Source organism: Plecotus auritus (genome assembly GCF_963455305.1).
Source record: "Plecotus auritus genome assembly, chromosome: 3".
In the NCBI taxonomy this organism is placed as follows: Eukaryota; Metazoa; Chordata; class Mammalia; order Chiroptera; family Vespertilionidae; genus Plecotus; species Plecotus auritus.
In genome coordinates, this window is record NC_137772.1 from 221,661,859 (window position 1) to 221,806,037 (window position 144,179).

The window sequence follows — 144,179 nt, forward strand, 5'->3', positions numbered from 1 at the left end:
CACTCACCGCAGCCACCCTGGCCTCCTTGACATTCCTCAAACCTGCCAACGACCTTCCCGCTTCTGAATCTTTGCACTCACAGTTCCCTCCAGTTCTCGACTAGTTTGCATGAAAATCAATTCTGGTTTGGGGGTGGCATCTAGGCATTAGAGTACTTTTTACACGTCCTGTATTTCTTAGAAATTGTCAGGGATCATCTTAGCTTTTTATAGCTAGTTGTTGAAACTGAGTGATGGGTACATGCAGCCCCTTACACTGTTCTATCAACTAAATGCAAAACAAAATAAAAGCTTCTCCAGTGATCCTCATGTGCGACAGGGTTGAGAAGCATTAGCCTGTAATCCCCAAACGAGACCATTCTGCTCATAAATATAGTAATTGAGACATTTCCAGTTGAAAGGATGCTTTAATGAATAAAAAGATACAAGATGAAAAATATCAAATTTATTTTTGAAAATACAAGAAAAGAGAGTATACATTTGAATTCACTTTGCAATATACATGAACAACAAAAACACCTGTTCCATGTTCTTTTTGTCTCAACTAAACTCCCAACCAACATGGCATCCAGAAGGAGGGGAAGGTTCTGGCCCTTGGTTTGCAGAACAGAAACGTGGCATGAGAACATGTAAAACCTGTGCCCCAGACTCAATCTTCCTAACTCCAGGCAAAGGCTTGTTGACAATGACACCCCACACAGATGAGAGTAAAGGGCCTCTCACTACCAGCTTACCCCAGAGCTCTAGAATAGTCATTTCCCATGTGAGGGCTTACCATAACTTTCACTGCTGTTTAAATGTATTTTGACTTAAAGTACAGAGCATGGAAGAATGAAATTCTCTTCCGTTTCAAATGAACTAATATCTAAATCTGAAAATATTAGCAAAGGTGAACCTTTTCTGTTTAAAAAAATAAACCACCCAAGTGAATTTATTGATGTGAAAGATACTTGTTAATAAACCTGACAAAGAAAAATCAAACCATCAGTCTATTTTGCCATAGTAATGAGAATCTACAGCAGGCTAACTCAGTTCCGGGGAAGTGGAACCACATGAGCTCGATCAGAAATGGTTACTGGGATGATTCTATTTGATCTGAGCTCTCCTCAGAAGATTGGGGCAGCGGCGAAGCCGTGCTGATTTGTGGGCTATTCCCACTCATTCTTACCAGATGGCTGTTGATGACACCAAGTTCTTGTATCACCATTCTCAGATCTTGGTGTAATTTGCCTATTGCATTTTTCACCTCCCCTAGAAGACCCTGAATAGAATTGTTTGCTTTAGGCTCCTGAGGCAGGCCTTTGGTTGTCTGAAAACTAGAACAGGGCACAGAGGTGAAGTGGTCTACATTTTGGGTGGAAAAGCCTACCCAATTACTGCTGGAAATACGTCTTATCTTCCTTTTAGCAGAATCAGAGTTATCGGGAAGACTTTCCAGGAGATTGAAGTTGTCAGTTTCTTCGTCAGAAGACAGTGAGCTCCTAGGAGCAAAGGGGTGACGAACCCTGGCTGTCTTAACTTTATCTTTAAAGGAGGCAGAAGAAGACTGTTGATGGGACAAAGCCCAGTAGGAAGGTCCAGCCAAAACCCGGGGTAAGAGAGGAGCAGACTTGTCTGGAGAGGCCGAGTCAGGAGACGATATGGAGAGAGTGGAAAAGGAGGACGTCCCCTCAGAGGTGGTTGACGCTAAAATGTATAAATGGGAGAGAAAGATTATGCAACATACAAATGAGAGTACTAGCTAGGATAACTGTACAGTGTCAAGTCCTACCTGAAAGGTCTCAACATAAATACCCTACTTAGAATTCGATGTGCAAAATACTCATCATAAACGTAAAGCAGGAAACAGAGAAAATCTAAAGATTTTCTAAAGGAAACTAAAATAAAATGACCAATATTTATCTTCACTCTCAGATCCCGACTACCGTATTTTTATATTCCACTTAACAGAGAGAGCAGAAAGTTAAGCATTACACCCCATTCTACTGATGGCATTTTAATTGGCATTTAAAATAGAAAGTCTGAGAAACCTGCAACTTACATTCCTTCTCCATTTTTTCTTCCACAGAGAATACTAGGGCAAAATGAACAGCCAACTACAGCTATCAACAGTTGTGAAACTAATTTTTTCTCTCAATAGTTAAATATGTTAAGACTGAACTCCAGTCCAGCTGAGATCCAGAACACTAGCGCATGCATGCAATTAGTTTTCCACCGAGAAACTGCATGTAAAATAAAAAGCATTCTAAGTCTCTTTTTCATAAAATTAAAGATTTAATAACATTTTAACTTCCAGGAAAAATTGTATTAAATCTCTTCTTCAGCACTTCATTCTAAATCGTTATTTCCCAAAGTGTATTCTGAGGAGTGTGGTGTGCCTGATGGTGTAAAAAGATGTTCTGGGGAAACGGGGCTTCCGAGTCAAATCAGACGGAGCGCCTGCATACCGTGCCTCCCACTAGATTAGCACAGCATTTACTTGTGTTTTCCAAGACTTTCTTGGACACAGAACTCTTTCTTGTCTCCTTGGAATATCTATGTACATTCATCTATGTATTAGGTGGTACAAATGGTTAGTTCTAAAATCTCTGAAACTAACTCTGGACTTGCTACTTAAATTAAAAAAACAAAAAACCCTTACTCTCTATAGTCATAGAACAGGGAAATCAATGCTTACCCTACAGGGGTCCTCAAACTTTTTAAACAGGGGGCCAGTTCACTGTCCCTCAGACCGTTGGAGGGCCGGACTATAGTTAAAAAAAAAAACTATGAACAAATTCTATGCGCACTGCGGGCCCGGGATGAGTCGGCTGCTAAGCAGGACAGGCAGCGGCACCCGGCGGGCCGGATAAATGTCCTCGGCGGGCCGCATGTGGCCCGCGGGCCGTAGTTTGAGGACCCCTACGACTTATATATTACTTTCTATATTATTTTATTTCCTTTGCATACCCACATCCCTTTAAACTAAATTGGACCTCTTGTAAAAATCATGGCTGGCGTAGGCGGCTTCTATTTTCTGCTTCAAAGCTTTCCAGTTCTCGGGAAAAATCCCAATCACAAAACTTTCTGGGGTGAAATGAGTCCGCTAGTGATGCAGCAGCAGGGTATGAAAGGGAAGCAGCATGTCATCGGCACATGGTCAGGAGGAGACCAGCCCCCTTGAGACCCAGGCCGGCTTATCCACAGTCTCTCCCTCGATTAAAAGGGGGACGACGGTTTCCTACCAGGCCAATGACGAAAGCCTCAACATATGTGTGCCCCGAGTCACACGACATGTCCCTGCACCATCGTCCTGTGTGGCTCTCCTGCTTCCCACACCCCGTGTCTTTCTCCTTCGCGGTTTACTCTCATTTTGGAGCAGCACATTCTCCAGCAGTTCACTGGGAAAGGATGCAGGAGAAGTAAACGTTCTGAGAACGTGCTTGTTTGAACATGTCTATAAAAAATGAGTGATAGATAGGCAAATCTTTACCAAAAAAGGGAGAGTGGGAGAAAGGGTGAGAGGCTATATTTAATTATTAAAAGGTAGTCACAAAACCTTAGCAATATTTCTATTCCATTTCTCAAATTGTGCATGAGTTAGAACTGGGATTAATAGATGAAAGTTACAGGAAAACAGATTTTAGCCCAAGTTAAAAAAAAACCTAACATTTTCTAATGCTTCTCCGCACATGAAGTGGGTGCGTGGGGAAAGGGTGAGGTTCCTGGCACGCATGGGCTCAGGCACAGCCTGCATGGCTGTTTGCAGGACCGTTTCACGCATCAGGTGGACAGACTGTATGTCCTTGCTGAGACTCCAAAATTCCAGGACCCGAAGCATATCTTTAAGTTACTAAGAAACTATTCTAGAAATAGTGCACGCTGGTCAGGAAGAATGATTTTAATGAGAAACACTTAAGTAGGCCAAGAGGAAATAGTATTTAAGTCAAATATTACCTTATATTTTTGAAGATAACCCACTTATGTTAGTCACATATATACAATGTGGTTAAACTAGCTGGACTTTAGGAACAACTGTAATAATCTGAACAATAAAGATTTATTAGAAAAAAAAATATCTGGACTTCAGTGGTTCTCAAAGTTGGTCCCTGAACCAGTAGCAGCGGCCGCGGCAGCACCTGGGAATTTGTTAAGGATGAAGGTCCTGGGCTTCCCCGCAGACCCGCTAACTCAGACACTGGGTGTTAACTAGCCTCCGGGTGTGTCAGCCTGTGAGACTCCCCGCTTTCTCCGGTACCCCCACCTTTTGTTTCCTCTCCGGTACCCCCACCTTTTGTTTCCTCTCCGGTACCCCCACCTTTTGTTTCCTCTCCGGTACCCCCACCTTTTGTTTCCTCTCCGGTACCCCCACCTTTTGTTTCCTCTGAGCGGCGGCTGACTAAATCGCTCACCACTGCTCACAGTTTCGCAGCTTTGATTCATGGGCTACGTGATGCCTTCGCTCCTAAGGAGCCACTTCACCTCTAATTGCTGCGCACCGTTTACTTTTGTTTCCAAACACAGCACAGCTGTGCCAGACACTTCAGGCTGCGCTCCGGGGGGCAGCTCCCCGCCCGCTCGGGGACCCCTCTCTGACGCGCTCAGAAGTTATGTGGGTACCTGGTTAACCGGCATCCCCTTCAAGCCGTTGATCTGCCAAAGCCGAAACCCAGCAAGTGCTGCAAATAAGCTGCAGTGAATGTGTGACGTATGCACACCGATTAATGCTCTGCTTGCCTGAAGATCGCACCGATGAGACGATCCCTAGTGCTGCTATCTCTAACTTTATACTCACGAGTAACACCGAACCATTATATTACAACTTTAAATTTAAAAAGCATTTAAACTTGTGGGTGCAAAAGTAAAATGACCAATACATTTCTAGAAATATTTTAGAACTTAGCTGTAATGTGAATTTTTGTATAACTAGTAGGCCCTTGGTCAATTAAATACAGTTCATTGTAAACGACAGGGTTTTTTTGTTTTTTTTTTTTTTCCATTCTCCAATTCATTTATTTCAATTTTCCTAGCTGGTTTATAATGGCTGCCAAGTTAGCTATACACATAAATTAAAATATTCTGATTTTGTCCAGTGGTTTAAAAATATTTTACACCAACCTTCATAGCAGAATTATTCATAGTCAAAAGGGAAAACAACTCAATGTCCATCAACTGTGAGTGGATAAATGAAATGTGTTATCTATACAATGGAATACTATTCTGCCACAAAAAGGAACCAAGTAGGATACATGCTATAACATGGATGAACCTTGAAAACACTATGCAAAGTGAAGCACACAGTCACCAAGGCCCCATGCTGTATGATTCCACCATATAAACCAGGCGTCCTCAAACTACGGCCCGCGGGCCACATGCGGCCTGCCGAGGACATGTATCCGGCCCGCCGGTGCCGCTGCCTGTCCTGCTTAGCAGCCGACGCGTCCCGGGCCCGCAGTGCGCACAGGAATTTGTTCATAGTTTTTTTTTAAACTATAGTCCGGCCCTCCAACGGTCTGAGGGACAGTGAACTGGCCCCCTGTTTAAAAAGTTTGAGGACCCCTGATATAAAGTGCCCAGAACAGGCAATCCACAGGGACAGACCGGAGACTAGTGGCTGCAGGAGTTCGGGAGAGGGGGGAGGGGAGGGGGCTGCTAGTGAGCACGGGCTTACCGCCAGAGGAGTTGCTGCGCTGTCTGGGGCAGGGCAGCAGCTTGGCCGTGACCTCCAGTGGGATAAGGCTCCTTCAACACGGAGCTTCTGAACCAGCCCAACCCGTGGCTCAGGGCTAGCTCAAAGGGTCTGCAGAACTGTTCCCTATCGTTTTCCCATTTCTTTTGAGGAACTTGTTAATTTTTCCGGCTCCGGAGTCTTCAGTTCAGTTTTTGGGGAGTCCAAAGTTATATGCAGATTTTCAACTGCTCAAGTGGGTGTTGGTGTCCCTAACCCCCTGTTGTTTAAGGGTCCATGGTACTGCTTTTCCTATGCACACATTCTTAGGATACAGTTTAATTTATAAATTAGACATATAATAATAAAATGGAACTATTCTAACAATACAGCATAATAAAAGTTATGTGGATGTGGCCACTCCTTTCAGCGGACCCCTTGCTGCAGTCTCCCTGGGCTCAATGCTTTCTGACGTGACACACTGTCATCGTTTGGAACTTGTTTTCTGCTCATGTCTTCCACCCACCGATTTAATGCCTCTTCCATCCTAACTAAGCACTTATCACCAGCTGCAGCTGGAACTTACAGTGTGAGGTGCGACAATTAAACTAGCACCAATTTCTTTTTCCTGCTTCGCAATTCACGGAGAGACGATCTGTTCTTACCATAGAGCTTAGCAACCTCAGCATACGATTTCCCTTCTTTCCTTATTAAGTCAACACCTTTTCCCTTTTCGCTTGAAAGCAGCACTGACTGGCTTCTCTCGGCATAGCCAAATGGCCAGCATCACTGCTCTTACGCTTCGGAGCCATTACTAAGTAAAAGGGTTACATGAACACAAGCGCCGAGAGACCTCACAGCCCGTCTGATCCACTTGGATGGCTACACAGTGACTAATGGGCCGATGGCATAAACGTCACGGACATGTTGGACAAAGGGGTTGATGAATATCCTGGGCCGGATGGAGGGGAAAGCATAAGATTCTACCGTGCTACTCAGACCGACATGCAATTTTAAACTTATGAATTGTTTACTTCTGGAATTTCCCATTGCATATTCTCAATTCGCAGTTGGCCAGTGGTAGGTGAAACTTTGAAATGCAAAACCATGGAAAAGGGGGGCCATTCCTCAACCAGCCATTCCCCTGAGTATCCCTTAGAACATGTCATCACTCAGAACTGCCTCGCTGAAATCTTATTTTCCAAGATTACTTTCCTTCTGAATTACTGCCAGCCCCTCATTCCTTTAACTACATCTACCCTTTGGCCTCGATGAGACAACAGGTCTAACGATGCTTTTGTTTTCTCTCACTCTTCCAGTGTCTGCCTGGCTCTGCCTCCGTTCCTGTCCAGTGTAGAATCCCATCATCCATCCCTTTTCACCACTTTCTTGCTACCTCCTTGCTGCTGTGTCTTCTGCCTTACCTGCTGCTAATTCCTAATCTGAGAGTCAGCAAACCTCTTTCTAAAGGACCAGAGAGCAAATATTTTAGGCTCTGTGGGACATACAGTGTCTGTTGCAACTGCTCAGCTCTGCTGTTACAGCACAAAAACAGCCAAAGACAGTATGTAAACCAATTAGTGTGGTTGTATTCCAAGAGCCCTTCGATGATAAAAAGCAGTCAGTGGGCCCTGGCCAGTTTCACTCAGTGGTTAGAGCATCAGTCCTTGGACAGAAGGATCTCAGGTTCGAGGGCATATACCTCAGTTGCAGGCTCGATTCCCTGGTTGGGGCACATGCAGGAGGCAACCAATCAATGTGTCTCTCTCACATAGATTTCTCTCTCCCTCCACTTCCTCTCCACTTTCTCTTAAAAATCAATGGGAAAAATATCCTCAGGTGAGGGTTAAAACTCCCCAGTGGGCCAGGGTAGTTTACCAATGCCTGTCCTAACCTTATTCCAATTTATATAGCTACCTTTTTCATTCCCACCCCCAGGCTGCTCAGCACCCCTGGAGAAAAGCATAGCCCCCACAAACTAGGATTGCTGCAAGTGACCACTCCTTCATCTTATCCGTGTCTCATCAGTTCCCCCTGCCATTCTCTAGAGCGGTTACTCTAAACCTATTCCAGTCTCCTCACAGCCGTAATATCACTCCAAACTCCTCAGTCTTGGCAGGTGACATCAGACAGTAAGATATGGAGGCCAAGACTACAGTATATGGTACCTGGAGGCTTAATACATCTTAATTATTAAAATCAACAAAACCCTTCCCTCACACGGATACATCCTTTCTCCTCCCTCCTTACAGGCCCTTAGGATGAGGTGACTCCCTTTCTGTTCTGAGTCTAGGCCACCTCCCCCAGATCACGCTCCATCTTGGGCTAGCTCCCTCTTCCTCACCCCCTCTTGTCTCCTCTCTCTCACCCAGTTTCCTTCCCCACAATAGCCTCTGAAGTGCCGCCCACCTGTTTAACCTCCTCCAAATCCATGCTCCGCGCTCCCTGAGAGAGTAATTTTTCTAAAACACATTGGTAAAGCTCCTCACCTGACTTAAAACCGTTAGCGACTTGCATCGTCTCCAAAATAAAGTCCCAACTTAACCTGGCAGACATAGCGCACCTATCCTGGCTTAGCTGTCCAATGTTTTCTTCTATTACTTTTTCATGTACATTTTCCATTCCTTCTCTACTAAGCTGCTTTTCGTTTGCTTATTAAATATGGAGTGCCTCCTAAGTGCAAGGCACTGTGGCTGGTGCTGAGGATATAATAACAAACAGGGCAGATGTGGTCCCCTCCTGCATGAGGTTCACATTCCACTTTTGGGGAAAGACATTAAAAAACTTAATGCATATAGAATTATATTTAATTAGAGTGACAATAAGTGCTAGGAAGAATAATTGTAGGGTACTGAGAGAGCATACAGGTGGGGGGATTTGAAATCATCTAGGGGTCAGGAAATCTTGAAGAAGTGATGTTTGAGCTGACCCCTAGAGGATGAGTAAGAGTGAACTAGGAAAGAGGTGGATTAGAAGTCAGAGGGAACAGGAGTCCAAAGGCGGTGAAGCCACAACTGGAAAGAACGTCAGGCTGCTGAAGGGCAGAAGCTAGACGGGCAGGGCCCGGAAGGCTGCTGGATCTCTAGGAACGTGGGAGCAGCCCATGGTTTACGTGGGGAGGGTTATCATCCGGTCATTCTGGCTGTGCTACGGAGAATACACTGGAGCTTCACAGAATTTCTTTGCTCAGTCACAACCTTGTATTAGTCCTCAGCTTGCATGCCCTTCTTGAAGGACAGAGGTTTCCTTGTTCCTGAGAATAAACAAGAAACAACCAACCGGAAGCTCTTGTTTATGCTAGTTTTTCTAATGTGATCTCCAACAGAACTGCTCCGAACTTGTGCTTCAGTCGAGCACTTGTCACCCACAAGGATGGGCTTCGCATTAGCCCTGTTTTTTTTTTTTAATATATATTTTATTGATTTTTACAGAGAGGAAAGGAGAGGGATAGAGTTAGAAACATCGATCAGCTGCCTCCTGCACACCTCCTACTGGGGATGTGCCCGCAACCCAGGTACATGCCCTTGACTGGAATCGAACCTGGGACCCTTCAGTCCGCAGGCCGACGCTCTATCCACTGAGCCAAACCGATCAGGGCCGCATTAGCCCTTTAATAAAAGGGCACTTTCCCAAGTGAGCAAGTCCTCTATGGCATGCACATTCTAATGCCATTGCATGGAGAGGGAAAGGGGGAACAGGTGGGGGGCAGAGAGCAGAGAAAAGTAAATGAAGAATGCTTCAAAAGAGCATTTTTTTTTGTTTATTTTTTTTAGACTCACCCCATTCCGTTACGCTCTTGAGGATATCAACATCCCTCTGAACAATGCTGGGCTGGGCTGGTTTCTGAGAGTCCTTATTGACTACAGTCTCCTTCGCTGAGTCAAACGTCTTGAACGAGGGAGAGACATAGAGTGTCTCTACAGAGGCCTGGGTACAGAAAGTCGAATCTGACTTGGATATTCTCACACTTGGATGGATAGACTCTTCTTTACTGGATGACCCAAATGCTGGTAAAGTTGTCAATTTTTCAAAATTTTTTGCAGTTAACTGCTTTTCTAGAGGCATTTGAAAAGGGTGTTCTGTGACAGTATGTGTAATGGTACTCTCTGGTTTCTTGTCCAAATTCACATTTGTCTGCAGAGATGGGGTTTTTTCTGAGGGAGTAGGTACAGCATCTGTAAAATAACAAACCAAAACTGAAAACACTAATTGTTTCTGCTTTCTTACAGTGTTTCTCTCCTGCCTCTTTGAAGTATACCCGCACTGTAACTGACGCCTTAGTCATTCCGAGGCTGCCTTCGCTCCTCACTGAAGCACAAGGAGAGGAAAGCTTCAAACAACTTGTCTTAAAATATTTCCCCCTTCACCTACTTAGCTGTTTCTGAAACCACTATATTTTTAGTTCTTTCAAGCTTTCATCTTTTACTTGTAAACTAGATAAACTAGAAAAAATTTGGTATATCATATTGGTCTATCCTTATAGAATCCCCAGTTACACACACACAAAAAAGTCTTTTTCTCCTGAAATAAAAAAAAAATGTCTTCTTGCCCCAATGTTTCTACAAAGCCCATGAAAGAAAATCACCACTTTAGGTAGCGGTCTAATTTTAGTAAATCCTTTGTCACATGGGAGAGAAGAGGCCATCTTTCAGAGCTGTTGTGATGATTTCTAAAGTGTTAAGTTCCATCTGGTCAGGGCTCTTTGTCCATTTTATTTATTAATATCACCAAGTATCTGGAGTATAACAAAGTACCTTGACTATAACAGATAAATAACAGTTATTGCAAATAGAAGGAACTGAAGGAGTTCCAAGGAGTTGATATTTAAGGTGGGTCAGATATAGGAATATCTCTTGAATCTATGAATTATGAGCCTGGTCCAAATTTCCAGGTGTACCTTGTTATCCACACTCAGCCCTAGGGTTTGCTCTCAAATAGTTTCACCTGAAGTTGAATATGGACAGGAAGAAAATTATTTCTAAGGGAGAGTTCTTGAAATTAAAAGCATAACTATGTGAAAGAGGACAATAGCAAGATTATGTCATTAGAAGCTCCCCAAAAAGAGGATACAGGAATTGTGTAATTCGCTATCAGGTGTTTGTATATCACAATGTACATCAAAACCTACCTCATAATGCACATTCATACGTTAGCAGCATCACTTTCAGGCTCTGAGTTACTAAGAAAAGCAAATTTTCTTAAGACTCTGAAAACCTTCCTTTCGATTTTCATCCATAGTTGGAGGCCAACCCCGGGCAAAAACGCTGCTAGTATACCAGTTAGACAATTCAGGAAATGTACATCACAACCTTTACCAGGAATTCCATTCTTTCCAAACCCTCTCATCTCCGAACTTCATTATCTTTCAAAACTCAATTTAAGAATCACCTTCTCTATATCCTTTTCTTTCCTGCCTGTAACCTATTGTTGCCTTACCATATCCTATTTGGAATCCTGTAAATAACATTTCATCTCATTTATTATAAGGCTCCTCTCCCCCACCTGAAAACAGGCTCTCGAGGAGACCTTGTTAGGAGTCATCTTTGTAGCTCAGCACCTAAGAGTGCCACTCCCATAGGATGTGTTCGATAAATGCTTGAGTGAAGGACAGACTGAAGTGCAAGGACCAAGAAAAAGTAATGCCTTTGTTTTTCTAAATTGAATATAGTTTACTTAATAAGGATGAAAGGAAATAGAAAACTGACAGATGAAAACAACTTCTAGAATACTCCTAATTTGCATATGAGCAAGTTATATCTAGTTGGTAAAGGCTCTGTTAAAAATACTAGCATATTCCTAGTAGAATACTAGATTTATAGTATTCCAAGTACATGTGTACATCTCTATACTGACATAAATGTAAATTTTAGTCAAATATTTTCCGTTGACTTTCATTCTACATGTGAGAACAATGGGGGGTGGAGGGAAAGTCTTTTTCTATATGGTTGCAAGATTTTAATTGTTTTTTTTAATTTTTATTTTTAAATATATTTTTATTGATTTCAGAGAGGAAGGGAGAGGGAGAGAGAGATAGAAACATCAATGATGAGAGAGAATCATTGATTGGCTGCTTCCTGCACGCCCCACACTGAGGATCGAGCCCACAACCTGGGCATGTGCCCTGACCGGGAATCGAACTGTGACCTCCTGGTTCATAGATGGATGCTCAACCACTGAGCCACACAGGCTGGGCGCAAGATTCTAATATTTTATATGAGATGGTGATCTAGTGAGACTGTGAAATGTTAAAGATATATAATTTAATCCCTGGAGAAAAAAATAAAATTCATGCAAAGAGGCATAACTAAGAAGCCAACTGATAAGTTAAAAATTTAAAAGTGTTGAATTAGCTCAAGAGAAGACAGCAATGAAAGCACAGAGGAACAACGCACAGGTGGGACAAACAGATGGGACAAGAGAAAGTAAAATAGTAAATCTAAATTCAAGTGTATCAGTAATTATACTAAAATGCAAATTATAAAGCATAAATTTTCAGACTGGATAAAAAACAAGATCCAATCGTATGCTGTATACAAGAGACAAGCTTAAAAACAAAGTCACACATAAGCTGAAGGATTGAAAAAAAGATAGCATGCAACAATAAACCTAAAAAAGCTTAGTGGCTATCTTAATATCAGGTAAAATAGGCTTCAAGACAAGGAGTATTACTAGAGAATAAAAAGGACATTTCATAATGACAAAAGGGCCAAACATCTTGAAGATATAACATTATAAATGTGTAAATGCCTAATAATAGAACTACAAATAAATGAAGTAAAAAATGACTGAATTAAAGAGAGAATTAGACAAATCCCACTAAATCACATTTGGCAATTCTGACATCCCTCTCTAAGCAACTGACGGAATAGATGAAATATCTGCATGAATACAGAAGATGTACACAACACTATGAACTCTCTTGGTTCAATCAACAGCTGCAAACCACCACACTCAACCCTCGCATTGGTAGGTTTTTTCTCCTTGAAACTCATTCCTCCATAGATGCTTCAGCAGAACTTTGCTGGCTCTTCTCCATCCCTGTAGGCCATCTTCTCAATATTCCTCCCTGGCTCTGTTCCCTCTAAATTGCAGACATTCTAACCTTGACTCTTTTATCTTCTGCTCCTACAATCTCCCAGGGTGATGTCATCTATTACCTATTTAAACTAGGACTAGATCTATCTCTTGTATGCAGGTAATGCACACATATTTTATTTATTTATTTTTAAAATATTTTTATTAATTTCAGAGAGGAAGGGAGAGGTAGAGAGAGATAGAAATTGAAACATCAATGATGAGAGAGAATCATTGATTGGCTGCCTCCTGCACGCCCCCCACTGGGGATCGAGCCCACAATCCCAGCATGTGCCCTTGACCGGAATCGAACCCGGGACCCCTCAGTCCTCAGGCCGAGGCTCTTATCCACTGAGCCAAACCGGCTAGGGCAATGCACACATTTTAATTCTCAGCCCAGACACCTGCTAAGGTCTAGCCCCAAATATATATATTCCTCTGCACAGGGAGGTCTTATTGCCCTCCAACCTCCTCATCCTTGGGTGTACATTTTACCTCTATTAATATGACCATCAAGCACAATTCACCATAGCTAAGATTTGGAAACAGCCTAAGTGCCCATCATCAGATGAGTGGATTAAAAAACTATGGTACATCTACACAATGGAATACTACGCTGCAGTAAAAAAGAAGGAGTTCTTACCATTTGCAACAGCATGGATGGAGCTGGAGAGCATTATGCTAAGTGAAATAAGCCAGGCAGAGAAAGATAAATATCACATGATCTCACTCATTTGTGGAATATAATGAACAACATAAACTGATAAACAGAAACAGATCCAGAGACAGAGAAGCATCGATCAGACAGTCAAACCTCAGAGGGAAGGTAGGGGAGGGTGGGGTTAAGGGGGAGAGATCAATCAAAGGACTTGTATGCACGCATATAAGCCTAACCAATGGACACAGACACCAGGGGGGTGAGGGCATGAGTGGGGGCTGGGGACCAATGGGGGGATAAGGACACATATGTAACACCTTAATCAATAAAGAAAAAGTAAAAATAAAAAAATGAAAAAACACCATATAATTTCACTTATATGTGAAATCTAAAGAACAAAATAAATGAACACACACAAAATATGTCCATCAACTTCCCAGTCACTCCGGTTATTTTGGAGCTATGGCTGCTAGCACAGCTCTAAGAGGCTCCTGCACTGTCGCCCAGTTCATTCTGCACAGCGCACCCAGAGTGACCTTTCTAAAATGAATATCAATCATGTTACTTCTCTCCATTACTTCTTCAAACTACTTAATGTGGTTTACAGGCTCGGCATAAATTAGACCTATTTGCCTCTCTCATCTTATTTTTTACTACTATTTTTCCTAAAACGATGTGGTCCTGCTACACTAAGTTCTTTCATTTCTTCAAATTTACCGTGTTTCCTCTGTGCACCAGCCTCCACCCATGCTGTTCCTTTTGCCTGAAATGTTCTTCTGCCTCTTTGTATCTGATTCCCAACTTCCAGGGTGATGTCCATTAGGTGGACATACATGTCCATGTCTCTGCATTTTGGTTTGTGCTGTTCCCTCAACCTAAAATATCCTTCATCCCTACCCTTCCTCTCTGTCAAAAACTGCTCCATTCTTCTACACTCAGTTCACATACAACCTCCTTGGTGAAACCTTTTCTTTATCCTCCAAGTTAAAACGAATCCCTCTTTTTTTTTGCTTTTGCTTAATCCAATGTGAATATTTATATTTTCACTTGTTTCATATTTCAAATGTTACAAATTTGATAAATATGTAATAGGTACAAGGATGTGGCAAGCACTATTCTACGCTCTGACAATAGCAGTAAACAAATTGGTTGTTTATGACTTGTTATGACTTCCTGTTTATAGATCTGTCACCTCCAGTAGACTGCAGACCCCTTCAGGGCGCACATCTTGTTCAATGTGTTCAGGCCAAAGGTGACCAGCAAAGTGCCTGACAGTCATTTGACACATGTTTGTTCAATGAATCAGTATCTGAATAGCTTAATTATTAAACTAAACTCAACGGTAGAGAAAGTCTTAAAGGACTTTGTGATAGAGGCCAGAACCTGAGACTTTCAGGATCACACAATGGTTAAAGGGCAGAAGTAGGACTAGAACCCGAGGTTTCTGAATCCTAAATCAATGTTCTTTTTATGAGGGGAATAAAGGAAGGAACAAAAATCTGGTGGAGCCTGTTGTACCAAGTATTTCTCTACTAACACTTGTTCTAATAGTCAGAACTGTGGGGTGACTGAAGCCCTTCTTGGGATCACTCCACCTGTCCCGGGTGGTGCTCTCAGAGGTGCGGGGCCATGGGGAGGGGACTGAGTTAAGTACACAGTTGGCCTATGTTCTTGGATCCATATAAAGAATGAATAGCATTTATGGAACATTTTCTGAAGCCCAGGAGAACTTGTGGGGATTTGATGGAGAACAGCAATGAATACTGTCTTCATATGTTTAAACACAAAGCACATAAATGCATGCTCTGTAAACACTCAAATGACTGTTTCATAGGGCTTCCCAACTTTCTCTGAGAGAAGGTCTCTGAATTCCACCGAAAAGGCAGAGGGGAGTAGAGAGTGAATTAATTTGGTTGGCTCGCTTTTCTCATTTTCTTTCCATTCAAACCTTAATGTCAAAGAGCTTTGTTCTCAAGTATCTATCCAGCAGACTCCTGGATGGGAAGCCCAGTATGAAACTGAGACTACATCAGCTTTCTCTATTGCACGGTGCTTTACACTTGCAAATATATTTGATTAATGCAAAACGGGACCTTGAAATTTTGGTCAAATCAAAGCTGGCTTGATTATTCTTGATATTTTATCTTATCCTAAGAAGCTTATTCTCTACGTAAGACATCAGACTGCAAATTTAAATACAGACTTTCACTGAAGTGCCTGAAGTAAGGAAAAAAACAGATCAACAGTAATACACCGCCATGCTTAGAGCCTAAGGACAAAAGAGAATAGCTACGCTATTGAAGGTCCCGAAATGTTGTTGCTAGTTTGGAGAAAATGCTGAAATCATTTTTGAAAGAGAACTTCAGATTTAATTCTGAGTTAAGAGACTTTGCCTACAGACAGGAACATTCCATAGCAGTAACTCCTTTTCATTTTTCAATAATTCCACTGCCTTGTTCCAGGTACTATAATTACTGAATATTATTTTATATTCCATTATACTGTGAATCTAAGAATGGGTGTTATATTCCAGTGGAGTTATTGCTGTGATCAATTCTCCTGTTGGTCTAACAAATAGTATCCAATTACAGCTACAAAGCAGAGAGCTGGCAAGCATGACAGAAAATGGATCCCAAAATACGTCTTTCTGTGGTTTAACAATGTGTAACTGAAGGAGCTCCTACTTTAGTAATTATGTTAATCAAAGGAAATAGGATCTGGAGATAATAAGGCCATTTTTTCTAAGCCACAGTTATAAATTATTAATATAGCGGCATGCTCTGTATTGCTCATTGATATATTGGTATAAAGTAGACAAGCCACTAATTTAAAATGGATATTAATTGTGAAACTTAACATATTTGACATGAAAATCTTAATATATTTGTCTTACGGTATATATATGAAACCCCAAATAATCGTAATAAGTTGGAATAGCTATAATTTCCCTATGGTCTATGTTAAATGTAAGTGTGTGTATATATGTGTATGTATGTAAACACACAATTGTAGGTTCTGAGAACTTTTTATTGTTTATCACTACATTTAGCTGTATTATATTATACCAAAATATTAAAATAAGAAAACATATTTGGAAAATGTAGCTATGAAATATGTCAAGTTTATTACTTATTTCAATATAATTTGAGTTAATGGTTTAACTTCTTATAGAAAAATAGATTTGTAGACACACTTAAAGGTGCTTTTTTTTTTTTATCCTCACCTGAGGATATTTTTCCATTGATTTTTAGAGAGAGTGGTAGAGAGAGGGAAAGACAGAGATAAATATCGATGTGAGAGAAACACATCGATTGGTTGCCTCCTGCAGGTGCCCAACCAGGGCCCAGGCCGGGGAGGAGCCTGCAACTGAGGTAATATGCCCTTGACCGGAGTCAAACCCGGGATCCTTCTGTCAACAGGCTGACACTCTATCCATTGAGCTGTACCGGCTAGGGCAAAGGTGCTTTTCTTTTGAAATTTCTTCAAGTAGACAGCTGAAGACTCCCAGGCCATGAATATGGATCATATAAAACAGGGACAGGATTCTCATTATTAAATTTCACACAATTACAATTCCATCAATAATAAAAATTGTAATTTCCTTCAATAGATTATCATTATAAAACTGAGGCTGAAAATGTCTCTGGGAAGCTGGCGATCATTAGTACCTTTCAGGCCGGAGTGGAATCTGGTCTCCAGAATGCTAAGGCCTCCATGCTTTACAGAGCACACTCCAGGCCAAACAGATGAGCTGGGGTCTGGAGGTCAAGTGCTTGTGATTGTCAGACCAAGTCTTATAATGACAGTAACACCCTATGGGTGACTTTAGGAGAGTCAGAAGTTAAGCTAGATTGGGCCAGGGGTTTAATTCTGACATGAATTAAATATGTGAAATGCTTGAAATGGTACCTGGCACATGGTAAACACTACGTAGTTACTGGGTATTGTTGGTTATGGAACAGTCGGAAGAAGTGGAATTAGAAGGGATTCAAAATGGGACCTTGAAGTTTTGGTCACATCAAAGCTGGTTTGATTATTCTTGGTATCTTATCTTACCCTGCCGTGGGCCGACTGGAAGCAATGGGAACCTGAACACACCAGGTACTCTGCCTTCCCCTCAGAAACCCCTGTGCTTATAGACCACAAGCATGCTGCATGCCCTTTGCGCCCACCACTTCTTGCATTTAAGGCCAAGAGAACTGTCATGCTGTGGAAAGATGACGATGAGAAGAACTATAATTCTTAAACATTTCCTTCATTAGAATGTACAGACCAACAGTAAAATTTCTTACTTCAATTCTGAGTAGGAATCATGCCTAAATCTGCAACACTGCAACAAACCTTTAAATATCATTTAAATTGTGCACTCAGAGGAAGTGCTATTTCTCATGAAGCATGAGCACTCTATTTCTCAAAATAAGCAAAAAAAGAAACCCCCAAAAACCCACACACCACCAACGAACGACAACAAAATCCCAAACAACCCCTCCAAATCCCACCTATTAAAATGTAATATCCTATATAATAAAGAGCTAATATGCAAATGATCATCACACCCTCGCACCCTCGCGCTGGGGCTGGGGGACCTGAGCCTGAGGCCGTGCCCCCCCGACCCAGTGCCAGGGCTGGGGGACCTGAGTCCGCACCCCCTGCCCTGGCACTGGGGGACCTGAGGCCACACCCCCCACCCTGGCGCTGGGGCCGGGGAACCTGAGGCCAGGCCGGAGGACCTGAGGCCACGCCCGCCACCTGGCGCCAGGTAAGGGGACCTGAAGCTGTGCCCCCTGCCCTGCGGGGCTTCATGGGGGTGGGACCGGCCATGTATGGGTCTCGTGCGATTTGGAGGCACACACAGGTGAGCGAAGACTTGACTCTGGGTCCTGCAGCACACCCCAGACTCTGACAGGAGGGAGATTTTCATATACATTTTACTAATTTTCTTTCATCTCTGACACTTCTATTATAGAGAAAGGGCAAATAGCAATATTAAAATATTTCCTCTAATTAATTCCCTTTTAATGTGCATGGATTTCATGCACCAGGCCACTAGTCCTATATAATAAAAGGCTAATATGCAAATTGACCAAAGGGTGGAACGACCAGTCGCTATGACACGCACTGACCACCAGGGGGCAGATGCTCAACGCAGGAGCTGCCCCCTGGTAGTTAGTGCGCTCCCACAGGGGAGCACCGCTCAACCAGAAGCTGGGTTCACGGCTGGTGAGTGCAGCGGCGGTGGTGGGAGCCTCTCCTGCCTCCATGACAGCACTAAAGATGTCCGACTGATGGCTTAGGCCCACTTCCCCAGGGGAAGTGGGCCTAAGCCATCAGTCAGACATCACCCAAGGGCTTCCGGGGCACAGACTGGGCTGAGGGAACCCCCTCCACCCTGAGTACACAAATTTTGTGCACCGGGCTTCTAGTATTATATATGTCCCTTTGAAAACACCTCACTGACAACCTAAGAGGACATATTCCATTTCTTTCCACCCCCAGACAGAAGCAGTTGTATGATCCTTGTTCTTATAGCTCTTTGCTTATATTTTAATAACTAGAGGCCCAGTGCATGAAATTCGTGAACTTGGCAGGGTCCCTCAACCCAGCCTGTACCCTTTCACAGTTTAGGAGCCACTGCCACTGCGCTCACCAGCCGTGAGCCCGGCTTCTGGCTGAGTGGCGCTTCCCTATGGGAGCTCACTGACCACCAGGGGGCAGCTCCTGCATTGAGCGTCTGCCCCCTGGTGGTCAGTGTGCATCATAGCGACCGGTTGTTCCATGGTTTGGTCGATTTGCATATTAGCCTTTTATTATATAGGATATGATTATATTGCAATTTACCTATTAATGATTTATCTTTTCATTAAAGCATATATTTTCATTCATTCATTTATGCAACAATTATATTTGGAATAGAACATTATTATGAACTATACCTAAAAATACAAAAGCCAGCATGGCTTAGTGGTTGGGCATCAATCTATGAACCAGGAGGTCACGGTTCAATTACCTGTCAGGGTACATACCCAGATTGCAGACTGGATCCCCAGTAGGGGGCATGCAGGAAGCAGCCAATCAGTGATTCTTTCTCATCATTGATGTTCTGCTCTCTCTCCCTCTTCCTTCCTCCCTCTGAAGTCAATAAAAGCATATTAAAAAAAAATACTTTCAGAAAGGAAAAATAAAATTGTTTGAAAGTAAAAGCTCAGTGGATGTGGATGGATTAAATAATAGATTAAACTGAAGTGAGAATTAGCATCAGGGACGTGGTTGGAATAAGCTGAACCAGACATGGGTGTCCCACATTAGGGGACACCCAGGGTATACTCATATTCACCCCACAAGACAGCTAGCATTTGGGTACCTACCATAGAGAGGGCATGGAGCCAAAGAAGCAACAGCCAATAGATGTATGACCACCACAGTGGCCAGATGAGGGAGAGCAGACACTTATCCCTTACTCCCTGCCCTCTGTCCTAATACCCAAGCAGAGCTGAGCTCAAAGGAGGGAGCTGTGACCATAGTCTGCTTGGTCCCATAAGTGGACCTCCAGAAGAGTAAAATAGGAACCCAGGAGGGGAGGGCAGCCAGCCTCAAAGCACAGAGGTGAGACAGTACCTGGTGTGTTGGGGAACCTTTCAGTAAATCGGAGTGGCTGGCATGGAATGGGGCAGGTAATGAGACTGGAAGGAGGGGTTGAACTCCGATTAGATGTGATTTTGGCCTTACTCCTCACATCCATATTTTTTTCTCCTTTGATCTCTGTGCTATATTATTGAATGATTTCTTTGTACCTATCTTCTAGTTCCCAATTTTCTCTTTTTCAAATCTGTCTAATCATCTGTCCCTTATGGATTCCATTTTTTTTTTTTTCGGTAAGCATTTCATACTGAGCTGTTTAATATTCTGCAGCTAATAGTTCATAGCTGAAACCCTTGTAGGCTAACCCCGTGGTTTGTGTCTCGTAGACTCTCAGTCATGCAGGCTTGTTCCTTGTGTTTCTGGCTGTCACTGATGGTTAACCTGTAAGAGTCTGGGGGAGGGGAATCCGTATGGAGCAACAGCAGAGCAGACTTTTTGGACACTTTTGACAATCCAGCATGGAGTCACTGTAGCCATGACAGCTTTGTCAAGTGCTATGTCAAGACTGAGGTAATGAGCACACTCTTTGGTAGCACCCAAAACCACAAGTCTGGGCACTCAGTGGGACCTCTACCCCTGGGGGGGGGAGGGGCTATAAGAACTCAGAGCTCCAACCACTAAGCCACACCAACTGTACCACGGTCATACTGGGAGCCCTGCTGGACTTCCACTGCAGCCACCTGGCTTAAGAACAATGCCCCCTCTCCACCTGTGGACATGCCAGTGACCCAGTGACTGGGACTTTGTGTCCAGCACTCGCTCGTTCCTGTAAGCTCCCCATCTCTGTGTGTAACCTGTGTGTGACTCTACTGGCTTATTGGGGAGGTCTCCCCTAATGAACCTGGCGGTGTGGAAAGAAAGAAGTGTGTGATGCTTCCATGCTCATGACAGGGTCTTTGTCAGGCTGCCTTCCTCCAGGAAGAATCTGTTTGTCAGGAGCAGGACTACAGACCTAGAGCGGGTGTACCTCCTTGAACACTTCACTTAATGCAGAAGTTGAGGCTCCACTTCCTGCTGGGTTGGCTCCAGCCTAGTGTTCTGATTGTGATGCCGAAATCAGCATTGGCCTCAAGGAACCTGCCTCAGATTCCTTCACCCTCAGCCCCCTGCTTCAATCAGGCCTCAGGCCTACTGCCGGTTGCCTGCTTTTGTGCTCTTTTGCCCGTGGAGATTTCCTTTAACCCCCATGCATGCAACCAACAATGCACTAAAAGGTATCTTTTATCCAGAATCTAGTTTTGTGGGTCTTTTTTTAACAGCAGGAGGTCCTCCACATTGCAGAAAATGAAAGAAGTCAGGAGTATAGTTTTTATCCTGCAGATAATGAAGAGCCATTAAAGGCTGCTTTGAAGTTTTGTGTGTTACCCAGATCACTGGGGAGAGCGCCGGCAGACAGACAGGAGTGAGACTCAGGCAAGGAGATCGCTGACCAAGGTATTCTAACAGTGCAAGTAACACATGACAAAGGCCCGCGAAGTAGGCATAGAGATGACACTTAAAATATGATCATCCAAGAACTGTCACAACTTAGTGATTGAATATTTCTGAATAATTAGGCTTTCTCCAAGTTTATAGGTAGCAAGGACTGGTGACTATCATTATCAAAGTACCAAGCATTCTTTTCTGTTTCCCACCCCCCCTCAGTACAATGAGTGAAATAACTTCTGTAGGGGTTCAAACAAGCTGCCCCAAGATGTGTAACTCTGGAGTGTCGATTATGTCAAGCTGGAAACAATCAAGGCCTGGAAGGCTCAGGAAGAACCTTAGGCCTCCCTAAGAACCAAATGCCTAAAAGAATCTAACATGGAGGACCTACTCCAGGAAGGGAGCTACCTTCATAGATAACTAGTTTAATCTAAAGTAGGGAGGAAGCTAGCAAGGCCTGTTAGATCGAAATCCATCCTGTGTCCCGTTGTTCAAGATGGCCCAGCAACTATTTATTTACTAAACATGAACGTATTCATCTCCTTGTGGACTGCCTTACTTCCTGTTTGAAGTCCTGGACCCCAACTTTCCCCTCCTTACCATGGAATGACATATATGCCTCATTTTTCCTGTCTTTGGAATTTTCACGCATATGTGAATTCCCTATGTGCACATATTAATACTTAATTTCTCCTGTTAATCTGTTGTATGTCATTGGGATTATTCGACCAGCCAGAAGGAAGAACTAAGTGGGAAAGAGGAAGGTGTCCCATCTCCAACACCATTGATGTAAAAGACCTTTTTCATTTATATTTACTAAAAACATTGACCTTGGCACGAGCCACAACTGAGCTATCGGGATTTGTAACTGCTGTGGCCCTTTGCTTATCTTGTCTCCAGGCCACAAGGCATGATGGTCCAAAAGAAACACCTGCTGCAAAAGTCTAAGGCACCTCCAGAGCTCCTCGGTAGTGCAATAGTGCAGCCATCTGAAACACACACACACACACACACACACACACACACACACACACGCACACACACACACACACACTGTAAAATCTTTAGAAAGGAAAAGAGATTATTTGTAGGAGGCTAATCCACCTCTCAGAAACTAGGTCATTCCTTGTCTACTCTGCCCAGTCCTCTGAAGCATCCATACACTGTTGTGTGGAAGATAGTAATACGAATTGGAACAAATTAAGTACCACTATTTCCATATCATTAAAACTGCTAACTTCAGGGAAAATGAAGCTGTAGTTTGTACACGTTGGACCTGTTGGGTTATAATCGACAAGGGCAAAAGGCTTAGCTACTTACTAGATTTCTCAGAATTTACTACAGGATTGGGCATGTTTGCTGATGACCTACTTTCAAGATGTGCTGTGCTTTTTATTTTTTTTTTTAATGGTAATGAAATGCTCGTATCTCTCAAATACACAACAAACATACAACCACCAGCTAGATAGCACAGTTAGAATTTTTAAAAATTATGTGTTTCAAGGAAAGACATTGTGGGGAGGATGCAGAGAGCATGGCCTAACAACGTAACAGCAAGACGGTGCTGTTAGATATCAGTGGACACAGGCAAAGAGAGGTGGACAACTTAGGAACAATGGGATAGGTTTCCTCTCGGCAGAAGGCAGGGTGAAGAGATGCCAGGGACCAGGGAGCAAATATTTCCCCCATCCCCAAAGCCATAAGGCCAAGCAGTCCCTGAAACTTTGAGGCCACCCTCAAGAGGAAGAGGGAGAAAGGGAAATCCTGAACTGACTAAATTTAAACTGGAGGATGACTGAGAAAACAGAATAACCAAGTTTATATTTTCTGCCACCAAGAAATTTAAGGTTATCTTGAATTATAGAAAAATATAGGGACTACTTTTGGCACAGTTGAGGCCATGGCTTGAAAACATCACACCCATGACTCAAACGTGAGTAAGTGGGAAAGACTCTTCCACCCCCCGACAGTCCTTTGTCTTTCTTCACCCACCGCTTCTAATCAAAACAGCTCCTTAGCTCTCTCTCTGCTCTCCAGATCTTCCTGCCTCTAAAACCCACTGACTTGAGTAACAACAGCTGGAACTGGGGCGAGATCACCCATACTGTGTCTCTGGGTTTCTGCCACACTAGAGACAGATCCTGGTTTTAGACCAGATTTGAAGTGATATGAAAGGAAAAGCTAAATAAATAATATCTGGGCCAACACCAATGCCCATGTGCATCCCCTCTATATCCTTGAACATCATTTCAAACTAAAGGCCCAGCGCACAGATTCATGCACCAGTGAGGTCCCTCAGCCTGGCCTGCGCCCTCTCGCAATCCAGCACACCTCGGGGGATGTAGTAGTGTGTGAAATGGCAGGGGGCCAGGGTGCCGCTCCCGCTCATCCTGGCCCTGCTGCGCCTGCCGCCGCCACTTGGTAGCACTGCACAGAGGTGGGAGAGGCTTGCACTGTCACAGCTGCACTTGCCAGCCGTGAGCCCAGCGTCTGGTGCCTGTCGGTCAGCTGAGCGGCGCTCCTGCTGTGGGAGCACACTGACCACCAGGGGGCAGCTCCTGTGTTGAGCATCTGCCCCCTGGTGGTCAGTGCGCGCCATAGCTACCAGCCGGTCGTCTGGTCGTCAGGTTGACAGGTCGGTTAGGCTTTTATATATATAAACTAGGGGCCCAGTGCACAAATTCGTGCACCTTGCAAGGAACTGGGCCGCGAGGCTGTGGTGGGCACAGGGGCGGGTCTTGGACAATCCTGTGTGCCCCCGCCTGGCTCCACCCACTGTGGCACCCGGTCCCCTGTCTGCCAGCAGCCCCGCTCCTGCTGCTGTTCCCACACGCTGACAGTGCCGGCCCCACTCGCACCTGCTGACGCTGACGGCCCAATCACCCCTCAGGAACATGGGGAGGTGGAGAAGCCCTTAGGGGCGATTGGGGCCAGCAGCCGCTGCTCACACCTGCTGCCAAGCAATCGGGACCAGCACCGGGTGCCGGCAGCAGGTGGAAGCAGTGGCTCCGGTGCCAGCTGTGGGTGCGAGCAGGGCCGGCGCTGGCAGTGGGTATGAGTGGCGGCTCCAGTGCTGGCAGTGGGTGCAAATAGGGCCATCGCCAGTAGTGGGTGCAAGCGATGGCTGCCAGCCCCGATCGACCCTCAGGAGCAGGGGGAGGTGGAGAAGCAGCCCTGAAGGGCGATTGGGACTGGCAGCCGCCACTCGCACCCGCTGACAGCACCAAGTGATTGGGGCTGATGCCAGGTGCCGGCAGCAGGTGCGAGCACCGGGCAGGACTGTGGAGCATGGGAGCAAAGAATTTTCAGTAACCACCAGAGGCTCACCCCAATGACAGCGACTGGTGCCCTGCCTTGGCCTGGCGCCCCCACTCACATGCTCCACCATCCCCCCGCAGCCAACACCAGCCATGTTCTACGCACACCCCTGGTGGTCAGTGCATATCATAGCAACCGGTTGTTTGGTTGTTCCGCCGTTTGGTCTATTTGCATATTAGGGTTTTATATATAAAGATGGTATGAGTTCTGAGTACTTCCACCTTTTAAACAGACTCTCTTTAGCCAACATAACAATTCAGTGTCAATTAGGGATGAGAAAGATTCCTCAAAAGATGACTCTGCTGGTAGCAAACCTCACTGGTGAACTTAAGAGTCCACCCACTGTGCTGCTTTTACTGCTCTTCTTTTAAAACACTATGATGAATCTTCTCTGAAGATACTTTGAAAGTATATGCAAAAAATACAGAAACACCATTTCAAATGATACTTAGCCAACTAATATTTAGTGGAGCTCTTATTAGGTGGCTAAGCACAGGATTAGAGACAGAGAACACAATGATGAACAAGACACAGATCTTATCTTCTCTTAAAAAAAAACCCAACAACATAGTCTAGGACAGCCGTGGGCAAACTACGGCCCGCAGGCCGGATCCGGCCCATTCGGCTGTTCTATCCGGCCCGCGGAGCCGAAAGAGCAGAGGGTTCTCTTGCTCTCCCCTCCACTCCTTTACTTTGAATTTATATTAGTTCACACAAACACTCCATCCATGCTTTTGTTCCGGCCCTCCGGTCCAGTTTAAGAACCCATTGTGGCCCTCGAGTCAAAAAGTTTGCCCACCCCTGGTCTAGGACCTAGTTCGCGGCACCATGGCTAAACGCACCAAGGTCAGAATCATTGGTGACTAGAGGAGCCATTACGGTACTCCCTCAGTAAAATGATGAAGAAAATTGAAATCAGCCAGCACGGCAAGGACACTTGCTCCTTCTGTGGCAAAACCAAGATGAAGAGGTGAGTTGTGGGGATCAGGCACTGTGTTCCTGCATGAAAACAGTAGCTGGTGGTACCTGGATCTACAACACCACTTCTGCCAGCACAGTAAAGTCTGCCATCAGAAGACCGGAGAACTGAAAGACCAGTAGCTCTACAGTTTGAAACATGGACTATAATAAGTGGGTTCATTCGTATAACCAACATAATCATAGTCTAATCAACGGAAGAGAATAGAGAGCCCAGAAATAAACCCAGGTTATATGGTCAATTAATTTGCTACAAAGTAGCCAAGAATATATGATAAGGAAAAGTCAATCTCAGTCAATAAATGGTGTTGGGAAAACTGGACAGCCACATGCAAAAGAATGAAACTGGACCACTATTTTACACCATACACAAAAATTAACTTAAAATGGATCAAAGATTTGAGTGTAAGACCTAAAATCATAAAAGTCCTAGAAGAAAACAGGGGGCAAGGCTTGTGACATCGGTCTTGGTGATGATTTTTTGGATTTGACACCAAAAGTAAAGACAACAAAAGCAAAAATAAACAAGCGGGGCTACATCAAACTAAAAAGCTTCTGCAGGGTGCCCGGCTAGCTCAGTCGGTAGAGCATGAGTCTCTTAAAAAGCTTCTGCACAGCAAAGGAAACCATCACCAGAATGAAAAGGCAGCCTGCTGAATTGGAAAGAAACATTTTTTCAAACCATGTGTCTGGAAAGGGGTAATATCCAAAATATATGAAGAATCATACAACTCAATAGCAAAACAAAACAAAAAAAACACACCCAAATAATCTGATTTTAAAAGTGGGCCGAGGATCCAAATAGACATTTTCTCAAAGGAGAAATAAGATGGCTGACAGGTACATGCAAAAGTGCTCAACATCACTAATGATGAGGGGGATGCAAGTCAAACCACAATGAGACATCACCTCATCCCTCTTAGCATGGCTACGCTCCAAGAGGTAAGAAGTGTTAGAGAGACTGGGCATTCAGGCCTTAGTCTGTAAGGGCTCTGTAACAAAATACCACACACTGGGTAGCTAATAAACAACAGAAAGGGATTTCTCACAGTTCTGGAGGCTGAAGTCCAAGATCAGGGTGACGGCAATACTCAGGTTCTGGTGAAGGCCTTCTTCCCGGCAGTAGACTGCTGACTCCTTTCTCTGTGCTCCCACATGGTGGACGGGGCTGGGGAGCCCTATGGGGTCTCTTTTTATAAATCACTAATTCCATTCATGAGGGTTCCACCCTCGTGACCTAATCACTTCCCAAAGGCCCCACCTCCCAATACCATCCCTTGGGCATTAGGTTGTCAACATATTTGAGGGGAACACAAAACATTCAGACCAGAGCAATGCCCCTTTGCCTAGGAAGCTCCAGGTTCACATTTGTTACTCTGGCATCACTATTAATTATGCCCCCTTTTACTTCAAAAATGTCATGGCTTGGACAATAAGTTATATGGTCACCTTTACTGATATGACTGTTTACTTTTCTGGCTTCATCTGGTACCTTCCCTGACATCCACTTAATCCTAAAACCCTGCTAATTTCTTTCAGTTAAGCTTCCTCCTACCCTGGTCTCTCACACACTCTTCGCTTTGCCGAAGATAGTCTCTTCCTCACTCCTCACTTGGTCTGTTCATTCTGTGTCGTAGGGAAAATAGTGTAGTAAACTGTTTTTCAAACTGTGGGTTGTGACCCGTTAGTAGGTTGTAAAATCAATTTTGTGGGTCACATTCAATATTTGTTTAAAAAGTAAAACTCTCTAGAAGAAAAGAGAATCGATCAGAATGCGTTCCCAATAACTAGTTTGTGAAACTGCTGTTTCGGGTGCATGAGTGATTGTGTGTGGACCGGGTCATGACCCGAAAGGCATCTCTGACTGGATCAGAGTCAAAACGTTTGAAACACATCCATATAGGCTCCGGGATCAGACTATTTGATCTAAATCCTGACTTTGCCACTTCCTAGCTTTGTGAACTTGGACAAGTTATTTAAACTGTGTGGATTTTCCTTTTATCTTATGAGATTGTTACAAAAATTAAATGAATTAAAATGCTTGAAACTGCATCCAGCACACACAACACGTGTTGACCATTTATCATTACCTATCCTTCAGGTTCTAGTTGGAACATCACTTTCTCCAGAAAGCCTCCCCTAACATCCAAAGTCAGGGTTAGGTGCCCTCCTGTGTCCTCCCCTAACATCCAAAGTCAGGGTTAGGTGCCCTCCTGTGTCCTCCCCTTCTTAACACTTAACCTCACTTGTCTGAGGAGATGGGACCAGGTCTGACTAGAGCACTGGGAGCTACAGAAAGGCGGGTATCTTGTTCATCATTTGGTATCTAGCAGTTAGCATAGTACCTGGCACATAATAGGTGTCAGTAAATTTTTGCAGAATTAATAATTTAATCACTCTTGGAAATAGATACACAGCCATTTGTTTTATGCAAATAAAGTCATCTTGGGACTTACACACCTGAGAAGTCACAGTCATTTTGATGAAGAACCTGTCACCTTAGTTTAGATTAAGCCTGATTCTCTTAATTTGAAATGTCAGAGGGTTATATAACTTTTATAATATACACTCGTTAGCAATGTGGTAAAAGATTTATGTTGGATGGCTTCTTGATCTAAAATTCATAAATAATTTTAAAATCAGCATCTATTAACTTTTCTTTTAATCATTACGATGGGAAAAGTTGGGTACTGCGTGACAAATAGAAGGTGGCACCTTAATTTATTTATTTTGGGGGGCAGTAAAAATAGCATTTTATTCCACCCCCTCCCACTCACCATCTCCCCACAACCCCCAGTACACTTTTCCCTTCTCGTTCCCATAGCGATGTTACAATCAGAAAACAAATTTTTTTTTGGGGGGGGGGCAAGATTTGGGGAGGAGTATGGGTAAAAACAGTCAAATTACAGCCGAAACCGGTTTAGCTCAGTGGATAGAGCGTCGGCCTGCGGACTCAAGGGTCCCAGGTTCGATTCCGGTCAAGGGCATGTACTGTGGTTGCGGGCACATCCCCAGTGGGGGGTGTGCAGGAGGCAGCTGATCGATGTTTCTCTCTCATCGATGTTTCTAGCTCTCTATCCCTCTCCCTTCCTCTCTGTAAAATATCAATAAAATATATTTAAAAAAAAAAAAAAACAGTCAAATTACGGTAGGAATTTTTCCAAATAGGTCATCCACTTAGTCATCATCTTCTCCCTCATCTTCAGGTTCTCATTTTTGCTTCTGAGCCCTTTCTTCAAGATCTTCATCTTCCTCATTGTTTACTTCCCAGTCATTATAACCTCTTCATCCTCCTCCTTCTCTCCACTCCCCCTCTTCCCCTCCCCCTCTCCCCCTTCCCCTCCTTTTCCCCCTCCTCCTCCTCATCCTGCTCCTCGAGGTCCAGTCCCTCTACATAGCCCTGGGCACCTGAGTCGGGGGCCTCCTCATCATCCTTCCAGATGTGTAAGTTATGGGAGGGAGCTTGAACACGTTTTATCCGTTGTCATTCAGGTTGGTTACCTCACAATTGAAAAGGTTCTGTCTTGAGGTTTTCTAACCTTTTCAGTGGCTCTATTTTGCTGAGGTCTCTAATTTTGTTGACACTTTTCTGCCAATACTTCCAGGCCCCCTGAGATTCTGTTACCGCTTAGTTCAAGCTTCTTAATTTTAACTTGGGTAAGTTTGTGACTGAGGTGGAGTCCATGTTGATTGTACTTAAGAACTCCAGTTCTTCAAATTCATCTGCGAGGCCTTCGATTTTGCCTTCATTAGACCGACGTCCTGCTCCACAGCTCTCAGTGAATCCATTGTCCATGTCCATCCCTTGTGCTCTCTCTCTGCAGAGGCTGCTAAGCCAGTGGAATTAAATCAATAAACCCTGAACCCACAGCCTCACATTTTAGAATTTGAAGAACCAGCTCCCCTCCATTCTTCAAAAGGTGGCATATTTAAATGTAGCTACCATCCATCTTTTTAGCCTTTTATTTAACTGAGCTCTGCAAATAATTGTGGGTTTGCTCTATTCACTCATTTCAATGTAAGCCTTTACACAATTTTATCTATGTCTTTTTCATGTATGAATCATGTTTCCCATATTTTTGAAGTAAAAAGGAACAATTAAGTTAAAAAGCACTTTAATTGGCTTTATTAATACCAACTATATAATACATAATTACTATGTTGATAACCTCTCCAAGTTCTCTAATCAGTTCTTTAATTTGAAGAATGCTTTGCAATGCTCTGGTGATTGACACAGACTATTCCGGGGAAATGTGACTATTTCAGGGAAATGTGAACGCATACAGCAACTGCCCTCAAAATGGAAGACATCAATCAGTGCCCAGTTTATGAGCAACATATAAAAAGAATATGAACGGCTAGAAAAGTATTACATTACCAAGGGTGACGAAGCAGAGCCCGGAGCAGCGCTGCGCTAACGGCAGATTCACCCTGACCCCTGGGGGTGGTCTGGGGAACTCCTGTACAACTAACCCTCTTACTAAGTCAAATGGACACTTATGTCAGATGATGATGAGGGTTACAAAGAAAATAAAGCAGAGAGAGGAGGGATAGGGAGTGCCAATGGTGGGTGGGGTGTCAGTTTTTAATAAAATGTCCAGGAAGACCTCCCTAGACGGTGGCATTTCAGCAGGACATGAAAAGAGGGGGGAGAGACAGAGTGAGAGACCGAGGGCGCACCATGGGTACAGGTGGGGAGTGACCTCAGAAAAAAAGGCTTCCTCTGGCACACTGTAAAGGAAGCCAAAGGCTCCATAAAGCGGGGCTGGGAATAAATCTGTTATGGACTCAGCCACCTTCCAATTGCCTGCCTGGAGGGTACTCCTGTCACCAAGGCATTGAAAGTGTTCAGCGATGGGCAGCAGCGCTGCGGAGAGCTTTGTGGTGCTTGTCATCTGCAGGCTGACGATGACCACTGGGTGATGCAGTGGAGTCAGGTCCCCTGATCTCCATGGCAATGATGGCATCCTGGAGTGGTGGAAGCCAGATGGCTGTGCTTAACTCTTGGAGACAACTAGGCACAATAACCATAGTTAGCCACAGGGATACAAAGATATTGTTTTTTACTTTCAGGGATGTATCATAATGGTGAATGAATCACAAGACCTATAGGCAATAGATAAGCAGCCTACTACGTGCTAGACATACATAGATGGAAGACTTAACTATTGTCATCCTGGTGGGGTTCGTGGTCTCTTACCCAATTCCTAAACCAAAGCCAGTGCACAGAGCCAGAGCCTCTTGATTGAGGGGAAGGTCAGATCCCTTTGAGGAAGAATCCTGAAATTCCACCACAGGCATATACAGTAAATCTTGCTCTAAGCCTTCCCTACAGGTACCTGAAGCCATTTACAACAACAACTGTACTGGGAAAGGGACATACACAGGATTTCCAGGTCTTGTTAGATGATGGCTCTTAACTGACACTAATCTCTGGAGATCCAACAACTCCACTGTAGTCCACTGAGTAGAGATTTATGGAAATCAGGTGGCACCCGAAGTCCTGGCCTAGGCTCCACCCCACAGTGGGCCTAGTGAAACCACAGACCTACCTCTAGCTCTTTTCCATGGTCTCAGAACGTATAATGGGAATAGAACACTCAGTAACTGGCAGAATCCCCACATCGGTTCCATGACGCATGGAATTCAGGCTATTATGGTTAGAAGGACTGGATAGAAGCTCTCAGAATTACACCCCTCACCCCCCCCAAAAAAAATCTTTCAGGGGAAACTTCAAAGATTACTGCCACCATGTGAAAAAAATGACTTGATTCTTATCACATTCCAATATCACCTGCCTGCTTTTCTGAAAAGCCAGATGGATTGTGGAGAATGACTGTAGATTATTGCAAATATAATCAGGTGGTGATGCCAATCATAGCTGTAGTTCCAGCTGTGGTATCCTTACTCTCAGCCTAGAAATGCTTTTCCAAAATCCATTAATAAAGATAATTAGAATCAGTTAGCCTTCATGTGACTGGGGACACAGTATACCTTGATTGTCTTGCCTCACAGCTATGTCAACTCTGCTCTATTAAGAGGGACCTGGATTTTCTTGATATCCCACAGAACATCACACGGGTCCATTACAGTGATGATACAATGCTAACTGGACTTACTAAGCATGGAGCAGCAAGCACTCTTGGTGCTGCCTGCATGCAGAAGGTGGGTGATAAGTCCTGGGAAAGTCCAAGGGCCTGCCACACCTGTGCAATGTTATATACCGTGGTGAGGAAAGGGTCAGGAAATCTCTAACGTGAGAGGCAAGTTATTGTGCCTCAAACTGCCCAACACACACACACACAAAATCACAGTAGCCCTAGCCGGTTTGGCTCAGTGGATAGAGCGTCGGCCTGCGGACTCAAGGGTCCCGGGTTCGATTCCGGTCAAGGGCATGTACCTTGGTTGTGGGCACATCCCCAGTGGGAGGTGTGCAGGAGGCAGCTGATCGATGTTTCTCTCTCATCGATGTTTCTAACTCTCTATCCCTCTCCCTTCCTCTCTGTAAAAAATCAATAAAATATATTAAAAAAATCACAGTAATCATGGCTTCTTTGAATTTTGGAGGCAATGTGTCCCACATTTAGGCATCTGCTCTGATCATTTACCCCCATCAAAGCAAGAAAAGGTTCTGCAGCAGGCCCCGCCCACTGCATAGGCTGCCCGGACAGTACAACCTAGAACCAGTGCAAGTGCCTTCGGCAGAGACAGATGCCAAATGCAGCCTCTCATGAGCCCCAGGAGGAAATCACAAAGCTGATCTCTAGAGCTTTGGGGGAAGGCCATGCCTTCTTTGCCTACACCACAGGATGCCAAATAACTACGTGCCCATCATGTAATGGGTATTATCTGGGCCACGGAACATAAAATTGGACATGAACAGTTTTCCGTTGTGAAATCAAAATGACATACATGAGATCAGCTCAAGCCGGTCCAGAAGCCCATGTAAACCACACAATCAGATGACTCAGACTCCTTGGAGCCTGTTCCCACTCCTTTTTGCCGCTCATCACCTTGCACCTGCAGCTCCCTGGAGAAGTGACAGTGAAGAGGGAAAAGTACAGGGTTGGTTTACAGATGAATCTGTGAGGTATGCCAGCACTAGCCAGAAGTGGATAACTGCTTAATTATAGCTCTACTCAGAAGTGCCCCTGAAGACAGTAGGAAAATCCTCCAAAGTACAATTGCAAACAGTACATCTAGACACACACTTCATGTGGAAAACAAGATGCAATTCAAGGCAGTGGGTGATGGGTGCACTCAGGAACTTGGAAAGGATAAGACTGGAAGATTAGTGACAAAGAAGTATGTGGATGGACCTCTCAGGATGTATGTGCATATTATGTGAAGATATTCATGTGCTATATAAAGGCCTGCAAGGGGACATTTACTGTGGAAGAGGCCCTCAAAAATCAGGTGGCAAGATGCTCTGTTTAATGGCCATCAATCACTCTCTTTCCCTGGTCACTGCAGTGGTCCAATGGATTTGGCCATGTTCCAGGGATGGAGGTTATCCATGGCGCAACAACATGAACTTCCCCTCACCTACATAACCTGGCTACAAAGCTGCCGAAAGTAGAGTTACTTCTTTTCCATTCTTTTCTGCTCATTCCATTTGCTCTGGGACAAGGCTAGGGACACGTCTGTCTATTCTGCTGCCATTGCACACTAATTTATGATATTCCATTATGCACATTTGTCACTATTTATTTCTTTATCATCAGGTCAATAAATATTTGGGCTATTTAAAAAAAAAAAAAAAAAGGAAAGCTTGCCTGTGTCAGGCTGGTTATACTGGACCCTCCATTACAAAGGGTGCCATACTTTGTCTTCATGACCTCATGGGTGCAGAGCTGCCTTCCCTGCCCGCAGCCCTCCCACCAGCACCACCATTAGTGAACCTACCGAATACCGCATCTATTTTCCCACCAGCTCACAAGCACCCCTACACATACTATTCCAGAGAATTAAAAAAATACTTCCCAACTCTTTTTATGAATCTAGCAAAATATCAGTGTCAAAACATGACAAAGAGAATATGAGAAAAGACATTTCTGGTGAATTTTACTCATAGATATGGATGCAAAACTCCTAAACAAAACATTAGCAAATCAAACCCAGCAATATATATTGTGAAAGATCATATATCATGGCAAAATTGGGCTTTTTCTAGGAATTCAAGGTTGTTTTACTATTTGGAAATCAACTAATATACAAAATTAACAGCTCAAAGGAGAAACCATTAATACAGATGCTAAAAATGGAGAAATTTAACATATATTTATGATAAAAGTTTTAAATTAGGAATGGAGATCTGCAGAAATGCATATAATAAGCCTGTTTTAATGGCAAATGGTGTAATCATTCTCTTTAAAGACACAGACTAAGACACGATCACATTTTCATTCAGCACTGTCTGAGAGGTTCTACCTACATGGCGAGGTAAGAAAACAAAATAGATGGTTTAAAAACAAAGAAACAAATCTGCCATCATTCACAGAAGATATGATTTTCAATATAAGAAACCCAGTAGAATCTACAGATAAATTAGGGAAATTGGTAAGAATTAATTAAGCAAGGTTACTAGTTATAAAATCAATATACAAAAATTAATTTCACTCATTTTCGCCATCAGTAGTTAGAAAATACGATTTATAAAATGATATATTTTACAGTAGCTACCAAAGTACACAAAGTACCTAGGACTGTATCTTACAAAAGATATACAGGACCTGTATGGAGAAAACTACAAAATGTAATACTTAAGCCGTGGTCGGGTGCTTGGTTGGTTGAAGCACCAAAGGGTTGTGGGTTTGATTCCCAGTCAGGGCACATACCTAGGTGGCAGGTTCAATCTCCGGTCAGGGCGAGAACAGAGGGCACCAATTGATGTTTCTCTCTCACATCAATGTTTCTCTCTCTCTCTCTCTCTCTCTCTCTCTCTCTCTCTGTCTCAAAATCAATAAAATACTTCCTTGAGGCTAAAAATAAATAAATATAATATAATACAGTAAAGAAGATTTAAGTGAACAGAATAATTTGATATTGTAAAAATGTCACTTCTCCAAATTGATTTAAAGATTGACAGTGCCGATCAAAACTGTAATGGAGTGGGGTTTTTTTCCCAATGAACTTGACAAAACTTTTGTAGAAAAGTAAAAAACAGACAAAACACTCCTGATGAAGGAAGTCATCAAGAATTATTGCAAAGGTAGAGTAATTAAAACTATTTGTTGGTGCAGGGATAATCAAATAATTTACAGAACAGAATAAAGAGCGCAGAAACAAATCCATGCACATGTGTAAACTTGCTTTAGGATGCAGATGGCATTACAGTTCAGCTAGGAAAGAACAGACTTTTCAATAAAATGATGCTGGGACAGCTGGATATCCATTTAGAAATAAAATTAGACTCCCGCTTCCACCATACACAAAACCAATACCAGCTGCATTAAAATTTTAATTGTGGAAAGCAAAACTAGAAAATTTTTAACTTATATAGAAGTATCTTTATGGTCTTGAGACAAGAAAAAAATTTTTTTTAAATAACAAGATACAGAAAGTACAAATCATAGGAATAAAATTCTACCTCATTACAACTGAGAACCTCTGTTATTCAAAAGACTCTTTACAAAGTGGAACGATAAGTCATAAACTGGACAAAGGTATTTTAAAAATGAAATGTTAGCCTCCAGAATAGATGAACAATTCTTACAAATCAATTAAGAAAAAGCCAAACAACCAAATAGAAAAATGGACAAAAGATCAGAACAGACATTTCACAGGTGAGGAAATATGAGTGAACCATACACATTTGAAAACATGCTCAATTTAATTATTAAACAATACATTTTAAGACAAATGAGATACCAACTATCACCCAACAGATTGGTGATTCCCCTCCTTTCCCCCAAAATGACACTATGAAGAGCTGGTGAGGACACGGAGCAACTAGAACTTTGGAAAACAACTTGGCACTATCTAGTCAATTTAAAGATGTTCGTTCATATTGAACCATCAGCAATTTCACTCTGAAATGTGTGCCCTAGAGGAACTCTTGTCCCTGAGAACCAGGAGTCTCATACAAGCATGTTTATAAACAGCACTGTTTACAATACAAAAACTTGAGCACCACACTGATGACAGCGTTCTAGAGTGGAGTAAATGAATATGCTCTAATACATGTACACAATAAAATACTATACAGCCATGACAACCATGTACACATATAGATGAATCTTAAAAACATATTACTGAGTGATAAGAAGTCACAGAAAGATAAACTCATTGACTATCTAGAATAATAAAAGGGTAATATGCTAATTAGACTGGACGTCCTTCCGGAAAAAGCCGGGCCGGACCGAAGCCTGGGTCCTGGGTGCCTGCCAGCAGCTGGAGGGAAGTCGCCCAGGTCCCAGGTGCCTGCCGGTGGCCAGAGCGAAGCCCGGGTCCCGGGTGCCCAAGGGAAGCGGGTGCCGGCAGCTGGGGGAAGGAAGGCCTACTCTTGCATGAATTTTCGTGCATCGGGCCTCTAGTATTTAGATAAAATTTTAAAACCTGTGAAATTAATAATGTACTGTTCGGAGTATAAACATATGTAGTAAAACTATAAAGAAAAGCAAGGAATGGTGAGCACAAAATTCAAAAGAATAGTCACTCAGAAGAAAGGGCTCCGTGAAGCAATGATCAAGTGTTGGTGAGGGTGAGTACTCCCACACGCCACAGGCCAGGGTGCAAACAGCGGGTCACTGTGCCTACGGAGGGAAAAGGCAGGCAGAAAGGAGAACTGAGGAGGCTGCACCGGAATCACTTTCCTACTTTATTTTTGCCTTGGGCTGAAGTCGCCAAAATTATAACATGGAAATTAGAACCATCTGTTGACAGTATAAGTTAGTGAGCTGGGCAGAATTTACCAAAAGAAATTGAGTAATGTATTTTAGAATCTGTTTCAAATTGTGGAAAAATATAAATAAAAAGCCTACTTTATTTGAGAGAGGAAAAAGCTGTCATTTTATCATTATCTATAATGGTAAACATGGAAATAACTTAAATAACCATTAACATAATATTGGTTAAATAAAATGGGAGACAATCATACTGTGGCACATTGTTATAATAGTTATAAAAAATTAAATAGATCAGGAACAGTGAAATGGACCAAAGGAACAGGAGAGAGTTGTTAAATAGATGCTACTTAGTAGAGGTTAGAGTCATTTCCAAACAGAAGAGAAAAATGAATTAGTCAATAAATGTTTTGAGACACTGGATGCCCACTGCTGTATCTCAGAACATTCACAAATATATTCAATCCAGATAGGTCAAGGAACTAAAAAAATTAAAATGAGATATGGGTGAACATGCACTCTGAACCTATGTGGGAAAAGCCTTCTTAAAAACACAAAAACAAAAGCTCAGAAGGAAAAGAGGAATAAATATGACTATATGAAACAGAAAGCCTCTATAAAAACACCAACAAAACAAAAAAAAACTTCTATAAAAAAGGTTTAAAGGTAATTCATAGCCTGTAAATGGTATTTGCAACATAAATAACAGAAAGGATTAGTAAAATGGTAGAATCATCCCTCGTGTGACATATTTTGTGACTTTTTTCCTCTTAACAGTTGCCACTGATGTTCATTTATACTCAATTTCACTTGTACTAAAATGTTGGCAGGGAAACCATGTCCATGAAGCCTGAACATGGATATTTACAGCACCTTTATTTATAACTAGAGGCCCAGTGCACGAAATTCGTGCACGGGTACGGTCCCTTAGGCCTGGCCTGTGATCAGTGCCATCTTCCCCGGCTGCCCACAGCCGGCCCTGCCCCCCGCCACCACCCACTCTTGGTTTCCCATTTGCCATCAGGTGATTGGAGCCTGCCGGCTGCGGGGGGAAGAACTGAGAGGTCAGCTGTTCCCGCCCACTCGCCAGCCATGCCCCTGCCGTGAGTCACCCTGTGTGTGTGGGGTGACTGGCGGGGCAGGGGTCTTGGCCTGGCGCCACCCGCATCCCCCGCCACCCACTCCCAGTTCCCCATTCGCCATTGGGCGATCGGAGCCTGCTGGCCAGGAAAAGGGACTGAGAGGTGGTCAGTGTGCCTCATAGTGACTGGTCGAGCGGTTGTTCTGGTCGTTCTGCCATTAGGGTCAATTTGCATATCACCCTTTTATTATATAGGATTGCCAAAACTTGAACACAACCAAGATGTTCTGCAGTAGGTGAATGGATGAGTACCCCAGTATATCCTATTCAGCACTAAAGGGAAAAGGGCTATTAAGCCGTGAAAAGACACATATCACTAAGTGAAAGAAGCCAGTCTGAAAAGGCTACATGCTGCATAATGCCAACTGTGTGACTTTTTGGAAAAGACAGAAGTATGGAGACAGTTCCAGTATCAGTGGTTCCCAGTGGGTAGGGGGGATGTAGAAATGAAGAGCAGAGCATAGAGGATTTTTAGGGATTTTTATGAAACTTCTCTATATCATACTATAATGGTGGACACATGTTACAAATTTGTCATAGAATGTATCACACCAAGCCTAATGTAAACTATGGGGTTTGGATGATATTGTCGGTGATCATAAAGTGTTAATGTAGGTTCACTGACTGCTATGAATGTACCACTGTGGTGCGGGATGCTAACAGTGTGGGAAGCAGTGCTTATTTGGAAGTAGGGGGTGTATGGGAAATCTCTGTACCTTCTGCTCAATTTTGTTGTGAACCTAAAACTGCTCTTAAAAATAAAATCTATTAAAAATGTGGGGGAAGTGTCTGGGGTTACTAATAAGAATACAAAATGTTTCCTTACTACTCTTCCTTCAAGCTTCTAGATTTGGATCAGTTTACATAAAGTGTATTCTAAGAATACAAAGCAAGATGTCTACAAAACTGTAACCACTTATAACTAACTAGAGACCCGGTGCACGACATTTGTGCACTGAGAGGGGGGGTGGGTGTCCCTCAGCCCAGACTGCAGGGAATGTCCGCCTGCCGGCTTAGGTCCACTCCCCATGAAGCTGGCAGGCGGACATCCCCCGAGGGTTTCTTAGCATTGCTGCAGAGGCGGGAGAGGCTCCTGCCACCTTTGCTGTGCTCCCCAGCCATGAGCCCAGCTTCTGGCTGAGCTCCTCCTGTGGGAGTGCACTGACCACCAGCGGGCAGCTCCTGTTTTGAGCGTCTGCCCCCTGGTGGTCAGTGCGCATCATAGTGACCGGTCATTCTGCCGTTCAGTCTATTTGCATATTAGCCTTTTATTATATAGGACTAGAGGCCCAGTGCACGAAATTCGTGCACGGGTAGGATCCAGATAGGATCGAGCCTAAATGGGCAGTCAGACATCCCTCTCACAATCTAGGACAGCTGGCTCCCAACTGCTCACCTGCCTGCCTTCCTGATTGCCCCTAACCACTCCCCTGCCAGCCTGATTGATGCCTAACTGCTCCCCTGCCAAGCCTGATTGCCCCTAACTGCCCTCTCCTGCAGGCCTGGTCCCCCCCAACTGCCCTTCCCTGCAGGTCTGGTTGCCCCCAACTCCCCTCCTCTGCTGGCCTGGTCACCCCTAACTGCTCTCCCCTGCAGGCTTGATCGCCCCCAACTTCCCTCCCTTGCAGGCCTGGTCCCTCCCAATTGCCCTCCCCTGCTGGCCATCTTGCGTCCACATGGGGGCAGCCATCTTCTATGTTGGAGTGATGGTCAATTTGCATATTACTCTTTTTTTTTAGATAGGATAGAGGCCTGGTGCACGGGTGGGGGCCGGCTGGTTTGCCCTGAAGGGTGTCCCGGATCAGGGTGGGGGTTCCCTTGGGGTGTGGGGCGGCCTAGGTGAGGGGCCTGTGGTGGTTTGCAGGCTGACCACGCCCCCCGGCGACCCAAGGGGAGGCCTTGGTATCTGGGATTTATTTATCTTCTATAATTGAAACTTTGTAGCCTTGAGTGGGGGCCTGGGCCTGCCAGAAAGCTTGGCTTCCTACATCGCCCGGGGGCAACTCAAGCCTCCTGCTCTCTCCAGCTTCGTGACTGTTGCCATTTTTGTTGGGATTTATTTATCTTCTATAATTGAAACTTTGTAGCCTTGAGTGGAGGCCTGGGCCCGCCAGGAAAGGCAGAAACTTGGATTCCTCCATTGCCGGGGAAACCCAAGCCTCCTGTTCTCTCCATGGTCGCAGCCATCTTGATTGGGTTAATTTGCATACTTGCTCCTTATTGGCTGGTGGATGTGGCTTGTGGGTGTAGCAGGGGTACGGTCAATTTGCATATTACTCTTTTATTAGATAGGATTATCCATGTGAATAATGCCATCCTTGTGCAGCAAATATTACCCACAACTTCTTGTTTTTGTGTCTATAAAAATATCCTTACCATTCTCATGACTGGTTTTATAAGAAAACTATAAACATGAACCTGTAAAATAAATTTATACTAATAAGCTACAGTTTTTATATTTTTTGGATACTGGGGATCTATTTAAGGGAAAAGTGTGGTGCATAGTCCAAAGATGAGGGAGAGGATGAAACTCAGAACATAAGGAGCCACCTCTGTGATAAGGGAAAGCATGCCTGGGTGAATATAAAAGTGAAGATAGCCCTAACTGGTTTGGCTCAGTGGATAGAGCGTCGGCCTGTGGACTGAAGGGTCCCAGATTCGATTCTGGTCAAGGGCATGTACCTTGGTTGTGGGCATATTCCCAGTAGGGGGTGTGCAGGAGGCAGCTGATCGATGTTCCTCTCTCATCGATGTTTCTAACTCTCTATCCCTCTCCCTTCCTCTCTGTAAAAATCAATAAAATATATATATTTTTTAAAAAAGCGAAGATATCTGAAGGGATGAAAAATACTAATGAAAAAGTTTCATTCTCATATTGGCAGAAGAGCTTTCATCCTATTTTTTGAGAAAATCAAGAAGAAGAATGGACTGAAAATTCAGTGTTCATAAAGAATAGAAGGATGGAGTGGTTCAACAATGAATCAATCAGATCTTGAGTAGCAGTAGAGCCCAGTTGGAATTTAATGGTGTAATTTATTGGAGACAGATTTTGTATCATTTTATACTGTGCCTTTTTCTCTAATGTTAATTACTCAAGAGGTGATTAACCAATTTGTGGGATACTATATACATCTTGCTTTTCATCTAATGCTTGCTCCTAAAAACGGCATAATTTAAAGTCTTTAGCAAAGAGAAGTTAATACAAATAAAAAAAGGAACTGAAATTAATTTGTTCTGTTCTTAACCATTCATAAAAGATGGAAGGCTTGTAGTTAATAATTTTTTAAACAAAACAATGAAAAATAGAGAAAAAACACTGAAATAAGTGGTAAAATAAGATTACAGACTCACATGTGGGTTGAATTTGCCCATCCTAGTCTTGTCCCTCATGTTCAAAGTTAAATTAAAGCCATTGTTGCTATATTTCACAAAATATAATTTGATGAAAAACATTCCTGCCTGGTGTTTCTTATTCATGTTTCTGAGTAAACTTCTTATTCTTTAACCAAATTACCTGCATTCCAGAGGTTACAATCTTCCGCTTGCCCTTCTGACAACCATGTAGGTGACGAGATACTAGTAATGGCTGGAGGAACTGTCGGCAAAAGTGGCTTTGGGTCATCCTCATAGAATAACATCAGGTCCTTACAGAAAACAAGAGAGCACATAAAAGTTGAAAAAAAAAAGAATACCATTGCCTCAGTTTGCTACAATGGATGGGCAATTTGTGGAGATACAATCTATATACACTACGTGCAAAACGTGTATAAACACATTTTGATTGAAAGAATTCACACATGAGCTATCTATACACTTGGGTGTCCACTGAGTATAGGATGATCCAAATAAAGTATATGCAGTGGAACTGGTTAATATGTCTTTTTCTCCCATAAATGGGGATATTTAATAGTACTTTATTATAGTATTAGAGGCCCAGTGCATAAAAATTTATGCACTGGACGGGGGGTCCCTCAGCCCAGCCTGACCCCTCTCACAGTCCGGGAGTCCTCAGGGGCAGGAGGCGATCAGGCGACACCCCCATCACACCTCTGCTGCTGCCACTGCCGGCAGCGCAAGCCTCGGCCGGCCCTGGTTACCTGAGCCTCAGGCAGCCCTGGGAGGCTGGGCAGCCACCATCCAAGGCTTGCCTGCACCTCGGGCCGGCCCTGGGCGGCTGGGGGGCTGAGGGGACTGGGGGACTCCAAAACCAGGCGCACAGTGCCCCGACGGGGCTGATGGGACTAGGCACCGCCATCTTGTGGCTGTAGGGGCCGCCATCTTTGAGGGCGTGGCAGTCAATTAGCATATTTCCTCCTTATTGGTTGTGGGTGCTGCCATCTTTGTGAGGGTGTGACGGTTAGTTAGCATATTCCCTCTTTATTAGATAGGATAATTAACATATAGTAAATGCATAAACCTTAAGTATGAGCTCAGTAACTTTTAACTTTAGTTGTATACCTATAAAACCACATTTCCTTCACTCCAGAAAGTTCTCTCGAGTTCCTTTATAGTTGATACCATCCCTCCATCACTTGTAAACAGTATTCCATATTCTATCACCATCAATGAGTTTGCCTGTTCTTGAACTTCATATAAAGATAATCATACACTATATATTCTTGTGTATCTGATTGTCATTATTTAACATAATGGTCATGAGATGCATCCATATTTTGTGTGCAAGTAGTCCCCTCTTATCTGTGGTTTTGCTTTCTGTGGTTTTAGTTATCCATAGTCAAACACTCTCCAAAAATACTAAATAAAAATTCCTGAAATAAACAATTCAAAAGTTTTAAATTGTGTGCCATTCCGAGTAGCATGATGAAATCTTGTGCTGTCCCACTCCGTCCTGCCTGGAATGCAAATAGTCCCTCTGTCCAGCATATCCATGCTGTATATGCTGCCCACCTGTTAGTCACTTAGTACCTGTCTTGGTGATCAGATTGACTGTCACGGTATCACAGTGGTTGTGTTCAAGTAACTCTTATAGTAGCCTAATGCTATGTCACTTCATCTCACCATGGAGGCACTGTATCATCTCATATCATCACAAGAAAAAGGGTGAGTATAGCACTACTAGAGGCCCAGTGCAGAAATTCATGCATGGGTAGGGTCTCTAGCAGTTGTCGGCTGCCGGCTGCCAGCTGGGGTGCCTCCCTTCCCCCGACTGCCTGTTGTCGCCACCAGCTGGGGCCGGGGAGGAGGGGGAGGCTCCCTTCCTCTAGCCGCCTGCTGCTGCCGCTGCCACCGGCCCTGCCCCCTGGTTGAACTCCTGGTCGAACTCCCGGTGGAGGGGACAATTTGCATATTAAGCTTTTATTATATAGGATAAGATATTTTGGAGAGAGAGAAACCACATTCACAAAACTTTTAGTGCAGTATATTGTTATAATTGTTCACTTTATTATGTTATTGTTAATCTGTTACTGTGCCTAATAATAAATTAAACTTTATCACAGGTATTAGGAAAAACAGTACATATGGGGTTCAATATTATCCTCAGTTTCAGGCATCCACTGGATCTTGGAGCATATTCCCCATGGATAAGGTGGAATAACTGCATCAATATTTCTTTTTTTGTAAGAAATATTCCATTGTGTGAATATATCACATATGTCTCCTTTTTCCCCCACTGACCTCTCCCCAGCAACTCCCACCCCCAGCACATGCCCTCACGCCCCTACTGTCTGTGTCCACTGGTTATACTTATATGCATGCATACAAGTCCTTTGGTTGATATGTTACCCCCTCCCCCACCCTCCCCTGCCTTCTCTCTGAGGTTTGATGGTCCACTCAATACTTCTCTGTCTCTGGATTTATTTTTGTTCATCAGTTTATGTTGTTCATTATATTCCACAAATGAGTGAGATCATGTGATATTTATCTTTCTCCGACTGGCTTACTTTGCTTAGCATAATGCTTTCCATGTCCATCCATCCTGTTGCGAATCGTAAAAGGTTTCTTTTTCACAGCAGCATAGTATTCCACTGTGTAGATGTACCACAGTTCTTTAATCCACTCATCTGTTGATGGGCATTTAGGCTGTTTCCAAATCTTAGCTATGGTGAATTGTGCTGCTATGAACATATGGGGTGCATATATCCTTTCTGATTGGTGCTAATTTCTTGGGATATTCACCATTTTTAATCCATTCTCCTGCATATGGACATTTGGGTTATTTCCAAATTTCAGTTATTAAGAATAAAGCTCATTACCCCTGGATATTACTAGGTGTGCCAGTTAATAATACAGATTTTTTTCAATAGATGAAGTTACACATATGTTGATATATATGCGATTTTATATGTATGCTATTTTGTTGTATTGACAGCAAGCTTCAAAACTTCCTATGTCCAATTTGCTGAAGGTGTTAACATCATAAATATTTTTACGCTTAAAAATGTCAAATTTCATGCCAAAGAAAGAGCATTTGCTAGAAGTTTTAATTCATTACTTTATTTTGAAGAAAACGTTATCATATACTTCGAGAAGCTTATGGTGAACATGCTCCATCTCAAGATACTTGTGAACACTGGTTTAAACGCTTTAAAAGTGATGATTTCGATGTGAAAGACAAAGAACGTCCAGGTCAACCAAAAAAATTTGAAGACCAACAATTACAAGCATTATTGGATGAAGATGCCTGTCAAACTCAAAAACAACTTGCAGGAAGATTAAATGTTGCTCAGCAAACAATTTCTGATCGTTTACAAGCAATGGAAAAGATTTTAAAGGAAGGAAAATGGGTGGCACATCAACTGAATGAAAGACAAATGGAAAACCGAAAAGTCATCAGTAAAATGTTGCTTCAACAGAACAAAAGAAAGTCTTTTTTGCATCGAATTGTGATTGGAGATGAAAACTGGATTTATTTTGAGAATCCCAAATGCACAAGATCATGGGTTGATCCAGGTCAACCATCAACATCAACTGCAAGGCCAAAACGCTTCGGAAAGAAGACAATGCTCTGCGTTTGGTGGGATCAGGAAGATGTGGTGTATTATGAGCTTCTAAAACCAGGTGAAACCGTTAATACTGATCACTACCAACAACAAATAATCAATTTGAAACACGCTTTAATTGTAAAATGATCAGAATGGGCCAGAAGACACGGCAAAGTAATTTTGCTCCGTGATGACGCACCATCACACACTTCAAAACCAGTTAAAGACACATTAAAAGACCTTGCCTGGGAAGTATTAACCCACCCGCTGTATTCACCAGACCTTGCTTCTTCAGATTACTACTTGTTCCGATGGAGGGCACATGCACTTTCTGAGCAGCACTTCAAAACGTACGAAGAAGTGGAAAATTGGGTCTCTGAATGGTTTGCCTCAAAACAAGAAAAGTTCTATTGGGGCGGTATCCACAAATTACCTGAAAGATGGGGAAAATGTGTAGCTAGCGATGGACATTACTTTGAATAAAGCACTTTTGATGTTTCTCTTGAAATTATTGTGTTTTCTTTGATTACAAAATATGCCATTATTAACTGGTACACCTAGCACATAGGAGAAGAATGGCTAGGCCATACACTTACTTTTAACTTCATTAAAAACTGCCAAGCAAAATGATTTGCTACTTTTTATCATTTAACTTTTATTTATTTTGACATCATTGCAGATTCACATTCAGTTGTGAAAAATAATAGAGAGATTCTGTGTATATCCTTTACTCTTTACCCAGCTTCCCTTGTAACATGTTGCAAAATTACAGTACAATATTATATCCTGGATACTGACAATAAAATGATCAAAATAAAGAACATGTTCATCACAAAGAACCTTCCTGATGCCTTTTAATTACCAGCCCCCACAACTACGAATCTGTTCTCCATTTTTATAATTTTGACATTTAAAGAATGTTATATAAATGGCATTTTTTTAACTTGGCATAATTCCTGGAGATTCACCGAAGTTGTTGTGTGTATCAATAATTTGTTCCTTTTTATTGCCAATTAGTATCCATGGTATAGATGTAAGATAGCTTAATTCGTTAAAGGACATCTGGGTTGTTTTCAGATTTTAGCAATTACAAATAAAGCTGCTTTCAACACTGTGTATAGGTTTTTGAATGAAAATAAGTTTTTGTATATCTGGGATAAATGCCTAAAAATGCAATTGCTGAGTCATATAGTAATTGCCTGTTTAGTTTTATAAAGAAAGTGCCACTATTTTCCTGAGTAATTGTACCACTTTACAATACATATGCGATCCAATTTCTCCACATGCTCACCAGCATTTGGTGTTGTCACTACTTTTTATTTTAGCTATCGTGATATTCACTGTGTGTTTATATTACATGTTCCTAATAGCTAATGCTGTGGAACATCTTCTCACTTGCTTTACTGGCCATCTGTATTTGCTGACGTGGCTGTTCACATCATTTGCCCATTTTCTAACCGGATTGTTCGGTTTTAACCGTTGAGTTTTAAGAATTCTTTATATGTTCCAGATGTTAGTTGTTTGCTAGATATGTGGCTTGCAAATATTTTCTCCCAGTCTGTAGCTCTCATGTCCACCCTCTTAACAGGGTCTTTCACAGAGCAAAAGCTTTTGTTTTTATTTTATTTTTTAGTTACGTTTATTGGGGTGACATTGGTTAATAAGGTTATACAGGTTTCAAGTGTACATTTCTACGATACATGATCTGTATATCGCATTGTGCACCCAAAGTCAAATCACCTTCCATTGCCATATATTTGGCTGCCTTTACCTTTTACTACCCCCCACGTCCTTCCCTCTGGGAACCGCCAATACTGTTTCTCTATGAGTTTCAGTTTTATATCCCACATATGAGTCAAATCAAATGGTTCTGAGCTTTTCCTGACTGACATTTCACTTAGTATGAAAGGTTTGCAAATAAATGCTTTCAAATTTTCGGGTAGATACCCAGAAGAGGGATTGCTGGGTCACATGGTAACTCTATTCTTAATTTCTGGAGGAACCTCCATACTGTTTTCCATAGTGGCTGTACCAGTTTACATTCCCACCAGCAGTGAATGAGGGTTCCTTTTTCTCCACAACCTCTCCAATACTTGTTCTTACTTGTCTTGTTAATAACAGCCATTCTAATATGTATGAGGTGGTATCTCCTAGTTTTGATTTGCATTTCCCTAACAGCTAGTGAAGGTGAGCATCTTTTCATATATCTGTTGGCCATTTGTATGTCTTCTAGGGAGAAGTATCTGTTCAGGTCTTCTGCCCACTCTTAATTGGATTGTTTGTTTGGTGTTAAGTTTTATTGATTCCTCATTTATTTTGGATATTAACTCCTTGTCAGAGCTGTTGTTTGTAAATATCTTCTCCCCTTCGGTTGGTTGCCCTTTTGTTTTGTTGGCAGTTTCTTTTGCTGTGCAGAAGCCTTTTAGTTTGATAGAGTCCCATTCATTTATTTTTGCCTTTGCTTTCCTTGCCTTATGAATTTGGGGTCAAATTCATAAAAGCGTCTCTAAGAGCAACATGATGGCCACAACACGATATAATAATCGTGATATATTATTTTTAAATGTATTGTTGTATTCAATTTGTATTCATAAGTTTAGTACCTATGTTTTCTTCTATGTAACTTATTGTTTCAGGTATTATACTTAGGTCTTTGATCCTTTTTGAATTAATTTTTGTACATGGGAACAAACTGTAGTCTAATTTCATTCTTTTGCATGTGGCTTTCCAATTTTCCCAGCACCATTTATTGAAGAGGCTTTCTTTTCTCCATTATTTGTTTTCTGTTTCTTTGTCAAAAATTATTTGCCCGTATACATGTGGTTTTTATTTCTGGGTTCTCAGTTCTGTTCCATTGGTCTGTGTGTCTTTCTGTCAATACCATGCTGTTTTGATTATCGTTGCTCTGTAGATTAATTTAAAGTCAGGTAGTGTGAGATTTTTGGCTTCATTCTTTTTTCTGAGGATTGCTTTGGCTATCTCGGGTCTTTTGTGGTTCCATACATATCTGATGATTTTTTTTTTTTTTGGTTTATTTCTTTAAAAAATGTCATTGGGATTTTGATGGGGATTGCATTAAATCTGTATATTGCTTTGGTAATATGGACATTGTAACTATGTTGATTCTTCCAATCCCTGAACATGGACTATCTTTCAATTTCACTGTGTCTTTTTCAATCTCTTTTTTGTAGTTTTCAGTACATAGGTCCTTCACATCCTTTGTTAAAAGTTGATTCCAAGGTATTTTATTTTTTTTGTTGCAATTGCAAAAGGAATTGTTTTCCATTTCTTTTTCTAATATTTCATTGTTAATATATAGAAATGCAGTGGATTTTTGAACATTGATTTTTGTATCCTGCAATTTTTACTGTATTTGTTTATTATTTCTAAAAGTTTTTGGTGAAGTCTTTAGAATTTTCTATATAAAAAACCATGTCATCTGCAAAAAGTGACACTTTTACTTTTTCATTCCCAATTTGGATGCCTTTTGTTTCTTTCTCTTCCCTAATTGCTCTGGCTAGGATATCCAGTACTATGCTGAATGAGAGTAGTGAGGGTGGATATCCTTGTCTTGTTCCCGATTTCAGAGAAAAGCTTTCAGCTTTTCAACACTGAGTGTATTATGTTGAGGTACTTTCCTTCTATACCTATTTTATTGAGTATTTGAATCATAAATGGATGGTGTATCTTACCAAATGCTTTTTCTGCATCTATTGATAAGCCCCTATGAGTTTTATCCTTTGTTTTGTTAATGTAGTGTATTACATTGATTGATTGGCATATATTGAACCATCCTCGTGCTCCTGGAATGAACTCTACCTTAATCATGATATATTATTTTTTAATGTATTATTGTATTCAATTTGCTAGTATTTTGTGTTTCTGTCTGTTGTTTTTATTTGGTGGTATTCCATACCTTATTCCTCAGCTTCCTCTTTTTTAAAGTTATGTGTCTCAATTTTGGTGTTTTTTGTTTGTTTGTTTGTTTTTGTTTTTTGTGCGTGTGTGTATGGTTACCATTAGGTTTATGAAAAACAAAGTTTCATATATATAGTAATCCTTTTTCTTTTTAATCGAACCTCCTTTGCAAATTCATACCTTACTCGCACCCCTTTTATGTTTTTGTTGTCACGAATTATCCCTGTTTATGCTGTTAAGTTTGTTGATGATCTTACTTGTAGAGCAAAAGTTTTAAATTGTGATGTCTTACATCATGTTTTTTTTTCTTTTAGGGATTATGTTTTTGGCAAGCCCTACATCCAAAAGGGTTTTCTCCAATATATTTTTTTAAGTATTATAGTTTTACATTTTACATTTAAGTCTGTGATTCACTTGGAGTGAATTTCTATTTAAGATTTAATTTCAGAGTCATGGTTTTGCCCAAAAATGTTCAACTGCTCAAATATAATTTATTGGAAATGTTATCTTTGAGTTTCTTTTGTCAAAAATCAGTTGGCCATATTTGTGTAGGTCTATTTCTTAGGTCTCTACTATGTTTCATTGACTTAAGAGTCTAGCCCTCCACCAGCATGAAAAATCCCTATATGATTACCAACAGGGAATGGTTAAATAAATTAAGATGCATTTATATATCAAGAATACAGCAAAGTTAATATGTACTTATATAAAAATATGTCCATAACATGTAGTTTAGTGATAAAAGCATATTTTAAAACAATATACATTGAATGACTGCATTTATTACTATAGGAAGTTGTGCAAGATATATTGCTTAGTTCAAAGCATGTTACAGAGCAGTATGCAATGAATAAATACGTTCAGGTAAAAGAAATGTAGGGACACAAAAATTTCTTCCCAAAATTCATAAAAAAAACTGCTAGTATAGTTGACTCTTGGAAAAGGAACTGAAGGAATAGAGAGAAATAGGAAGAAACTCTGTTTTTCACTTTTTACCCTTTAATATTGTTTAAATTTTTTAATAAGTATTTTCTAATTTAAAAAGAATAAAAGTACAAACATAAAAATAAAAAAGGATTCAAGCATAAAGCAATGATGCAGTAGGTAAAGGGATAATAAATTAACATAACTAAAATAAGTATAATTTTCGTTTTTCTAACAGCTCTGATGAGTTCAAATTTTTATAAATATAATAAGTGACATGCTAATAAACCCAAAGATAAAAACTGTTTAGTCTTAATTTAGCAAAATAATAAATGAAGGCAGTAGGAAATAAATATTTATCTTCTATCACTAGCAATTTAGTAACTCACAAGGAGACTGAAGGCTTTGGTCAGCTTTAATTTTGTGTGAATCAATTCATAGCATCCCTATCTGTTGCTATGGGAACAACTGTGACTGAAAAAGTCATAGCCTCATTGTTGAATCTCCTCCAACAGGAAAAGAGGAAGGTTTTCTGAGGTGATGAAAAGCTACAAATGGCCTTATTAATTAGCAGACTTAATAAGGAAAATTCTGGACAGTATGCAAAGAGAAAACACACCTCTGTCTCAGTGTCACGCACGTAAAGGCTTTTCTTTACACAGGCAAGCACTGCTCTGTCTTTGAAAGCCATGTTCTATTACTGCTGTTCGATAATTCTTTCATTTATAGAAGGAAAATAGTTAACGAGGTTTCTATTTAAAGTTTTTAAAAGATATTTTTAAGCACTCATCATTCTGCCCAAGCAACCAACAATATCATTTCTTCCTCATTCTCTATGAAGGACATGAGGATTTTAATGTAGATGCAGTACATTTGGCAACAACAATTAGGTTTACTGTTCAACATGATAGCTCTTGTCTTCTGCTGCAAGAGCAGATTTCTGAAGAGGGCAATATTGGGTGGCATCAAATGTTCCTGACAGTCATTAGGAGATGCTTGTCAGTAGTAATGTTTTGAAAAAGGGAAATCCAGCTTTAAACTTCCTTTGAGGGAAGGGAACCATTTTTTTTACTCATTGATATAAGATGTGGAATGATGTAAATCAATTACTGTACCTCCCTCTAAAGTAAGAAAAACAAATAATAATGAGAAGTTAATGACCGATTCAAAAAAAGACTAAGTAGCACTTTATATCTCTGTTAGGCTCCAATGCATGTAAGATTATTCCAGTCGATTTTCTCCCTTAAAAGCCATCAGCAACAAATAAATTGATCTCAAATTTAAAAATCACTTTGACTTAATGTCATATCTTTTAAAATAATCTAGACATTTTCAATCTATGGGCTATTATGCAATTAAGGAATAATGAAATTTTAATTTTATGTACTTCTCAGAGCTGCTATAAATCTAGTACCTAACTGGGTTGGGGAAAGGAGTTGGAAACAGAAGGTCAAGAAATAATTCCAATCTCCCTCACAGGAGCTGTGGGCAGCGAATATTAAACAAAGCGCTCTGAACAGGAGACCAAACAAGCCTCTTTCACAGGAAAGGAAGAGAAGGAAGTTACTATTGAAAGTCTACTATTCATTCATTTCATTTAAAAAATGTGGCAGCTAACGATTCAGTAACGAATAAAACTTAAAAAGGTCTCTAGTCTCAAGACGCTTTCCTTCTGGTAGGAGAAACACATACCAAACAGAAAAACAAGTGAGTGAATAAGATAATTTCATATAGTCTTGATTTCCAATCCAGATGGTTCTATAAATTTGGTTCATACTTTGGGGACACCTTCCTCTTCCAAACACATAGCAATGAAAGAGAAAATGCAAATGTGAGAATTAAGGACACAGTGATGGTCAAACACAAGATGAACATCTTCATGGATGAGAGCATAACAGAAACACATAATGGTAAGGAGGTGGAAGCTGTGGACCTGTAGGGCTTTGGATCCAGAAAAAGGCAGAGAAAACCAGGAGCTCAACTCTAAGGGGATAAGTACAGATTTAAAGGGTCCATGCAAGACAGGAATGCTGAATATGGGCTCACTGCTTGAAATTATGCCCAGGCATTGGGATCTCCTTCTTAATGAAGAAGCTGAAATAACCAGGCATTAATCGCAGCCTGGGTCCATGGCCTCTTAAAGTATTATACCCAAGTAGGTGAGAGGACACAAACTAAACTTCACCAACAACTGATCCTCAGCACCCATTGGCCTGAGAACCAGACATGGAACATCTCTGGTATGAGCACAAGGAAGGAGCCCCAAGCTGCCAGTGTAAGTCCTGAATGTGGATCTGTGACCCTAAGTGTCAGAAGGAAGCAAATGAAAAACCGTTAGGCAGGAAAGGACTGTAAGGACACTCAGGAAGAAGAAAGATTAAAAACTTGAGCCACTTGCTCTGGCCGGTGTGGCTCAGTTGATTGGAGCATTGTCCTGTACACCAAAAGGTGGCGGGTTTGATTCCTGGTCAGTGCACATACCCTAGTTTCAGGTGTGATCCCTGGTTGGGGCGCATAGTGGTGCAAGGTGGCCAACTGATGTTTCTCTCTCACATCAATGTTTCTCTCTCCCCCTTCCTCTATCTTTAAAAATCAATAAAAAGCATATCATTGAGTGAGGATTTAAAAAAAGAAAACAAAATAGAAATATTAAATATCAAATGTAAAAATAGAATACTGAAATAGAGAACAGATGGGATAAATAGTGGAATGGATATAGCTGAGAACAAATTAGTAAGCTGAAGGTCAGATTGAGAAACTTTAGAAGAAGAAAAAAAGAAAACAGCCACTCTGGAAAACAGTTTGACAGTTTCTTACAAAACCAGCAATCATACTCTTAGACATTTATCCCAGAGATTTGAAAACTTTACATACAAAAACCATACATAATTGTTCATTGCAGCTTTATTCATCAACAGCCCCTAAATGGAAGCACCCAAGAATAGTTGAATAAACTCTGATATATCTACAAAATGGGGTGCTTTCAAAAATAAACAATAAAAAGGAATGAATTATTGATACATGCAACAACCTGAATGGATCTCAAGAGCATTATGATGAGTGAAAAAAAAATCTATCTCAAAAGGTTACATTTACATAGCATTCTAGAAATAACAAAACTATATGGAGAAAAGATCAGTGGTTGCCAGGGGGAGGTTGTTGGGGGTGAGATTGTATAGGTAGCATAAGGGCATGAGGGACTTCTTTTGTGGGGATAGAACAGTTCTGTATCTTAATTTTGGTGCTGGTTTTACAAATCTATACTTAGAATAAAATTACAAGAGAAACCAAGATGGCGGCGTAGGTAAACACCTGAATTGCTGCCTCGCACAACAACTTCAAAACTACAACTAAAAGACAAAATGGACATCATCCAGAACCACAGGAAGGCTGGCTGAGTGGAAATTCTACAACTAGAAGGGAAGAGAAAAGCACACTGAGACTCAGAGGAGCTGCGGAAGTAAAGTGCAGAGGTACGGAGGCGCGCACACAGAGAGGGCTGGCAACTGAGTACGCGGCTGTCTTTCTCAATCGGGAGGGAGACACAAGCTCGAGACTGCTCTGAACTCCAGTTCCGGGCAAGACTCTGGGGACCCAGACTCATATGGGGAGAAACTGGACTGTCTGGCAGCGGGTGGAACTCGAGGGAGGCTTTCTCTCAGAGGTGCTTGCAGCAATTACCAAGGGACACTGAGACCCAGGGGGGTCTCTTAGGGCAGGGCTAGCTTTTGCATATGAATAGCCTGGTCCTTTGAATTCTAATCTTACCTAACAAACTGCAGCTGAGTCAGTGAGACCCAGAACATCCAAAAGAAGGCCCAAGTCCCCGCAGCAGCTTGCATTGCTTCATAGCTGAGACTCATCTGGGCACCTCCAAAACCCAAACAAATAAGAGGAATCTGCAGATCTCTCTGTAGCTCCTGCTGGGTGGCCTCAGGCAGAGGCTAAATTAGCACCTCCTTGGAGATCCAAGAGCCAGTGTACCCAGGGGTCAGAGTGGGACCATCCAGATTACAACTCCTCAGATCCATAAGGGACACACTCTTATCTCATAAGGGTGTCTCCAGCACAGAAGTTCTCCCAGCGTAGACACAGCTGATCCTCACAGCCAACTGACCTGGAGGTCAATTCCTCCCAGTGATAACAACAACAACAATTAAGACTTAACTACAACAAGACTGTGCACACAGCCCACAAAGGGGTGCACCAAGAGTGTCCACCTCAGCTAACTGGGGAGGCTGAGCCACTGGGCCCTATAGGACACCTAGCACACAAAGCCACTCTATCATCTCAGGGAAGCAGCCAAAATGTGGAGACAAAGAAACAGGTCACAAATGAAAGAAATGGAGGAAAGCAAACGACTGGATATAGAGTTCAAAACCACGGTTATAAGGTTTTTCAAGAATTTTCTAGAAAAGGCCGATAAATTTAGCGAGACCCTTGAGGATATGAAAAAGGACCAACTAGAAATTAAGCATACACTGACTGAAATAAAAAATAATATACAGAGATCCAACAGCAGACTAGAGGATCGCAAGAATCAAGTCAAAGATTTGAAATACAAAGAAGCAAAAAACACCCAACCGGAAAAGCAAAAAGAAAAAAGAATCCAAAAATATGAAGATAGTGTAAGGAGCCTCTAGGACAACATCCGAATTATGGGGGTTCCAGAAGAAGAGAGAGAGCAAGATACTGAAACCCTATTTGAAAAAATAATGACTGGAAACTTCCCCCACCTGGTGAAAGAAATAGACTTACAAGTCCAGGAAGCGCAGAGAACCCCAAACAAAAGGAATCCAAAGAGGACCACACCAAGACACATCATAATTGAAATGCCAAGAGCAAAAGACCAAGAGAGAATATTAAAAGGAGCAAGAGAAAAACAGTTACCTACAAGGGAGTACCCATACGATTTTCTGCTGATTTCTCAACAGAAACTATGCAGGCCAGACGGGAGTGGCAAGAAATATTCAAAGTGATGAATAGCAAGAACCTACAACCAAGATTACTCTACCCAGCTAAGCTATCATTCAGAATTGAAGGTCAGATAAAGAGCTTCACAGATAAGAAAAAACTAAAGGAGTTCATCACTGCCAAACTAGTATTATATGAAATGCTGAAAGGTATTCTTTAAGAAGAGGAAGAAGAAAAAGGTAAAGATAAAAATTATGAACAACAAATACATATCTATCAACAAGTGAATTTAAAAATCAAGTGAATAAAAAATCTGATGAACAGAATAAACTGGTGAACATAACAGAATCAGGACCATAGAAAGGGAGTGGACTGACAATTCTTGAGGGGTAAGGGGAGTGGGGAGTGCAGGAAGAGACTGGACATAAATCGTACACCTATTGATGAGGACAGTGCGGGGCGGGGGGGTAAGGGCAGAGGGTGGGGTGGGAACTGGGTGGAGGGGAGCTATGGGGGAAAAAAAGAGGAACAATTGTAATAATATGAACAATGAAGATTTATTTAAAATAAAAGAATAAAATTACATAGAATGCACACACATACACACACAAATGGGGGTGAAAAAACTGAACACTGAATTGAAAATTGTAGTCTATTTAGCTGTAACATACCAATGTTCATTTCCTGGTTTTGATATTGTACTTCAGCTATGTAAGATGTCGATATTGGGGTAGGCAGGGGAAGGGTACATGGGACTCCATACTATTTCTGCAACTTCCTATAATATAATCATTTCATAACAAAATGTTTTTTAAAACTGAGTAGAGAATGATAAACTGTTCAAAAAGTTAAATATTGTTTTCCACAGAGATTCAAATAACATAAGATCCTATCTCACACTATATAGTAAAATTCTAGAGGGCATAAGGACTTGAACGTTTAGAAAAAAAAGTACAAGATCTTTATTATATTAGGATAAAAAGATTTTTAAATGCACAAGCTATAAAGGGAAGCTGGTAATTTAATCTTATTCTTATTTAAAACTCTGTATAACAAAAACAAAGTTTAAAGACAAGCAGTTTCTCTTAGAACATAAGCTGAAAAAGGCAAGAAAACCCCCTCTCCCCGAGAGCCTGCAGAAAGGAACACAGCCCTGCGGACACCTTGACTTTAGCCCAGAGAGACCGTGTCAGACTTCCAGCCTGCAGAACTGTAAGATAATACAATTGTGTTGACTTAAGGCACTAAGTTTGTGGTAGTTTTTTAGAGCAGCGATAGAAAACTACCGCAGCAACTTACCTCTGTTGATTTCCAAGCACTGAACTTGAGTGGTAGTGTTTCCTGGGACAACACAGCATCCCCAGGCAGCTGACTGTCTTGACACTGCTCCTGTTTCCATCCAGCCTTGGAGGCGTTCTCTGTCAATGACATAAAGAGATTTTACTTTGGCAAAAAATTGTAATGTTTTTACATTACCTCATGATTTTTAAAGTAATCACTTCTGAAGATCCATTTTGCCTACAAAATATATATGACCTACCAATAGTTACCTATGAATAGTAATCACTTTAATATAGCCCTTTATAATAATAAATGGAGCAGATTTTAAAAAATACAACTTCAATGCTAGCCCTTCCCTCAACAATTTTTATTTTATAGATTATTTGAAACATCTTTTTTAATATAAGGCATAATATTATGTAGAAATAGAGTTTGAAAATGTGAAAATGAAATTTTAGCAAAATAGGAATAACTATAATTATTCTAAGTAATACTTTTTAAAACATATATTTTTTATATATTTTATTGATATTTTACAGAGAGGAAGGGAGAGGGACAGAGAGCTAGAAACATCGATGAGAGAGAAACATCGATTAGCTGCCTCCTGCACACTTCCCACTGGGGATGTGCCCGCAACCAAGGTACATGCCCTTGACCGGAATCGAACCCGGGACCCTTCAGTCCGCAGGCCAACGCTCTATCCACTGAGCCAAACCGGTTTCAGCAAAACATATTTTTATTGATTTCAGAGAGGAAGGGGGAGGGAGAGAAAGATGGAAACATCAATGATGAGAGAGAATCATTGATTGGCTGCCTCCTGCACGGCCCACACTAGGGTTTGAGCCCAAACCTGAACAGGGGCATATACCCTGATTAGGAATCAAACTGCAGCCTCCTGGTTCATAGATCAATGCTCAGCCACTGAGCCACGCCAGCCAGGCTCTAAGTAATATTTAAAAGAAGTTTATTACTGCTGTGTGAACTTCATGTGTTCTAAGCAAAACTACCAAGAATGTATAGATTATTTGATAAGAAAGAACTTTTAAACAAAAATTTTAAAACTTAAACATAAAATATGCCAATGAAAATAAAGATATTTCTGCTTATGTATTTGTACTAAACTGAACATATCTGTAGTCTTACTATCACTTCCTCCCTATGTTAATTGCTATGTAAACCAAGTATTAGTACCAACTCTCTATCAGCATACTACTGGGTACAATAAGAAGTACAAGAAAGCTATTTTCAAACTGGTGTATGCACATCACTGTGGATACTTGAATACCTCCCAAGGACCAGGTGGGCCTACATCATCCTACAGCAATCAATACCCAGGTGCACAACTTCTGTGTACACTCTTTCCAAAAACGGATCATTCTGAGAATACAACTATGTGGAAGCATCCGGCTAGTTCTTTCCCCTTTCCCTTTCACAATCAATTTTATGCCACTTTATAAAGACAGACATAATCTTAGCCTAATCTTATTATGGTACATCTTCCCTTAAGTGCAAACGTAAGAACCTCTAAGGCGCCAAACAGCAAAAAAGACGGAGATGGGGTCACCTCCTTTAATCAAGGCATGAAAAATACAAAGTAGAGCCTCAAAGTTTTTCCTGTCAAAGTACAGCCTAGGTAACAAGGAATTTTGGTCCATACCAGGATGTTTGGTATTCAGATATATTATAGTATGGAGAAGCAGGACAGTTGACAAATTTCATTTAATATGGTTGTGCTTTACACCTCCCAATTATTGTCAAAGAATGCATCATTCCTGAGAAAGAGTCCCATGAGAAGAAAGCAAAAATCCTGGGAGGCAATGCTGTCCGGCATATTACCTCTTTTATCAATGCATCAACCTTATGACAAGGCTCCATGCCTTGGCTCTCTACCTTAAGAAAAGAGTCCAGGAATGTGAATACAACCAGAGTGACGTGTGTTTGCACGTTTATTTGAATTAAAAAGTAGGATATTTTGCCGAAACCGGTTTGGCTCAGTGGATAGAGCGTCGGCCTGCGGACTGAAGGGTTCCGGGTTCGATTCCGGTCAAGGGCATGTACCTTGGTTGCGGGCACATCCCCAGTGGGAGGTGTGCAGGAGGCAGCTGATCGATGTTTCTAGCTCTCTATCCCTCTCCCTTCCTCTCTGTAAAATATCAATAAAATATATTAAAAAAAAAAGTAGGATATTTTATTTTAAAATATATGATTTGGTTGGTTGTTTTGACAGTAAAGTCTGGTTTTGCCAATTATGGTAAATAATTTCCAAAAATTGAATGAACCAAACCCACACTTCTGAATAGTTGGTTAAAATATATTTAAAGCATATTACATATAAAATCATTTTCTCAAAAAATTCTTGTATTGACAGATATATTGCTAGAATGTTTCCCTATTTCCCATATATTCTGAGTATATTGTGTTAAGTGTAACAGGTATAATTAACAGTCATTTGATAAATGTTAGTAAAGATTTTTTTTTTGTTATTATCTCAGAAACTGAAAAAGTAAATTATTCCTACTGACTGTTTAACTGTTTAGTCTTTTTCTAAGTAGGACATTTCTAATCCTTTGCTTTCAACAACATGAAGAAAGACCTATTCAAGTTAAGAGTTGACAAGAGATGAAAAACAGTTTTATAATAAACCAATATATAATTTTTGGCATATTATTTGGAAGGTATTCATAGAATGACATTGCATAATAAAATACCTCCTATTCCTATATACAATTTTGTGTGAACAAGTCTTCTTAGCATTTACATATATAAAAATGTAAAACAGAAATGGAATTCATGCTATTATTTCTAGAAATAGGTAATGTTCATACATAGATGAATGAAAAGTTCCATGCATCTCATAAAAACATGAATTTCCAATAAAATTATATCCTTTATGTGTGTGTTTTTTAATTTTAAATACGTTTTTATTGATTTTAGAGGGGGAGAGGGAGAGAAACATCAATAGGCTGCCCTCTGTACGCCCCCTACTGGGGATCGAACCCACAAACCAGGCACGTGCCCTGACCAGGATTTGAACTGGCAACCTCTCTGTGCATGGGACAACACTCAACCAACCGAGCCACACTGGCCATGGCTCCTTTATGTTTAGTAAGTATTTATAATACATTTATGTGGGTTTGATTTTGCCTGATTATGTACTAAAAATAATTGGAATGATAAGGCAATCTAGAAGAAAAACTTTACTACTTAAAGCCTCTGATCAGAAAAAATTTAAAAATAATTTCAATTTATACACATATTTGATTATTATATACAAACTAGTAGTCCTGCACACGAATCCGTGCGCCAGTAACTCTCTGCAGGGCATGGCCGCTCCGTGCCCGCTGCCCAGAGGCTCTCTGCAGCCCAGAGGCCCATCTGCACAGGGTGTGGAATGCTTGCCTCGTCGCCGCGATGACAAAGCAAGCATTCCGCCAGGCTGCTTATGCTGCCCGCTCTCAGCGGCTGCCCCTCACCCCAGGGACTGGGGGGCTCTGGCAAGGCTGAGAGGACTGGGTGCCGCCATCTTGTGGCTATGGGCGCCACCATCTTTGTGATGGAGTGATGGTTAATTTTCATATTACTATTTTATTAGATAGGATTATATAAATACTAGAAGCCCGATGCACAAAGATTCGTGTTAGAATGGGCTTTCCTTTCCCTGGATGCCAGCACCGCCTTTCCACTCCGGCCCAGCCCTTTCCGCTCAGGCCCTGGAGCCGCCTCTTTCCGCTCTGGGAGCCGCCTCTTTCCGCTCCAGCCCCACCTTCCCACGCTGCCCAAAGGCCCTGAGAGACCGGGGGTGGGGCAGAACACCTGCATCGTCGCCATGGCAACGACACAAGCATCCCACTCCAGTCACTCAGCGCCTGTGTATGCAAATTAACCACCATCTTTGTTGGGTTAATTTGCATATCACGCCTGATTGGCTGGTGGTGTAGCAGAGGTATGGTCAATTTACATGTTTGTCTATTATTAGGTAAGATTTTATGCTTGATTTTCCTTTCAAGGATAAAAATACTTTCTATTAGGATAAAATTCTGGGAAGGATATGGAACAAAAATATGACTTCAAGTAGAAAAGGGAATAATGTAAAATTTCCAACAGTTAAGGAGGACTTCATGTATTTTTTTCAAATGAATGACTGTAAGTATCAATCACAATAGCATTTAGATTTCTTTAGATACATTTAAAAGTCTCATGTGATAGTTTTTGTTTTGTTTTCTTTTATCTTCAATGTCAATATTTTTAATTACATCCTTTGTGCTTACTTATACTTATGATAATATTTAACACGTCAACTTAAAACTGTGTAAAGAGGCATGTAATTTTTCAAAATAATTTTAGGGATTATGCAAGAAAAAATAGCTTGAAAAGCCATGGTATAAAACAATGGATTGTCCTTGCCTTCAAAAAGTTTTAGCCTGACTAGAAAGATAAGTTTAACATACAGACTTATGGAAACAATTAAAGGAGAATAATTACAAGCCAAACTTCTTTAAATTAACTAACTTTAGGACTAGACATGCTGAGGAGGAAAAAAACCCCACAATGTATACCAGAGTAATAAGAAAGAGCCTTAGGAAGGCTAAATAGGAAGTAAAATTTGAATAAGTTTTGAAGGAGGGCTAGGTTTCTGATAAATGTGGACGGAGAAATTATTCCAAGCAGAGGGCCTACATGGGCAAAAGAAGCAAGTATGGTGTATACCAAGCATGTCAAACTCGCGGCCGGCTAAATGAGGCATGTGGCCCGCCAGCTGCGAGTTTGACATGCTTGGTGTGTACCACAGATACTAAAGAAAGAAATAAGAACTTTTCATTTATGTTTCTGGCTTTGCATTTTCTTATAAATTCACATGAAAATGAATAATTAAAATGAGCTTATTTTGGGATTGGAGATTTTGTGATTGGAGTTTATTTTGGGATTGGAGATTTTAGAATTAGTGCTGGCAAATAGTAGGTTTGAGGCTTAGATCATCTATGTATTTTCGTGTGATTTAATCGGGAACTATATCATCACTCTTTGAGGATTCAGCAACAAAATCATCCTTGAAATGATAATGACCTAGATTTCAGACATCATAGTAGATTAAAAAAACTTTCAGGAAGTCAATGTTGAAGTGTGAGGAAACTGAAGAATAGTAAGAATTGTGAAAGAAAAAGTATCTTGCATATTAGGAGATACATTTTAGCCTAGAGTAGCTAAAATGTTACATACATATATTAACTAATCTTACAGGGGCAAGAAGGAAGACAGTTATAATATAGTGAGTCTATGGAAACTCATTTAGAAATATTTTAGAATCAAACAGCACAACACTGAAAGTGAGGTGTGTTTAATTAAATAAGATCATTTCTGGATTTCACAAGCAAATGGAAAGGGATAACACATTTAGTTCCTTGTGGAAATAAAGTCCCTTTGGTATCATAAGCTATTTATCAATTGAAACTGTGAACTCACATGCCAAGGAGGACCAGTATATGAATGAGAAACCTCAAAGCAAAAAGTGAAGATGCTACAGGAAATGATGCTAGTGAGTCATTCGAAGATGAGTGCTTAGATACCAAGGCTGTAGGTACGTTGTAGAAACTATCTAGAGAGAAGCTGTCGATCACGTTGAGCCTGTACCCTCAGATAATACCACAAAGCAGAACTGGTAGACCCCGTGATGCTTCTTAGATGAGATATCAAACTGACATTCAAACTATCAGACATTAACAATGCAACAGCACATATTGGAAATGAAATGTTCCATAAGTTGAACAAATTCCCAAATTGTTCCATTTATTATTTAGCATATAATAAACATTGTTGCTATGTATTGACAGTGTCCTTTCAGTTATAATTTAAGTAAATTAGCCATTTACTTAACAAAACTAATTTTTAAGAATAAAAACATTTTTTAAAATAAACAAGTTAATTTTAAATAACAAACAAATCCATCATAGAAAACAGTCGGGGGATTGACCAAAGAACATATATGCATAGCCCATGGACAAAGACAATAGTGTGGTGAAGGCCAGGGGTTCGGGGTAGGGGCAGGGACCGGGTGGAGGTGGGCAAAGAGGGGAGGAAATAGGAGATGTCTGTAATAGTGTCAACAATAAAAAAAGAAGAAAAGAAAATAGTCAGTAGGCTAATGAAGAACTGATATGATATAAAAGTCTCATAGTGATTAAATTTCTATCTAACCTTTACAGAATGAGTTCGGAACCTTAACAATTTCACTGTCTTATGCTTTAGCATCTTCAAGTAATTGATATTTGTCCTAATTTTTAAAAATGTCATTTTATAATAATTTAAACTTGCAGAAAAATTGTAAGAATAGTACAAGGAACTCCCATATACTCTTCGTCCCGATTCACCAACTGTTAACATTTTGCCCCCTTTGCTTTATAATTCTTTCTTCACTTACGTACACATCATGATAATCCTATAATTTGAATCTTAAGTAAAAGCCATTGTGCTAGGTTGGGTTCTCCAGGAAACAGACCCCATGGCTCAGATTGGTGTGAGGGAGATTTGCTGGGGAATGCTCTTGAAAACCATCTTTTTTAAAAAAAGTAATACCAAATATTTATTGATAACTTATTATGGGTCATGCACTGTGCTAAGCTCTTTATATGTTAACTAGAGGCCCGATGCACAAAATTTGTGCACTTGAGGGGAGGGTCCCTCAAGCCCAGATTGCGAGAGGGTGCAGGCCAGGCTGAGGGACCCCACCGGTGCACAATCGGGTCCAGGGAGGTTTGCAGGAGGTTGGCCAGCCAGGAAGGAGCTGTGGGAGGGCTCCAGGACGTGTCCGGCCTGTCTCACTCTGTCCCAATCAGCCAGACCCCAGCAGCAAGCTAACCTACCAGTCAGAGCATCTACCCCCTGGTGGTCAGTGCACGTCATAGCGAGTGGTTGAGTGGCCTTAGCATATCATTAGCATACTAGAGGCCTGATGCATGGATTTGTGCACATTGAAAGGAAATTAATTAGAAGTTGGCTGGTGGGGTGGAACTGGGTGAGACGGGCCGGACACGCCCTGGAGCCAACCTCCCACAGTCCCTCCCCAGCTGGCTGCACCTGGGGCAGCACTGGGGCTCAAAGGGCATCTGCGGAGTGAGAGGAGTCCCTCCAGCAGGTGGGGTCCCTCAGCCTGGCCTGTGGGATTGGGCCGAAACCAGCAGTCGGACATCCCCTGAGGGGTCCCGGAGTGCAAGAGGGCACTCTACAAAGTTGCTGTTGCTCAGCAGCTCCTGCATTGAGCGTCTTCCCCCTGGTGGTCAGTGCACATCATAGCTACCAGCTGGTCATTTAGCCTTTTATATATATAGATTACGCTTTGATTGGTTGAATGGCCGACCGGACAACTGGACACTTAGCATATTAGGCTTTTATTATATAGGATAATCATAACAGTTTGCTGTAATTATCTTCACTTTACAAATGAGGAAACGGAGGCATAGAGAGGTTTACATACCTGTCAGCCATACAGCTGGTGACTGGTGGAGCCAAGATGCTAAACCAGGCCACTCAAATTTCAAAACCCATTATTGTGTCAATACCCTCCAGCTAAAGACCGCCAGGAACACCTGTCGTTGAACAAGTTGGGTTTTTGACTCATTACAGAGAGGGAGAATTAGCAGCATGGGGAAATGTGGGTGTCTCAATAAGAAGGTGTTAGAAAGGACTTATGAAGACCTGGCTTCATGTTAGGGGATTTGGGGGAGGAGTTAAGGAAGTAGGACCTTTCTCTGGATTAGATGCTATCAGGAAATAGGGGTAATTCTATGATTGGGTATCTTAATAAATTTTGTGAAGGAAGAGGAAGATTAGAGAGTTGTAGTGGTAAAGCAGCAGCAGTGCCATGTTAGCAGGATAAAGACAGAAAATAGGTAAAAGAGTCAATTGGACTCCAGAGCAGACCAGAGTGGAAACCATCTTTGTGAGGAGTCAGGGAGGCAGGGTGGGGCCAGGGAGAAACTGAACTGCAGCAGTGGCCACAGAGGACTTGGCCAAGCTCCCAATAGGAGTTTTGAGGCTGGAATGGCTCTTCCCAGTTGTCCTACTTTGAAGCAAGGGGGCTGGCCACAGCTGTAGGTCATTGGAGTAGGTTCCCTCAGGAAGTGGGTGTGACCTTGGGCAAAGCTGTTGGGAATGCCCAGAGGACGACTCTGCTGAGAGCCGTGAGCCACCAACTCTCCCAGTAGAAATGAGTGCCTTGATCTTGAAGCAGGGGGTCTGGGGGGCACCACAGCAGCCAGTACAGTCACATTACTTCTGAGAAATGCTACAGAGGGACAGGACATAGAGTGTGAGTACTGTCCATCTTTTTTGAAAGGTGAATTTTGACATTAGTGAGAAATTTGAAAAAAAAAAAAAAAAGGAAGACAGAGAAGGGATAAAGGATAAAAAAGCAGAGATGTTTAGGCAGATTTTTAATTTTGAAATAGGCAAATAAGAAAAAGTGAAAAGGACAAACTTTTGTTGCAGGAGATCTGAAAATGGGAGTTAAAGCAATTTTATTTCAGTGTTTTGCTAACAATAGCATATGAAATTTGAGACATTGCCAGTAGTCCTTACTTAAGAATAATGGGGAACAGGAAACCCCATCAACTGTTAAATGCTCAGCTATGGGACAAGGAGAAATAAGCAGTCACTACAAAAGCAGGTTTAAATAGTCATTGGCTGGCTCCTGGGTTAAGATAACAGATTGAAACTGCAACACAGAACGTCCATCACCCAATACTTAATGAAATGTGTTTTTTTAAGTTAAAACTAATAAAAAAAATTTACAACAGCAATCTAACGCAGAAACAGATACAATAAATGTAATTTTTAAAAGAAAAAATAAAGGTAACTGGTGGCCATGAAAAGAAACAGGATCTAAGACAACCCTTCTTCCCCGAAGGGGACAGTGATGAGCTGACAAGATTCTAAGATTTCTCATCAATACACGAATGTCTAGAAAAAGGGGAACCGAGTGAACAATACTTCTCCCCTTCTTCTGACTGAGCAGAGGTGGAAATGGCTAATGAAAAAGATAGGTGTAACAGTGAGTTAACAAGATGCTGACATTTGAATGGAAGTGAAATCCACCATTTCACACTGAGTTGGTGGATTAGTTGAAGCTGGAGGGTACCTAGCCCGTGGGAACAGGGTACATTTCCCAGCTAGACAGAACGAACGGGATCTAGTACAAGCCTCAGAAGACAGAGCAGACGCCAGGTATTCTGAACAAGACTGCACAGGGCCTAATGAGGGCTCCCATTCCTCTGGCTGCAGGGAAGTGGGTAAAGTCATGGCCTACGAACTGCAAGTTGGTGGGGAAAACAAGCCAGTCTCAGAGATGGTGAGAAGAGTCAAGAAGTCACTAAATGGATCTGAGCAAATGACTGCCGAAGCTTCCTGTGCTGCACCTGTGTTAACCCATTTAGTTCCTACAACAACTCTAAAATAGGAACTGTATCTTCTCCCTTTCACAGAAAATGAAACGGCAGCACAAAGGTTTAAGTGACATGTCCAAAGCCACACAAGTCACACAACTGGAATCGGGATTCAAATCCAGGCGGTAGGGCCCAGGACCTGAGCCCTTAATCATTCCTCTCTACTGCCCTCAAAACAGAGTGCCTCGTCAGAGCTGCCACAGCATAAGCAAGATGCAAAGAAATGGCCTGGCATAAACCCACCATATCCCAGCAGGAAAAGAGGAAAGAGAAGAGAAGGAGGAATGGAGGGAGAAGCAAGAAGGAGAAGGAGAGAAAGGAAGAAGGCATGCAAAAATTAAAAAAGATTGTAAATATAGCTCAAGGAACAGAGGAAATGCCTCACAAATGGCATTAGACGTTTTTTACAGTTACGATGAATTTGATATTTTCATATATTTTAATTTGTAACTATTTGTTGCTACTATATAATAACAACACAAGGTTGAACATTTTAAAAAATGTTTCTTGACTTTACATGTTCCTCTTTTTTTTTAGAGGATGCTTTCCATATCTCCTTCCTATTTTTCAGTTAGACTATCCTTTTCTTATTTGTAGGCATTCTATACATAGTCTGGGTACTAAAACTTTGTCAGTTATTTGTATTGAAAATATTTCTCCTAGTTTCTGTCTTTTTCTCTTTTTATATGGTGTTTTTTATGAAGAGAAAATTCTTAAATTTAGTATATTTTTATATATATTTTTTTATTACTGCCAAAAATTACCACACCTTAGTGGCTTAAAACAATGCCTATTTCTCATGTTACAGTTCTGTAGGTCAGAGGTCTAGGCAGGCTGGCTGGGTTCTCTGCTTCAGGTCTCACAGGTCAAAATCAAGGTGTTCTTTAGCCCAGATGGACTCTTATCTGGAGTCTCTGGAGAAGAATCCACTTCTAAGATCATTGGGGTTGTTGACAGAATTCAGTGTTCCTTGTGATTGTAGAACTGAAGTCCCCATTTCCTTGCTGGCGGGCAACCAAGAGTCCAGTCCCTCTGGTCTTCTAGAAGCTACTTGCATTCCTTATCACTCCATCTCCAAGCGACTAAGAGTGCATCAGATCCTCACACAACCCCTCTGACTTCCTCTTTTTCCACCAGCCGAGAAAACTCAGCTTTTGATGGTTTGTGTGGTTAGAGTAAGCCTGCCCAGATGCTCCCTTTTTGGCATATAATGTAGCATAATCATGGAAGTGATAATTCAGCATGTTCACAATTACACCCACACTCGCAGGGGAGGGGATTATATAAGGCAAGGGTCATTGAGGCTTATTCTCAGAATCGTACCTACCACAACAGTCAAATTTATAAATGCTTTAAAAAAAGTTTGTACTTTTTTGTTATCTTTAAGAAATCTGACTCTATGTTAATGTAAAAAAGATATTCTCCTATATTTTCTTCTAAACATTTTAAAGTTTGACAGTGGTTCTCAACCTTTCTAATGCCGCAACCCTTTAATACAGTTCCTCATGTTGTGGTGACCCCCAACCATAAAATTATTTTCAATGCTACTTCATAACTGTAATTTTGCTACTGTTATGAATCGTAATGTAAATATCTGTGTTTTCCGATGGTCTTAGGCCACCCTGCTAGCAGTTCTCAACCTGTGGGTAGCGGCATTAGAAAGGTTGAGAACCACTGATCTAGAATTTGTTTTTGTGTAGGGTATGAGGTAGAGACCTAATTTCATTTTTTTCAATATGGACAAATAATTGCCCAGGCATTAAGTAGTTCATCTTTTCCCACGCCAGTGAAATGCCACCTATGTTACATACTAAGATAACACAGCTGCACAGGTCCACATTCTGGGCTCTACAGAATGTCCATTGGTCCATACCCTTGTCCCTGCATCAAGACCGCACTGTCATGATGCCTAATGCTTTAGTCTTGCTATCTAGAAAGGCAAGTTCTCCATCTATTTTCCTTCAGGAATGCTTGGATATTTTTGACCTTTTGATTCTTCTAGATAAATTTTAGAATCAGTCCATTAATTCTACTTTAAAAATCATTTTCGGATTTTGATTGTAATTGCACTGAATCAGTGGTTCTCAACTGGGGGCAATTTTGGACCCCAGGGGACATGTGACAATGTCTGCAGACATTTTTAGTTCTCACAACAGGAGGGATGTGTCTAAGAGCATCTAGGCAGGGAGAATGCTAAACATCCTATACTGCACAGGACAGCTCTTAAAATAAAGAATTATCTGGCTTAAAATGTCCACAGCACCAAGTTTAAGAAACCCTCCACTAAAACTTTTATATTTGTAGATAATTGATATTTACATTTTTGAGGATATCAATAGACAAACATAAATATCTTCCCATTTATATAGGTCCTTTTTAATGTATTTAAATTGTCGTAATTTTCAGTGTACATATCTTGTACATCTTTTACAAGTTTTATCCCTAGTAGATCATGATTTTTTGCTATTATAAATGATATTTTTTAAAATTATGTTTATTGTTTGATGAAACATAGGAATATAACTTGATTTATATATATTTTGATCGTATAGCCAGACATCTTGCTAAAGTTTAGTATTTCTTTTTTAACATTTTTAATTCAATATTATTTTTGTATTAGTTCAGGTATACAGTATAGTGGTTAGACAATCATTTACTTTACAAAGTGTTCTCCCTGATATTTCCAGTACCTGCCTGGCACCACACATAGTTATTACAATATTATTGACTATATTCCCTATGCTGTACTTTACATCCCCATGACTATTTTGTAACTACCAATCTGTACTACTCAATCCCTTCACCTTTAAAAAATAATTTAATACTCACCCGAGGATATGTTTTTTAAAAAATTGATTTTAGAGAAAGGAAGGGAAAGAGAGAGAGAGAAATATCAATCGGTACACTCCTCTCCCCCCACCTCCCACAACACACCACAAATGGGGATTGAGCCTGCAACCTAGGTAGGTGCCCTGACCAGGAATCAAACCCGCAACCTTTTGGTGTAAAGGATGATGCTCCAACCAACTGACCAGGGTGATAATCTCTGTCTTTTAACAGAAGTTTAATTCACTGATGTTTATTGTGATTATTAATATATTTGGACTTATTTCTACTATATTAGTTTTTTTAATTTCCATTTATCCCACTATATCTATGCTTTTTGCCCCGCATAATATTAAATTATTTTCTCATTTCATTTTTTTCTCACTACTTTGGAATTTATGCACTCTATACTCTTCTTTTAGCATTTACCCTTGAAAGTTTATCATGCACATTTACCTTTAAAAATAATATTCTTACCCTTCTCTAAAAAATTATGAGGACCTTAGAACACTATGATTCCACAGACCCACTTCCAACTTCATACCATGGCTATTCACTATTTTAACTGCCTTTTTTAAAAACTCAAAAATGAGACATTATTTTATACAAAAAGTGTTTGTTTTAATTTATGTACATGTTTACTAATGATGTCTCCAACCTTTCTTCTGGAATAATTTTCCTTCTTTTTAAAGTATATCCTTTAATGTAGGTCTCCTGGTGGTAAACTCTAAGTTTTTGTGTTTATCTGTAAATTACTATTTCACGTGCATCCTTGAATGATAGTTTTGCTGAGTTCACAATTATAGGCTATTATTTTTTCTCAGCACTTTGAAAATAGAGCTGTAGCTGATGAGTTTATAGTAATTGTCATTCCTCTGGAGATGTATCTCTATGTCTCAATATTGCTTTCATATTTCCATTTACTTTGGACATATCTTCTAGTTCACTAAATTAAATTTTTAAAATTTCATTGGTATTTCTCATTTCTGTAAGTTCCCATTTTTTCAAATTCATACAGTCATTCCTAACAATCTTTTTTATAAAGTAAAACAGTTTTAATTTTTAAGTGTCTGGTTGAGCTCAAAGAGCTAGGCTGTGACAGATATAACTGGCATTTAAATAACTGGATTAATTTAGAGAAGGGCAAGTCGGTTTTGATGGTTGTGCTTCAGTGTATATATTTCTTTTTTACTTTATTTTTTAGAGCAGTTTTAGGTTTACAACAAAATTGAGAAATACAGAGATTCCCCATATACCCAGTGTCCTACACATGCGTAGTGCCTTCCCCATTATCAACTCTGTATACATCCTTTATTTATTTAAATACATAGCTATTCTACATCAAGTATCTGACCTTCCTAATATATACAGTCTTTGGGAAACTAAATTACGTTCTTCGCTAATTACTTTTCCTGTGTTTGGCTATCTGGATTGTGAGTTCATTGTCTAATTTTAATTGGTGGGAATCCTGTGACCCTAACTTGTAAATTGAGCAGGCTTTCTTCTTGCAGAGACACTGCCCAGAATCACCTTGGTCCCTCTTTTTTTAAAATATGTTTTTACTGATTGTTAGAGAGAGACAAAAGGAGAGGGAGAGGGAGGAGGGGAGGGAGGGAGGGGGGGGGGCAGAGAGAGAGAGAGAGAGAAACAACGTGAGAAACATTGATCTGTTTCTTCCTACACGCACCCCAACCGAGGATCGAACATGCAAGCTGGCCATGTGCCCTTACTGGGATAGAATCAGAGACCTTTCGGTGCACAGAACAATGCTCAACCAACTGAGCCACACCAGCCAGGGCGCCTTGGCCTCCCTTGACTGTCTGGCGTCTGCATAGTAATCCCAGGCTTTCCCTTCCAATACTCAAGGCAGGCCCAAAACTCATTTTCTTAACTGGCGACAATTGATCTTAAGCAACTCAACCCCTACAGTCAGTCCCAAAGGCACTAGCTTGAAGTCACTCTGACCCCAGCTCACATGTCCTGTTCTTACTCTGCTTATTAAATTAAAGTAATTAATTTAATTTTTAGAAGGAGAGATCTTGCAGACTTCCCATACCTCTGGTGAGGCCAGAAATCTCTCAAATGGTGTATCATTCCCAGTCTTTGGTTACCGGGCAATAAACGGACTTCTTGGAGCTCCTAGTCAGTCTTATTGCCAGAAGTAGACCTGAATTAATTTTTTAGTAAAAATGGCATCTAGTATAATTCTATTTTTATTAAAACAACTTCTTTCTAGTTATACATCTTTTGATATGATTATATGGATAGAAAGGTACCTAGAATTTATGTTCATCTGAGATTAACTATGGCTATTTCTGAGTGATGGGATTGGAAGTGACTGATTCTCTATAATGAGCCTGCATTGTTTTTACAGGAATAGAGTGATTTTTTTTCTGAAATAAAAACAAAAGAAAAAAAAAAAGCTGACCGGAACCAACTATTCTAATTTGATAATAGTGGTTGGTGTAGGGTGGAAGGGATATAAGTTATTGTTATTTTCATTTTTGTACATTTATTTACTTCAAAAAAATTTTTAAATCATTGTGTGACATTCATCAATGAAAATGTTTGAGTAGCAACCACCACTTGTACCATAAGCCCTGCTATCTAGGCTGTACATGAAAAGGCAACCAAGTATGACTCCATGCCAACTCTGTTAGCACAAAGTTCATTATAGGAATTGTAACAGCAACATTAGTGTTTTTGCTTATAAAAGCACTAGTGGCCTGGTGCACAAAATTCATGCACTCGGGGTGTAGAGGGTCCCTCAGCCTGGATTCCAAGAGGGTGCAGGCCAGGCCAAAGGACCCCACTGGGGTAGGATCAGGCCAGGGAGGGATGCAGGAGGTTGGCCAGCCGGGGAGGGACCGCGGGAGGGCTCCAGGGCATGTCTGGCTTGTCTCGCTCAGTCCCGATTGGCCGGACCCCAGCAGCAAGCTAACCTACCATTTGGAGCATCTGCCCCCTGGTGGTCAGTGCACATCATAGCGAGCAGGTGAGTGGCCTTAGCATATCATTAGCATATTATGCTTTGATTGGTTGAATGGCCGACCAGATGACCAGACACTTAGCGTACATATTAGGCTTTTATTATAAAGGATGACAACTATTTTGAAGTTTAACTTTTGGTCCAACAGGAATCATATCATTTTTAGGAGAATGTTTCCATGACATAGACCAGAGTAATCCTTCTCAAAAACGGGTAAAGTTCCATTGCAAAGAATACTACTATTAAAGAGCTCTTTATGGAAGACCAGACAACTAAGAGAAGTAAGGCTTTGCTAATGTGGTTGTACACAATGTCGGTGGTGGTAGTTTTTATAACTATTACCTCTAAAAAAGGACCTCACACTGATGCTTACAGCTCAGAGAAGCTGAGTTATAACGGTGCTTTATATACTTTTCTGTCTTGCCAGCAAGCAGCAATTATCCTTCAGCTCATCTCTTCCTCAAAACATCAAAATCATCTAAACAAAACCACCCAAGCTACCTACCAGAATTAAAACATGGGGAAAACATCCAGGAATAGAAAAAAGGAGTATAAGTAGTGATGTGTGTATAACACCTTCTCCAAAGTACCTCTTTTCCCCTGCTAATTTACAACAAAGAAGCTAGGCACAGCTGTTTCAGCTCTAGATCCTAAAGCCTGGAAATCATATTTCTAGCAATGCATTCAATTTTACATTTCATTATAACGAAATAATTTAGAGATGTCTTTACATTCCTTCTGATGGAAATTTACCTGCATGATACCATCACTTGCCTCTGTTTTCTCTAACTCAAATGTTAGAGTTGTTTTCAATTTCTCTTTCTTCTCCAATCATCACGTACTTACTCCATTTCCCTTCTATATTCTATCTTTAAACATTAACTTTCCCTCATTTCAATAACCCTAGAGCAGGTCTTGGATGTTTGGGTGGAAACAACTGTCTCTTACAAGCCTCCCTCCAGTTTGTTTCTCCTCCACTTCTACACCAAGCAATAATAATATCTTCCACCAACAGCTGTTTTCAGTAATAAGAAAGCTAAGTTCTGTGACTAAGCTAAACATCCCTTCTGTTCTCCGTGGCCTACAATGGTTCCTAGTTGCCAATTACATCAAATTGAAATTTCCAAATACTGTTCACTATGTCCTTAATGAACTGTGCTGAGTACTCTGAACTATCTGTTCACATTTTCCTACATATTCAAATCTATATTCTCTATTCTATGTAATCTGACAACCTTGTATTACCACGATTAATTCATTTCTTATTTGTATTCTTTCCCACTATGGTCAGGACTATTTGCTGTCCTTATATTTATTTATTCTCTCCTTCCTCCTTAACAATAGATTTTCTAACTTTCATCTGGGTACATAGCTGTCCAGTATAAAGTTTGCATTACTCAGCCTCTCTTGCAGCTAGGAATATCCATGTGACTATGTGCTAAACAATATGTAAGCCAAATGTCATCAGCAACTTCAATAAGTGTTCTTAAAAGGAAGGATCATTCATATTTCAACTTCTCCTTCCTACTGGCTAGACTGCAGATGTGATGACTGGATCATGAAATGGAAGGTATGTGCTGAGTTTGGTGGAGCAACAAGAAAGAGCGAGCCCTGGGTCACTGACATCATTGAGAGCCACAGCAGTCCTAGAATACCTTGTTCTGGACTCCTATTATATACTAGAGGCCCAATGCATGAAATTCGTGCAAGGGGCTCGGTCCTTGCAGCCACAGCATCTTGCCTTAGTCCTCACAGCCCCAGCTTCGTCCGGAAGGTTGTCTGGAAGGACATCTAGAAGGATGTCCAGAAGGTCATTCGGCTATCTGGTCTAATTAGCATATTACGCTTTTATTATTATAGATATGTGCTACCATTTTTATGGCCTCTATTACTATCATTGTGGGTGTACCAAATTCTAACTGATCCATCCATCTCTAAGTTTTTATTTGCTACTTCTCCTATCCCACTAAGAAGGCCCCCCCCCAATTTTTCCTATCTTCCCTCCTACCTCAATCAAATTGTCAGTTTTCTTTCTTCCTTTAAATACAGCTTCAGATTCAAACACAGAATCCTACATGGAAATGGTAATATTGCTAAGCTTACTTAATTATATTATTCTTCTTTGAACAAAAAAACATACATAGCTATATGGATAAATAAAATTAAAAATAATGTAACAGATTTTTAACAAATTTACTATAGGTTATACACCCAACCATTCACTATTTAAATAGAACTCTTACTACAGATTCATTTTAATGATGCCATCATTCACCAAAACTTTTTGCACATTAAGAAAAAACAAGACAAAACCCGTGACCCTTCCATCACTAGATATAACCTCCATAAGAGTGGAAATATACCCAATTTGCTTACCAGGCCTAGAACAGCATCTAACATATAGTAAGTAGGTACTCAAGATATATTTGCAGTATGAAAAATATAAATTGTAGCAAAACGTCTTCATTTTAAGGTAGACAGATTTTTTAAAAAAGAGTCAAAAGTCATTCAGGGCTTAGGCTAGTGAATAAGATGTGTCATAAAGCTGGGAATATAATTTTGGGTTAAAAAAAGTAGTGACTATGAAATAATAAGCTAGATTTTTCTTGTCTGAATCATGAAACAGCTCAGAGATGAGCCAGTTCTGTAGCAGTTCAGGGCCTCATTTCCTAAGCTTATAGTTAAGGATGCCAAGCTTGCTCCAGTTCCAGAGCATTTTGCACCGCTGTTCCCTCTGCCTGGAACACTCCAGCTATTACATGGATTACTCCTCACATCATTCAGGTCTCCCTTTATATATTCACCTCCTCCAAAGGCCTTCCCTTACTACCTGACCTAGAATAAAGTTGTTCCTGTCCTTCTCTGTCCCGACACTGCTTTCCTTGTTTTCTTTTGTCGATAGGAATTGCCACTTCACTATGTGACATAATAGCTTTTGTTTTGCTTTGTTTTGTTTTTTTTTGTTAATCCTCACCCAAAGGTATTTTTCCCATTGGTTTTTAGAGAGAATGGAAGTAAGAGAGGAAGGGGGAGAGAAAAGAGAGAGAGAGAGAGAGAGAGAGAGAGAGAGAGAGAGAGAGAGAGAGAGAGAGAAACAATTTAAGAGACACATTGGTTGGCTGCCTCCCACATATGCCCCAACCAGGGCCAGGGATTGGGGCTAGGGATCAGGGACAGGGATTAAAACTGTACATGCCCTTGATGGGGAATCGAACCCGTGACCCTTCCATGCTCGGGCAGACACTCTAACCACTGAGAACACTAGCCAGAGCCTGATATAATAGTTTTATATCTATTTTGCTTATGTGTCTTTAATATCTGTCTCAGTCACTAGAATATTTTCTCCACAATGAAAAGGACTTTATTATCAGTGCTATAGCTCCAAATTTCTGCTAGACATCAAAATTTCAAATAATAAACTCAATAAAATTATGTTTATAATAAAAGAGAAAAGGAGAGAGAGAAGAAATGAAGGAAGTTACAAGAAAGGTAACAGAGAAGTAGCAAAAGGGGTAAAGAAACTCTAGATAAACCACAATTGGTTATTTTACAGTTACTTCTTTTTAGTGTCAGTTTGAATTCAAGGCTTCCGTGAGAAAATTTCAAAATGGGTCTATCTCTTTTGAGATGTATTTCAAAGGAATGGGTACCCTAGAGAAAGAGGTTCCATCACCTTTTGGAAGCATTTGGGTGGTATTTACTATTATAATTACAATGGCCACCTCTTTACTGTATTCCCATCTCCCCCGTCCACACAAGTACAGACTGGGAACTCCTGACCAAGTCAGACAAATACTTCAATGATTTCTAGTAGAACTGGTTTGTGTTGGTATTACTATTAACATTTTGACATTTTCATAGTTAACTGACATTTGGAATGTCTACTCATTGAATACCTGCATCTCTTTCAGATCATGAGACACAGATTTACCTAAAGCTAGAGGTACAATACTTGTAACTAATTATATGTTACTCCTACTAAGCCCCTCACTTATAGCACAAAGTTTAGTTCTGTTCAAGGGACAATTATCTACGTCAGATTTCATTAATGTTTCTGTTTCCTCAACCTGTCCATTCCTTAAACACAGCTTATCAAAACAGGGTTTGTACTGGAGAAGTTAGGGCAAAATGATAGTCCTTTATGTTTTAGCAATTTTGGTAGAAAAAAATTCATTTTCCTGCTTTCTAATAAAAAAACAAATCCTTTTTTAAGAAAAGTTCAGTAGTCCAGAATTAACATTTTAATCAAAGGAAAGATTTTTAGAGCAATTCTGAAATTTCGAGGCACATTTAAGAAAATGTCAATTTCCTGATTTATAGAATTAAATGGCACAAATGCACACATACCCAGATCCTAGTCTCAGAAAACAGTTCTTACTGACATTCCAATTTTAATTATAATCTTAAAAATCAATCAGGATGCAAAATAGGGTAGTCACTTATTTAATTCCTTTTAAGCTCAAAATCATTTCATTTGAATCCCAGATAACTGCATTCAGAAAATAGCCATAAAATATTCTACTGAATATTATTCTTCATCTTTGTTCTCTAAAGTATGATGACTAACATAGTAGTAATATTACAACTAGTATAATATTAACAAGTTTGCACTCAAAGTTATGTTTTATATTTTTTAGTTGTTCTTAAATACCTATTGCATTTTAGGCCAATGTTCTTTTACGCACTTCTTTTACGTAGCCTTGCAACCTTAAGAAGCTTACACTTCCTCTCTGAGGCAGGAACTTCTGGTGTGGGGGCAGAAGCCCAGGCTGTTGGTGAGTTACCTGTATGAGGTAATCTTTTAGAAAATGCCATAGAGTAGGAGCTACGCCGTCTAGTCCGACTTGCTACTTCCCTCTCTTTATGCAGCAACTGCTCATCCATCAGCAATGTTACGACTTGCTTAGACTTTTCCCGGATATGATAACCTGAAAAATACATTGAATGTGCATAGAAAAAAATTAATTAAGGCTACAATTAATTTCTATTCAAAAGAAGATTAGGAAAAATGAATATGTGAGCAAAGTGAAAAAACCTGTGGCAAATGTAGAGGGAAACCTAAGTTTCATTGCAATTATCAATAAATATATTCATTTTCTTATACTTCAAGAAATAAATAAACATAAGGTGAAATTATATCAGGTGTCATTACATTATTCACTTTAAGTATAATTTAAAGAGCTACATAATCTGCAAGAAGTCAAACAAAATTGGCAAAGAGGAGGAATGAATTAGATCTAGATGTACTGACCTAGATCAATGACCATGACATACGGCTAAAGATTTAAAATAATGTGCATAGTATGACCCAAATCTGTAAAGCATAGGGGGGAATAAACCGTTATTTGTAAACAGGAGAGAAAAGTGGATGGATGGACGGATTGATGATGGATGGATGGATGGATAATGGTGGGGCAGGCAGACAACCCACTGTGTACCCACAACATTATTAATATGTTACCTTAGAAGGGTACAACTACAGAGAAAAGAAAAGAAAGGGCAACTGACTTTTCTTTGACATGAACTAGCAACTTGATGCCATTAACAGAGCGCCAGAGCACAGTCTAAGACCTGAATTCCAACCATGCTGCTGCCCTCCATCACCTGTGTGACTCTGAACCAGGTGTCTCTGTCTGGCCTGAGTTTCCTGCCTGAAAAACAGTATAAGGATATCTGTTCAGTCTAATTCACAGATATAAAAGTTTACTCTTTCAAACATGTGGTAATATTATTATTATTCTCAATCTTTTTCTATAAAAAATGATATAAGAAATCCCTTACTTCTCCACATCTTAGGACCAACTTATATTAACATTTCATGTTACTCCAAGCCTTCTTTGAGGTAAGCTGTAAAGTCCCTGACGATCCACTATTATGTTCATTTTGGGCTCCAAGTGTAATGAATTAAACATTAATGTTTCCAACTATAACTTACTAGTAGTGGAAATAATTTGAAATGGTCAAATTCAGGGTATACAGGGGTGAGCAAACGTAGGTTTATAGTTGTTTATATGGAAAATACAGTAATTAATAAATATGATATAAGAATAAACAGTTTCACATACTCACAACTGTAAACCTATTTTTGCCCACCCCATATTTAGAGAAGAGGGGCCAACAATGTTCTCTAAGTGCCAGTCATTTCACCAAGAATTGATAGAGATCGTGTGAGAAACCTTTGCTCAAGTTGCCATCTTTTTCAAGATTTTATCCAATTTCACTTCTTAGTCATTTCTTCCTTCCAAACTCTCTTATAACTGCTTCAAACCTTCTCATTCGAAACACCCTGCTTTCCTATAATTACCTTGCAGTTTATAACCAAAAAAACCCACAGTGGTTTGGGTTACCACTCATCGCCGTATGACTGGCAGACGTCTTCTGTGACTGTCAGCCTTAGGGGACTAGAAACACACCAGACACTGCCTTCCCTGACCTGCCCCCATAACTGACATAGCTTGGTTTGGGTGGGGAGTGAAAGACTTCTTTTCCCTTTGATTTCAGGAGCTCATCTCCTTCCACTTCTCCCCTCACTCCCTCTGTTCTAGCCACCCTGGCTGCCTTATTCCATAACCCTACCATGCGCTTTATCTCCTCAGAGCTGTGTGCTGGCTGTTGCTTCTACCAGGAACTCTTTGCATGGCTAGATCCTTGATTCATTCAGGTCTCTACTCCAATGTCACCTCCTCAGAGAAGCCTTTCCTCTGCTCACCCTCTCTAAAATAGCCCAGCCCATCAGGCCTCCCAAACCCAAGTCCCTTATCCTACTTTATATTTCACCTTGGCATTAATCACTACCTAATATTGTATTATATATTTATTTGTTTATTGTTTCATCACCTAGAAATAAGCTCCATTAGGGCAGAGAATCTCATTCATCCAGTATCTTCAGCACCTAGAAGAGTGATTGCATATGGTAGATGCTTAATAAATATTTACTGAATGAATGAATGAATCAATCAATAAAAGGAGCAAATTACCAAAAATCTCAGTTTCCTTCTTGACGTGGTACAAATGGATAATGAGAGCCAATTTACAAGCTAGCTGCCTAAGGAAGTTTCTTGACCTGAAATAACTTCTTGCAACACCCCTAATTAGAAAAAGTTAGAAGTTACGGAACAGATGTGGAATATTCTACTTGGAGTCTGCATGGATTGATAGGGATTGAGGGCAGCTTTCCTCATTCAAAGTGACAAGCAGGTACATAGAGTAGAAAGCCAACTGCAGTAATGGAAGATTTCTCCCTGAAACACCGGGGCTCCTCCCTGAGGTAGCAGTCTGCAGCATCAATAAGGTCAGGTCATAGGAGTTGACAGAAAATTGGGAAGAAATCACCCAGACGTGAACTTCCTGCTCACGGCTGCCCACTGCCCTGGCTACCTCCCCACCATCCTTGAGATGCTGAAGAATAGAAACCTGGCTGTTCTCAAGCATGAAAGTTGAAAGTGAAAAATTTTAAGAACCCAATAAGCCTGTTTCAAGGATGGGTTAAATATTAACAATAATAAAAATAAGATGGCATCCACCTCACTTCCAACCAACACGTTTTTATTTCTTTTTTTAGAGAGAATGGGAGGGAGGGAGGGGGAGAAAGAGAGAGAAACATCAATGTGAGAGAGACACATCTATTGGTTGCCTCCTGCCCACAGGAGGGAATCGAACCTGCGCCCCTTCAGGGCTTGGTTGACGCTCTAACCACTTAGTAACACCGGCCAGGGCTAACCAATATGTTTTTAAATAAAGGAAAGAGGACACAGAACTAAAATAGACTATTACTGGAAATAGAATAAACTTAGGCAGTAACTTCTTTGTATCAGAAAGAGAGAAAGAAAAGAGAGGGATGGGGAAAAGGAGAGGGAAAGGGAGGGAGATAAAGTGAGACAGAGAGAGGGAGAAAATATGGCTTCTCTGAAACAAGATACTATGCAAGAGATCAATATCCAAAGATATTGTATAAAACACATCAAGATGAAAAGCTTGTTAGAGTTGAGGTGAAGGTTAAAGTAAAAATAAAATTATATACTATTTTTAATTAGGAATATTTGCCTATAAGCAACAGAAACTCAATTTGAACTGGCTAAGGCAAAGGGCATGGAAAAACCAGGGGTTGCAACTGGGCCTCAGGTCCAAATGAAGCAGAAACTGGAAAACTACCAGGAAGGACTCTTTCTTTTCTCCTCTCCACTTCTGCTTCTGTCTGTCTAATGCCTTCATTTTCTCCTGCTGCAGACCGGCTTCTCCAATCTGGATGTGGATATGGCCACAAACAGCTCCAGGTTCACCTCATAGTCTGCCACCTGAGAAGTCCCCATCTTCTGTCCTTCAAATTTGAAAAATCCAGGAGAAAACTCTGTCCCAGCTAGCAAGTCACATGCCCATCACTATGGCCAGAGAGTGAAATGTTACCCTTGGCAACTCCCAGTAGAAAGGCACAGTCGAGTGAGGGGAGGATAAACGGGATAGAAAGGTGAACAAGTAGAAGACCAGCTGAGGATCCTCCCCAACTCAAGGCAGAGGACTTTGAGGACATGCAAATCAGAACAACCATGCAACAGACCAATACCCAAGGGGGTTATTCACATTTCATCATTCTGAACACCTACGTTTCAGAAAACGTTCTAAACAGTGGGGGCACAGGTGAAGAAGAAAATAGACAAGGACCCTAACCAAGATAATTCCAGAGAAAAAGAAATGCTCTAAAGGAAATAAAGAAGAGTGATGTGCTAAACATTATTTTGGGGTGTGGTCAAGAAATGTCTTGCTGAGGAAGTACCACATCAGTCGAGTCTTGAACAGCAAGAAAAAGCCACCTATGCAGATGTACCAGGAGAAAGCTCCTGGCAGAGGGAACATCTCAGACCTCATTTCTTCAGTAAAGCCTTTCTGAGAGGAAAAACCACTTCCCACTCGCCCAACACACACATCAGGGCCGCAGACTTGGTCAGGCCCCACTCTCACACTTCACTTATCTTTTATAACACTTCCACAGTTTGTAATTGCTATTTGATAAATGTCTTTTTTCTCTATCAATGTGTAACATTCTTCAAGGCCAGAACTATACTTGTTAAGCCATACTTAATGCTTGAGCAATACTTAATGCTTGTTGAATGAATGAATGAATGAATATGCTGAGAAAACTTCCCAAATACAGGGAAGGAGTCTATGTAAGTTCATAATTGAGTATCAAGTGAAGAGATTTGGAAACATGGTAAATTCAAAGATCTTGGGCACTGAGATGCACCAGCATGAAAGATATAGACCAGACTTTTTGAATTATATGTACTGAGCTTCACACAGTAGTTACAAAACATCTTAATTCTCCTTTCTCCATTCTGACCCACCAAAATCTACTCTTCTCCCCATATTCCTTTCTCAGTGATTTTTATCTCCATTTTAAGCCAGAAATATGAACACTCACCTCTTCAAATGCAATAATGTATGTCTATTGATTGTACATACTAAATATCTTCTAAGCCCATTCTCTCCACTCCATCTCCCTCATCATTTGTTGGTGTTCTAAATTATTTACTTACTAGAGGCCCTGTGCACAACACTCGTGCACTGGGGCGGGGGGGCACCCTCAGCCCGGCCATGCCCTCTCACAGTTCAGGATGTCTGTCTGCCAGCTTAGGCCCACTCCCCACGGGACTGGGCCTAAGCTGGCAGTGGGACATCCCCTGAGGGGTCCTCAACACTGCCACGGAGGCGGGAGAGGCTCCCGCCACTGTCACTGCACTCGCCATCCGTGAGCCTGGCTTCTGGCTGAGCAGAGCTCCCCCTGTGGGAGAGCTCTGACCACCAGGGGGCAGCTCCTGCATTGAGCGTCAGCCCCCTGGTGGTCAGTACACATCATAGCGACCGGTCGTTCCGCCGTTAGGTCAATATGCATATTAGGGTTTTATTATATAGGATTTTTAGCCTCCCTTCCAATCTACCCTTCACAATGCCTCAGGGATGGGGGTGGGGAGAGAGGGGAGAAGTATCCCAAACATTAAGTTATTTTTAAGGCAAAAAGCCTTCAGTCCAGTTGGCACAGTAAGTTCAGGCTTCAAATTACCCTTGGCTCTGCTCCAAAAATCACAGTAATAATAGATCATCAGTCTCAAAAACAAGATAAAAACCTCCATGATCCAGGAATATAAGAGAAATGAAAAGACAGTGAGCAGGGCTGAAGCCACAGGCTGTTGGACTCTTGATCTGACACCAGGAGTTCAGCTCCTCAGGTGTCAGGGGATCAGCACTGTCCACTCTTTGATGTTAGGAGTTATCCATGTTTGTGAGAGAAGTCTTGGAAGAAAAGAAAAAAAAAAGCCCCAAATAGCTTCCTGGGCTATAATTTATTTGTAGTTGTGAGTCTCTCTAGAAGCAAGAGGCCACACATTCAGCCTTAAGGCTTGAAACTAAACTAAGCCACCTGCTGGCTCAGGGACTGGATCCACGACACACACCCTAGTATTATCTCAAGCAGGAGCCCTGAGCTACCTTTCTAAGGGCTATACTGAAGGCTCGAAGGGAGCTGGGTGGCAGGAACTGAAAAACCAACATAAAGGGAAAAGTGAACAGGGGTGGTTGGGGAATAACATCTCACTCAAAATAAGCTGAAAACTAAAATTCCAAAATAGATTTTTTAAAAATATGTTAGTGGTCAATGAAAGAGCAATCACAACAAATTCACTCCGAATAAAATCAGTGTTCTACAGGACTCTATGGGATTTTCTATAAATCAATAATCTATATTGTTTTAGGATTTAAACAAAGATTTTATTTTGTTGTTGTTAATCCTCACCCAAGAATATTTTTTTCATTGATTTTTAGAGAGTGGAAGGGACGGAGCATGGAGGAGGGATCAGAGGGAGAAACATTGATGTGAGAGAGACAGAAAGTAGATTAGAAGTGAGCAGGTGACATATGCTTAATAGTGGAGATGGTTATGCAACATTGAGAATGTAATTAATGTCTGAATTGTACATTTAAAATGGCAAGTTTTATGTTATATATATTTTGAGCTTTAAAAATAATATACCAAAGCCATGGAATTGTACACTTTAAATGGGGGAATTATATTATACTGTATATGACATATCTCAATAACACTGTTCTAAAAAAGCGAAGAAAAGCCCTGGCCAGTGTTGTTCAGTGGTCAGAGCATTGCCTTGAACCAAAGGTTTGATTCTCAGTCAACAACACATACCTGAGTTGTAGGTTCAATCCCCAACCCCAACTGGGGCATATGAGAGAGGCAACCAATCAATGTGTTGCCCTCACATCAATCTCTCTCTCTCTCTCTCTCTCTCTCTTTCCCCCCTCCCCTCTCTCTCTCTCCCTCTCTTCCCTTCCCTCCCTTCCTCCCTTCCATTCTCTCTAAAAATCAATGGAAAAAAATATCCTCGAGTAAGGATTAACAACAACAAAAAAGTGAAGTACAAAAAGAGAAATTAGGTCTCTCAAGCTATAAAAAGACATGGAAAAATCTTAAATGCATATTGCTAAGTGAAAGAAACCAGTCTAAAAAAGCTACATGCCATTTGATTCCAACTATGGAGACAGTGAAAAGATCAGTGGTTGTCAAGGCTTGAGGAGGGTGAGGCAGGGGAGAATGAATAGGTGGAGAACAGGGCACTTACAAGGCAGTAAACTACCCTATATGATAACGGAACGGTAGATACATATCACTATGCATTTTCAAAACCCATAGAACTGTAGAACAGAGTGAACCATGATGTAAACTAAGGATGTTAGGTAATAATAATCCTCCTTATATAATAAAAGGCTAATATGCAAAGCGACTGAACGGCAGAACGACCAGTTGCTATGACACGCACTGACCACCAGGGGGCCGATGCTCCATGTAGGAGCTTTCCCCTGGTGGTCAGTGCGCTCCCACAGGGGGAGCGCCGCTCAGCCAGAAGCCAGGCTCATGGCTGGTGAGCGCAGCAGCGGTGGCGGCAGCCTCTCCCGCCTCCACGGCAGCGCTAAGGATGTCTGACTGACGGCAGGCCTAAGCCGTCAGTCGGACATCCACTGAGGGCTCAAAGACTGTGGGAGGGCACAGGCCAGACTGAGGGAACCACCCCCCCTACCACCACCAGTGCATGAATTTCGTGCACCAGGCCTCTAATATATCAATATTGATTCATCAATTGCAACAAATGTACCACACTAATGTAAGATGTTCAATAGGTGAAACCATGTGAGGGTAGGAAAGGGTATGTAAGATCTCTGTACTTTCTGCATAATTTTTCTGTAAACTGCTATAAAAAAAGTCTATTTTTAAAAATGTACACTTACCACAGACACTGCACTGAATTATATCCTTTTCTCATTATTCCTAAGATTATTCACTTTAAGCACAAATAATAATTTTACATTGGATGGGGAGGAAGTGCTGCTTCTTTTACCATTGTAGAAAATCAGGCACTACTGAATCATCTCAGTTCAGTACTCTATTTACCCTTTCCCTACTTCGCCCCCTCTTCCACTGACAAAATTATTTTATGACTTAGATTTTGTATTCATAAAACCACTTGAACAAAGCTAGTCTTTGAAGATGCCATAGCCTTTGCAAACATTTCCTTATATTTATGACTAACCTCCAATCTAATTATAGTTATGAATTATAGTGACATTATTTGACCCATTTGCCATACCTCCTGTTTTATTCACTTGGCTCGTTTTCTCTGAGGTATTCTTTTATCATGAACCGAAGTGTTAGTTTTATACATCCTTTTGAGAGAGAAAAACACACAACCACACAAAATGCTGCCCTCTAAGGCTCTCAAGAGACAACACAAAGGATTAAACTGGGAAGCACAACTGTCCCAGAGGAGAGGTAGCTAATGCGTTTAAGAACAACTTTTCCCCAGCTCCTGGTTTAAAACTGCTCCCTCCCAAGCTCCTACTCTTTATTAGCACGCAGTGTACACTTCTTTAACTGTTACCTTGGTCTTTTCCAGCTTCATCTATGTGTTGGAAATCTTTCAGTGTTTGAAGGTTACAGACCCCCTCTCGACAAAGCTGAATAACTTTCTTAGATCCGTTCTTGAGGAGATAATCCATTAGCATAAGGGATTTATACACGTGGCGCCAGTTCTTCCCATGGTCGTTTAGTCTCTGCCATAGCATATTCATAATCTCTGAGAGAGAAATCGTGTTGAAAGTCAGGTCACTGATAGCTAACATCAGGGAACTAGAAGGACCCCAAGGATCATTAGAAGTTGCTTCCCTGACTTTTATTTCAGCATCTGAGTAATTTTTCACAAAGTTTTTCACTTGCCTCCTGAATGCCATAGGTAAGACAAGTCTGAAGGTGAGATAGGAGAGGAGAGCAATGGCATAGGAGTGTAGGTAACTGGTTTATAAAACCCTTGGCAGGTCATTGGTCCCCGTTTCTGCTGTTCCCGAATACAAATGATTAATCATCATCTTGACAAGGCATCAATTTCCTGCAAAGAAAAGCACACACAAACATGTAAGTTAATTATTTTTTTAATGTCTATTGAACACCAAGTCAGTCTGAAAAATCTAGCTTTAGTTTCTAAATCAGCCCCTCGCTTACATCAGCCAGAATTGAGGGTACATATAAATGTTTCTAAGATCATTATGGGATAATCTCTCATAAGGGATTGGCCTACTTAATTTAGAGCAATATAAGTGGTCTTTCTAGTCCTAATGGTTCCTGCAGAAAATATCATTCATCCTCTTTGGCCAGAAATAGAATTATTACAAAGCATTTCATGGACAGTGGACAACTTAGTGTTAGAAAATAGGACTTGGGCCCTAGCTGATTTGGCTCAGTGCATAGAGCATTGGCCGTAGACTGAAGGGTCTCAGGTTTAATTCCAGTCAAGGGCACGTACCTAGGTTACAGGCTTGGTCCCAGGCCCTGGTCAGGGCACGAGCAAGAGGCTACCAATCCATGTGTCTCTCTCACATCGATGTTTCTCTCTCTGTGTTTCTCCCCCTCCCTTCCACTCTCTCTAAACATCAATGGAAGAATACCCTCGAGTGAGATTAACCAAAAAAAGAAAAGGAAAATGAGACTTGGGCTCTGACATATCATGCTTAAGATTTGTTGTCATATCTAAAAATATTAAGTTCTAAAAGTAATTAGGATGGTGAAAATTGAGTCTTAAAGTCACCAAGTAACCCTATGGTCATATTATTTTTAGAACTACAAGCCATTAGAATCAGATCTAAATGTGGTCCGCTTTCTTGTTAATCAAAAGGGGGAAGGAAGGGTCACCAACTATTAAGACAAGTAGTTGCACCTCAGTGGACTCCACATCTGACTCATGGTACCCTAAAGCAATATTTAGTCCTAGTAAGACTAGTACATTCAAGGAAAAGATTAAATTACTTTCTTTACTTAACTTGAAAAAATAAAGTTTGAGGTTAGAACAGTATGATTCAAGCAGTGTAAGAATTTTCCTAAAATCTAAAGTGATAGGCATGTCTCTCTCAGGTCTCAAAACAAGCACACAAAGAAAGTCCCATGTAGGTTGATAAAAAAAAAAAACAAAAAACAAAAAAACATTAAAACTTAAAAGGGGGCCCTAACCAGTTTGGCTTAGTGGATAGAGCGTCGGCCTGTGGACGGAAGGGTCCCAGGTTCGATTCCGGTCAAGGGCATGTACCTTGGTTGTGGGCACATCCCCAGTGGGGAGTGTGCAGGAGGCAGCTGATCGATGTTTTTAACTCTCTATCCCTCTCCCTTCCTCTCTGTAAAAAATCAATAAAATATATATATTTTTAAAAACTTAGAAGGGGTATGCAGCCCCAAAACTTTAAATAATGCTTGTGAATGATCAATTCTCAGATTACATGAAACTCTTCCCTTTCTCTGTTTGCATTATTTTGCATTAAGGTGGGTCAATTAGTTTGCAATTTCTGTAGTGACCACCACTGATGACCACCAAAATAGTGCACACCGAATTGCTTTCAAGCCCTGTGAGCATCTAGACTCAATGAAGCCTCCACAATCTATAATTAGACTTTGCTAGAGAAACTGTATACATACAAAAGAAAATGGTTAAAAGCCATAACAAATGTGTTTGTTATTTTTAATTTTGTTTTGTTTCTCTTCCTTGACCATCTCAACTCCCAGCTCAGGCTTTATTAATTCCTGTGTATGTACTTATGGAAGATATAAATTTTCAGAAACATCCTAAATGAACTATTACATCCTTTTTAAAAAATAAGAGGAGATAATCTTTTTTTTAATACAACACATCCTCAAATAAGCAAGATAGAAAATGCATCAGTTTAATTAAGATTTCTCAGAAAGAGACTATCATCAACCCAGGAAGAAAAAAAGAAATTGTGTGCTTTTTAATTTTTCTGATTTTTTTTCTCATTTTCACTTCAAATACAAGCATTTTTATCTGACTCACTACTGCAGCAAAAACCCAGTGTATAAGCTATTAAAATTTTCAATCATGAGAGGTTTCTTTTTCTGCTGTCCTTTTTTCCCCTCTACCAAGCTCACAAAATGTAGAGATTCACTGTGACATTGGCTTAGAGCAACAAATATTGATCTGTTTCCTCACAATTCTATTAAAAAAACAACACCCTTCTGTAATTGAACAATAGTCATTAAAACCCATTTTTTTCTTTGTGGAGAGCTATCTATATTTTGGTGGGACAAAACCCTAATTTTTAGGCTTTCCTATTTTCTCTAACCTGCATTTTTAAATTAAAAAATGTTTTCTTAAATGAATTTTCTGCCCCAGAAAACTATCTAAATAGCCTTCAATCCAATATAGTAGTTTAAAATGGATGTTGTTGGCATCATACCAAAATTAAATACATTTCCAACCATTAGAAAAAAACAAAAAGAAAAACATCTGGATAAGTGAATTAGTATCATTTATTAACATATGGTACTTTGTGACAAGATAAAGAATATGTAAGACACGATCCTACTCTTGATGTTTTCACACTAAGAAGTTCAATTAACTGTAGCTGTAAATTATATGTTGGTTTATTATGTGTTTTAGGCACCTGACTACATGCAAACGCTCAATTTACTCATATCATCAAATACTTGAGATTATTATCACAATGATGAGACAAAATTAGTGCCCCCAAAAGGTAAATTTTCATACCAGAATTTGGGTAGTCTGACTACCCAAATCCCTATAATACGTAGAGATGGAGGGAAGTAAGATATTCCATACCCCAAATCTATGTCACCCCCTTTTGAGAGGCCTTCACTGCCCTTGCTAACTACTTACGTCTTCCCATCAAACTCTTTTTAGCACCCGGTGTGTTTCCTTTATGGACTTACCATAATCTGTACATATGTATTTGTCATTTGCTCTTTGGCTTTCTCCACCACCAGACTGGCCCTTGAGAGCAGGGACCTTGTCCATCTTATTTACCAGTGTAATCTTATTGACTACATGTACCTAACACGTAGTAGGTGCTCAAGAAACAGGTGTGGGGTGAGTGGCCAAATGGTTGAATGATTCTGCTTTGGGATAAACCTGCATTGATTCTATATCTTTAGATTATAAACATGACATTTTAAAAATATAACCCAGCTCTTGAAATTGTCCAGTAAAACTCTAGCGTATTGAGCAAGTATTCTCAAATCAATAAATATTTCTTGAATACCTACCACTTATACAGCTTTGTGGGAGATATCTATATCTATATATGTATATAGACATATCTATGTCTATATGTATACATAGATATGTTTATACACATATATATAGAAGCCTAATATGCTAATTGTCCCTCTAACCATTTGACTGTTCGACCAGTCCCTATGATGTGCACTGACCACCAGGGGGCAGATGTTCCAACTGGTAGGTTAGCTTGCTGCTGGGGTCCGGCCGATTGGGACTGGGCGACACAGGCCAGACACACCCTGGAGCCCTCCATGGTTCTTCCCCAACCCTGATTGTGACTGGGCCCCAGTAGTTAACTGGTGGGGTCCCTCGGCCTGTCCTGCACCCACTCGCAACCCAGGACCCCCCCAGGGGATGTCAGAGAGCTGGTTTTGGTCTGATCCCCGCAGGCCAGGCCAAGGGACCCCACTGGTGCACAAATCCATGCACCGTGCCTCTAGTAAGAAATATTAAACATGATCCCTACATTAAAAACACATCATTAAGGATCTATTCCCATTAAATAACTCCAAAATGAACAAATGAAGTAGAAGAGGTCTCTTTTCTTTTTAGGTTTATCCATTTCCACAATGCTTTGCCAAAAGCTGTTTCCTCCCACAACTTCAACTGAATCATAACAGGAAGTCATTTTAACTTATCAAGTGACATTAAACTACTGGTCCACAATTTCTTATCCGAATCCATTGAGGCCAGATGAGTTGCAGAATTCAAACTCAATTTTTAATTTTTATTTTTTACTTTTGAAGGGTCATGCCATGCCTGTACTATATATCTGTACATATGTACTTGTCTTGATACCCACAGTAAGGTGTGGGGCCACTATGAACAAACATTAACATAACTGCAACCAAAACCTATAAATATATGGAGTAAATTAAGACAAATGGCTCGTTTCAGTTCAGGTCTTGCCACCAAATAAGTTAGGGGGAAAATGGTTTTCAAAAACTTGTTGGGTATTGAAATTGAGGATTAGGGATTGAGTTGCTGAAACGCCTTTTTCCAAAGACATAAAATCATAACAACTGCCACATCCAAGCGGCTGAGTACCAAGAAGCATCTCTAGAAAGATGGATTAGGGTAGTGCAATAATGAGGAGAAAACAGCTCTTGTGCTTGTATAGGTTCTGCCTACAGACATGAGTTCAGCTCAGGAGGAAAGCAGGTCTGACCAAGATTGTTCCTATAAAATGATTATAGAGAATACCCTGACATTAGATGTAACTGTTCCCACGGAAAGAACGTTGTCAGAGCCCCTCCTGTGTGTTCACTAATTAACTCTATTCGTTTTCCAGAGTTTGCCATCTAACAGGCTCCATTGTAGGAACTGCAGGATTAGGTGCACAAGCCAGTCACCACCCTCAGAAGTGATTAGCTACTCTCTCCTGAGCGCTCACGTTCACCTGTCTCATCTCATTAGCTTAATAAGGACCCCAAAGGCAGGGGTTTGAGGTCCTGCTCTGCCGTCTCCTAATGAAGGCGTACAACTTCTCTGGGCCTCAGCTCCCGCGCTGCAGCAAAAGGACTGATCACCACACAGGCAGGACGGTTGAGAGGAAGAAATGAGCTGCGTGGGGAAGAATTCTATACGTGAAGGGTGTGGCCGGGAGGGAATCAACTTCCAGCGACTGCCCTCTCAGAGCACACCATTTCATTGGAGGGGGAGGCTGGGCGCGGAGAAGCTTCTAGAAAGCTGGAGTGATGTGATGGCGTCACACAGCAGGGACCTTCCCTCACGCAGACTGTGCGGACCTCGACCCCCTTTCCCCGGTATCGGACGGCACCGGCACCAGCATGAGACAGAAGACGAAGCAGGCCCCTTCACGCCGACCTCCATTACCGCCCCCTCCTCCAAAAGAGAATCTACCTGAGCACAAAGACCAGCTCTCGTGTTCGGACCTTTTCCCACTCAAATTCAAGCCCCCGGCTGCCCAGGCCTATCCGCCTCCTCCAACCAGGCCCAAGTGCCTTTGCCCCATCCCACTTCCGCCTTCTCACTTCCGGCCCCTCACTTCCGGCCTCTCGCTTGCCTTCTCTCCTAGGTCTGTTGCGTGCGGCTCCCAGGGCCTCGAGCGAGAGAGATGCAAGGAGTTAAACCCAGCTTGGGGGCATCCGGTGGAACGAAGGTAAATGTCTTCATTTAACAATCTGTTGAACCGTGGTGCGACCCTAATTCTCCTTTCAAAGACTAAGTTTTACAGTTTTGTGTTGGTGTAGTTTTAACTGACTAAAAATGCCATCTGCAGCTGATTTCCACCTCAAAGGACAAAGAATGTGAAAGTCGTGTCTAGAGATGACAAGAGCGGTATGCGTGATGGACAGTGACAGAGCGCCTCCAGCGATGACCTTCCGTAGTCCCTGAAAGATTCAGCCGATCTTCAGTGAACACCCACTAGGTGCCAGGCACCCCACCGAGCAGTGAGGACCCAGACGTAAAACACAATCCAGTGGCCCCTGAGTCTGCAGGCTAGTGGTAGTGGATGTGACAGCCACTGTCACAGAAGATGGTGACAAGATGTGTACGGTGTAATAAGAGAGGAGCAAGCATCTAATTATGCCAAGGAGTAGTTAAGGGCAGGTTTCACAGGAGAGTTTACATTTGATTGGAACCTTAAAAAATGACCGGGAGTTCACTGAATAAGCAAAGGAGAGGAGGCCATTAAGAGGCTAAGGACCCCTCATGTGTAAAAGCCCGAACGCTGAGAGGGCTTATTACCTTGGGAAAACTGCCAGCACTGTGGCTGCTACGGCTATTGCAAAGGCTGTTAGCGGAACAGCCGAGGGAGATGAAGTGGCAGAGGAAAACCTTGTCCATGCTACTGGGTGATTTTATCCAGTAGGCATTGGAAATATAACCAAACCTATGTTTTAAAGCATGTTGGTGGTTGAGTGGAATATGTCAACCTTCTACGAGGATGAAGGGCAAAGACCCAGAGAATAGGAAAATGCTTAGTAGATGCAAGTAACATTTGTTTTTAGTTCTTACTACTTCAATTATAATTATTATTATGACAGCCCACACTGTTCATGCTGACATGTAGATAGATACATATAATATAAAATGTAGGAGATATGAAAGAAGTTGGTCTGCTTGAAATATTGCTTAGCCAGCTGTAATATACTAGAGAGTAGTGGGGTAGTAGCAGAGGGAAATAGAAAAGGTGGCCAGGAAAGAGGTTGTTCAAGGCCATGAATATCATGCTAAAGTGCTATTCTATAAAGAAAGGGGGGAGGGGGGACAAACAACAAGTATTTTATATATTGCGTTATAGTTTGTGAAGATTTTTTCTAAGCATATCTTATGTAAGTTTCAAAGGAACTCTGAAAAGTAGGCATTAATTATCCCATTTTACATATGAGGCAGTGAGTTTGGGGAACATGCATTCATTCTGCATGATTGAGCACCTGCTGTGTGCCAGGCACTCTGCTGAGCCACGGAATACAAGGAAATTATAGTCTAACTAGAAGCCCGGTGCATGAAAATTCATGCATTGGAGGGTGGGGGTCCCTCAGCCCGGCCTGCCCCCTCTCACAGTCCGGGAGCCCTCAGGGGCGGGAGGCGACCCGGCGATCAGGGGAAGGCAACGCCCCCATCACACCTCTGCTGCTGTACTGCCAGCAGCGCAAGCCTTGGCCGGCCCTGGTTACCTGAGCCTCAGGCGGCCCTGGGCAGCTGGGCAGCCACCACCCGAGGCTTGCTTTTGCCTTGGGCCGGCCCTGGGTGGCTCTGGGGCTGAGGGCAGGTCCGGCCACACCGTGCGCCTGCCGCCCCCCTGGCTGGGCTGAAAGGACTGTGGGACTCCGGCAGGGCTGAGGGGACTGGGCACCACCATCTTGTGGCTATGGGTGCCACCATATTTGTGATGGTGTGATAGTCAATTTGCATATTCCCTCTTTATTAGATAGGATATCTCATAGAGGAGACAGGAATAAATCAGCAATTATAATAGGTTGCCATGATAAAGGCAAGGATAAAGTGATATGGGAGTAAACAAGGGATTTGTCTAAATCTACAAAGTTAGGGAAGGCTTCCTGGAGTAGGTGAACTTGAGCTGAGTTTGCAGGAACAAAGAGGTTACATAATTGCCCACAATTATTCAAGTAGCATTCAGCTAGCAAGAGATTTAGCTAGAACTTGAACACAAATGTGCTGTGTCCTGTTCTGTGCCCTTTCCCCTACCCTAAGGATTAATCTTTGGTCCTTGATGTTGAGCTCCCATTGATATTCTCAATCACAAGTCTACCTGTTGTATTTTGACAAGGACAGAGATCCCACTCTTTCTTTTTAAACCCATTCATTTTCTGCTTTTAGACGGAATCGCTGGATAAATGTAAAAGGGAGTTGATTAGGCTCTGCATAAGTATAGTGCTACCTATCCAGTGGCATTAACTCCGGAAAGCGGCATTATGTAAGAGGTCCTTTTTATCTGCTTTCCTCCATTTCGGGGCACCATAATTTAGTTGCAATAATACAGTATTCACCAAATACAGACATCGTTTTACAATAATAACTTGGTGTGTTCCTCCCCACCCCCGAAACTCAGTTTTATAGAAGTCAGCAAAGTTTTCTTCTCTTGATTTCTAGGGCATCGCTGCTCCTTCCCATCCCTTTGGCTGGTTTCTTCTCGTTTCTCTGACCTCTCAACTTTGGAGCAGCCTGTTCTCTGTATTCTTTAGGTGGCTTTATCCAGTCTCACACCTTTAAACACCCTTCTCTTTCAACAACTCTCAGTGTTTCATTATCAGCTCTAACCTCTCCTGACCAGCCCCCCTACTGGTATTCCTCATAGACATCTCAAATTTAATATGTCCAAATTTCTGACTTTCCAAACCTGCTCCCCCACCTCAGTAAGTGACACATCCTTGCTTCTGGTTTCTCAGGCCCTGCGTGACCTTGGAGTCATCATTGACTCCTCTCTTTGTCACACCGCACATCATATTCCTCAGCTCATCTTTCGTACTAAATCCGGGTAATAAATGGTATATCAGTGCCACATTCTAATACACAATAAAATAATAATATCTATGTTTCCAGACTTTATGGTCACCCTGTATATTCAGAATTCAGTTACTTCCACAACCTTCACTTCCCACAAGCTGTCCTAGGTTGCCATCATCTCTTGCCAGGAATAGTACAGTAGCCTCCTAACTGGTCTCCCTGCTTCTGTTCTTGCTCTCTTATAATCTACTTTCAACACAACAACCGGAGTGATCCTTTTAAAACTTAAAACCCAAGTCAGATCATATAATACCCAGTTCAAAATCTTCCATTGACTCCCATCTCACTCAGAGTAAAACCCAGAGACCTTGCCGTGGCTAGCAAGGCCCTAGCTATGTTCTGGCCCCTGTCTCTCTCTAACCTCCATCCTGACAGGCTTGCTCCCACCTTAAGCCTTTGCATCTGCTGGTCCCTATACCTGCAAAAGCTGTTTGTCCAGAGAGCTATTAGGCTGGCACCATGGCTGTGTTTTGGACTTTGTTCAAACGTCCTTTGATCTTCCAATAAAATCACAACCCCCCACCTCAGCCACACTCCCTGTGACTCTCGCCCCATTTTATGTTTCTCTGTGGTAGTACAACCATCTGATAGGCGTCCCGTTTCTCTTTGTGCCGGAAGTAAGATTCAGGATGCTAGGAGCCATGTTTTGTTCACTGATACATTCCCAGCACTTAGAACAGGCCTAACACCAAGTAGGGGTTCAAACATGATTTACTGAATGAATGAAAGGAGAGTGACTGGATCTACACTATTGAATAAGAAGCACATATTACCAGGGAGTTAGATTAAACATGGTTATGCACAAGCAGTTCTGATATTAACAATGATTCCCTCAAAAAGAATTGCTAAAAATTTTAAACAAGTATAGTTTTAAAAGAAAAATTCTCCATTGTAGATAAGTTGAGATTTCACATATTCCTAAACCCTCCCAATTTTGCTTATATTCTTCTGAGTGTCCATGATGGTGAGGGCTGAAATGCTGGCATTCTCACATTCATCTTTATTCCAAGGTTCTGCCTTTGCACTTGTTCAGTTACAGAGCTGTTATGAAATAAACCAGTAAGTGGCCTTGCTACCCTCCCGATATGCTCTATCACATCTGCTGATGGTTACTTACTACTGAAATAACTTCCCTTGGAGATTTTTCTGTTCTGCCCTCTGCCCGTACTTGTTAGGGGAAGGTAATGTTCTCCTGGGAATGCAGGATCCTGTGGAAAAGTAGCTTCCTCATTAAGGTCAAGCTAAAAACACCATGGTACTTCCCATAGAGCACTACGCAACTTTTCCTTTCTTCCCACTCCCCAGCCATGGAAGTTTAGGGATTCAGTGTTCAACCACTAACTTGGGATGAGGCCTGTGGCCAGGGGATTCAGTGTTTGAAAACCAGCAGTGGAGCTGTTGAGTGTCATGATGATCTAGGTCCGTAAACCAGGAAGACTAAAGGACACTGAGGCCAACCTTCAGATGTCATTGTTTTAAAATCAGCAACATGTTGTTATCTTGAAATTTCTATCTTTACAATGCGTGGAAATACGGGGACCCTGTTCAGACACAACTTGAATTTAAGGAAATTCAACAAGCTGGCATTATAGAAAAGGAAGTCCTTCTTCCAAGAGTTGGGAGTAGCAAATTACTTCTTTTAACTCGTTTAACAAATACAGGGTGTCCCCAAAAAATGTATACACGCTTTAACAGTTCAATTTTGAAAATGAAATGTATGTTATTAAACACTGCTTTTATAATTATTCCAAGTATGTGTATGTGTATAATTTTGGGACCCCCTATATTTACTGAGCATCTACCTACTATGACCAAGGTACTGCTATTCTACACCAGATTCTTCTTTTCTATTTCAGTTTTTTAAAAAAGAAAATCATTGCCAAATAAAAGCTCAAAAGGGTAAATCTTGAGCAAGGTTTAGGTATAAAGGGGCAAAGAGATAGAAAAAGATACCATTTCACAGTATAGAATAAGTTTAAATTTTAGAACCCCAATTGAGTCTTATATAATACCTTTCTTCTTAGCCTTCAAGGGATTGCTAGGAATATCCCGTGAGCCAACAGTTTCCTCTTTATCTTGGGACCGGTTCCCCAACTCTGAAGGGTGTCACTTAGCAAATAGAAACGTGTCTCATTTTGTGCAAAAGATGCAGCGTTGCAATCCATTTTCCAACAAGAGAAAAGAGAGGAAAAGAGGCCTTCACAAGCTGTACTTGTTATGGGAGGGCGGAACTTAGAGAGGCGGGTAGGTTATAAATTTGAAAATAATAATTAAGAAAGTTGAGGTGACAAAAACTTTAAGGCAGTGAAAAACAAGTCTTAAAATTTCAGAAATCCTTTAGTCCAGCCTTGGGCAAACTACGGCCCACAGGCCGGATCCGGCTGTTCTATCCAGTTCTCTTGCTCTCCCCTCCACTCCTTTACTTTGAATTTATATTAGTTCACACAAACACTCCATCCATGCTTTTGTTCCGGCCCTCCGGTCCAGTTTAAGAACCCATGGTGGCCCTCGAGTCAACAAGTTTGCCCACCCCTGCTTTAGTCCAACCAACTCAAGAGAAAGTGAACCCCAGAAGCTGACGTAGCCAGTCCCAGTTCATGTCCTGATGGGGTAAAACAGGTTGGAACGCATCCTGCCTCAGAGCTTTTCTCTTTTTGGTTTGTTTGTTGAGGGTAATATTACGGCTAAGTGCACTGAGAAAGCATTTTCCCTGGGATTTTAATGGTGTGAGTGAACCAGAGTGGTATTAAGTAAGTTCCCCTAAGAATTCTTAACGTTTCTATGGATGCTTGGCTATACTAAGAGGAAATGAGCGTTTTCCTTAAGACCAGCAGCAGCTTGCCGATGGATCATCTCCAGGACTAGAAATTTTCTTGTGTGAACATAAAGGTTCAGGGGGAAATTTGTTAAAACTGAAACCAAGCATAAAGAAGCAAAGTGTTTCAGTGAACCTCCTGCATTTTAGTTCAACTCTGGCAGCAAGAAAACAAAACCACATAATCTAAGGCTCACACCCAACTCTCTGAAGCCCCATATCTGTTAGTTCCTGTGTGGTTTGTCTGCTGACTGCAGGACTGACTGGGGGTAGTTTGGAGGAGGGAGTAAGAAGTAGGGAGGAGGAGGAACTTGAATGGTTCTGTGAGCGTGTACCCTCTTCTTAGTGTGGTAGTTGGAAGACAGCACAAGGTGCATCTGTACTCTGAAATGCAGTAATTTGGATGTGAACGCATCTTCCTTCTTGCAGGAGAGGACTCTAATAACTCAGTGTCAAAGCCAAGATACAGACTCAACCGCTTCTCTTCTAAAAGGTATGTCATAGAACATCAGTCCACATACTCTAGACACCTTGAACAGTTTTATAATTTGCAGAATGCTCTCTATGAGTCAGATCTAATTAAAATGAACCCCATGGCCTCTCCAAATATTGCTTTTAATACGTTGGTCCATCAGCTAAGGTCTCTAAATCTTTCGTTGTGGCAATGGCTGTGGTGATAGGATTTGACTTCTATCAAGCAAGTGAACTAGAAGACCTGTTCCTTACCCAGCCCATTACAGAAAAATACCTCCACTGACTGGCTTCTGAGCCATATCAGAGAGAGACTTTAGGCTCTGGGATCACAAAGGTGAAATTTCACTTCACCACAGTAAGCATTTAATTCAAACTGGGGAGTGGAGGTGAGGGGCTGAGCAGCAATGAATGAACACTAGTACGCTGGGGTCAGGATTTCTCTTATTGCTCTCATGTCTACTTCTATTAGTATTTATGTTACCTTAACAAAGAACTCCAGTTTGGGTTTCTTTACAAAAAGAAAACGTTACGTTGAAATAGATTTTGAGAAGAGAGCTGTCTATCTTTGTCTTTTTATTAACCGTTAACGCTATATCCCTACGACTGTCTTTAGTTCAGGCACCAAGTCTTAAGACACCTCCTCTATGCTCTTTGCCCCATCTGTTCCTGAATGTGAGGATTGAACACACCTGCCAAGGATTTTACTCACTTTAAAATATTGTATTTAAACACGATTTTTTTTTTTGGGGGGGGGGGAAATGTTGTATTTATATACCCCAAATCAGGCCTTGTTAATTAAGCCCATGCTCTTAATTTGCACATTACTGAAAATAAGCATCCCTAGATAAATTAAGAGAGGAAAAATTTAGGATCTAAAAATCCAATGGAAAGGATTACACGTTGCTTATGCTGTGTCATCTGAGAATGGGAAACCTCAGGTTGAAGACTCTTGTTCTATACAACTACATTTACCATAGATTGTTTAGCTCCTTAGTGGTCCCCTCCCATTTTTTTCTTATTTTTGGTTTCAGAAAGAACATTTATTGTAAGTATATTCTGCTTTAACAAGCCAGTGTATTTTTAAATAAAACTTAATATTTTTAAAATAATTTAAAGTGATTCTCTTTATAAAAGGACCCATTATTAAATAAAGAAAACTAGGTAAATAGTCAGCTAAGTGCATTTAAATTTCAAGTTTTAAAAATTCTGATTTGTACTCTTTTTGAGAACTTTTTTGTTTTGTTTTTTTTCAAAGAGAGACAGCCCTATATCATTGAATAAAATTACCTTTTTAGATTGAACTGGGAGTGTCTTCCCTGTAGTAAACTGTAATCTTATTCTCCCTAAATTGTAATAGATTTTATCTTTTTAAAAAGACTTTACTGAAGCAGAGGGGAATGAGGTGATCAGTTTGTTCAATATGAAGAAATATCTCTATTGCTAATATAATATCCTTTTGAATTTCTTCCACATCTTAGACCCTGATAGAAATCCCTTTTTTTTTAAATTTCAATAGTTCTATGTCTACCTTATAGGGATATTATAAGAACAAATTAGTTAACATAGATATGAAGTGCCTTAGGAAAATGGCACTTTGAAAATACAAAATGATATCATTATTATTTTTTTGAATCTCGATCATTTTCTTCCCACCTCTTATACAAAGTATATCTCACTTACTACCTAAAGCCATCGCTTTGAGAACCATTGCCTTCTGGACGAGCTGAAAATGACTCTAGTTTCCACATATTTATTGATTCTCAGAGAATAACATCCACTGGTGTTGGTGACTTGTAGGGTTCATGCCGAAACCTGAGCAAAACTTGCCTCTTTTCCTGAATCAAGAAAAGTCTACAATTGTTCAAAAATGTGTCATTAAGTGTGATTCCATCAGTATTTTCTAAACAAGTCATAGTCGTTGCTTCTGGATTAGTCCTAGGGACAGATTCTTCATTTTCGTGCCCTTGCAAAACAAACTCAAAACTTGGTCAAGAATCTTCATGACCTAAGTTATTTTGAATCAAAGGATAGGGTCGATTGGCCCCCATTTTGTCCATCTCAAGTATTTGCCCAGCATATCTTGATCCGTAAATAACACAGCCTCCTCTCCCTGTCCCTGTCCCTGTCCCTGTCCCTGTCCCTGTCCCTGTCCCTGTCCATCTCCCTCTCCCTCTCCCTCTCCCTCTCCCTCTCCCTCTCCCTCTCCCTCTCCCTCTCCCTCTCCCTCTCCCTCTCCCTCTCCCTCTCCCTCTCCCTCTCCCTCTCCCTCTCCCTCTCCCTTTGCAAGCCTCAGGAAAGCATACTACATACATAAATGAACACTGACGAACATTTATTGGGCATTTACTATGCGTTAGGCACTGAATTCTCTTCAGCAATGTTAATAACAGTTTTCAGTAAGCTTGAGCCAATAGGAATTTAGTAACTTTTTTAAAAAAGTTTTCTTTTTAAATATTAATTCAGAGGCAAACGTTAAGGGAATTAAAACACAAAACTACTACTAAGTACGAGAAAATAAAAGTCCTACATGTTCTCCAAAGATGTAAGGCATATATCTTATGAAGAAAGTAAAGAAAATGTTCAAAATTAATGTTGAAATATTAGCACAATTAACACCTCTAGAATCATCTAGATTCAACAGTTGTGAACTTACTGCTATATTTGTTACATTTGTATGTGATTTCTTTCTGAACTACTTGTAAGTTATAGGCAAAATGACATTTCATCTCTAAATAATTCAGTACACATCTAAGAAGAAGGACATTTGCCTGTATTACTACAATGCCATCATTATATCTAAGAAAATGAACAGTAATTCCTTAATATTATCTAATATCTAGGCCATATCTAACTTTAACCATTTGTCCCTGAAATGTCTTCCATACCTAAAAAATAACAAAACAAAACTGGATCTGATGGTTAAAAAAGAAAGCACATTTTTGCCTTGGTGTTTTATGTCTTTTTATTTGACATTGAATTTTTTAAAAGGTTAGGCCATTTATCTTGTGGAATGTTCCACATTCTGGATTTGTTGTTGCCTCATGATGTCATTTAATTTCTTCCTTTACCCCATGTATTTCCTATAAACTCAAAGTTAGAACTAAAGCATTTATTATATTTCGAATGAGCATTTATTGCAAGGTGCTCTCTATTGCATCTCCTCAGGAGGCACGGAATGCCAGGTTGTCCTTCTGTTTGTGATGCTCAGTTTGAGCATGGCTCAAGGTAGCGATCTCACTCCAGGGATCTCTGTTGCAAAGCTACTTTTTTCTCCTTTGCAATTGAGAAGTAATCTGAGCAGGTGACACTTTGGCACATGGCAATACCCTGTGTCCCAACAAACTTCACCAGTGACTTTAGGCGATAATCCTTGCCTAAATCGACTATTCCGTTAGGGGTCATATACATCTTAGTACACTTTGAAGAAGGATTAAACATGCAAATTCATCATTATCAGCAGCAACAGAAGATATTTATTTTTTATTAGTATTTTTTACTTTTTAAAATTTTAGTGTTTGATTTCAGAAAGAAAGGGAGGGAGAGAGATAGAAAGAGAAACATTGATTTGTTGTTCCACTTCGTGCATTCATTGGTTGGTTCTTGTATGTGCCTTGACTGGGGATCCAGCCTGCAACCTTGGCGTGTCACAACGATGCTCCACCCAACTGAGCTACCCGGCGAGGGCAACAGGAGATATTTACTGAGTGTATAAGTTCAGGTAACAACAACAAGTAACATTTACTGAATGCTTGCTGTGGAGCCAGACGGTCTGGGTTTGAGGCCAATCCTTCAGTTACTGATTGGGCCAACTGGGACAAGTTACTTAGTCTTTGCGTGCCTTAGTTTCTTAAGCTGTAAAATGAGAGTAATAATTGCACCTATCTCCTCGTATCATTTTGAAGATGAAATAATTTACACATATAAAGTTCCTAAAACAGTGTCTGTTTTTTGCCAAGCACTGGTCTGACACTCAGCAAGTATTAAATCATTTGCTTCTCATAATGGCACAATGAAATAAGTGCTAATATTATCCTTCTTTCACAAGTGAGGAAACTGAGGTACAGAGAAGTTAGGTAACTTGCACAAGGTCACTTAACTAGTATGTGATAGAGTCCAGATTTGAACCCAGGTGGTCTGTCAGGGAGAAGTGACACAAATGAAACTGAATGGAAATCAATAACAGGACCCCTCACTCCCCAAGCACCACCACCACCATCCAAGTTTGTTTTTTCTTAATATATTCTTTTATTGATTTTTTACAGAGAGGAAGGGAGAAGGATAGAGAGTTAGAAACATCAATGAGAGAGAAACATCAGCTGCCTCTTGCACACCCCCTACTGGGGATGTGCCTGCAACCAAGGTACATGACCTTGACCAGAATCGAACCCGGGACCCTTCAGTTCGCAGGCTGGTGCTCTATCTACTGAGCCAAACCGGTTAGGGCCACCATCCAAGTTTTAAGTTAAGTTATTGAAAACGTGGGAGTGTTGCTACCAAAATATTTTTTGGTTTTGTTCATCTGAATTAGAGCAATAGATGAGTTTACTTATTGTATTTATATACCTTAAGGCTCTGTAAATTCTTTCTTAAAATTAAGAAATTTTAAACATAAAAGATAATACTAGGAACTGAAAAATGTAGAATGATCCTATATAATAAAACCCTAATATGCAAATTTACCGAATGGCAGAATGACGGGTCACTATGACGCGCACTGACCACCAGGGAGCAGACACTCAATGCAGGAGCTGCCCCCTGGTGGTCAGTGTGTGCTCCCGCAGGGGGAGCCCCACTCAGCCAGAAGCCAGGCTCACGGCTAGCGGTCGCAGGCCGGGCTAAGGGACCCCCACCCCCACCACCAGTGCACGAATGTCGTGCACCAGGCCTCTAGTAAAGGAATAAGAAGGAAAAAACTGAAAGGAATAATAGGAGAGGGGAGTTAGGAGACCTCAGAGCCTCAGGACACAAGATGATATTTTGATATATCAAGGGAAAAGAATCTCTCATTTTCCACATTCCTGTACTGTATAAGATGTCACTGCTAAAACACAAGAGTATAGCCATTGTCAGATTTATAAAAGACCACACTGGATTTCTTCATGGGACAAAGGATGAGTCTTGTTAGAAGGTGACTTCCCTAATTGGTTATCTCATGCACTCAGACGTTCCGTAAATCAGTAAATCAGTCTGGCTTCTGAAACAACTACACAGAAAAGGCCTTACAATCTGGGATCGGTCCCCACCCCTTCATTAACATCACAAAAGGGTTCCAGTGCGGTCTTATTTGCTCCTTTGATTGGCATTACAGAAAACTCTCGAGTGTAATTTCCTAAAGAGAACTAAAACTAAATGAGAAAAAATCCAACATTAATAATGTTTTCATGCATTTCTAACACAGTCATTGCTAAATTGTTTCCGCCTTTTTTATGTTTTTTAATGAAAAGCACTCTAATTGATCAATTGGTCACGAATAATGCTTTTCCATTTGTTTTTCTCCACACCTCTCAGCCTTCCAGAACCACAGGTTTAATGTGGCAACCTACAAATGGTGTATGATTGGTGTCTTTTGTCTGGTGCTTTGGCAGAAAATACTGGAAACAATCTGCTGGGAACTCAGTAGGAACTCAGTAAATAATATGTGGGTAGTTCTCCTGTTAAATATGATTTTGAAGAAAAGTCTTTTTAAATAACTAAGAAAGCCCTAGCCGGTTTGGCTCAGTGGATAGAGCGTCGGCCTAGGAACTGAAAGGTCCCAGGTTCGATGCCCGAGTTGTGGGCTCTATCCCCAGTGGGGACTTGCAGGAGGCAGCCAATCCATGATTCTCTCTCATCTTGGAGTTTCTATCTCTCTCCCTCTTCCTTCCTCTCTGAAATCAATAAAAATATATAAAAATAAATAAATAAGAAATATTACTAGGAAAGTACACAAGTAGAAAAAAATCTGGGTAATTTGTTTGAAATTTGTATTCATTTTAGAGGTCACAGATTTTTAGTACCTTATGGAGCAAAATGTGAAGTCAGATTTGATCCCCTTCCCCAAAGAGAACTATATTCTAAAATTATGAATTATTATTAATTATACCCTTATTATTAAGATCTCAACCATATGCTAAATCTAAGAAAAGTGTCATATTTTAATACAGTATGTAAACTCTATAAGTTAATCATAAATATGTTGATATCCAAGACAGCACATAGGTTATCTCTGGTGGTGGTGAGGTGGGGGGTGGAGGGGAGTGTCAGAGACACATTTACAAAGCTGAGGAAAGCTATAGAAATTCTCTGGGGGTGGGGGGAGGGAGCGGGCGAGAAGGGGCGGCAAGGGGAGGGGAGTATGCCAGCTCTCATCCTCACACTCCTTTACACAGAATTTCCAATGGTCCATGGGTCCCCAGAGTCCATCCATATATCTTGGACAGGAAAAATATCCTTTATTTGGAGTTTTGTCTTTTTCCCCTGATCCTTATAAAGCTTTAAAAAGAGTTTTCGCACATTATCTCATTTGCTCTGGCTGTGATCTTTGAGGTAGACATTCCTCTGGAATCTGAATTCCGGCTCTACTGGAAACGACCTGTGTGACTTTGAACAAGACGTTATAACCACTCCGGCCTCAGTTTCCTTCTTGGTCACATGTGAGGTTAGACCACGTGTTCTCTAAAGCTCTTTTGGTTCTGTTGCAAACTACCTAATCCCACTGGGTCTGAGAACAGAAATGACCTTTTCTCTGATAGATGGCAAGATCTTTCAACCCTTCCCTGTAGGTCATAAGAGCTGGCGTCCAATTCCTGATGGGTTCCTTTGCAATATCCAAATCCTGTTAGAAACTAGAAACATCAATAGCGCTTTGATGGCCTGTTTGTGTGTCGTTCTGCTGGTTGCTTCATTTTCCTGCAGGGCTGACTGTCTCACTGCGATTTTGCTCTAACGCTGCTCTGCATCATACAGACATAACATGGTATTTTATTATCCCTCTTGGGTAGTTCAGGGTGTAATATGGAAATAAATCATGTTGATGGACTTATTTTGGGCTGATAGACCTTATCCTTCTGAAAAGGTTATTCCTCTTGAAGGACCCAAACCTTCCACCCGATTTTTCATTATTAAGAGTTATTTTTATATTTCCTTAATATCCCTGAAATGTGCTTGGAAACTTGAGACTCATGAAAGGCCCTGCAGAATTGAATGCAGAAGCCCTGAGACAGGAAAGATGTGACCAAGCTTTTGGAGGTATTTGGAGAATCTTTGAGCCAGTATAATTAGGACAAGTTTGTATGTTAACATTTGATTCAGATTTATAAAAAGTATCCATAGCATATGCTGCCAAGTACACAAAATCCATGATATAGTCCCCGTTTAATTCTGAGTCTCTCCGGGAAGCTAAAACAAGCAGGAAATTCTTATGTTCCATATGTCAGTAAACTAGGATTTTAGAACAGCAATTGTCAAACGGTGGAACTGCAGAAGCAAGGGTCTGCTGCACATTGCAGGAACCCCCTGCTCTTGGCCTCTGGACTCATCCAAGCCAAGTACCGCCAGCATGGACAGGATGGCTGCCTCAATAACCAGGAAGCTGGCAATCTTTATTCGTGATTACCAGCTGATGATAAGAAATTAGGGGCCCTGTTTCTCAGTCATTTTGCTCTCTCAATTTTCTAAAAGGACTTCAGGCTGGCAAATGGCATTATAGCAACTTCTTACAGAGAAATATATAATTTGCTCTGTACTGTGTCAGGTCATTGGACTGTGGGAGGTAATATTGTCCGGGGATGAGAGTGACGGAGCATGAACTTAGTCCCATGTTTTTTGTATTCTATTCTCAGCTCGTGGATGGCTCAAGGTGCCCCATCCACTCCTCTGGGCTTGAGTGAAATTATACCATTCTTTAACCTGCTGCCTAGGAGGCTCAGGAAGAGACAGGCATTGTTACCCCAAAAGTATTTTTATGTCTTTGACATAAATATTCAGTATTTCATTTATAAAATGCATAACGTGTTGCTTTCTTATGTAAACAAACCCATTTGTGGAATTTCTGTCGCCTACACCAATATTGTTAAGTAGAAAACTAATTCATTTTATAAACCAGAAACTGTGTGGTGTTGCCACTTGACACTTGGGACCCTGTAACTAGCCAAATAAAGGAGAAAGTGAGAAGTCAAAGAATCCCCCAGCTGGAGAGTAATTCCCAAGCCCTGCCCCAAGCAAGACGGAGCTCTTAGAGTGTAAACTCTGTTTTTCTCCAGCATGGACACACAAGTTTTATTTTAAAATGCAAAATGTAAGGAGAAGTAAGTTTTACTACACAGCCATCTCTGTCAGCTTGTATTATTTTATAAAGTGAAGGTTCAATTAGGTGTTATTATCATCAAGAGAGCACGCTGTAATGCTTTGTCATGTAGACGCTGTAAAAAATTACCTGTCTGGTTACTTTAATTCATCTTTTGGCTCCCCTCAGCCTCTAATTCACTGTACCCAGATGTACTGAGAACATTTAGGGTAATAAAAACAAAAACAAAATGGCGCCCTTTTCCCCAAGGAGCTAACAAGCTATTAGGGAAACTGGGACAAACAAAAGAAAATGCTGCTGCAGTGCAGCGCTCAGGATGGGAGATAACAGAGTAAGTGGCTCAAGGCGGGGCTTTGCAGAGGGGGCTTCCTGAAGGGGTGCACCTGCAGGCAGAGGGGGGTGGCTCGTCGAAGAGGCATAAATACATCCACACATTTGCACATTTCAAGAAAATCATAGGAGGAGCAGGGTCTTCTTCACTGAAGATCTGTTTATTTTGCAAATGACAGAGTTGAGAGGGCTCTCATGATTCCCACCCCTCTCCCCCCCCCCCCCTTCCCCTGCTTGGGGATCTAGAAATTAAACTTCTGCCACTGGAAACTGTATCTTAAGCTCTTTTTCCAGAAAGACTGCTCTTCTCTCATTTCCAACGATGCTTCTCTCCAAGTCTTCTCTTTCAAACACAAATATCCTTCATCCTTCTAACTACTCTCCTATGATGTGGTTTTACATGCTGTCTTCATCTTAAGTGTTCATCTCTGTCAGACTGTCAATTTAAGGCCCCTCCTAAGCCATGGTGCCGGGAATGGGACAGAGCTCTCCAGGAGTAGTCTGACAAATGCAGAACACCAGGGAGTAGTATCCTCCCTTGATGTATACCTTATACTTCTCTTACTATGGCCCAAGATCGCATAAGCCTTTTGGGCATTCATGTCACACTGCTGACTCATAGTGAAATTGTGGTCAACTAAAACCCATGAGTTCTCATGCACTATTATTAAGTCAGATCTTTATTCTGTACTTAGGCACAGAGGTTTAAGTGTAGAGAAATTTATCCCTTTTATACTTAATCATATTGGTAACCCCCTATCAAAATATTTCAGAGCTGGCATATTAGTTCTCCTTCCCAGCAGGTGAGTGTGTGCTTATTTGCTATGAGGGCATAGCTAGTCTCTTGCTGGGTCACTGGAAGAGGCCGCCAAAGGGTCAGTACTTGATTATCTCCTTCCTATTGATAAATTGTCTGCAACTCTGCACAAATCTACATCTTTAGACAAACTAGTGAGCCTTAACCTTCCTTCTTATAAAACTAGAGGCCCGGTGCACGAAATTCGTGCATGGGAGGGGGTGTCCCTCAGCCCAGCCTGCACCCTCTCCAATCTGGGACCCCTTGAGGGATGTCTGACTGCCCTCTCATAATCCAGGACTGCTGGCTCCCAACTGCTTGCCTGCCTGCCTTCCTGATTGCCCCTAACTGCCCTCCCCTACAAGCCTGGTCACCCCCAACTGCCCTTCCCTGCAGGCCCGGTCGCCCCCAACTTCCCTCCTTTGTCGGCCTGATCACCCCTAACTGCCCTCCCCTGCTGGCCTGATCGCCCACAACTGCCCTCCCTTGCAGGCCTGGTTCCTCCCAACTGCCCTCCCCTGCTGGCTATCTTGTGGTGGCCATCTTGTGTCCACATGGGGGCAGCCATCTTGTGTGTTGGAGTGATGGTCAATTTGCATATTACTTTTATTAGATAGGATAGGAGCAAATGTGAATGGTTATTTACTTCCCAAGGATACACAACAATGATGTCTACAAAACTCGAAGTAAAAGTTACTCAGAGGCGCAATATATGTGAGAGGAAGAAATTTTTATTTTAAGCTCTTGGCAGCTTTCAGAAGATTTGATTTTCCTTATCACTTCATGATACAGTAAATAACATTCATTTTTGCAACTGGTTTAAAGTTATAATTGAGTTATCTGATTTGGGGTTGTGGTAACATCATGTAATATCCGTATAATTGCAGTGGACAATTTTTTGTCATTTGTGTAAACACCATAAGGTGTATCGGTTCTATTGCAAGGCTCTGTTTAAAGGGATTCTACTCTCTCCATCCCCTCCCCCACCCCCATTCTCACCCCTAGCCTCTTCCGTTAGTAAAACAAGGGCTACGAAGACCTTGAAGTTTAGGTTTTCATCAGACTTTTGGAAACCTCTAAAAGTCTTGCCAAACTAGCTTAGCAGTTCATAGGTTTTCATTTCTGGCCAAAGCAGAGAACTCACAGGAAATTTGTATAATATTCATAATTTTAAGCTAGTAGAAATGTCACATTTCAGAACACATCCCTGTGAGCAGTTTCATTTATTATAGAAAGGTACAGGGAACATCCAGGTTTTTCTAATCTGCCATTCTAATGCAAATTTTAAGGTTGTCATGATCATGACCTTGAAATTATTACGATTCAAACCCCCTCTCCACCCCTCCCCAGTGATTTTGTTTAGGGTCTTGCTATTCAGTGTGAAACCTGGGGATCAGTAGCATTGACACCACCTGGGAGCTGGTTATAAATGAGGATCCCAGACCCTGCCTCTAACCTACCAAATCAGAATCTTAACTTTATTTTTTTTTAAATATATTTTTAATGATTTCAGAGAGGAAAGGAGAGGGAGAGAGAGAGAAGCATCAATGATGAGAGAATCATTGATCGGCTGCCTCCTGCATGCCCCCTACTGGGGATCGAGCTCACAACCTGGGCATGTGCCCTTGACTGGAACCGACCCGGGACCCTTCAGTCCGCAGGCCAACACTCTATCCACTGAGCCAAAATAGCTAGGGCCAGAATCTTAACTTTAAAAAGATTCCGCTGGTAATTCTTATGCACGATAAAATCTGAGAATTGACCTAGCGTAAAGGGATTTCATCCCACTTTACCCATTATCTTCATTGTGTTGTGATACAAAACTTACAAAATTCCGTTTGGTGCTTACTAAGAGTTTAGAGTTGTTAGTTAACATTTTACCAGATTTAAATATTCTGTATACATCCAGCTTATATACATCCAGCTATTTCTCAAATATATAACTGGCTTTAAAATACTCTTGTCTTTGTGGGTTCTTATAGAGCAGAAGCTGTCAACAGAGGGCGATTTTGACAACCCCTCCCCACCCCCAGGGATATTTCTCAATGTCTGCAGACATTTCCGGTCGCCACAATTTGAGTGGGGGGGGGGGAGGCGGGGGGAGGTGTGTCACTGGCACCTGGTGGGTAGAGGCCAGGAATGCTACTAAGGATCCTATCATGCACTGGACAGTCCCCACAACAAAGGCCTAACCAGCCCAACATGTCAATAGTAATGAGGTTGAGAGGCCCTATGATAGAGGTGTATGGTCTGTAGAGAAAGAGTCAGATGTGCAGCCATGCATAACGGAATGCCGTAGGAAAATGGAGCCATGTGCCACGTCATGGTATGGCCAGGCAAAGAGCAAATAGATTGACAGCTGCCTGAGCGATGATGGCGGGGGCTTGGAAGGAAGGGAGTGGAAAATCCAGCCACAGGCAAGAGGTGACATCAGGATAGATAGTAAGTAACCAGTGCGCACAAAGACAGTCAGCTCTAAGTCACAGGCTGGGCTCAGAGCAGCCGTGGGCAAACTACGGCCCACAGGCCGGATCCGGCTGTTCTATCCGGTTCTCTTGCTCTCCCCTCCGCTCCTTTACTTTGAATTTATATTAGTTCACACAAACACTCCATCCATGCTTTTGTTCCGGCCCTCCGGTCCAGTTTAAGAACCCATTGTGGCCCTCGAGTCAAAAAGTTTGCCCACCCCTGGCTCAGAGGCTGCACACAGGGCGGTGTGGGCTGGAGAGACACAGGCTCCTACCGGGATACTAGGTCTGATCGCAAAATCATGTGAGACCTGGAGAATAGGAAAGGATTTCAAGTGTTAGCATAGGAGTACAGGGTGGATTTCAAATGCAGTAAGATGTGGACTTGGGAGCAAGGCAGAGACCCACTTGCTAAAATTGGGACACCCCAGAGCCAGGCCAGCAGCAGGGGGTGAGCTTTCAGCTAGAGTGAGCGTCTTAAATGCCTCCCAACCGAAAAGCGCTTCGTGTTGTGTTTGCTTTGCGGGTTCACTTGCAGGAAGACGTCAAGTGCTTCCAGCTATGGAGATGGGAGGGCGAGAAGCAATCTGGGTGCTGACACTGGCTGCTGAAATCACAGGATAAGGACTGGAATAGAACTTGAGAGTCCCTTCAGGTTATTTTCCTTCTGCAGGGCACCTAAACCATTTTGGAAAGATCATCTACTCTTCGAGTATAAAATTTCCAGAGAAAGATTTGTGAAGGATGTGTGTTGATGCCTAATCCAATCTAAACCAAGACTCCTGCCTTCCTCACCCTGAATCCCCGTCCTGGGATGTAATGTAGTTGACTCTCTTTTATCCTACCCTGCACACAGGGCGCTTTCTAACATTCAGTGATGGTAAGTAACACAAACTGCCTCCACAGCTGCCAGGCCCAGGCTTCCCTGCTCTGGGCTGAAGAATCTCAATTCCATTAGCGTGTCACCTGGAGTCTCTGCCTAACCTCTTATCCCTTCGTAATTCTCCATGCGCTCTCCAAGTTTGTCTGCTTATGATAGTCACCACCAAAACGTGTTTATTAAGTACATGCTCTGTGTAGACAGCCCTTTGACCTAGGAAAGCAAAGAAGGGAAGATACAAGGATATACATGGTTTGATTGGTTTTTATTAGTCTTTCTCTCTCCAAGGAGTTGTCAGTCTTTGCCAAATACATGCACTTGTTGGAGCAATTGTCTTTAGGCTAAGTTCCACTGGGATGTTCTGATTGTCCTTGCAGATACTTTCACTGTGGCCCTCACCTAAGGACAATAGAGTTCACTGTCATATAAAGTAGCTCTGATGTGAATTTCGCTCTAAATAAAAAAGATAAATGCACTTGCTCAGTTCCAGAGAAGGTATTATACTGCCGTGTGAATTTTGTTTCAAATGAGTTGCAAAACCAAGTTCTTTTCCACAAAAAGGGATTTATTCAACAGAATTCATTCCCTTTGCTGCCACTGGATTAATTCCATTCCACATCATGTCTCTACGTAGAAAAGTAAACTGATTTGCAGCAGGCTGAAAGGATATGTTGACGCATCCAAGTCAGGAAGATTATGCCAACTAGAGTGCCACCATCATGGTGGGCCAATTGTTTTCGTTTCTGTAAAGTAGTTGCAAAAGCACACCCCTTCAGTATGTGGGCTGAGAACAGCCTATCCAAGTTGCAGTAGATTGGGGATGTGGTAGGATGAGAGAGCGCGCAGATGTGCAAAATGAGAGGCGTGTTCTGCCCCTTCCTCGGGCCGGAACCACTCGTCCACTCCTCAGTGTTATAAAACAATGTTCATTTTGTCTTATACCCATGTTCTAAAAGCCACCATTTCAGATTTTTTAAGGGTGTTTCACATGGCTCTGTTCAAGATACGCACCCAACCCCACTTGTGGTTAAGCAGGTACTGGCTGTGGGCTCATTGTGTGCTCAGCACCGTGCTAAGTACCACCTGGTAACGGGCCTCCACCCTCCACTCACTCCAGCCTCCACTCTCTGCTACACACCGTCTGTTCTGCATCGCTCTCCATTTCCACAGGCACCATCTCTTCAGCTTCCCGCGGCTCTCAGTCTCTGGCTATCTTGGGAGCCTTCCTTTCATTGCTCCTGAATTGCTGGCTTTATTCTGGCTTTCACTTCTAACACAAGAAGGCTGCTCATGGAAATTTTTCTGATTTCCATAGCTAGTAGTTTCTGTAACTAGTAGTGACTTTCAAAGGAAATAGCTTGTGGAGAAAAAGCAGCTGGGTGATATATTAAAATTCAGTAAGATGGAGTAGCACAGTTGAAAAAGGAAATTGGAGAATTTGAGGCACTGACCCTTCCATGGGTAAGCTAGAGGCCTTCGACATTCCTTCCAGCCAAAACACGCTCACTCCACTGAGGACACGTGCTCTGTTCTAAGGACCATGCCTTCATTCTTGCTCGAGCTCCCCATCCCTCACTTAGTCACCCATCAAAATCCTAGCAACCTTCAAGAGCAAGCCCCGAAACTTCCCCTCTCCCCAGCTCTTCCCCAGACAGAATTCATCTTTTTCTCCCCAGCACTCACGTCAGCCTGGGGTAGAATTATTTATGTGGGTATTGATCTCCCTGAATTGACTCTGACCTGCTGAAGGGCATCTGCCAGGCCCTCCCCTCCCTCCGTGAGTAACAGCTCAAAGTGGAGTGGCCAGAGGATAAAGGAGAAAACTCCGAGGACCAGAAATGTCCACAAAAAGGTTTTCTTCCCAGAGGCTGGTCTCAGATATGGAAATGTCCTTGGGTGAGCAGCCTCCGGGAAGGAAGACCCTTCTGAAATGGAGCAGGGCCTAGTCAGTAGACTCATAAAAACCCCATGAGTGGTGGGTACAGGGAAGCTGCTATTTCTTCTTCGCTTTTCTGTACCTTTAAAATGGTCATAAAAAGACCCCATCCTATTTAAACATTAGTGAGTTGAGTAACTTGCACTGTAACTTGATTTTCAGCCTAAAAGTTTCCCTGTAGTTTAAATCACAAAAGTCATCCTTTGCTTCCCAGCTTAATTGTATTTGTCTACTGGATATGGTACCCCTTGAACTTGTTAGTTCTTTCACACAGCGCCAGGCTACACTGCACCTTTGCTGAAAGGAACTCCTGATGCCGGGCGTGGGGCTCTTAGAGGATGAAAAGTTCCACTATTTAGCACATCTTAAAAAATCCTTCAGCTGATTTAATATTTTAATACCTTATCTCTGGCAGAGCAATAGTCCTTGTTAGGAATCATCTCTGAACCAATGAGCCATTTAACTATTGCCAAGTACATAATAAGTACTCAGTAAATATTTTTTAAATAAATTAGAATGATATGCACTTCTGAATGAAAGACAACTTGAGTCCTTTAAAGCAGAACACAATGGGTATAGTTTCCAATTGCTGTTCTTTATGTCCATTAGAAACTATAGACAAATGGGAAGTTGGGTGGGAGAGATTAGACACTGTTATGGAAACTGCATGGATGATTAGCAGATTGTAATTTTGTTTATAGTGACTTGATACACAGTGATTTGAGGGTTTTATTGTCATCCTGGATTAAAAGCTGTGTTGTTACTATAACAGAACATTGGCCCAGAGCCCTCCTCCAGTGCCAGACTCTCTAGCACCACTTCTGTTCTTCCATCAACAGCCAAGGGTCCCCCGCCCCCCAAAACTCTGTGGGATGCAGTCCTGGCACAGACCCCTAACCTCAAACTCCAGCCAACTTCTCTACAACTCACTTTCTCCCCTTCACCTGCCGGATGCTTCTTGTTCTCAGACAGTACACCCTGAAATTGGGGCTTTCAGTGAGTTAAAAAGGGAAATATAGAATTACCTGGCTCTATCGGTGTTTTAAGTATTCTTGTAGACTGAAATGAGAGCTCTGTACAAAACCATTGAATTCTTTCTTAAGATATGCTAATTTTTTCTCTCTTTGATTGAACTGTTGACCTGCTAGATATATGACTAGTTATTACCTCAAGTATGTTTGGAACTATTCTCACCCTAACCATTCAAAAATGTAATTAGCATGAAGACATTATTGTAGGAGCACATCACCTTGGGCTAGGATCTTATTAGATAGCTCAAATTGAGCGGAATTAGGCATGCTCCGGTGCTTTAAAAAAAAAAAAAAATCTCCGAGAAAAATTGGTGGCGTTGGAAGAAAACTTAAAGTTAACGTTTTTGTGAGCCCCCTATTGCTCATACATTTGATTTGTATAAGAATCCAAACGTAGAGAGGGTTGTGGTTCTCCGGTTTGAAAAATGAAAGCAACTCTGTTTTCTCAGAACTCCGCTTTTACGATGGGGCTGCTGCACAGTTCTGGGTCAACCAAAACCAAAATAATACATTTTAGAGCTCGAGCTTCTCCCCCCAAGAAATGCATAGCATTTTAAGACATCACCCCACTTACCTTCGCAACAACAGATGCACTAGAGGGTGACTCTTCTCTAGGAGATAATTAACAAGCAGGGGAAACTGAGGCCTGGGGAGGTGCAATCACTCGGGTCACTCACGCTCCTCCTTGCATATTGCCCATCTCTTCCACCGTGGAAGGCGCTCTTTATTTTCTGAATTGAAAACCATGTCGTGCTGCCTGCTCAATTATTTCAGTATGTACTCCTGAGTTTGGGGCTAATCCCAACTGTTATGAAACCTTATGTGAATAATAATGAAGCTCCTCATTCCTGGGATTGCAAAGTGACCATTTCTAGTTCATTCCAGGGCACTTTGGATGCCCTAGTGGGGCCCTAAAGGATGGGGACTTTCAGGAGAGCTCTTGCCTGATTCTGTCATTCACCTCATTTGTGAGTCTATAATGTGTTTTAGTGCACAGAGATGTGTCACATAAACAATAATTTCTCATTATTGTACTAACGTTTTTCCCTAATTGCAAAAGTATATCTGACCTGAATTTATTCTTGTCGTGTCTGTGTGCGCGAGCAGAGTCTTCTTTGTCTTTACAATATATTAATAATGTATTAATTAGCTTCCCGGTGCTGCCCAAACAAGGAACAGAAAGATTTATCTAAATCATGAAACACTTTGTTAATTTTATTTTAAGGACAGTCTCAGCATTAGGCAGTGTGGCAAAATGTAGGCCTATTTTTGAGCGAAGAGAACAGAAAATACTGCTCAATTAATAAAACATTTGTTTAACACCTACTGTGCACAAACTCTGAGAGGCAAAAGAGGCGAAGACAAATAAATTGGCTAATTTCGTTTTATAGTCATAGTTAAAAGGCAATCAAGGGCAAGGTAATATGTGTTTTGATTTAGTGTCAAATTAGCTTACATATATCAGATGGAACCATATGAAATTGACAATGTCTGACAGTTTTTTACCAAAAGAAGTGGCAGTTTCATGATCCAACCTAATATTAAGATACCCTTGTCATGCTGTACCAGCTCCTAAAACGTTACACTGTTCATTTTCTTCCTATTTTTTAAATTAAGTGATTCGTTTCAAGTTGAAGCTGTCATTATTAGACAATCAATAGAAGGTAAATACAGGCCAGAGTTTTTCATAGTTATTTTTGTAGACTCAAAAATAATATATATTTTGTAGGGTTACTTTTGCTTATTTGACATAGAGTCATGCATGAGCCTGCTACCGGTTCCTCACGTGTGATGTTCCCCAGCTCGGTTTCTCATGCCATTTCCTTAGTGATTTCCATGCAGAACTGGCATCGCTCTTCCCTCCATTTCTGCAGAGATGTGTGCTTGTAGAACACTCCATTTATTTAGGAGATTAAATCTAACATCCGGTCTGCCAGTCAGGTTACTGAGAAATCAGAACAGCTCACCATATGTATATTCCACTAAATACGTTCTTCTAGTTCCATTGATGTTTAACAAATATTTACCAGGCACCTATTTTGCGCGAGCTTTGGAGTCAGTCCTCTGCCGAATATGAAGTTGTGTAAACCAAAATATATGTATTAATATAAATACAAATGTAGTGCTGACTATATAGACCAGGCACTGTCCCAAGTACTTGACAAGCATTAATCTATTTAAAACTACCCAAGGGGGTAGATTCCAGTGTTATATTCATCTTAAAGATGAGGAAAACTGAAGCCAGAGAGGTTAAGTGAGCTTTTAGAACCCAAACGCTTAACCAAGACACCAACAAATTACCTGGTTATTGTGGGAGCCCCGATCCTAGAAAGCGAGTGCTTTTCCCGGACCGTGAACTAAAAGTGTGAGCAATTAGCAATGCCTCCGAATGCCCTACATATCAGCCAGGCCAACTTGTGTACAATGTCAGCACACACTTGAGCCTATCCCACCGGCCTTACTCCCAGCTCAGGACACGAAGACACACCCCTTTGAGGCCCCTGACACTCATTGGGACACAGGCCACATGCACTGACCAGGGCATTCTTGCAGAGTCACATCTTACCCCAAATCTTATCGCAACCCTGCCGGAGGCCAGGCACGATCAAGAAAACGTTCACTCATCTTCCCGTTATGCCCAATGTGTGAACACTGATAGCACATCTAAATTCGAAGAAAATCGACAGACATCATCTCAGTCAACCTGAAAAGTCCAGTGAGTCATTCACAGTCTTTTCACAGGGCTCCTGCCCAGCCACACGGTTCTCCTGTACCAGCCTCCGGGCCTCCCACAGCCCGCATGCAGCCCAGCGCTTGATCACTCTCTGCTGCTGAAGCTGATCAAATGAGCGTTGCCTTCCTTTTGTACAGGCATTTGAGTTGCTAGGCAAGCTGCTGCTTATCTGTGCCGACAGCGACCCCACTGCTTCGGTCCCCGAGGCAGGCTAAACTAGGTCGCCTTGGAAAAAAAACAACAAGGAATAAGATGCTGGCTTTTCAGCCCCCAAGAGTAAAATCCATCACTCTGAAGGTAAAATCATAATATCTAAATTTGACCCGATTTATGTCAGGTCTTGTAAAACACAGGCATACATGTGGATGCTTAAACCATGTATGCTGACTGCTAAAAACAAAACAACACACTGTCTCATTAGAAAGATAAGAGCTGGCAGGCCAGCTCACCAGAATAAAGAAAAATGGGCACTCTAACTTTGCACGCACACACATTGCTGTGATGAAGTCCACAAGACAGTTAGTTGCTCTGACAATGACGGGCTAATAATGTTTTCAAGGATTTTTGCGTTAAATTTAAACTAGTCCCATGTTACTTACTTTCACGAGCTTAGCTTTAGGCCTCCATCCTCAGCTAGAGGTCTGGCGTCGATTGCAGCCTCTAGTAAGGCTGTCGGTAAGAGCAAAGGCTCAGGAGCCAGACAGCCCTGGCTGGAACGTCATGGCTACCATTTTCCAGCTGTGCATCCAGGTAAGTTACTTAACCACACGGTGCCTCCATTTCCTCACCTGTAAAATGAACTCACATGGGTTTGTTATGAAGATTTGATGAAATAGATGGAAAAGTGTTTAGGGGTGGGCAAACTTTTTGACTCGAGTGCCACAATGGGTTCTTAAACTGGACCGGAGGGCCGGAACAAAAGCATGGATGGAGTGTTTGTGTGAACTAATATAAATTCAAAGTAAAGGAGCGGAGGGGAGAGCAAGAGAACCGGATAGAACAGCCGGATCCGGCCCCCGGGCCGTAGTTTGCCCACGGCTGGAATGCCTGGTTCAGAGGAAGCCCACAACATAGGTGATTTTGTTTTAGTAACTTGAAATGGGCTTACATATCCCAGTTAGGAAGCCTTTGGGTTCTGTTCTGTTTTCAACTTTAATCTTTGTAGCAGTTCAATCTCATTTCTTCTTTTTCTATGTACATGCAGAAGGAGGATGGCAAGTCATCCTTGGAGTACAATCTTCAATAAAAGCCTTTATTAAGCTTCTTCAAGTTTCTTTACTGCAGTAAATGATCCAGATTACTTAATGGTTCTGTTTTACATGCTTTGATAATTTATTTGAACTTCTCAACCATCTCCAGATTTATAGTACATGCAGAAATATTGCCTAAGAAATTTGGTTTTGAAATTTCTTATCATCTGCATCCATTAACTCAAATGTTTAAAATCCATTGTTCATAAGATCTAAGTTATGTTCTTTACCATATTGGTAGGTTGGTTTTATTCTGTCATATTGCCATAATCACCTAATTTTCAAATGGATAGTTCAGCACAATCCAAACCAGAGAAACCATAGGTCATTCATTCATTCATCAAATATTTATTGAGGGTCTACTATATGCCAGGCCCTGTGCTATGTTTCAGATTATACACTTCCGTCTGGCTTGTGTGGTTCAGTGGATTGAGCATCGTCCTATGCACCAAGAGGTCACTGGTTGGATTCCCGGTCAGGGCATATGCCTGATTGCGGGCTTGATCCCCAGTAGGGGGTGTGCAGGAGGCAGCCAATTGACGTTTCTCTCTCATCGGTGTTTCTGTCTCTCTCCCCATCTCCCTTCCTCTCTCTCTAAAATCAGTAAAAATATATTTTACAAAAAAGACACTCCTTACTTGAAGGAGCTTACAGCTTGGGAGGGAAGACACGGAAGTAAACAGACCACTGCAAAAGTCTGCCATTAGATGCTGTACTTGAAGTGAGAAGGCGTCAGGATAACCTTGGGAGAGAAGGGAGGGAGAATGCAGCTCTGCGTGGTGGGAACGGCAAGGCTACACAGAGAAGATGACCTTTGAACCATATGAAAGAATAACAAGGATTGAGAGGAAAGAAGGAAGAGAATATTCAGGGAAGAAGCAGTAATTTGCAAGTTGTCTGGCCAGGGAACCTTCGAAGACGCAGGTATGAGTGGGGCCCAGGATCTAGGAAGGATGCAGAGATATAAAGCTTCCTAGGTTAGCTGGGGCCAGGCCGGTAGCGACCAGACCGAGAAGCCTGAGCTCCATCCTGCAGGCACCAGGATCCAGGGGAGGATGTGTTTACAGTTCCCTCTGGAAGTAATGACGAGGGGACACTGGAGGCATTTGAGCCTAGAACAGAGAATTGGGCTGCTGGGGTCATGGAGAGAGATTATGAAGCCTGCGCTGAGGAAAGGGTAATGGAAACGAGAGCCGATTTAAAAGATGGGGCTTAAAGGCTCAGGCGAGAGGGCTGTCAGATTTGGGAAAGAGAGGGAGGAACCCAGAAGGAATTCCAGGTTTCCTATGCATGAGGGCCATGACACCATATAGTGCCATCGTGGAGCAAATACAAGCTGGCACAAATCCTTCTCCTAGAAATGCTCCTCGAAGACGTAGGACCTGTGAAAAGTCCATAGGGAATGCCAACATCACATGCAAAGAGCAGTATATTTCTTACTATTTATTCTTTTTAAAATACCCATTAATATATGTGATATACATGAGCTAAGATAATACTTACCTGGGAGTCTTCATTTTTTAATTGTCTGGAAATTAGTTTTCCAATACGATGTTAGTAGTAGTTCAGTTCTCTATGCCTGACATAGTATATATCTATTTGTTTACTTATTTATTATCTGTCTCCCCCCAGCTGAAAACAAGCTCCCGGAGGTCAAGAACTTTGCCTCTTTTCTCATATCTCCATCCCCAGCACCTAAAATGGTGTTGGAAGAAACAATCCTATCCTTTGCTAATGAGGAAAGAAAAGAGAAAAAAAAATTGGATTTAAAACAGTTTTTCATGAACAGATCCAATTTGCAAAAATGGAACTGAAGTTTAAAAGCTATTTTTCTTCCTGAAGCTCTACTTCTGGGAAAATCATAGCTGCCAGCTTAGATGGTGGTTTTAACCGCCCGGTTACAAGTTCTGTGCAGTTGTACTGATTGGCAAAGCTCAGCTTCCTTAAATGCTGTTGGATCAGTAAGGAAGTGGTGATTTTCCTTATTGATTTAATGCCAGTTCCCCTTTTGTGAAAAATCCCATGTGCTGCTCAATGGAACATGGACGATAAAAACTGAACATCGGGGCCAGACTTAAGTAAGTCACTCGTGTTCCTCTCTTAGTCAGGTGATGCTAAACCGTTTCTACTTTCAGTCTGCAGTGTTCAGCGTTTTCCCCTTTAAATTTAGCAGAGTGATTATTCCCCCTGGTGGGTTGCACATATGCTCCCTTTGATCTGTGAAATAGCTCATTCCTGGATGAACTTTAAGCTCCAAAGTAACGCATATAAAACACTGTTTATGAATCGTGGGAGAAATGTTTCACAATCTCATTACTCCAAAATGGTTGCACCAAACTCTCTCTGAGGTTCCTTTTTGTTCTTTATCCAAGAAGAGAGAAAAAGAACGTTAGGCCACGGAACTATGATAACGGTAATCATCAGGCTTCCAGGGATTTCACTCCATAGGCTCATAAAGGCTGCAAGGTAGGAAACGTGTCATCAGCGAATACCTACTGTGAGCAGGACCCTGTGCCAGGTTCATAGACTCCCCAGAGGGTGAGGCACAGTTCCTATCTCTGCGCTTACAAATTAGCTGGCGAGGTCTGACCCAAACCACAAAGTAAAATCAATAGTCCCAAGTGAACGACATGGTCAGGAAGTGCCACGCAGGGTTCAGAGGAGGCTGGGGTATGTAGACAGCATTCACAGAGGAGATGGACTGGAATTTGAGTTGGACCTTTAGTGGGCGGGGGGCGGGGAGGTCTGGAAGGATAAAAGGCAGAGAGGTGAGAACATTTGTGGATTCCATTGCCAGGCGTCCCATCTGGCTGAGGTGGAGGTTGTGGCAGGTAAGGGAGGGGATAGATTGGGGATGGCCTTGAATGCCACTCTAAGGACATGGGGCTTGATTCTGTAAGTCAACTGGAATCATTGAGTTTTTGAGCAGAAAGAATATGGGCTGAAAAATGTTTCACAGAGACCAGACCAAGCAGGGATCTGTGCTATGAATTTCATTGAGGGGTTTCCGAATGGACATGAGGCCCCGGCCCAGGCTGCGGACAGTGGGATCCCTCCAGCCTGAGGCACATCTCTGTGAATACTGTGGTATCATCATGTGCTGAAAGAGCTCCGTGACTAGTATATAGAACAGACCCGGTGTGGTCTGTGTGCAGACTTCAGAATCCAGGCAGCTGCCCGTAGGAAAGCTGGGAGGACTCTTGGAGCCTGCAAAGGCCATCTCCTCAGCTAACCATACAGAAGCCGGCCTTTGCCCAGTGCCCACGCTCGTCAGTGACAGGTCCAGGCAGGACCAGAGCTCCTTACTGCACTCCAGCAGCTCGCCCAGCGCTGGTCCAGATTCTGCCTTGAGATATGTGTGTGTGTACAGATGCTGGCAGAATCCAGAACTTTTTGGCCCTCTGACGGAGAGAGTTGAAGTTCCGTTCCTTTACTCCCCCCAGACCCCCACCCCAATCCGGTCCTCACCTGAGCCCCCACTTTATTTCTGCCAACTCTCTGCCTCCATGCTTTTCTGCAGCACCTCTGCCTTCTAGTTCTCTGCTCACTCCCGGTGGTTTCTCGTGGCCTGCCATTAACTGTGTTGTCGTCTTTGTCAGGACTTTTTAAGGCCCCAGCTTAGGCCTCACCGCCTTCAGGAAATGTCCCCTGGCCTCAACCCCTCCCCTAGACAGACTAAGGTCTCCCTCTGAAGAGCTCCCACACCACATGCACAGAGTTCTGTCTCTATGACTCCATGATGTCTTATAATCCTCTGTTGATGGGCCTGCCTCCCATCCTTCAACTGTGAGCTCCTGGAGGGCAGGCACTGTGGCTCTGCGTCATTGAACACCCCGTATGTAGCCCAGGGCCTGGCACACACTAGGCATTTAAAGGTCTGATGAGTGAATGAATGGCATTTGCCTTCATTCACTTAATAAATATTTATTGAGCAATTACTTATAATCAGCACCTCCGTAGTCACACTTACATGTCAAAATATACCAGTGCACTCAAGCTCCAAATTATGCATGCATCAATTACTCTTCTAGAGTGTTAGCATGCACACGCCGCAGGGACTGCGTGCACAGCCACACATACCAGAGCTAGCAAACGCAGAAAACTGTGCCAGATGTCCCTGAAATGTACAAAGACCCAAGAACCAAAAATGACAGTTAGCTCCATAAGCCCTCTACAAGAAAAAAAAAAATGCGAAAGAACAAAAGAACCTCGAGCAGAAGGAAGTGGCTATGTTTCTTTTTCTTTTTTTCTTTTTTCTTTTTTTTTTCCCTGTGTACTTGAGCCAGGGGTGGGGGAGATTTATCAAAGCATTTTATGCTGGGCAGGTTCATGTAAGTCTGAGTTCCTCAAGGGTTGGCGTTAGAAGCTATTAGGGAAATTCATTGCCATGTAGGAGTCAGGGGACTGGTTTTTATTCCGCTGGAAATTGTTAATGGGGACTGCATTAGCGGCCCCTTATCGCTTTGCCTGATAGAGAGACAGCAGGTTCACCCAAGCAATTCTGGAACCCTGATCACTGCCAATTAGGGGAGCATTGTCTGGCTGACATACCAAGTGAGTATAAATATATTTATTGTGGTTAGAACGGGGAAGGGAGACAGCAGAGAGATTGAAGCAGAAGCTGCCACCCCCTTGCCTGGCTCCGGCTTGTGTCAGACTCAGCGTGTCTGTCACCGGCTGCTCAGTAAAAGGGGTCACGACTTCCTAAGGTGGAAGGAACCGTGAGAATTTGGGACTAGTGTTGTTTTTCCCAGAAGGGACCCTGTCTCTCCTTATTTTCCTCCTCTCTTCTTCCCTTTTTTCACGTTCGCTTCTGCGAAAGCTGAATAGGGAAGAGAAACTAGATGCCACGTTATCCCATTTAAATTCCACCCTGTTGGCCACGCCGCCCCCACTTAGCTTACCTGCAATTCCAAGTGATCGCGGAGAATAATACTGTGACAGGACTTGCCCCCCCCCGCCCCCCGCACCCCCGCCGCCTTCCTGGGTGTGCGAGTCTGTCTGGCAAGGGTCTGTCTCATTGTGGACTTGTGATAGCTGTGATGTGCCTCAGAGCTGGGATTGAAAGACCTGGATAAAAATAGTCCCCTGCAAGGGACTAGATATGGAAGGAATTTCAACAACTAAAAAAAGGAGGGTGGTGTTTAAGTCCTATCTGGTGGCATTCTTGTCTGACTGGAGAATGGGGTTTACACATCTGCACAGATTTCAACATGCAGGCGGCATCTATTCATCCCCAAATGGCCGAGTCACATTGCTCTAGGAGTGGTCAACGACTGAATTTCAGCTCAGGGCTGAATTGGAACTCGGGCCAATGCAGGGCCAGTCCATCAAACATCCGACTTTTCTTTTCTCGCCCTTGACTATTGGATAACAGCAGTTACAGAGCGGAGTTAGTTTCGGTTACTGCCCTCAGCCCTCCTCGTGTGTGCTGTTCTGTTCCGCACTTGAGGGCTAGAGACGCTTCCCACCGGCTACAGCAGAGTGAGGAGCCCCCTTCCCTGGGTCCTGTTCCTGCAGTTTGTCTTCACCCCGGCAGATTGCTCTCAGCTTGTCTTCCTGAATATTGCAAAAATGACTTCATTTCTGGTGGCACAGATGTGATAGGCAACCATATAAGGGAAGGTGTAGATACACAAAATAAATAAGGACCCACGTAGGAGAAATGCCGTCTGTATATGTCACTTAGCCTAAAGACATCTGACCACTCCTTACTCAGCCTATTCCTGCTAAATGTGTCCTCCTTCAGCTGCTCAAAAATTGTGAGGCCGAACCCTTCTCACCTCGCTACCAGAAATATGTGTTCCCTTTGCTTTTCAGATCATGATGGACAAAACACTTCTTTTCCCTGTCTTCTGCCTCTTGTGAGCTATATTGTTTTTGGGGAACTAGAGCTCATTTATCTCCAAGGCAGAAAGAAAGTCATTCCATATTTACCCGTTAACAAATTACCACTTACAGTGAAAATACGGAGGAACTCTCCCGCTCAGCGGTAAGTGGGGTTATCTGTCTTGGCTGAACCTTGGCTGATGGACAGCCACTGTTCCCTTCAAGTTGGCTTAATTTCCTTTCGTTGGTTTTCATTGCTTTATAGCAAAGAGAGTTCTTGGTTCTTTGTTGATTCTGCTTTTGAGTAATGGGCCTGTCTCCTCTGGGTTGTTTGTTTTGTGAGCTGGCTGGATTAAACCCCTAACATTTATCGAGTGGCCTATTGTGTTGGGTCCGGTGGTTCCTCTGAAGTCCTCCCTGCTTGAAAGGTTGATGAAGTCACTAATCCGAATGCTAACTCGCTTCTAATCCATCGTCTTTCTGCCATGTGAATGGGGGCATGACATCGCCATCGAACAAGAGTCAGTGGGATGTCATAAACTGAGCTTGAGTTCTGTCGTCAGCGAGCCTAGGTCGTACAGCCGTGCAATCTTGTGTCGCACATTCTTTGTTATAAATACTGGTGGGAACAGCAGAACAGTCTGTTGTTGTTCTTTGCTCTTCTCCATAATGGGATAAAGCCAAACAGACAGTGAAGAGCCTGGTCTAACTACATGGTACAAATTACAGATGACTAAAGCAAGGTATTTGGCCTGAACATTTAGGTGGTATTTCGTGTTGTATTTGATACATGTCACTTTGTTAAGAGGCCTAAACCTCTTGAACACACACAAAACTCTTGATCTGGTTGGACATTACATCTAACATCATTTTGATTCTTTTTATTCAAGGTACTTCTCACTAGGAAGTGGTAAAAGAGGTGATAACAGTCCAGTTAATAGTATTGTCCCAATGTCAGTTTCCTGGGTTTGAAACTGTACTATGGTGATGTGAGATGTAACCATTAAAGACAGCAGCATAAAGGGTACAGGGGGACTCTCTGTACTATTTTTATCTCCTGTGGGTTTATTATTATTTCAAAATAAATATATTTAATGAGAGAGAATATAAATGGGAGTGCAATTAGGAAATGGGTGTTCATCTTGGTTTCAGTCCCTGCCTGGACAAATATTTACCTCCTCCTCCCCTTTTCACATATAGACTTTGTGAGCAGTCAGAGGTAAGAGCTCAGGCTCATTTTTCTATAGAAGAGAAGAAAGAAGTAGAATAAGCCAAGAGAACCTCTGCCAACATCAGATTAGAAGTCCTACTTCCTGCCTCTCCCCACCCCCTTCACCTACACACACTTACCCCCTTCCTTCCATTCAACGGGAGATGCCGCACCTGCTGCTGCAAACGAAGTCCTTCGCCTGCACTGCCGTTTCCAAAGGCTCGGTCCTTCTGTGCCGTCTTCCCTTGTGAGTTCCTTCTCACCTGCGGTTTTAACAACCACCTGTATGAGAATAGCTCCCAAATTTATTTGTCTACTCATATCTTTTTGCGGGGATCCACACCTACATACTCAACCCCTGACTAGAAATCTCTACCTAGATGTATCACATTTCACACTCCTTCCAATTTATCTTTTCTTCCTATATTGCTTTATCTCTGAAAATGTTGCCATCTACCATATAGCTTATGGCAGAAATATAAGAGCCATTCCAAGACCCACACTGCCCAATATTGCAGCCTCTAGCCACATGTGCTATTAAGTACTTCAGATGTGGCTAGTTTAAGTTAAATTGTGCAGTAAGTGTAAAATACACTCCAGGCTTGGTTCAGAAAGAAAAGTGCAAAATAGTTTGATAATGTTTTATACTGATTTCATGTTGAAATGACAATATGTTGGATATATTGTGTCAAATAAAATAAATTATTAAAAATAGTTTCCTCTTACTTTTTAATGTGCTGCTAGAATATTTTAAATTACCTGAGTGGCTTGTACTGTATTTCTATAGGATACTGCTGCTCTAGACTTACCTGTCTTTTAGCCACTCCCAATTGGCCAAGAACTCACAGTGATTCTCTCAAGTCGAGACACAAGACAATATTAGTTAAGTAAACAGGCTGAATTTGAATCTTGGCTCCACATATTTTGATCCATATGAACCTGGGCATGTATTTACTAGTAATAACTTCTTTGAACCTCAGTTTCCTCATCTGTCAGATGCATATAAAATAGTTCTTATTCCTCAGGTTCTTGCAAGCATAAAATGAGATGATATGTGGAAAACACTCGCTATGGAGATCAAAGCATGTGCAAAGGCCCAATGTCAAGAGAAAGAATATGGTCTCTCGTTGTCATATTTCAGGCCTTCATCATTTCTAGCCAAGACTTACAGTATCTTTTCATGTCCAGTTCACCCTGCCCTTCAGTCTCTCACACTGCCACCAGATTAAACATTTCATAATGCAAATATTATCAGTATTTTAGTTATTCCCTATCACCTTTTGGATAAAGTCTAAAGTCCTTGGCATATATGCAAGGCCCTCCATGGCCTGCCCTCATCCGAATCACAGTCCCACCCCCTGCCAGTCCATGATGGCCACAATGAACCAAATGGGCTCCCCAACTCCTAACTACACATACTGTTCTCTCTATCTGTGAGGTACATGCCCTCTACTTGTCTGCAAGGCTGAGTTTATTCGTCACCTCATTTGGGAAGCTTTCCTGGTCCCTCCTGCACCTGTGCCCATCCAAGCATGCATTAGGAACCACTCCTTTGGGCTCCTCAACCACTTGAGGTTTGACTCCACCATCACACTGATCTCACTTGTCTGGTCGACTTGTCTGTCTTTCCTGCAAGACTATCTACTAGCTGAGGCCCAGGATAGGTTCTCTAGTCCACTCTGGATCTCCATGCTGAGCGCAGTGCTTGGCACAAAGTAGGGCCTATAAATGTTTGTTGAGTGAATGCATGAAGTATCAGGAGCATGAGAGCCCAGTGGCATCAAGCAGCAGAAAATCTGAAGACTAGCCCAAGGAGAAAGCACTGCTTCTTGGCCATGCAGACAGAGTTGGGAGAGAGAGAAAAGAATCTGGGCAAGAAGTCAGTAATGGAGGATTTGAAGTGAAATATTATAAAGAAGAAAAGATCATGAAAAAAACAGAACCACATTTGATACTGCTGGTGGTTTAGTAACTTCCTCTTCATGGTTCCAGGAAGAGACGGGCTCTAGGAAGGCACAGATCATATAAAGAAAGGACAAGGTATCAGCAGCCGGTTCGAGGATTATTTGTCATCAGGAGTGGATGCATGGTGACACAAGTAAATGTCAACCTGGTGACTACGTGATGGGACTAATAATTTACTGGGGCTGCTGCCTAGGAGTTTTTTACTGTAGTGCAAATGCCAAGCATGGAAAAATTTGACAATTTATAGATATGGGAAAGCAGATAGTGAATTTGAGAATAACGACGTGAAATGCCAGAATAATCACAAGAGGAATATCTGAATATGTAAGAGGGCTGAGAGGATTCCTACTTTATCACAAGTTTGGATTACAAGAAAATCTACATATATAAAAGCCAAGTGACTGGAATGATGGAATGGCCGGTCGCTATGACACACACTGAGGCAGCCAACTGGCCCAATTGGGGCCCTGATCGGCCCCCCACAACCTCCCGCAGCCCCTCCTCCCCACTGGCCCAGCGCCAATCAGCCCCCATCGGGATGGGTGGCCAGACCCCACCCATGCACAAATTCGTGCACCAGGCCTCTAGTTTACCGGTAAAAACAGAAATTTCTATATATAAGACCCACTTATCAAAACTTGTAGTGTTCCATAATACATACTGATAAAAGGATGCCTTTTGACCTACACAATATTAAAAAGAACAAGTAATACAAGAAAGGTGGAGAAAGAAAGTAGGACATTTTGAAGCTCATAGGATACACATAGAAAATATGTACTTCTGCGTGCAAGCCATAACCTTGACAACAACACCTTAAGGCTTCACTCCAAGACCTCAAGTCTCACTCCACAGGTTAGCCCACTTCCCAATTTTCATGTAAGAGATCTTGTGGGAGAGGCATGTGTGAGTTGAAGGGGCACAGGGGAAATCAAGATGAGACGATGGAAAATTGAGATGATTCCTTGCCGTGGTTCTTAACACTGAAATTTCCATGGAGAAGGTGAAATTTTGAGTTATACTAGGAAACTATTTGTAGTTCATCTGAATTCAGTTTGAACTGGGCATTCTGTATTTTGTCTAGCAGCCCTCCCTGGTGAGGTATGCACTTTCTCCTCATGCCTCCCGAGAGCCACAGACAGCATGTCTCAATCGTTAGCTATTGGTGCATGAAGTAGCAGTAGCTCACAACTATTGAGTGCCCATTATGTGCCAGGTGCCATACTAAGTGGTTTAGATGGACATTTCACATATTCTTCACAAGAACACTATGGGGCTGGCATTACTATTATTTCTGTTTTAAAGATGAGGAAACTGAGGCTCAGAGAATTAAATAACTTGCTCAGAGTCACCCAGATAGCTAGTGGTAGAGCCAGGATTTGAACTCTGGGCAGCCTGGCTCCAAAAGCTCAAGTGCTTACCCACCTCACTTGACATGGCACAGCACTAAGCCAGGGGTAGATACACGGAGTCCCCCAGAAGAATAAAAGAGCTAGAGCACAGGGTACGATGGGCAGGCTCTGAGGAAGGCCTTGAAGGATCAGTTGAAATCAGACCAGGCACCTTTGTTTAAGTTAGAAAAGTGTGCCCCTAACTTTAGACAGAAGCAGTCCCATACCAGAACTCACAGCTTGAGTACCAGATGGCCCTGCCCGGTGTTGTTCAGTGTTTAGAGCATCACCCCCCACACCAAAGGTTCTCAGGTTCAAGTCCCAGTCAAGGGCACGGTTCATCCCTATCCCTAGTCAGGGTGTGTGTGGGAGGCAGCCAGTCGATGTGTTGCTTTCACATCAGTGTTCCTCTCTCTCTCTGTGTCTCTCTTTCTCCCCCTTCTCCCTTCCACTCTCACTAAAAATCAATGGCAAACCTCGAGTAAAGATTTTAAGGAGAAGAAGAGCACCAGATGGACTTTAACCCCACTGCAGGCTCAGCCAGGGGCCCTTGTACAGCGAACATGCACGGCTGTACATAGCAGCCTGAGTTAGATGACGAAGAAAAACCCGTGCAGAGGCAAAGATGCAGATGGGGAGCTTCGAGAATAACGAGAAACCATTTTCTAAAGCGCACTATACGGGGCATGTGGTTTTCTGAACTCAATTTAGAGACAGGATGGGGGAGATTGCTGAAGGCCTGAAATGATAGTGGATCAAATGGGGAGATGACTCCAAGTTGTACGTCAGAAAGGTCAACACACAGGGGTTGCTGCTCCAGCAAGCAGGAGGAATGGGGTGGAGGGAGAATGAGGCATGGTAGGTAAGGTGACAGCAGCCTATTTAAAAGACATTAAAAGAAAACTCAATAGCCTGGAAAAGAGGACAAGGAGTAGGGAACAGAAAACACAAAAGAGGGAAAATGAGTGAGAAGATTCATTTCTTCCACTTAGCATTTTCCCAAGTGCGGCCCTAAAGGAAGAGTTGACCCTGTTCTGGTTTATTTTCTTCTCCTGAAGGCTAATTAGACTGGCATATAAGGAGAGGGCTGCAGGCACAGCACGGTGGTTATAGCAAGGCATTTGGTTATATTTTTCATGATGCCCTAGAGAACAAAATGCAGAAAGACAGGCCGAATGATAACTAATCCGGTGGGTTTGAGTTGATACTCAAAGAACGTTGATTCATAGGTTAATGACAACCTGGAGGAGACGAGTCTTTAGGTAAGAAGCTGAGTTCTGAGATACCCGATTTACTTATGATCATGCAGCTGAGGAGGAAAGGAGCCGGGATTCAAACCCAGCTCTGCCTGACTCCAAAGCCCGTGTTCTATTTACTATGGAATAAAGACCGAAAAGGCATTATGGTTGCTTATGAAAAAAGAGTTGGAAGAGATAAACAGAGGATAGGAATACAAATCCATGCCCCAAAGAATTGTGACTGATGGAAGAAACTTCCCACGGGGGCGGGCAAAAACAAGGTGAATGGCAAACAGGTTAAATGTGAGCTCCCATTTTGGTTCCCAGAAATCCCCTGCAGAATTAGAGGGGCCTGGCCTGACTCTGCTTCACGGTGGGCAACACTTGGGGTTTTGTCGTAGTTACTGTTGTTGAACTCCCTGACAACCAACAGTGTAACACGTCATTAAAGATCTGTACAGCCCTGGCCAGCATCGCTCAGTGGTTAGAGGGTCAACCTGCGCACTGAAGGGTTGAGGGTTCGATTCTCAGTCAAGGGCACATACGTGGGTTGCAGGTCCAATCTCCGGCCCCAGTTGGGGCGTGTATGGGAGGCAACCAATAGATGTGTCTCTATCATATCGATGTTTCTCTCTCTTCTCCTCCTTCCCTTTCCCCCCCCCTCCCCTCTCTCTAAAAATCAATGGAAAAAATACCCTCACTACTCGGGTGAGGATTTAAAATACATACACATATATATATCCTATATAATAAAGAGGTAATATGCAAATTGACTGTCATGCCCTCACACAAGATGGTCGCCCCAAGTGGTCACAAGATGGGCGGCAGGGGAGGGCAGCTGTGGGTGATCAGGCCAGCAGGGGAGGGCAGCTGTGGGTGATCAGGCCAGCAGGGGAGGGCAGTTGGGGGCAATTGGGCTGGCAGGGGAGCAGTTAGGCATTGATCAGGCTGGCAGGGGAGTAGTTATGGGGTGATCAGGCTGGCAGGCAGGCAAGTTGGGAGCAAGCAGTCAGACATCTGGAGAGGGTGCAGGCTGGGCTGAGGGTCACCACCCCCCGCCCCCGTGCACAAATTTTGTGCACCAGGCCTCTAGTATGTGTGTGTGTGTGTGTGTGTGTGTGTGTGTGTGTGTGTATAGTCATTAAATAGTCCCATTCTACTCAGTCCAGCTCAGACCACACCTTGAACACTGGGTTCAATTCCAGGTAACACATTCTGAGAAGAACATTGAAAAACTGTGATGTGACCTGGAGAGCAAGGAGTCTGAGCCTTGTCACAGGGAGGCCCCTGGGGATATTTCAGTTTATCAATATGGAACTGGGGCTTGTGAACATCATCTTCATATATTCAGTGTCTTTATTTCTTAGGGCAGAATTCAGATTGAAGATTATAGTGAGACATTTCGGTTCCTTTAACAACTCCTGCCCCTTCCACCCCTCCCTGTGCCCTTTCTCTGACATCTCAATACATTAGGGAAAGACGGGACAAACTTTCGGGTTCACTTCCAACTTTGAGAACCTAAGATTTAGGGTCCTACTTAATCAAAACTGGTAATTAAAAAGAAACAGAACGACTTTAAATAAGACAAATACAGGTGTTCGTCAGTTTAAGCAAACTCAGATTAAGACCTAAATTTCCACTTGATGGAAGTAATTTGCACTATCATTCCTCTTATTGGCAGCTCTTTAGTACCTTTATGGGGTGACTTAATATATAAAAATGTAATTATCGCCAGCTTTTCAGCATAGACATATCAAATTAAGCAAGGTGAGCTGTTACACAAGTTAATATCCGCTCTGGCGAGTTTTATGACCTGCGAACTGAAAAAAAATGACCCATGTTCCAATAATAAATGGGGGCTTGGGAACGTAAGTAAAAGTGACAAGAAGATGAAAGTAGCTGTGGTCGTGCAGTCATCTACTCTACCCTTTGGAGCTTTGCCCAAACAGGAATTAAGGCAGCGCAGACGGTGAGGGAAGGGAGAGGACGCCGGGCGTATTTGCCACATTTGTGAGTGATATTACAGCCCTGGTGACGACAGAGCTAGACCCTGGAAGCTTTCAAATGTATGACAAATGAGCCGTGCTTCCCACGCCCAAATCAATAAAAACAAACACGAAGTGCACAGAAGGGGGGGAAGGAGAAGAGAACATAAAGGCGCCATAATATCCTGGTGATACATTTGAGGGGAAAACGTGATGCAAATAGAAAATAGGAAGTGAAAAAACAAATGAGGCCTGGAGATTGGCAAAATGGTCTCTCTGCCTGTCTCCTTCTTGCCCTCCACTCACATCCACCACCGCCCCTCCCACCCTTCTATAGGGCTCATTAGATGGGTTCTGATTCCGGATGGATGTTTGTAATGCTTCATTCACGATGGGGTTTTGACAGCAGGATTCATGGTGTCTCCGGAGACAGTTGTCATTGCTTTAGGAAACAGTAAGACTAGAAGGAGGAAATGGCAAGTGACGTGTCTCAGGTTGTCAGCAGAGTGGGGCTGGGAGAAACCTCTCCAGCAGGATCGGTGGCTCTTGCTGTTTCATTTTGTTGTTGTGTTGCGATTGATGTTCTCTTATGGTGTCGTTTCAGAAGAGTGGAAAAGCCCTAACTGGTTTGGCTCAGTGGATAGAGCGTCGGCCTGTGGAATGAAGGGTCCCAGGTTCGATTCTGGTCAAGGGCATGTACCTTGGTTGCGGGCACATCCCCAGTAGGAGGTGTGCAGGAGGCAGCTGATTGATGTTTCTCTCTCATTGATGTTTCTAATTCTCTTTCCCTCTCCCTTCCTCTCTGTAAAAAGTCAATAAACTATATATATATATATATATATATATATATATATATATATATATATATATATATAAAGAAGAGTGGAGAAGATTTAAAAACAAAAGCATTTTAGATACACTTTTTTTCTTATTAGATTCATGGTAAGTGAGTGATGTTTTGAGGAGAAAGAAAAAGAACTTGAAAAATGCAGAATATATTATGGGGACATTTAATGGTGGGAAAGATTAGAAAATGAGAGAGAAAACTGAACAGAAAGGAATAGAACAGAGCCGTAGCTTATAAGTTTATTAACGGAGATTGTTTCTATTTCTGCAATCACCTTAAAGCACGTGATTGCCTGGTCTGGGGTCAGCCACGTTTATTGCAATCTTTGCCTCTTTGACCAAGGAGTGATGGGCTTGAATTGTGTGGGTGTGTGAGAATTGTTGCCACCGATTGCCTGGCTGAAGGACAGCCGACCAAGAAGGGTCGGGGACCCTAAGCTAGTTAGTAATTATCCTGAACCAGTGCAGGACTGGCACCATGTTGCTAGGACTGGCAGAGGCACGTGGTAAAGCAGGAGCACAGCCTGAGGACCAGCAGGCAGGTACTCTCATCTCTCGCCTCAGATTCTCAGCTGTGAAGTGTGGATGGTGGTAACAGTAATAATCCATGTTGCAAAGGGAGACCTTGGTGAAGCCCCTGGCACCTGATGGACCATATCAACAAGTGGAACCGATAGGGTCTGCCCGAGGCACATTGGTCGTCTGAGCTGGTTGTTCTACCAGGCGTCCTCAAACTACGGCCCGCGGGCCACATGCGGCCCGCCGAGGACATTGATCCGGCCCGCCGGGTGCCGCTGCCTGTCCTGCTTAGCAGCCGACTCGTCCCGGGCCCGCAGTGCGCATAGGAATTTGTTCATAGTTTTTTTTTAAACTATCGTCCGGCCCTCCACCGGTCTGAGGGACAGTGAACTGGCCCCCTGTTTAAAAAATTTGAGGACCCCTGTTAGACTTAGGGGAGGTGCGGTTGAGTGCTCTCCCAGCGTGGCTGCCCCGGGGCTTCCTGTTTAAAGGCAGCTACGCAGTGACTGAGCTCTGGGCCCACAGCAAGGTTTGGAAGCCAAATCAGTTTTCTGTTTCTCAGCCTTCCATTTCTCCACTTCCCTTCTGTTAGTGCCATCTTTCCTCTTCACTCGCTGGATTGTCTTGATTACAAGAGTGTTGTACCCTCCTATGACATTGCGGCCAGGGCTCCGTGGTGAGGAGAGAGAGGCTGGTACTAGCCAGGGGTGTGAGGCATAACGGGGACTTGAGAAGCTGAAAAGGAGGACTGTATATGCTTAGTGGGTATACACTTTTTATAAACAGTTTTGAAATTTTTTTCTCTGCAAGAAAGGGGGGTAGATAGCAGAGATGCTTTAGAGAAAGACACTAAACTGTCAAACGCCAAGGAAGAGCCGAGCATTCTCCATCCTCCTCCCGACAGTGCTGTGGGGAGAGGATTATGATCTGGATGCCTGATGAGAACACTGAGGCATGGAGAAGTTGTCTCCCCAGCTACCAATGAGATCTGAGATTGGAAGCAGGTCGCCCTGAGGTCCAGGTCGCAGGGACCTGCACCGTTGCCAGCAGCCTTACCTTGCAGAGAATGGCAAGTTAAGAAGAGAAGGATGGCATGTGCTTGAGTTTGATGGAACATGTACACTACACTTAAAGACAAAGATCTTTTTCTAACAAAGAATTTGAGGACAAATAACATTTGAACTTTAGAAAAAGTTATGTTTTGTAAGCCAGACTGGTATTGATTAAAAAAGAATGAGGTGATACATAATCAGAGAAGGAATATAATATTGTATGTCAGCTATGCTTTAACAAAAAAATAATTTTAAAAATAAATCAGAAAAAGGAAGAGCAAGTGACCCTTCATCTGGGCATCACTCAACTTCAAGGCTGCTCCCCAGGGGAGGGGACCTGCACAGGGACAATCTCCCGATTTGTCCCCTTCCTCTTCTATCCCCTCCTCTCACTATCCTGCCCCTACCCCCACCCCCCCCCAAAAAAAAACACCTTAAGCAGGAAAAGAGGAACAAATTTAAAAAGAGGGCAGCATCCTTGAGACCAGTGGGATCTCCCTGATCCACAGTGGCAGACAGGGACCTGCAGAACAGCAATTTGATTAAATAAGGATACACAGGATTTAGAGGAGCTCTCCAGTTGCGCACAGCGTGTCTGTGAGTCTTTGAAATATTTTTATTTGGCTTCCAAGCCTAGAAACCAAGTGCCTTTTAGCTGAAGAGATGGTTCCTATTGGAAAAATTGGAAGAAATCTCAAGACAAGGCCAAAGGGTGGGACTGAAACCCTAAGAGGTTGGTAGAGGGTCTGCAGGAGGCACATTGGTAGACAGAGTCAGGTCAGGGTGTGTAAAGCCAGCCTCACTGAGGAAGCCGATGGGCGGAGCCTGAGCCGCCCCAGGAGAGAACAGCACACCTAAAAACCCACTGCCCGTTAGTTACCGGTCACCAGACACAGCTCTGTGGCTGCATTCCATGGAGGCGGACAGCCAGAGGATGAGTGTTATGTGGGGAACACACACACACGGAAAGATGGGGACCGCCCTGAAGGCTTCTTTCATAAGCCACTCCTTGTGGCCGCCACGACTGGCATTAGCAGATCAGCCGCCGGGAACTGCTTGCTGTTCTCAGACAGGGTTTGGAGGGCCCCTCTAGTTCCCTGGGTTCACCCGCTTGTCATGCAAGGGGACTTGTGCTTTCCTGGGACTTTGGAGGGGAAATAAGGAGTCGCCAGGGAACGAGGAAAGTAAGAATGTCCTGTGTGCATAAAAGCATACACTGAGTGGCCAGATGATTATGATCTCTGAACGCATAATAATCTGGCACTCAGTGTATATCCTATATAATAAAAGGCTAATATGCAAATTGTTCCCTCGACCAGGAGTTCGACCTGCGGGTAGGCCAGCCAACCGCCCATGTCCCCTCCCCCTGGCCAGGCTAACTGGACCCCACCGGGCCTCTAACACACACACACACACACACACACACACACACACACACACACACACACACCCCGAGTGGCCAGATTATTATGTGTTCAGAGATCATAATAATCTGGCCACTCAGTGTATAAAGTGGAGGCTCTCCAAGGGTACTGAAATCGCAGTCACCAACCAAAAATGGTGTGGCGGCGTATGTTTCGCTTGTCTTGACTCACTCTGGTTGCTATGAAATCAGAAATGTTTAGATCCCATGGAGGGAGCATCTGTGGAAACAGGCCAGATCCTCTTGAGAAGGCCGTTTATGCCCCGGGGATCCTGAGCCCCAAAAGAAATGGTCTTGCCTCTGACTTGGGAGGTCCAGATAAGCACAGGAACTGTTGGTTGGAAATGGTTTAAAGCAGAGACCCCTGAAGGCCACTCCCAAGTTCATGGCTACCTGCCAGCTGGGTTGCCACTGCCATGATTCAGCTCCCACCTCACCGTCTGCACTTGGCCCAGGAGCTGAGTCCCCAGAGAACCCAGAAGGAGGATCTTACTAGAAAAGGATTTGAGGGTCTCTATTTTAGAGGATGAGTTAGAGATAATTCAAGAGTAAGCACAGTAAAAAATATATATGTATATATGTAAGCCTTGTTAGACATTCAGGGAGAAGGTTAACATTTCCAACTTGGCCCGCTGATTAAGAGGTCTCCTGTAAGCAGCGATTCTGCTGGGTTAGAATAGAGCAAAACCGTTGTCAGATGAGAACTCACACTGAGAAAAGGCCAGCCTTCAATCTCTTGGCCAGCCTCAGCCTTTTGCTTCTCTTCTTGTCACTTTCTTTTCCAGAACGGATTTGTTTGGGTCTGGAGAAGTCTAAGCAGCGGCTGACAGGTGAACTATAGGTAGTTGTTCATCCTATGCTTATGAATTTTCAAGGTTAATGATTTATGTTGAAACCTACTATATGTTTCTGTTCTTTTATCTGAACCCTACAAGTGGGACTGGAGCCTTTCTCCCTGAGTTTATCCCCTTTTACTGGACATGGGACAGAGGAACAGGGCCCTGAAAATAACTGAGAGGGGTTTCAACACAAACCGTTAACCTGGAGTCAAAAGCAGGAGTGAGGGACCAGTCACTTTGAGATGTACAGGGACCACCTTTTCTGGAAACTCAGAGGGAATTTAAGCATCAGGAAACGTAGGAGCAGATGGCTTCGAATTCTTTTCCATCTAAGCAATTCTGTATTTTATGGGTTTTAGACTCTTTGAAATGTTAAACTTTATATGCCTCCAAATGCATAAAAGACAATGAGCATAATTGGGAAACCTGTCTAGATAAAGGGACTCACAAAGAAAAGTTACAAGATGGAATCGTCGGTTTGGGGTGCACCATTGCCCTCTATTGGATTAAAGAAACCAGACCTTTAGTGTGGGTGTGTGTTTCATTATCTCTGGCTGTGTTTGCTGAGAAGTCAGGGCACCTTTGAGTGGGAAATTAATTTATCTTTGTAAATGGGTCTTATCTGCTGTCCCTTCCCCTAGGAAATCAATGACAGTTGTACCTCAGATGGCAGATGATTTATCATGTTTTTATTGACTCTGCAAACATGTATTAAGTGCCTACTAAGCCCTGGCCAGGTATTGTAGGGAATCTAAGAATAAATAACAGCAGTAGCTACTATTAGCATTTGTTGGATATCTACTATGTGCCAAGGTTTTTATACACATGAACACACAACACACAACCCCATGAAGTAAGTGTAGTTACTGCTGTCTTATGGGTGAAGAGACGGGGCACTTGAGCAGTAAATGGCACATCCAAGATTCAAATCCAGGCCCATCAACTCCTAAGCCTACACTTTGTCCACTAATCGACAGCCTTTCTCCTCAAGTTTACAAACGATTAGGAGAGACAGGAGACGGATAAGAACGTTTATGCCATGGATTGGCAAACTGTCGCCAGTAGGCCAAGTCAACCCATCACATCATGTTGAGAACGAGCTAAGATGGTTTTTACATTTTTAAATGGTTGTGGAAAAACCAAAAGAGCAATCATACTTTGGGGCATGTGAAAGTATATTCGAATTTGATCATTCATAGATACCGCCCATTCCCTCACTCTTCTCCCGCTGCCTTCTGGGCTGCAAAAGCACAGTGGAGTGGTTGTGGTAGAGACCGTATGGCCACAAAGCCAAAAATATCTACTCTCTGGCCCTTACAGAAACCGTTTGCCCACTCCCAGTCTATACTCCAAAGTGAAAAGCTATATATCAATAGGCCAGGTTTTTAAAAAGGGTTTTGAGAGTTAAGAAGAGGAAAACGAATGTTGATTAACCCAGGGTGTGAGGTGCCTCAAGGGTTATACAGGTGTGCTCAGTTTTAGGTGCAGGAAAATCCAGACTTTAAAAGAGGTAAATTAAAGGGTAGTGATTTGCATAACAAATTTTCCTTTTCACTTTGTAAAAGGATTCACCATGGGGGTTCTTTTATGGAATGAGCTTCCATATGTATGCTAATATGGTTCATTTACGAATACTCTATTCATAATAACTTTTCAAGAACAGAGCTATTGTGTACAGTGAGGCTTAGCTACAATTTTTTCCTGACAGGGTAAGGTTTCCTATTTCTGGAAAGTCATTGAGCTGACCCATCAGTTCCTGAGGGCAGCAAATGCTCTGTCTCCAGGAGGGGCTTTGCCTAAAAAATAGAAAGGCTGTGGCTTCCAAGGGTCTGCCTTAAGGGAAGTTCAATGGCTGGTACAACTTTACACTTTTAGCCAAGCTCCTCTTCGTAGCTACAGCCCAAAACCTAAAACGTTAGCTCCTCACTATTCTGTGTTAACTCCTCACTATTCTGTCACTTTATTTGATGCACAAGATAAATTTATAAAAATTATATTTGTTGCTAATGTCCTAATAAATATGCTACAAGCAATACAGTTGATCCTTGAACAACACAGGTTTGAACTGTGCCAGTTTACTTATATATATGTGGGTTTTTGTTTTGTGTGTTGTTTTTTGTTTTTTTGTTTTGTGGGGTTTTTTTGTGTGTTTTTTTCAGTAAATGTCTGTACAGTTTTTGACCTGAGGTGAGGAGTCTACGGAAGTGGAGGGCCTGCTGTACGCACTGATCTAGGAGACCTGAGCAACCTCAGATTTTGGCATCTGTGGAGGTCCTGGAACCTAACCCCCATGTTGTTTAAGAGTCTTATAAAAAGCAGTGTTTCTCCCTTTTTTCCCCTCAAGGCATTATCTTAACTGAATTACAATATAAACTGGGGCAAGTCATATGATCTTCAAATTAGAACTCTCCCCAGGAAATTAGGAAGTGGGGTCACTGATTCCATTTAGGACCCGGCTCCCACTTTCGATGGACCTTGAGCCTGAATCTTCAGACAGCTTTCTGGTGTTACGCAATTGCTCTTGTTAAGAGATGCATAAAACAGAAACCTTGACTATTCATAGCTATCTTAGGAGGAGCTGAAATCTTTTAAGAAGTTTCTTACCATTTTGATGGTAACCATGTGTTTCTGAACGCATCCACTTATTCTGGCTTTCAGTTAAGGATTTTCTTTCCAATAAACATGTAGATGTACCTTAAATCAGTTTGGTACATGATACAGATTGGTTTTACAGCTTTTCATGAACTGAACTAGAAATTTCTAAGCACAGCCGTGCACAGAGGTTACGGTGCAACAAATATCTTAAGGTAAAATGAGGTCTTTTGATAGAACTACATCTGCATGAACAAATCATGTAAAAAATTTGAAAAGGTTTCTGTATGCCTTCTGGATTTAAAAAAAAAATTATTAATGGCTCCAGATACTAAGTTGCTAAAGGACAGAGGGGGAAAGGCTGAGAGTTTTGTTGCAAGAGCTCTTATTGCAAAATCGAACTAATTTCATATCACATGACTTTGTTGTTAGAGCAGTATTGGAAATTACAGAAGAGGAGATGCTTCATCCGCTGCATTTCACCAAAATTGCTATATGTGTTGACATTATGTGTGACCAGGTATTCATATGCAGGTAAATGACATCAATTCAGGATGGATATTTCACAGCACTCTATTTTAGACGTAGAGACATTCCTGGTATTTAGTCTGAATATTTTGTCAGGTTCTTTGGTGGTAAAAGAAGCTTGAATGGAAATGCGAGGGCAGAGAAACCCGTGCGTGGGGAGTCCTGTGCCGCGCTGCCCTGTGGTGAGGCGGCTCTGTGTCGCGGGGCTGCTAATGGCTGTTCCCTGCCATTAGTGAAGGGGGAGTGAGGCAGATGCAGAGGGCTGGGGAGAAACAGAGGTCGCAGCAGGGACAGGAGCCCTGCACGGCTCGGAGGTAGGGTTCCTGGATAAATGGCATTGTCGCCAGGTTGGGGTGGGCAGGGGGAGGCTGCTGGAGATGGCTTACCTGCCCCTGGAAACTGTCACTTCTCCTTCGCAGGCTATGGCAGATAGCATTTCAGCCATTTCTAAAGCTCATCACTGGCAGGGAAAGCACATTTAATCCATCTGGGAGGTCCTCTGAAAGGGTGGCTCTGTCTTCTTCTCCCTGTGAGGTCAGTAGCACTGTTACTGCAGACAGCATGGAGAAGGCATTGCACTCTTGAATTCTAATTCTAGAAACAGCTTCTCTTTCGCCCTTCATATTCATCTCCACCCCCATCTCTCTCTTTCCTCTTTTCTATCTCAAAAGTGTTGCTACCATGTTTTATCATATATTGATATATATAGTTTCCCAGATGCAGTATGCAGTGGTGGTGGGTACAGATTATAAAACAAAGAGATAAATATTGAATAAACTACATTAGTTCAGTTTTATTTTTCCCTGGTGGCAATTTTAAACTTTCCCAAATTAAATTAAAACGAATGGCTATAGAGGAATGAGATATACATTTTTACGCATTTCTATGATCAAACAGGAGACGGGCCTCCAGGGGTGGCACATGTACCATCCTCTGCTATTAGGGAGGCAGAGAATGGTAAAATCAAGGGAAGAATTTGCAAAGCCCTGTGATTTGAACAAAAACAAAGCATACCTCACTCCCCCCTGAACAGCTCCCTCCTACCAAACAGCAGCTGAACAGATTTCATTTCACAAATGGAAATGGGATGCAAACAAATGTTTTCAAAGTGATTTCATGAAGAGTGGGCCTGTTTAATTGGGTCTTCTGAGCCAGGATTAATATGATAAGCAGGGGAGCTATGTGATGTGGCTGTGTCGTTGAAAGCCAGCCACCTGCCTCGTGGGGGAAGGAGAAAAGTGCCCCTATTCAGAGGCAATTCTGCTTCCGCCTCAGCCCTCTCTCTGAAGTGACTTACAGCCAGCCTGGGCCGAGGGTGTAATCGGAGTTACATGTAATGGAGGAAAGATCTTCCCAAGCTCAAGGTCACCTCTAGAGCAGGCCTTGAATATTCTTTTCATCTCTAATTTATGTGACTTTCTAATATGGTTAGCATTTGCACTCCCCTTGTCTCCATCATGCTCATTAAGGTAAATTTGCATGGAAATGGGATCTTGGTTTTCAGGACCATTCACCTGACACTTGATCTCCTGAAGTGACCAGTGTCCACTGTTGATACCATGAGGGTGACCCTCAGACACCACATCTTAATGTGGTGCCAACTAGAGGCAAGGCCTTAATTAGGGGAAGCTTTGGATGTTAAAGTAATGGAGTGAATCAAATCCTCAAAGGCATTTAGCACTCACTAAGGAGGGCAGAATAGGCCTTCCTGTTGAGTGGGTTATCCTAGGTCACAAAAATTTTAATTTGCCTTCGATAGACAGATCTTGAAGAACGTGTACAAAAAGTATACTTTTTTCTTGTGCTTTCAAAATCATTTTGACGTGTGATAGAGCTCAGACAGCAGTGACATTTTACTTTGGCTCCTGGAATATTTTTTGCTTAATATCTTTCTTTGGGATTTGGTAATAGTCATCTCTACAAATTACCTTTGGACGACCAAGCAAATGTGGAAAATCAAAGAGCTGAGCCCCTTGCTATCACCACTACACAGGTCTCCTCTGTTACTAGCAGGGGTCAATATTTTAACTAAATTCAGAAGTAGCGGTTCTAATCCCCTGATCACGGCCGCTGCACCCTCCCACCAGGGGCAGCCTTTCTTCCTTATTTACCCAAATCTTGTCACTTAGGCAGAAATCTCCACTGAGGGGACAATTTACTGGTCCCAGTTTACTGGTCACTGAAAGCCAATTAAGTTTGAAACCCTAACCTGAAGGGTTTCGGACTTGGGGTAAATTTTGCAAAACATGTCCTGACAGTAAGCCATCTTAGCAGAGGACCAAAGGATTTGAGGGTCACGGAGAATAAATATCAAATTTCAATGAGAAAAGTTCTAGGAGATGGGAGAGATGAGAAGAAAACTTGTGCTGCTGTTAGCCAGCCTACCTTTGCTGAGGATAAATTCATTCCCTCAGATTATTTTAAAACAAAAATGCTACTTAGCTTTACCTTCTATAACGTTTTGCATCTATTTAATTTCACCCTCTTACTAGTTGAATATTATGACCCCCATTTTACAGACGAGGAAACTGAGACTCCAAGAGGCTAGTTACTTGCAGCCATTCACCAACAAAATCAGGTCTCAGCTTTCTATTACATCCCCACTGTCTCCTAGAACAAAAAACACAAAAACCTCTATTTCATTTGTAGGCTGACCTATTTATCTCTACACAGGTTTCATCTGTTACTAGGAGGGGTCAATATTTTAACTCAATTCAGAAGTATTAAAATGAAATTTTTCCAAATGTACTTGGCTTACACAATATTAATAACATAAATTAGGAAGCTGACTAATCGAGTCTCCCAACTCTAAAACCAGAAAGCTTCCTACTCTCAAACATGCAGAAGGACCTGAAGGTCCCCACTGGCCAGCACTGTCTAATTCTCTTAAATGACTCAGATGTAAAAGATGCCGTGGCATCTGTCTAATTCACACCACCTGGTTAAATATAGCTGCCAAGGGGCCGCCTCGGACCAGACTGTGTTTAGAGAACAGTCTTTCCGGCCCCTCAGGCCTCAAGTTAGAGATGATCGCAAGTCTCCTTCCTTATCAACCGGAAATGGAGATGCCCCAGAAATGGTGACAGGCCGGGCCAGGCAAAGGGAGATGAAGAGAGAGTCAGTCTCTGGCTTTCGTGTCCTGCTCCTGGCATCTGGGGATTCAGAGAGTGATGCCAGGAAGCAGGCCCCAAAGGCTCCAGCAAGACTCTTCTCAAAAACAAGAGTCTTCACAGTACGCCTGCGCCTCGCTCTCCAGCCTGGAGACAGTGGACCACTCGCCTACCAGCTGCTCAGACTGCTACCCAGCACCGTCTGCGCTGCTGCCCTTCTCCCAGCAGAATGGCACAATGACCACGTTCTTTTTCTTCCAGCTTCTCCTCACAGCATGGAAGCCATCGCCAAGTTTGATTTCACCGCCTCGGGCGAGGATGAGCTGAGCTTTCACGCTGGAGATACTCTGAAGGTAGGTGATGTGAGGCCCAGGGGCGCCCTGGGGAGTTCAGGTTACTCTTGTCTGGCCACTGACTTCAAATAACAATACATGCCTTTGTTTCTAAAGAATCACACACAGTTCCTTTCCAAAACAGAAGTTCACCTCAAAGGGTTCCTTCTGAGCACCTCTATGCCAGCTACCAGCCCAGGGGATGGAGTGCCGTTGGCATAAGACATCATCCTTGTCCCGAGGTGCTTGTGGTCTCTGGAGGGGAAACCAGTCCATCCGAAGGGCTGTTGTAAATGCTCTTATCCAAGAGCTCGGGAGCGCAGGTGAGGGAGGAAGCGGTCCCACCGTGAAAGGTGGGTTTGTAGGCAGTGTGGCAACATCAGTTATTAGGATGTAGTGAAGATGAGTTGGGCTTTACGCTGAAGCTCAGAAGGGAGCAAGCCCACGTGGAATTCTGTGCACATTGTGAGACCCAGCAGGGCTGGGGCTACAAGGTGAGGGTGTGGGTGGAAACAGGACTCAACCAAGGCCACGCACACCCAGCCTGCACTGGAGTTGTAGTGGCCACTCGCTAAGCTGAAGAGGCCTTGGACCTCTTCCCAATTTCATGCCTCACACTGGCAGACTCTGCATCGTAGCCCCTGTTTTGTGCAAAAGAGTAAAAGTGGCCTTCAAGAGGCCACTGGGGAGTCTGTGATGCCAATATCCCCCTGCCTGGCCTCAGAGCGCCTCTGGATATCCTGATCCCTGGCTCCCACCAGCACGGAGACCACATTGTCTCACCGCTAAGAATTATGCTTGTTGTAGAAAGAAACGTGTCGGTACGTGAGAGGTGACTTAGAAAGTGTCTGTGGAGCACAAACCAGGTAGGATGACTTGGTTCGGAACTGGAACACCCCCAATATTTGTCCTTCTAGCTGTTCTCACCTTGCAAGATCTGGTAAGGTGGTTGCAAAAAACTGTGCCTTCGATGTTAGAGCTTTTCAAGGTCAAAATGTCCTTTGGCTGCTGACTCAGGAAAAGGTGACCTTCAATTCTTTGGGATCTTATCAAGGTCACAGAAGGGTCTGCCAGCTGGTGAGCAATCTCTCCCTTACCTATGGGTATTGTGAACATATGACTCATCTCTCATGGCAAAGAGAGCCTAATATCTTGTTTAAATTTTCCCTATTCTCCAGAAAAGTTAAAAGGAAAAAAACACACACTTCCCTCAACTCCGTTTCTCAATCCAGCTTCCAATTTCCTGCCTCTTTTTTGCTGCCAATACTGGGATGGATTCTCTATGCTGGTGCTTCTACTCCTTCCCTTCCCGTTCATTCCACGGGAACCCTGGAATCTGACTTTCACCCCCAACGCTCCCTTAAAATCCACCAGCGATGTCCTTATATAGAATATAATGATCCTACCACAGTGCCTGTAGTAGAGTGTGACACTGCTAACTCCCTCTCCCGGATCTGAATGGAGTTCTGTCTGACATGCAAGCACTGTCCTCTGCTCTGAATACTTTTCTTCGATGATATCTCTCAAGCAATCCCCTTCTTTGCTAGAGAGGAACCGATGCAGTCAAAAGGAGTATGGACTTTGGACCCAGATAAATCTGAGTTTGAATCCCAGCTTACTAGCTATGCGGCCTGGGCCAGTCACTTGCCCCCCTGAGCCTCAGTGTCCTCTGTAAGTGGAAGCCGTATCTGTTTTGCAGGGCTGTGGGACAGATCAGAGGTAATGGTCCCATCCCAAAGCGGATGCTCAGTAAGTGGCCACAGTACTATTAGTATTACTCATTCCTGCTGCCTCTGCCTGTTCAGACTACGGCCACAGCCCCCTGACTGACCTCATCACCTCCTGTATCTTCCTCCTTCAATCATTCTCTATACTAGTCCCGGAGGGATCTTTCTGGAAGACAGATCAGATCATGTCACTTCCTTATTCAGAAGCATTCAATGGTCCCACATTACCAATTGGTTGAAATCTAAACCGTCTGGCCCCAGCTTCATCATGCTCACATGCATGAACACACACACACACACACACACACACACACACACACACACTCACACACTCACACACACATCTCTGTGTACTAATGTCCCCAGGACACACTACAGTATACACACCACCCTTTCTCATGCTCTCCCCATCCTCCAAATGCCCTTCTCCCACACACACACATTTGACCACCTCTGCCCCAGAACCCTCACCAATCCTTCCGCTTCCTACTGCTCTGGGAAAATTACCAATGGTAAGTACTCCCTCTTCAGTGATTCCACAGCATTTCACAGGCACTTTATTCAAGGCGTTTATGATCCCGCCTCACATGACAGTCATTTATGGGCAGGCCGAGCGTCCGTGCTCTGATGTGCCTGTACATCCACCTCGGGTTGCTGTCCTCGCCCCGTGGGATCCTGATTGCCATTTGTGTGTTGGCCACAGGACAAAGCTCTGTGAGGGCGGGGGCTGGGTCTGCCTCAGCATTTAGAACAGCAGAAAGGTGACCCTCCCTCATAGGTGGTAAATGAATGAATAGTTGACCCCTCCATGGTTCTGTGAGCTCACTGAGAGCAGAGCCATGCCGTCTTTGCATATTCCCAGCATCTAGTACAAATCACGGCCCCAAACAGGTGCTCTGTGCACATTTCTTGAATTGCTAGATTGCATTTCTGCATGCTCGTGTGGAACTCCATCAGAAGGCCGAACTCCTCTTTCTTTTTAAACTCTGTCCATTGCAGCTGTGCAGGAAAGAGAAAAGCAGAGGGGCTTTCTGGCCGAGCTTCACAGAATGTCTGCCGCATGGGGGTTAGTGGCCCTGCCTGTGGGACCCTCTGCATATGGCCTCAAAGCCTGTCCCTTCCCCCCAGAGCTGAGTAACGGCCGGGGAGCCTCACCATTGTTTTCAAAGCCATTTCTTGACAGACTCTGCAACTCCCTCCCGGGATGCTCTTTTGTGTTTGGCCTTTAGAGCTAAATAAAAGGCTAAACAGACTTTTTCATTAGAAGGTACAAAAAAGGTCTGCCCAGCTCGCCACCAAGCCACCCCCTCCGGCCTGTGAGTCCCCAGGCAGGGCAAAGGCCCCAGCTTGTTCTCCTCTGCATTCCCAGCACCTCCGTGCAAACAGCAGGTGCTCACTAGGTGCTGGTCGCAGAATGGTGAACAGAGACCTCCTGCCAGGTGACTGGAGCCCACTTCTCCTGAGAGAGAAGCATTTGACAAGCTGGGCGCCCGGTGTTTTGTGTTGGTGTCAAACCTGGGACCTGCAGCTACACAGCACCAGTTGAATTTGTCAATCTGTCTATCTGCTTCTGCAGTACATCTAATCCGACCCCAATTCTTCCTACTAAAACAGCGGCCTAAAAGCACTAATTTAATCCTGTGTCATTTACTTCAATATTTCACATTCCTGCTATGCCTCTAAGAGCAGTAATTCCATCCAATTTTAAAATTCTCCCAACCGTACGTTTCGTCCTCATCCCACATCTGACTTAGCGTCAGGCCATGGAACCAGCAGCGTGTCCTGTAGGCAGTGTTATGAGAATGAAGACATGGTAAAGTGGAGCGTCAGACCTCCCGTGTTCAGGCCGAACTCCTTGCTCAGGTTTCCGTGATGGGGACAAGAGATAGGGGGGACCGAGTAGATGGAGAGATGAGCACAGGAAATCTGGGGCCCCCGCAACGGCAGGAGGAAACCACCTCCCCCCAAATACTCTTCTTTGCAGAAAATGGATTTTTTAAAGCCTTGTCTTCTAGACA

General features: G+C 42.3%; 2 protein-coding genes and 1 long non-coding RNA gene across 3 annotated transcripts in view; 1 reads left to right on the forward strand and 2 right to left on the reverse strand.

Moving 5' to 3' along the window:
• Positions 1-1,072: 1,072 nt before the first annotated feature.
• Positions 1,073-84,238, reverse strand: ENTHD1 (ENTH domain containing 1; the record flags this gene model as incomplete). Its single annotated transcript, XM_080660267.1, has 6 exons — positions 1,073-1,686; positions 9,427-9,822; positions 41,239-41,368; positions 55,724-55,842; positions 75,739-75,882; positions 83,890-84,238. The coding sequence occupies 6 exons, from the start codon at positions 84,236-84,238 to the stop codon at positions 1,073-1,075; spliced, it is 1,752 nt and encodes a 583-aa protein (XP_080516393.1).
• Positions 84,239-95,757: 11,519 nt separating this feature from the next.
• The window catches only part of GRAP2 (GRB2 related adaptor protein 2), a 65,089-nt gene continuing 16,667 nt past the window's right edge, over positions 95,758-144,179 (forward strand). Inside the window, exons 1-2 of the mRNA XM_080660386.1 lie at positions 95,758-95,888; positions 140,364-140,455. Coding sequence (XP_080516512.1) covers positions 140,378-140,455 — 78 coding nt within the window. The 5' untranslated portion in view covers positions 95,758-95,888; positions 140,364-140,377. The remainder of the gene's footprint in view (positions 95,889-140,363; positions 140,456-144,179) is intronic.
• LOC308243624 lies at positions 112,786-120,597 on the reverse strand. The gene is made up of 3 exons (XR_013960084.1): positions 120,483-120,597; positions 114,928-115,116; positions 112,786-114,553 (listed from the first exon to the last, which is right to left on the reverse strand). It is a non-coding gene; the product is annotated as an uncharacterized lncRNA (long non-coding RNA).